Source organism: Leuresthes tenuis, unplaced genomic scaffold, assembly GCF_036924035.1.
Source record: "Leuresthes tenuis unplaced genomic scaffold, fLeuTen1.0.hap1 SCAF_10, whole genome shotgun sequence".
Taxonomy (NCBI): Eukaryota; Metazoa; Chordata; class Actinopteri; order Atheriniformes; family Atherinopsidae; genus Leuresthes; species Leuresthes tenuis.
In genome coordinates, this window is record NW_027325364.1 from 23,848,192 (window position 1) to 23,992,370 (window position 144,179).

General features: G+C 41.1%; 5 protein-coding genes across 6 annotated transcripts; 3 read left to right on the forward strand and 2 right to left on the reverse strand.

Moving 5' to 3' along the window:
- Positions 1-15,248: 15,248 nt before the first annotated feature.
- Positions 15,249-22,499, reverse strand: gdf6a (growth differentiation factor 6a). The gene is made up of 3 exons (XM_072393339.1): positions 22,409-22,499; positions 21,512-22,215; positions 15,249-17,604 (listed from the first exon to the last, which is right to left on the reverse strand). The coding sequence occupies exons 2-3, from the start codon at positions 21,870-21,872 to the stop codon at positions 16,640-16,642; spliced, it is 1,326 nt and encodes a 441-aa protein (XP_072249440.1). The 5' UTR covers positions 21,873-22,215; positions 22,409-22,499; the 3' UTR covers positions 15,249-16,639.
- Positions 22,500-27,867: 5,368 nt separating this feature from the next.
- On the forward strand, positions 27,868-39,785 carry sybu (syntabulin (syntaxin-interacting)). 2 transcript variants are annotated; one of them, XM_072394806.1, is made up of 8 exons: positions 27,868-28,032; positions 32,288-32,334; positions 32,469-32,655; positions 33,223-33,369; positions 35,199-35,298; positions 35,452-35,604; positions 36,807-36,962; positions 37,966-39,785. In XM_072394806.1, exons 2-8 carry the CDS (start codon positions 32,311-32,313, stop codon positions 39,143-39,145), a joined length of 1,947 nt encoding a protein of 648 aa, XP_072250907.1. In that variant the 5' UTR covers positions 27,868-28,032; positions 32,288-32,310; the 3' UTR covers positions 39,146-39,785. The 2 variants fall into 2 exon arrangements, with proteins under 2 accessions (XP_072250907.1, XP_072250906.1); XM_072394805.1 differs by having other exon boundaries at positions 27,869-28,032; positions 33,169-33,369.
- Positions 39,786-42,099: 2,314 nt separating this feature from the next.
- Positions 42,100-46,829, reverse strand: ebag9 (estrogen receptor binding site associated antigen 9). Its single transcript, XM_072394807.1, has 7 exons — positions 46,523-46,829; positions 46,056-46,150; positions 45,374-45,455; positions 45,052-45,216; positions 43,505-43,615; positions 43,212-43,303; positions 42,100-42,649 (listed from the first exon to the last, which is right to left on the reverse strand). Exons 2-7 carry the CDS (start codon positions 46,136-46,138, stop codon positions 42,532-42,534), a joined length of 651 nt encoding a protein of 216 aa, XP_072250908.1. The 5' UTR covers positions 46,139-46,150; positions 46,523-46,829; the 3' UTR covers positions 42,100-42,531.
- A 436-nt stretch (positions 46,830-47,265) lies between these two features.
- On the forward strand, positions 47,266-57,552 carry ttk (ttk protein kinase). The gene is made up of 25 exons (XM_072394808.1): positions 47,266-47,360; positions 47,940-48,027; positions 48,122-48,344; positions 48,459-48,565; positions 48,661-48,801; positions 48,941-49,055; positions 49,140-49,221; positions 49,322-49,437; positions 49,956-50,043; positions 50,156-50,264; positions 50,371-50,593; positions 51,521-51,627; positions 52,279-52,422; positions 52,520-52,680; positions 52,807-52,952; positions 54,476-54,602; positions 54,710-54,802; positions 54,928-55,085; positions 55,227-55,378; positions 55,470-55,594; positions 56,580-56,654; positions 56,766-56,942; positions 57,060-57,156; positions 57,269-57,354; positions 57,433-57,552. Exons 2-25 carry the CDS (start codon positions 47,940-47,942, stop codon positions 57,499-57,501), a joined length of 3,009 nt encoding a protein of 1,002 aa, XP_072250909.1. The 5' UTR covers positions 47,266-47,360; the 3' UTR covers positions 57,502-57,552.
- A 1,870-nt stretch (positions 57,553-59,422) lies between these two features.
- Positions 59,423-111,648, forward strand: bckdhb (branched chain keto acid dehydrogenase E1 subunit beta). Its single transcript, XM_072394809.1, has 11 exons — positions 59,423-59,653; positions 61,038-61,115; positions 64,409-64,477; positions 67,926-68,059; positions 70,517-70,672; positions 71,638-71,746; positions 76,632-76,729; positions 78,150-78,260; positions 97,379-97,465; positions 108,929-109,080; positions 111,174-111,648. Exons 1-10 carry the CDS (start codon positions 59,458-59,460, stop codon positions 109,067-109,069), a joined length of 1,179 nt encoding a protein of 392 aa, XP_072250910.1. The 5' UTR covers positions 59,423-59,457; the 3' UTR covers positions 109,070-109,080; positions 111,174-111,648.
- Positions 111,649-144,179: the final 32,531 nt, after the last annotated feature.

A 144,179-nucleotide genomic window follows, 5' to 3' on the forward strand; every position in this document is an offset into this window, starting at 1 on the left:
CAATAAGGTTTGTGAACAGTGTCAGAGTCATGATTTCTGAACAGAGATATTTCTTTAGTAGGGGAAATTAATTATTAACTAAAGAAAGGTGAATGTGAATATTATTTACATAGATAAAGATATATAGATATATATATATACATATAGCTATATGTATATGTATCCATCTTGTTATTGTTAAAATCTTTGAGCTTTTCTGTTAATCTTTTTTTTTCAGCTCTACTGATAGGCTAAAACGACGCAAATAGCACTTTTTGGCTGAATGGTTATAGCTAGTGACAAAAGACACTTTTGCTCCCATAAATCCTCAGTGTTGCCTCTAATTTCCGACCCTTTGCACTCTCACATAGAGAACCTCAGGGTAGATCTGCAGTTGCAGAGGAGGAAGAACCATCAGAGTGTGTAGCACAGTGTCAGGACAAGCTGTGTCTAAATGTCTTGATGTATGTTTACACAATCTAATGCACAAGTTCAAAGGTGAAGGGGAAAAGGGCTTTTAATGTTTCCGGGTTTATTTACTCAGCCTAGTGTCTGGCTAAGAACTAACCCCCACTCGCAATGCCCCCTCCCTCCCCTATAACCCACCCTCACTTCAGGCCCTGCTCCCAGGGCTCCCACCTCAGATGACATCAAGAGGCCTGTGATATGATTGGTGAAGAGCACAATGAAGTCTGTGTGGAAAAAAAGGAAGGAGCTGCAACTACTATCCACATGTTTTTTGAGGTAAGTTAAGTACACACAGTAGTACGTAAAGCTAATAAATCAGCAGACAGCGGTCCCACTCTCTTCAGAGGAGTGAGAGGAGGTGGCTGGTGGGGGGGTGGGTGTTAACTATTTTAAATAGCTCATGTAATTCTATTTACAAGAACAGATCATGAGGTTTAATGAGAACTTTGTTTCATTTTGAAAAAAAGAAATGAGATCTGAATTATGTGTAAAAACCTGTGTTTTTATTGCACATGTATAAAGGACTAAATATGTATGCTTTTATTCTGAGCAGATGTTCAAAACAGAATTAAATGCACACACAGACATACACATATATACACACGCACTATAAAAATTGCTTTAGGTAGGCAGACTCAGTATGCCAAACTTTAACTGCTGTTCATGTGAGCATAGTCAATCATAAACAGTCAAGCCATTTTATTTGGCCAACTTTGTGTTAGTGGATAGCGTTGGCACTCCAGCCAGAGGCTCATAAAATTGACATGTCTGTAAATTCATGCATTTATTGAAACAGATTAATAGATGCAATGTCTTTGTCTGCTATTTCATTCAGCTCTTTTTCTCTTCTACTTTCTCAACCAGCTGGACGTGTTTTTTTGGATTAGTTTTCCAGTCTAAAGGAAGTGCTTCTTCTTTGTTTTTTTCCTCCTCTTCTTTTTTTTTTATTTTTTTTTTTAGAAGAGGCATGTTTAAAAGATGCAAAGTAGAATGTTAAAGCCAGACTAAACACACAACAGAAAAGTTTACTGTGCACAGATGCACTCCAGTACAGTTGAGGCCAGGAACTGAAGCCAGAGCGTCATGGCTGACTGTACATTATGGCTATCAAGGGGGCTCTCCTTCGGACAAGGACAAACTGTTAGATTATGCAGCAGAGAGAATATCTTTAAGGGGACAGTTTAAAACTCAGTGTTGGTCTGTGTGGAGTCTGCATAAGTGCTTTTGTGTGGGTTTCCTGCAGGTGATCCATTTGCCTCACACAGTTTAAGGACATGCAGCTCAGGTGAACTAACAGCTGGTATTTCTCAGTAGCTGTGCAGCTGGTTTTCCAAACTTTGCACAGAGGTGGTGTGATTAGTAGTGCTACCGCACTACAAGAAGGTTCCTGGCTCAAATCTTGGCTGGGGTATTTCTGTGTGGCACGTGTGGCTTCTCTCCATGTACTCCGGCTTCCTCCCACTGAACAAAAACATGAATGTTAGTTAGGTTAATTGGTGATTCTAAACTGACCCTCTGAGTGAGTGTGCATGGATGTTTGTCTCATTTGTCTAAGTGATAGAGCTGCCCAGTGTACCCTGCCTCTTGCCTAAATATTGCTGGGAAGGGTCCAGCCCGCCTGCTATCCAGAATTTAATAGAGCAGGTATAGAAAATGGATGGATGGAATATCAAAATGATTTAAAATATTAAGGTATTTGGAGTAATAAGAAAGTTTAATGGCCATTTCTCCATTTTGTCATCTTCAATAAATGTAGCTGGCTAATTAGTTTACCACTTCAGTACTTTTCAACAGATACTTTTTTGGTGAGGTCAAAAGAAAAGATCACTATGACTATTCAAAATTACTATTCAAAAAGAAGTAAAGAAAACTCAAAAAATATAGGAGTCATTTTAGAACTAATGTTAAAATCTTGGTCTCTGCCTATCTGTTTGGTTTATTCAGATTTAAATAATTTCAGTAACTGGACAGACTTTGCTTTCTGATCCACGTGTGATCCCACCCAGTAACAGGAAGCACTGTACATTACGGGTTCAACCTTCCATAAATTACGGGCTGGTGTTTCACTACGAAAGAAATTCCTTTCATGTACCAAATTGCTGGGCAGTGAAAGACTGAGTGGCTCTGTCATGGTTTTAGTTGATGAGTTGCATGATGTTGGATGCACTGAAATGCTGCATTCATGCAACACATCCTACCCCCTCCAAAACCAATACAAATAAGCTGCAATCATGAGAACAAACTGTCTCAGCTTTCCCAGTCTCATTTTCTCAGTTTCAGCCCGGCTTGTCCCCTCCTACCCGCGTTAACAAGATGTGCCAGTCACAGGACACCCTGCAGGCTCCACAGAGCATTACCTCTGTGGGACAGATGAGGAGCAGGCTTTTGCCGATCAGCCTGACTGGAAATCAGGAATGCTCTCCTTCTCCACCTCCTCATCTTTTGCCACTACCTCCTCCTCCTTCCTTTTCTAATGGCTCATACCAAACTCACCAGGAGATCCGTGACCGCACCATCCTCAAACCATGAGAAGACTGCCACCTACTTCCTCAGAGGTTGAGGATTATGAGTTCAAACGCTTTGCATCTGTGCACTTTTAATTTGTGCATGCCAGTGTGCTATTTCTACCTGAGTTAGATGTAATGGGAGACTGTTTCATGTCCCCATGAGGTTTAAGTTTAATTTAAATAGCACAGATATTTTTACCTTCCACGCAGAAAAAAATTAATTTAATATATTATTTATATTTTCTGTCACCTCTGATTTATTTTATTCATGAACTACTAATCAGGCCTTAAAAGGAAGCAATTTACTTGTAAATGGCTCTCTGTCATGAAACTGAATCCATCAGTGCACATGCTTGTGAAGAGCTTTCATTTGGAAATGTTGAAAAGATGTTTCACTACTGTCCTTGGTCTCTTCTCTTTTCTTCCCCTTCTCTAGAGTTTAGCTGGGATTGCTCTGTTTTCTCCGCAAGAACTTTACGACTCTCTAACAGTGTTGAGACAAAAAACACTTAAGCAGCACTGGAAAAGACAGGAGTAAGGGACTGACAAAGAGTATCTCAAAGCTGTTGAAGAATAAAGAGGAGTGAGATAGGAACAGAAGAAAGTGTGTTTGGCTTCCGGAGAACCCATTGCGTTAAATGTACTTGCTCTGTCCAGTTCTGTTTCAACATGAAAGTGATGAACCAAGTGCCGCCTAAAAAACCCTGCAGCATCTGTTCAATATCTGTCAGTGAATATGATTTTTTAGGACCACAAGTGACAGAGTTGGACGGAACCGTTTTCCTCACATTGATCAGATTGTGTGCTATCCTAGAAGTCTAAGGAGAGAGCCCAGATTTTCATTCAGACGTTCATGTCGAACCCCTCTGAAGCAGACAAAGGAGTAATTTGCAAAAGCATCTGGATCCGGTGGCAAAGCAGGCCAAGCAGCAGAGTGCGTTCCCAGTCACAGGCCCCCTTCCCCCCTCCAACCACCACCCTCGTCTGTTTATCATAGGATCTCCAACACACAATCAAACATGAAAGGATGAGTGCTCGCAAGAGCCTTTCTAGATTTTGTGGAAATGTGACATCTCTGGAAACATTTAGCCTGTCATAGCTGCTGCTCTTCAAAGAGCGCCGAGAGGAACAGATTAATGTTGCTTCTGTGACAGACCTTCTTCCTGTCTGTTCTCCTTTCCTACTAAACAAGCTGGCTCCCTAAATCTAAAGTAACCATACACAGAGATTACTGACTGTATAATGATAACTTTGAAAATCATTTTAAGATGTCTATATTCGTATCAAGATTGGACTGGAATTAGAGGAGATTTCAACTGATCAGATGTTTGCTTTATTTTTTGCCACAAACTGGATGCTTCTGTATCCTGTTAAAGAGTTAAGATTTATACTAATTCATTTGTCTTTGAGTTGCGCCAACCACAAGGGCAATGATATGACCACATACAATACATTATGTAGTAATAATGAAAAATGAAGATGTGTAACATGTGCTGTACTGATTTATTTTTGCATCAGCGCGATATATTTCGTCTGTTAAGGTTTGTTCAAACTAAAGACTTGCCAGTCTCAGAGGTGGTTGCACACAAAGAAAGATGAAAGAAGTCAAAGAAATGCAGTGTATTCAAATTAATTCAAAGTATTGTGTACTGAACAAAATTTGCACCTGCAGGTTTTGTAATTTTGTCACATTTCTATTTAAGCATGGAGTTGAAATGAGGGGTAAAAAAAAGAGCTGTCAGCAGATGAACTCTCTTACATATACATCTGTGTTTCCATCATCTTAAAGGCCATTAATCGACCTTAACATGAACCTAAACTTGTCCTAAACCTTTCCTGACATTAAGTGTCCATAATAAAGATTTACAGGAGTGACATGGGTCCCAATAATCTGACTATGTGAACAGTTTTATGTCTCCACAAGTAGCTCAGTTTTAAGATGTGTGTGACATATGTTGGAGTTCACTGTGGAGGTAGGACCCTGAATCTCTGCTTAACCCCAGATTCCATGGTTTTTCTGACATTTACCTCTCTGTGAAGATGATTTGAATAAATATGGCTTAAGGTCTGACATTTTTTTGTATAATTATTCAAAGTACTTGTACTTGTTGCCAATATTCACTCAACATGTCTGGTGCATATTTCAGCTACTTTAAGGGGTCTTAGCAGTCCAAAAGTATGGGGCCCAGTCCAACATTCACCTGCTAAAAAGCCATCTGAACTCTATACACATTAATCAAGTTTAAAGAAAAAAAATCATGTAAAGAAGATCCAATTGCAGATCTGAATAGACCAACAGAAGATTGCAAGATAACAAACAGACACTAATACTGAACACTAACGCTGCTGGCAGGATGGTTCTTTAGTTAGCTTGAAAACTATGTTAAGAAAAGTACAAATAGCATTATTGGGCCTCATTCATCAACAGTTCTTAAGAACAAATTTGTTCTTAAGTCCTACTGGTGCACTTTTCAGGAAGATTGTGGTATTTACCTGTTTTCTCAGGAGTACTCTGATGCACATTTGAGAGCTGACATGTTTTAACAAAATAAGTGTTTGTGTTGTATTCTGTTGTGCAGTTTATCAAAATACTATAACAAAATTAAAGCAATAGTTTTGTTAGATTTTTTGAATAACTTTTTGTAATTTACAAAGTATTTTGTTATTTTAGAATGAATTATGTACACCAACATTTTAGTTAGGTTAGTTAGAAAGCGTGCCATCAATAAGTGATTCCAATTAGACTACCAAGAGCTGTTCTCATGGACCTTTGCAATCGTTTGGAGCCAGCACTGCAAAACCACACACAATGGTCCAACTCTGTTCCTCCACATCTCCAGGTTCTCTCAACCTTGGGCTTTTTGGCCACTGGAACATTTTAGCAGGAACTGAGAGACAGGATGGGTATATCACAGCCGTCCATCAGCCGCACTCCCCCCTAATTGTGGATGCAATAAATCAACTGGCTACACAATGCATAATGTTTCCATATACAGCTGATGAACAAGTCGCAGTCAAGGGGGGATATAATTCAATTGCTGGTCTTCCTAACACCATCAGTGCAATAGACTGCACACTCGTGCCTGTTAAAGCCCCTCGCCAGATTCAGTCCCATACATCAACCGCAATCAGTATCACTCCATAAATGTCCAACTCATTTGTGACTCCCAGAACCACCTACTGAATGTGGTCTCCTGCTTCCCATGAGGAGCACATGACTCATTCATCTAACAGAACAGCTCCATTGGCATGCGCCTCGAACAAGGAGCAGCTGATGATGCCTGGCACAGTGGTACATAAATTCTAATGATTAAAATGTATACAACACAGGTTTTCTTTGTTTTGTTTTTTTTTATTTATGTTTTATCAGGAGATCGAGGATATGTCCCGATCCCCTGGATATTAACCCCACTGACCAAATCTCAGACCCATCAGGTTTTATTTCATCAGATTCACACATACGATTGTTCCACAATCAAGTGCATTGTCGCCATCTTAAAATAATGCTGGATGTGTTTGCACAAGGCCCTTCAGTGTCATGCCCTTTTATGGGCAACTCCTAAAATATAATTCTCTTCAATTTCCTCATGGATGTCCACCACCGGTGTTGTTACCTACCAGAAGCTTAACATTATCCAACATGATCTGGCGACCAGCCAAATTTGTTCATGTTTGTTCCACATTTCTTTTTTGCAACTTTTCAAAAGATCAGCCTAATTTTTTTTAAGTATTCTGAGGACCACTCAGGTAAGAGATGCTGGTACATAGGCTCAAGAGAAATGGCAGTAAAACCAGACCCAGCATACTTCGATAGAACATATTTGTGTTCCATCATGTGTGGATCTGATCCTTTTACAGTGCGGATTCCTCCAAGATGAGTATTGGTATAAAATTGGTCTTTTGGTTGAATGAATGGCACTATTCTTTTGGGGGAAATTATACAGCTTGAGAATGTATCAGCACAGCTAAACGGCAGTTTCAAATTGCATCTCTTTCACATCTCTTACTATCATGCAAGCTTTCTCTGAATGGATCCAAATGGTAACCAGGGGAACCAATACCCAAAAAATTTACCCAGTAATGCTTCAGTGGCCCACAAACTGCATATCAAGCATATTATTTAATTTACTTTCCTTGGAAAGTTTGGTCTCTCTGTGAGTGGATAAGACATTCCTATAGAATACTTGAGCAATTCGAACCATCTCAAGTAGCAGAAATGAATCTCCTTGGCAAACCTACTTTTATGGGGTATGTTATGTGTGCAAGAGACAGACACAAATACAGAGAAAGAGAGGGTCAGACAGAGAGAAAGGAATGCTGTTTACTCATTGCACTCATCCATAAGAGGGCTCCCCTTCAACAGCCAATCAGCCGGACATTGCCTTGAGTTCAGCATCACATCCAGCCAACAACCACCTTCTCTTCCCCCAAAACCCCCCGACCCTAAACCACCACCACTTTACCAACACAAAAAGATGCAGCACGGCACTTTCCTTTTCACCCTAGCATGCAACTCCCCCTGCCACACCACCCAACACACACTCACACTCACTCGTGGCCTCCCCCTTTCCCACCTTTGTATCAGTTGAAAGGCATATGGTTACTGCCATCCGATTCCCCCCGGCTGAAAGTGCCTTTCACTTTACCGCAGTTCACAAAGAGGTCAGACTACGGCAAACAGAAATATTGTGTGAGAGCTCCCTTTTTTGTGCTTGAGCTCTGAGATGTGAGAGACACAAGAATAGCAGGGGGAGAGAGAGTCCCTGATAAAGTTACATCTGGTCAAACAAACCTCACTCCATTCCTCATGCCAGAGCGGCAGAATTTATGTTGTAGTGAATAACGAGCGGTTTTTCAGAGAATTGACAAAAACTAACCTTGGTCTTGGTCAGACATTTATCATTAGTTCAACCCCGCATTCATGGACCCAGTTTTCAAACCAGCTTGAATTTCCTGAAGTTGTTCAAACAGCTGCAGTTTGAAACTTGCTGTTTGGAACCAAAACAGGGATTTTCACGAAAGTCAAATGGTGATAAATCCAGGAATGAGGCAACGTGGTGTCATAATGAGGAAATCAGTCACCAGTGGGTAGGTAGGGTTGATAGGAGCAAGGTGTCAGAAATATGTGGACGGTGTGTATAACATGATGAGGCAGCGTCTCAGTCACAAACCCTTGGGTCCTGGGCTATCTAGTCTCTCCAGCTCTCTTTGTGCAACTCTGGTAAATGATTAATAATGAGTGTTCCTCTGCTGACCTTGTTTGTTAAAAGACTTGTACCTGACAACTTTCCACTCATTTTGCATGAAAAGAAAACTCTTTCTGACAGAGACAGGGAGCTACTCCTATTTCAGGATATCTCAATCATTAAATACGCAGAGCTCTTTTGAACCTGAATCCCTACCACCGCATCCCTATTGTTAAACCTAATAATTACAGCCATAAGTTGCGGGGTAAATTTTCAGTCCACAGTCCTGTAATTAGACAGCAGATTCAGGAACCAATTTATGACCAATATTTTTCTTAGCATAAAAGCTTCCAAGCTGAAGATTTGATTTCCAAAAGAAAACTCTGGGGAACCACACCAAAACAGCCTCTGGAAAGAAACCACGCAGCCAAAGAGTCTTCAACACTTCAAACACTTCACTGCAAGCTAAAAGAGATTAATTCTGAAAAGCTAACTGGTGTTTGCTTTGCCCTTTATGATGGTTTTCTTTTAGTAGGATAACATTTGGTGAGAAAGTGTCAGACTTGGTTTTAGTCAAGGCCTGCTGTTTCCCCACAGACCAGGGACTCTTCGAGGAGGTCTTCCCCCCATCCACCTCTGTCTCACCCCCCACACTTGTGGAACAGACTGATGAGTGGCCTGGAAGTGTGCCTTGTTCCACGAGGCCATCAAACATTTATTTGTCTCTTAAGCTCCTGCCAACAACTCAGGCACCACAGTACACAGGGTGAAGAGAGGGCACAGTTATGACAGTCATTTAATAGATAATGTGGTGAATGTACAGTATGTGCATGTCTGTTGCAGTGTGGGTTCAGGCTAGCCACCGCGCATGTGTGTGTGTTTGGAAATGCTGTGGAGAGGGGTTTTTACCCCTGAATGGAAGACTGTCTTGCCTCATAAATCTGTCCCTCATTGGGAAGACAAAATGAAAATGGCCCCATCATAAAACATCTGTAATGGCTCCATCCACCACCAACACATAATGGGACAATTACCAAGAAGGGGGCTGGGGCAGCATGAAGCCTTTAGCTCCCTTTGGTATACCACATAATGCTTTGGCGTTTGTGTCTCAGCTGCATATGTCTGTGTGAATACATAGGCTGAGGCTGAGACCACAGTGAAGAGCTTAAATCAAGCATGATGCAAAACTGAAAAAAAAATCCACTTTTACCTGTTCACTGACCCTGGGTATTCTTCCCCAAGAGGCTATTTGGTCTATTCTTCACAATGACAAATAGGCACATCTAATCTGAGATTGAATTATTGATGCCTGATCTTATGTGCGGCCCAGCTCAGGCCCTGCATCTTCCACACCTCGTAATCAAGCATAATTGAGGTTAACTGTACGGCACGACTGAAACGTTAGACAGGTAAGCCTCAGCCTCTCATGATTAATGTAGTGTGTTAGTGCTCTGGGCTCTGACCTTTTGAGATAGGCCAGGCACCATTTTTAAGTGAAAGCTCTGCCCCTGCCGAGTTGTAGAGTTGTCCATCAAGTCCTCCTGCACCTCGCAGCCCTCCTCCCTTCATCCCACCCAACTCCCTCCCAGAGTCGGATCCTTGCCTTGCTGCCCCTTTGCCCCTAGCCCATGTTTGTTTGCCTACAGGTCTCATTTTACAATATGGAACCAGAAGCTCAATTTTATACCACCCATGTCTCTTTTAAATGTCCCAAGTAAAGGAGTAAAAAAGTTCAGAACCGAAAGAATATTCTGCTTTTTTATTATTTTAAAGTCACATACATTGTTTTAACTCTTCTCATCTGACTTGACATTGCAGCTGATAGCACATATTTTCCTTCCGAAGTTCGGAGCATCTAGACAAGCTAATGCCATTGTCCAGCCTCCAACCGGTCAACGACCCTCCCTCTGCTCTCCACAAGCCCCTGCCGATGTAAATTGTCAGAGAGGTCATGTCCTTGCCTCGCTCCCAAACATAAGCATTGTCAGAGTTAACTGAGCAAATTTACTTTTGACTTGAGCTTATTCAAACCTTTGCACGAATGCGCATAGACACTCTCACAGCCTCACAAAAAAGGCAGACAAAAAGATGGACTACGAGCATACAGAAAAGGCAATCTCCCTTTATGTCCAGATTTTCTGGAGAATCTGAAGGTGTACTTGTTAATCAGGGATATTGACGACCCAGGTCACCATCTGTAACATAGACCAGGGGCAGTAAATGGATGAGGTGGGGTGAAAGGGCACCCTTAGACATTCCTTTAGAAAATAAACAGAACAAAAACTAGCTTCTCTGGACAGACGTAGATCTATCAATTTCAGCTGTTGCTGTTTTCTGAGTTTCTAAATACATTTACTGAGACATCAGTAGACTTTCCCACACATGAAAAACTTCTTTTCATACTTTTTTTGTGGCACAAAACATGGAGCAGTCAGTGTAGACTGGCTTCATCCTCTCATTCAAACACTTGGGAGTGAGTCGAATGCAATTAGCAGGTTATCTATGGTAAAGTGGAGCGCTCTTCCTGTTGCCGTTTGGCCTGACAGAAGGGAGGAATAGCATTCTGTTGCACCACAGAGGAAGATTCAGAAAAGAAGATGCCCTGACTGAGGAAAACCCTTGTTTATTGTTACACTAAAGCTCTAAAGCTGGGATTTATTACCCATCTCTGCTTTAACAGCATCTGCCAAGTGCGTCCAACTCTTTTTTTTTTTTGCCTCTTGTTTTGCAGGTGATTTTAGAGCTTATTTTCTACACAACCCATTTCTATATTTCCAAAATTACCTTAAGAAAAGAAAAAAATGTCGAAAATGTGACCTCAGGCAGTAAAGCACAAGCAAGTGTATTTAATGTTTGGGGCCAACTCTGCCTTTGTGTTGAAGCCAGTGGTTCAATGAAAGGCAGCGGTAGGGGTCACTTCAGGCATCTGCTACCCTGCTCCTGCAACACTCAAACGTCCATCTGTGTACGCTGCTGCCCTTCTGTCCACTCGCACACGCTCACAGACACACACATACATGAAGAGACACCCTCCTTGATAAATGCTGAATGCAAATGCCCACTCCAAGTAGACATGCAAGCATGCAGGAGTGTTTTTACTCTGCATCTATTTAAACCCAGAAAAGCTCCACCTTGCGCTGCCTTGGAAAGGTGTCAAGCTTTATTGTAAAGGAAACTACAGTGTCTGCAAACCATAACAGTGGGAAGTAGAAGAAACCAGAGAAGGAGGGAAAAAAGTAAATGAAAAGAGAAACATTTGGTGAAAATAATTAATGAAGTTCTTACTGGATTTTATCAGTAGCAGTTAGAATGTCATGCTTGTCAGCGTACAATTTTCCCTTTTCTACTCTCTCTTCCACATTTGAACCCTCACAATAAATTCTCTAAGTCTCCTAAATGCCCATTTAACACATTTCTGCTTTCATACAGGTCCTCACTGTCTGACAGCGTCGGCATGATTTATGTCTTTCCTGTTGCTGGTGAGGACATCACTGATAACAGAGCCGTTGAGGCGTTCTCTCAAATCTTGGAGACGCTTGCGGGTGTTTTCACTTGGTGCAACACCTAGTAGATCTTCACTAATGCAGCCTTACAGTTCTCTAAAAAAAGTGCCTCCGTGCACAGATGTGGGGTGTCAAGACTATTTGTGTTATACATTCTCCACATTTCTCCACATTTCTGATGAAAAGGACCCCTCTCTTTGCTAGCTTTGGTTCGCTTAGACTAATATATTAGAGCCAGGTTTCAAATAAACACAACGCTCTTTTTTGCTCTCTCTGCTCTAGTGTGGATGGAGGGACAATAAGGCAGTTGTGATGAAGAACTTTATAGGAACATTTAACTTAAGAGTGAGGGATTGAAGCTGGTAAACAAAGCATTCCTTTCCCTTTCATCACCATTTAACTGTTCCCTTAACATTCAGCCTCACCTCCAGGCCAGTGCCCAGCAGAGCGGGAAACTTGTCAAATAAAAATAAATAAAAAAGTACAGGTTTATTCCACAAGTTTAGCCGGTTGCTTAGAAATTTGCTTTCAGCAATGTTACTACATTTTTAATGATAAAGAATCAGCAGTAGAGCCTTCATATCTGATGCTGAAAAGAGCCTCACAGTGATGCACAGCCTCTCCCATGTTGCACTTGCAAACAGCAGGGATGGCGTGGCTCCTAGTAGCACCCTGGCTATGGTGTTCCAGACGTATAGCCCGGAGGGCCATTTGGTTATACTCAGGGGAATGGTTGTTGTGTCAGTCATTGGCAGCGGTCGCTAAAGAGTGCACTTAGCATCCTCCGTTTCCCCCTCTCAAACATGTGGGGAGTGACATGATACTGTACAAGAGCCTGGACAACATATAACATTTCAAAGCAATTTCCTAATTGTTTCCAGACCAAGGCCGCCATAGCTTATATGGAAGCAATCCCTTCTTCCAATTTTTTTTTGTTTTGTTTTCATCCACAGATTGGGAAACATTAAAGTGTTAAGTAAACTTGACCCAGGCAGGGCTAATTCATTGGGAAATAGCTGGGGTTTCATATATTTTGGTGCTGTATCAGTGACAGTCAGTCAGGTGATTGGCTTTTACTTGGATGGTCACCATATGTTGATGTGTTTTTTGTGGCACAACACTGAGCCATCCAGTCACTGAATAATTACATTTGTTGTCCATGAGGAGAATGTGTTTACAAAGGGTGACAATAGAATGAATTAGACCTGAGGGCAAAGGTGTATATGGTCCAGATGCACTGTAGTCATCTTACAAAAGAATCAAACTTTTAGCTAGCAGAGATTCTGTAACTAAAGTCACGTGAAGAACAAAGTGGACTCTCTTAAGTTCAAAGTTTTAAAGTATCAGGACAATAAAGAAAAAAATGTTTCTGATCTTGACCAGGTCTTAAAATTAGGTAAATATTACCTCAAAAGAACAATAATATATGACATGACTTTTCTTTTTTTTAATAACACTAAGTCAAAAAGCAGTGTATGAAAAGTCCACCCCATGATGCAGTAGCTTGTAGAACAATGTTTAGCAGCAACAATGTGAAGTAATTATTTTCTGTTTTGTGTTATCAGACACTCTCGCTATGATTTTGGAGAAATTTTGGCCTGCTCCTCTGTACAATGTAGCTTCAGCTCATTAAGGTTTGCAGGCATTCGCTTATGCACAGCTCTCTTAAAGTCCCACCACAGCATTTCAATCAGGTTGAGGTCTGGACTTTGACTGGACCATTTCATCACCTTGATTCTTTTCTTTTTCAGACATTCTGGCGTAGATTTGTTGATATTCTTGAGATCGTTGTCTTGTTGCATGATCCAGTTTCAGTCAACCTTTAGCTGTCGGACATGATGGTCTCAAATTTGACTCTAGAATTCTTCGCTATACAGAAATGTTCATAAAGTACCCAATGAGTGCAAAGTGCCCAAGTCCTGTGGCGGCAAAAACAAGCCCAAATCATCAGCCCTCCACCTCAATGCATTACAGCAGACAGTTGAAGGTGTTTGTGCTAATATGCTATGTGGTTTTCATAAAACATGGTGCTGTGCATTCTGGCCAACACAATCCTGTGACAGATTGTAAAGTATGCATGTTGGTCCATAGATGTGTAAATGTGTAACTATTTTGCAACAGCTACTTTTTCCTTCTTTAGTTCTCTACTGCAATACAGCCCTTGTCGTGCAACGGATGACGCTTCCACTCCTGTTGTGACAATACAACATTAACTCTTGCAATGTAATGATGTTGATGAAAGCCACTACTAACTCAGAGAAAATTGGTGGCTTAAAAAAATAGAATAATCTTTTTCAAAGTCCCTTCTCTACTTCTGAGATTGCAAACTAATCTACTTCACTCTCACCTGATAATGGTTACGGTTAGGAGTTTAAAGTACATGGTTAGGGTTAGATAACTAAACATTGCCACAGTCTACACAGCTACTCATTGGTCACAGCTCCCATCATGTGACATAGAGTGACTCAAAACAAAACAACTGCCTGCCAAAACATTGTCAACTAACCATTTTCAAGCCTGGGTTGTGAAATTATGACCGATTAGACGTGAGGACAGAAGTTTATATTTCAGCATTTCTGGTCAACCTGACCTGTTATAGTGAAATATCTCCACTTTGGTCTCATTTATCCAAAGGGAATTGTTGAGGTCTTGGGTTTTATTCAGATGCAGCTTTGCAAACCTAAGCCGTGCTGCTATGTTCTTTTTAAAGAAAAGAGGCTTTCTCCTTGCAATCATTTAAAATAATCCATACTTGTTCGGTCTATTTCTAATTGTATTGTCATAAACTTTAACATTTAACATGCTAACAGAGGCCTTTAGAGTATGAGATCTAAGTCTAATGCTCTGTGCAGCTTGTCTGAGTATTGCATAGTCTGACCTTGGGTTGAATCTGTTGAGACATCCAATCGTGGGAATATTGTCATCTGTTCTGAATGTTTTCCACTTGTGAATAATCTTCCTCAATGGAAAGACTGAGTGTATATTGTTTGAAAATGGTCCCATAATCCAGATTGATGAGCAGCAACAATTGTTTCTCTTAGATCACTGCTGATGTATTTCCTCCTTGTCATTGTGTTAGTATACAACTGAATGCTCCAGACCAGCAAAATGACAAAACTTCTGTTACATACAGATATTTTTATAGAGGTGCTCACACATGCTGATGACTAGTTAATGAAGTGCATTTGATTTGCAATACCTGCTAATCAATTGTCTTTTCAATTTCTATGAAAGCCGTGAGGTTGTGCTTAGTATTGTACACACTGCTTCTGCATTTTGGCTTAATTTCTATTAAATTAATAATAACAGGCTGTACCGTTGAATGTGTTGTTCATCTGAGGTTATATTTACTTCATTTAAGACCTGGAAAAGACCAGATTTTTCATTATGTTCTGACATAAAACTTTAGAATTGAAAGGCAACATACTTTTTTTTCCCATGACTGTACATCGTGGCAACACTATGTATTTTGATAGTATTTAAATTTTAGTATCTGGAATTATTGGTCCAGTATAATTTTTGGAATGCACTTAACCTTAATCAACACCCTGATAACAATACAACAGCTGTTGGATGAGGTCAAATCTTTTTTAAAAAAGCTTTAATGTATTAGGGGGGAAAAAAGAACGCACAATGAGTGGCATTAATCATCAGAAGTGCCAGGCTTTGTTTTGAATTTTATTTGTACAGTAATGGTGTGGAATATTATCAAGTAATATATGTATATAAATGATCTTAGATATCATTGTAAAAGCTCTTTCACTCTAACTGAATGCACCTCAAACTCAGATCTATATATGCAATTATGAGGTAGACATTAATAATGGAATTTTCCACCCTCTGCAAAATATTGAAGACACCTTAAATTACTCTCATCAATGTAAGAAATATATGATTATCATGGAACTCTGTACATCACAAATAATAAAATAATTATAGAATAGAAATTATACCGATTTGAGTGCATCTGTATATTTACAAAGAAATGCCTTTTGCTCATTTCTTCATTCGTTGCACTTTGTAAAGTTTTCCACTGTACAAATATTTACAGCTAAGAAAAAAATAATAATGAACACCAGTGCATTCAAAGCTAATGTGCATTTAAATATCGTCTCGTTTGCGAGTCTTTTGTTGTTTTTTTTTCAATATTTTCGTCATCAGAGAAGACAAACTCTCGCTGACCACCTGTCCGCGGCGCAGTCAGTTGTGGAAGTGCATTTCGTAAAGATGCAGACTTGAGAGCACCAAAAAGGGAAAGTTCGCCCATGTGTACTTTCTTTCTTATCCTTTATACAAGGTCCCACTTAGGCACAAGTCTGGTTTCGTGTCCTCTGTCAGCAGCGTCTCTCAGCTGGTCTCCAGTGAGGCAAAAAATGACAACAACAACAACAAAATCTCTTAAAGGCATTACCACCACAATCTTATCTCCTCTCCTCTGACCAGTCTGTGTTTGGTTGATAAGACATTCACCCCCTTTTCTATCCTAATTTATCTATTTTTTTTTTTTGGAAAGCAGACACTTGCTCGGGCCTGTAACGACTCCAGCTGGACAGCGGCCATTGCGGCCTGGATGCACATACCCAAAAGAGTTCGGCCCTGCTAGTAGGATCAGAAGGGGGTGCCGCAACAAAGCACTGCTGACAGGCAAAGTCCGCTGTCCTCTGGCCTCGGCACGAACAGGTGCGCGCTCGAACTCGTTGGGTTACCGTCTGGCCCGCAATCAGATCACACATCAGATTCTCGTTCTGTCTGATGAGTGGTAACTCGAGAATGAACGTGCCAAACACTTTAAGGCAGAGACTGTGAATGAACGTGACTGAATAAATAGAAGATGGTGCCTCTTGTGTGCATCCCTTTTGGAAAAAAAAGGCGCGTCGTGCGTAAAAGCACGCCAGACCCGTGAGGACTTTAATATCTTCAGCCTGGGAGCTAGCACGACGTAATTTTTAAAATGTCTGCCATTTAAAGTCTGTTTCTTTTAAAATAATAATGGCCGCTACCTGCACCCGCACTGCTCCACCACCATGTCCTCGTATTGTTTATACACCACGTTGTTGCCCGAGTCTATGTAGAGGATGCTGATGGGGCTAAGTTTGGTGGGGACGCAGCAGCTGGGCGGGGTGCTGTTTGGGTCCATGGAGTTCATGAGCGTCTGTATGATGGCGTGGTTGGTTGGCTCGAGGTGCGACCTCAGGGGGAAGTCGCACACCCCCTCGCAGTGGTACGCCTCGTAATCCAGGGGCGCGATGATCCAGTCGTCCCAGCCCAGCTTTTTGAAATTCACGTGCAGCGCCTTTTTGCTGCACCTGGACTTGGATTTCTTCCCGTGCCTTTTCCCGTGCCGATTGCTCAGCGCCGTCCTCCTCCGCCGCCGGGGCCCCTCTCCCTTGAACCCCCTCATAGGCGCGGACACCCCGTCCTCTGTCGCCTTCACCACTCCTACCTCTTTATCACTCCGCGACCTGATCTTCTCCTTCATCTCGTTGAACAGGTTCTCCCTCTTCTTGGAGCGGGTGTAGGCCACCAGGATGGCCTTCTCCTGCTGGCTCCGGACGCTTCTGTCCAGCCCCAGCTGCCTCAGGTCCACCTCGGTGTCTGACTTGCCGAGAGTGACCCTAAGCTGGAAGCAGAGCTGGTTGCTCTGCTGGTGGTGATGGTTCTGGTGTTGTGGCTGACGGTGGTGGTGCTGGTGCGCCTTGAAAATTTCCCACACGTCCAAAACCTCCCAGCCAGGTTTGGTGGAATCCAGCGGGTCCAAAGACCTGGAGTCCAGCAGCCTGTCGGAGCGGCAGGGGTAGAGCTGGATGTCGTAGAGGCCCGTCGTCTGCAGGGGAGTCTGCAAATCCCCCGGCCCTCTCCTAAATATTCTTAATTCCGCCCCGACTAGTTCCTCTTTCTCTGAAAGGGTTGACACATCAAACAGATACTTTTGTCGTCGCAGAGGAGAGTGCAAAAGATTGTCTGCAAGGATAAAAGAAGAAAATAATTGCAGTCAGATTCACTTAGGATGTACAGTGTTCAGACAAGGAGGGGGGGGGGGGGGGGTGACTCACATTCTCCCACAGAGGCCTTCTCTCTCTTTCTTGTTTTCCAAACGTCTACCCTGAACCTGCCTGAAACAAACTACAGCTGACAAGTGCTCCTTTTGGAGAAGAAGTGAAAAACTCACAGATGACCAAGACTACACCGCTTTCCATATATTCATTTAGAGCTCTGTTGAAGTCCTTGTATGATACTGACAATGAAACGAAGACTGAAGAGCCTGATTTAAGTTTTCCCAATATGACTCGGGCTGGTTCATTTCATTTACTGGTAAATTTGAAATGATATCGTGATGTGGGTTGTATGGATCTTGCTTGATGCACAAACTATATGTTCATTATGACTCGAAAACATTTTCTTTTTCACCAATAACTCTATTCGAGTTCAGTCTGGTGATATTTTAACTCCAGCGAGCACAGATTTGCTTTCATTTTACGCGCTAATTCAGTCAAGTTTTGAGTCAATTTTCCTTCTAAGCAGTTTTCATTAAAAAACAGAAAAAAACAGTAAATGCTAAACAGCGACCAGGACATGGAAATAATCGTTTTTTGAGAACGCTTGCAGAGCTGTAGAGCAAAAACAAAACAAAGGATGGAAAAAAAGGAAAGAATATTAATAATAAAGGGCCTATTGAAGTGAAGGGTCCTGGGTGCTGCCAGACACAACGAACCAAAGGCGACATACTGTACACTCAACTGAACAATACACAATTAATGCATTATTCCCTGATGGAGACCCACAGGAGGCCTGTGAACGTTTTATCAAGGCGAACGAGGCTGGAATCTACCATTGACAGACAGCCCGAAAAGGAGCTATATGCTTTGCGAAATATTAATTACGTCTGTTTTGACGAGTGCAGTTTGGATCAAATAAATAACTGCGTCGAGCCGAGGCGACAGTGAAAGGATGAATAAAGTAGTTTTCTGTTCGTGTTATTCGCATTTTACAACCTGCTTTTTAAAAAAAAATTGAGGAAGAAATGGACAAAAGTTTAGATAAGATTATGAAGGTTTTCACTGTTCTTACAAGTTTCTACCCGAAGTAGAAGTTTAGGTGGGAAATGCAGGACAAAATCATCGATAAAATAACTTATTCAAATATTTTTGTTTAAAAAAAAAGAGAAGAAGAAGTAGCATTTACATTGAGAGTCTGGGGTGGACTGTCACATTTTAAAATGTCAGATTTTCCCTCTTATATCAAAGGAAATTGTCGTTTGTTTGTTGTTTTTAAAGAAATCTGACTGATCGTGATTTGTGTTCCTTGTTTCCACTTAACAAGCAGCATCTTGTCTCTGCTCACGTTTGCGCCCCTGTTTTAAATAAAGTGACATTTCTCTACATGGAAACACCCCTGTGACATAATTTGTAAAAGTCGCTCTCGCTAGACGTTTTTTTGAAGTCTGGGCTGTCAGGTTGCCTCTGTGAACCCTGCCAAGACGAACAGTAAAAAGGAGATGGAAACCTCGTGCTCCTTTCAGCGACTTTGCGCGTCTGGTTCGCATTAGTTTTCTTTTATAAGCCCTCAAACAAATCGAATACAAGTTCGCCAAATAATTAACAGCTCTCAACTCCCATCCTCCTCATTAAAGCACTTCCCCTCTTAGATTTCATCTCATCCTGCCAACGACAACATTCCGCTTTAAACGAACGCGGCTGCGCGGACTGACTGACTAAGTTACTGAGTTATTTGTGTTGACAGTCTTCCTCTCTTTTTTCGTGCAAAGTTTTTCTCAATTTCGTTCATTATTTTTTTTTAAAAAAGCCATTTTTCCCGTTATGCTCAAGATGCCTAACGGTGGATAATTGGGGCATAATATGTTGGGCTTTATTGGTTAAAAGCGGCGTCCTGCGCCGATTTCTTTGACCTCGTTTGTTGCATTTAAAAAAAAAAACTCTAAATGTGTTTTTGTCATTTATGTTTAGCGAGAGGCGGAAGTTGCTCAAGTTTTCAGATTGGGCTTTTTTTTCTTTTCCGATCCTACCTCTTCTGACAGCTCCTGGTTTCGAAAGCGCGTTTCATTTACCCACAAATGTGTGAAAGTAAAAGTACCAGTGGGTTTGCAGTTTAAAAAAAGGAGCCGCATGTGGTGCGTAAGTAACGCGTAAAATACGCAAAAAGTCGTTACTTTGGGCGTCAAACTTCAACCCCTGCGTTTTAAATGAAGTCCCAGCTGAGGGTTTATCTGCAGGTTGTGATGCAACGCAACACTTTGCTGGAGGAGAACCAAAGTCAGTCAAGACAAAAGAGGACAAAAAATCATTTTCCGTAATTAAAGTGGCGCTCGCAAAGGGAGGTTCCGCAGATGAATAAAATAAATGAATAAACAGAAAATACAAACCACTTCACAAGTGCTCTTTCTTTCTTTCCTTTTTTCTTTTCTCTCCTTCGTCGTCTTGTTTTTTTGGTGATGTGCCCACCGTGGCCGAGCTGGGTCATTATGGGAGAATAGACAGTGTTTGATATGTTATGACATGAACACTCAATTAGATCACCGAGTTCAAATACTCCAGTCAGCCGTTCGATGCCAAGCAGCTCTCAGAAGGGTCCAGCTCGGGGTCAGAGCCAGTGACACATCACATCAAAATCACAGGAGAGAGGGAGGCGTTTTTTCCAATCAAACCGACTCACACTGCAAGAAATGACAACACGGACGAGACTTTTACGAACCTCATAAAAAACGTCGTTCTTGCTTCAACCGTGCGATTTTTTTCTTTTCCTTTCAGTCTCCTTTATTTCAAGAAAACAAATCTCGAAACTTTAAGGAAATCTGAAAATGTCCCATTTAATCAATGAGATTAGGTAAACGTTCCTTTTCACTTGTGCTCCCCGTGGTGTTGGACAGACGATGACAGCCTTTACGCAGCCGGCTCTGGACCGAAAAAAAACACCGAGCGGACATTTTTTGCAGCGCGCCATCTGAGTCCATGAGCAGAGGCTTGGAGTGTTTGAGACAGAAGGGAACGCAAACAAAGATTGCTTTTATTTCTCCCTCAAAGATTAACTCGGGCTGAAGCGTCCCCCTTGTGTGTGCTGGACGTGTTTGTGTTTATCAAACTGTGTTTGTTCTCGCAGTCCGGCCGAATCACTTGGTTACACATGTTAACTGACCCAAACACCTGCTTCTCACACCGGCCCGCTCTGCCCCCCCATCTCCCCAGTCTCCCTTTGTCAGCACAAGCTGGCCGAAGCGGTGCACCATCATGGCAACAGATTTAATGTTTTGATAAGTGGCAGATTTGCGGGGTTTGACTCTGTTTAGATTTGAAACTTTTATTTAGAGTTTCATAAATCTGGAGGTGCGTGGAAAAAAAACAAGAATCGGAAATGAAACAACCATCAAGCGCTTTCCCTGAGGAAAATAAAGTTTCCTCTGCATTCACGTGGGGGCTTGGGGCAGTGTAGTTTTTGCTGATGCCTGCACTGACAGTGATTTACTGCGTTCATTTAGAGAGCGCCTCAATTAGTGTTTTATTGTCGTGTTACCCTGAGGTTAATTTAAGTGTAATACTCGGAGAAAAGGTTCCGTCGTTTGGCGACAGTGCGGCAAATCGTATCAATTTAACCAGGATAAAGATATAAACCGGCGGTTTTCACATCTTTAGTCAATGCCTGTTATGATTTCTTGAGATTTTGAGCGCGTAAACGTGCGTATTCACGCTACCTTTGCTCCCTAATCGTGTGCGTAAAAATCGTGTCACTCAGTTGTTGTTTTTTTAATGTCTTGTAAGTTCTAAGAGGAGAATATCAGACCAGTCAAATGGAGAAAACTGTGCCAATGAATCATGAAAGGCTGCGCCAGTGGTGATGGCAGCAGACTGAAACCAACCTGTTCCTCTGTCCACAAAACTTGTTATGGTGTTGGCAGACTTAGAAGAGCGGAAAAAGCTGGCGTTTAGTCCGAGTTTCTCTGCAGCCGAGTATGTCCTGTATATGGAGAGCATGTATTCATGCGGAACAATAGCGTCCTTTGGGTCTTCTTTGTGATGTCCCACGACAGGACTAGAAGACGCCAAGATGTCTTTTAAGAATTTGGATGACCTTTGTCCGTCCTGATGAGAGATCCTGGCTTCCCTGTTCCTCCTCGGCGCAGAGGGAGAGATGAGTGCGGCAGACTGGAAACACGGTATATTCCCAAGGAAAACAAGGAGAAGGCATAGAGATATCGTAACGTCTCGAGATGCGTCCATGGCTGGAAGATGGTAAGAAGCTCTTGTGTTTTTTTTTCTTTCCCCCCAGCTCGGTTGAAGCTGTGTTCGCGGGACCGCCAGAGCCGGAGATGGTGAGCGCGTCAGGATCGGAGAGCAGCTACTTTTGCGCTCACAGGTCGCACCAGAAGAAGTGCGTTTTTCTCTCTGGACTCCACACAAGAGCGGAGACTGTTGGGCCGAGAGAAACACGCCCACATGGTGGCTCAGTGCAGGGCTTCCCAAACAATTTCATGTCACAGACTTCAGAGCAGACGCGCGCTGCAGCCCACGGGCTGTCACAGAAAGAAATGAGAGTGGCCAAGTTCGTGTTTAGCTCGTACATCTGTACACACACACACACACACACACACACAAACACGCAAAGAGACACATGTTTACTTTCTCTTGCATTACGAAATCTAAGTCATATCATTTTATGACTTCAACTAGAAATCAAACTTTTGCACATATTCTCTCCTCTTTGAATGTAGCCGGTTCAAACTCAAATAACACGTCATCAGTGAAGTGATGTTTACCGTGCTGCTGAAATTAGGCGCAAGTCCACGCAGGTTTCAGAACACTCAGTGATAGCTCGTCGTCCTTTATCACGAAGTTTCTGGCCGCCCGAAGAACCCAGGAACGATCAGATCAGATTAGATTTTACGCGCACATAAACTGAATAACGTCATCCTAGTGTTGTGCCACATTTAAAGAAATATCCCTACTGTTACATTATTATTATTATTTGCACACGCCAATCAAACGTGGTAACAATTCCATAAAACTAAAAAAAAAGAATTCAGAAATCAGAATAACAATGTGTGATAAAAAAAAAAAACATAACAACAAGACAGATTCAGCTCCTCAGCAGAAAAAAACGTCATTAGATAACCAGTGCACCGCTGGGTACAAAGGTAACTTTGAGGTGTGCAAGTACTGAACTCCAGTAAGTAAACTGGACCCGGAGTCATTTAAAAGCGTTAGTCGCGTCTTGAATGACTCTAAGGACCTCTAGTGACCGTTATCCTCTATTACAAGAGAAGACAAATATGTTCCCATAGTGTGTATTGAGCCGAGAAGTATTGGTGCGTTTAAGGCACCTGGGAGATACAAATACTTGTTGGCGACACAGTTTTTAAGCTCGCCAATGCAGAATGAGCCCTCAGTGTCTCAACTCAACTCAGCTTTATTTATATAATGCAATTCAAATCCAAGTGCAACTCAAAGTACTTTACTGACTAAAAGCAAAACTTGAAATGACACAAGTGAGGACATAAAACAAAACATACAAGATTGATAAAGTGTATAAAAGCAATCTGCAAATTACAGTAAAAATGCGAGTTAAAAATATCAACCAAAACAAAAAGGCTATGAACACAAAAGGGTTAAAAGTGTGCAAAATACAAACAAGTTCACGTTAAAACACGCAGCATGCAAAAAGATCTATTTGACAAATACAAACTCTGGGGTAAAATACATAATTAAGCCCAGGTATAAATCTTAGAGGATGTTGGCACCCCAGACCCATTATGGGACCTGCTTCCACAGGGGAGGGGACAGATATCTGAAGATTCTGTCTCCCATTCCAGTCCTACACATTCTCAGAACCACAAGCCTGCACTCAGAGACTTACTGAAGTAATAGGGAACAATGGGATTTTAAAGATTAGAAGGACTCTTGTGCATGATAAAATGGATTTGTATTCCATTCTAAATTTCACAAGAAGCCAATGTAGAGAGGTTAACAATGGGATCTTTTCCGTGGTATGAGTAAGTACTCTGGATGCAGTCTTTGGATACCCAGCAGAGATGACATTGCAACAGTTCATCTCAAATATGTGTAAAAATGCTTAGATCAGTTTTTCAGTGTCAGTTTGGAACAGAATTAATTTGATTATGTTAATATTGCGCACATGAGACCTGTTAACCCCATAAGACCCACAGTTGCAAATTTATAACAATCACTTTTAACAATTTAAAAAAAAAAAAAATTTCCTAACACCCCATTTACATAGTTAATGGGTCCTATTGTTTGTCCTCACAAAGCTATCGGATAGAAGAAGTGTTTATAAGTCCGGTCATCTGGCCTTGAACTCCCTCTACCTGCAAATTTCCTGTTGAGCTCATCTTCTTTTTTTGCATGGTTGGATTAGTGAGGATTGAAGTAAGTAAAATTCCTGAAATATTTTTTGTGTTTATTACAGTGTGTAGAACATGTACATATTTTACATACAATTATCTTGAAAAACATTAATCAAACTTGGTTTAGAGCTTGTTATGTCTATGTTGTAGTTATACAACATTGGGTCAGAGTCGTAGTCAAAATAGCCTCAGCTCCTTACACATTACATAGGAACACTGCGCTTCTCACATGATCACAAATTGAAAACAAAATGTAGTACAAGTTAAAGTGTTGGATGATTCATTGTAACTGAACACTATGTGCAGCTATCTGCTGTTTAATTTTTACTTAGTTTAGCTTAGACCATAATCAAATACATGAATAAATCGTATGGGAAACTCCAGCATCTATACTAGTATTTGAAACTCCCTGTATCTTTGTAGTTTTTTAACTTCTAAATGATCCTGAGCTATTTTTGACATGACATCCTGACATTTTGACATCCTGACATGTGCAAATGGTCTTGAATGTGAACCTCTCGGGGATGCATGTGTTCCTTTTAGTATTATAAACAACTTGACTGTGTCAGAGATGGAAAAGAAGGACAAACTCTGGAAACTCAGACCATGGCTGAATACATTCAGGAAGAAATGGCTGCTTCCACCTATGCCCAACATTGCAAATTTACAATATTTCCCCAAAAACTTACTAAAATGTAAAAAATCTGAAAACTCTTTCATTTCTACATCAGAATCCTCCTAAAGAAATATCTGAGAGGTCACAAAAATTGTGCTCATTTCTTTCTATATCTGGGTCTTACAGGGTTATGTGTGACTTAAAGGTTGTATCCATATAAAAGATTACTCTGAGATTCCCCACCATAGTGTTGGATGTAAAAGTAATGTCGTCCAGAATAACTACATGATTGGACAGGGAGTCTCTGAGATTTTTAGGACCAAAAACAATAACATCTGTTTTGTATTAATATATAAAGTAGAAAATTACAGGCCTTTATGTCTCCAGGAAAAGCCTGTAACTCTAGTAACGTATTAGTTTCCTCAGGCTACATTGGTAAATAGAGCCATCGCAGCCTCAGTTCAAAATGTGTAGTAGCGAAGTTGGCCCCAACTCAAAATGTTGCAGTTTCATATAAAGGCTCATAAGTTTTAAAAGTAATGAATTTTCTGGCTTTCACATTCAATGCATGCATACAGCTGCCTTTCTAAAACTGCAAAATGCCCGTGAAGCTGTGATTCATGATCCAAAATTGGAAAATTAAAACTACATTTTAAACACGGAAGTGTTTCACCCCTACATTTTTCTTTGTAAACATGCCTACATTTTGCTTTATGTCAAACTTCTGTAGAAGTAATATTACACAGCTAGGATATGCCCTAAAAACACTTGCAAAGAGGTTGAAGAGAATAGAAGTTGGTGCTGCATTGCACCAGGTGTAACGGGTGGTGTATGGACCCAATTGCAGTACAAAGGAGTCAGAAGACAGTGGTAAAAAGTTCAAGGCTTTACTGAGACTCTGGCAGACAGACAGACAAACGGTTTAGAAACCGGCAAACAGGAATCAGGAAAGGAGAGGCAAAGTTCTTGGTCAGAAGGCTGGGTCGAATTACCAGGAGGCAGACGAAGCAGGGAATCAGGGACAGGCGAAGTCGGTACCGGTAAAGCTGGCAGGAGAACGCTGGAAAGACATGCATGGCAAAGAACAATCTGGCAAAGGATAGAGTGTGGAGCTGGTGACTATATGCTAGGCTGATTGCATGTGATGAGAGGCAGCTGTGTGCACAGGTGAGTGGAGTGAACTGATGAGGAGTGTGTGGCTGACAGGCTGAGTGGGGCAGAAGCAGGATCAATGGAAAATTACTGATGGTAGGATGACTAAACTGTGACACCAGGACTGTCACACCAGGAAAAAAACTAACAAAAATAAAATACTTCAAACTCCATCTAAGCCAATAGCGTCAAAGCTCTTTTTATTCTGTTGTGTGGTTGGCGAGGGTTACGAATAAAGTTAGTTTTGGGGATTAAAGAAAATCTATGGTTGGGCTTAGAGTCTTAAATATTAATAAATATTTTATATCGGTTGTCATCAAATGTATCCATTACACTTTTCTTGTGAGACTGGGCTGTCTGCGTAACAATTGGTGGTAAATGTTAAATGTATGTAATGTTTCCTGAAGATTTTGCCCCAAAAGAAGCATGTATAGAGAGAACAGAATTGGTCCCAGCCCATGGCCCTGTGGAGCACCATAATTAACTCTGAGATGTGTAGGGTACACATTATTCTAATGTCCTTCCATCTTTCCATTTTCTATGTCCTCTAAATCCAATTCAGGGTTGTGGTGGGCGTCTATGTAAGGTGGGTCACCAGTCCACTGCAGGGCGAACACAGAGAATTGTTTTGATCTACCAACTTGAATGTACGAGATAAATATGACTTAAACCACTCCAAAGCTGTATCAGTGATCCTGATATGTTCAAACCAACCAAATTTATATTTTTGTTCTTTATTTCTGGCAAAACGTGAAGTAATGTGAGAAATTTCAAACAGAGAGGGTTTGATTCAACAACTTTTGTTCTAACACTTACTAGTAGGAAAATAAATAGAAAGAAAAAATATGCTGGGTTTTTGTACGATCTATGCATGTCAGAAACTGACGTGAAAATTATAGCTTTAGCCAATATCATTTAGCTAAGAATCAAAATGAGGTATAAATGGGAAATAAATACATATTTTTAAAGAACACATTCTAATATATGATGTAAAGAGTCTGTTAGTTTAAGGAAGTCAACACCACAGTAGTGTAGATACATACCTGTACTGATGAAATTCCAGTCATGTAATTTGTTGCTTATCTGTTGGACTTGTAACAATTTTTCTGCTTTTATTTTTCTAACTACATTTATGTTGTTCATTCCCGGTTCTTTTGGCACTCATTTTGTCTAATGCTCATTTTAAACGCACTGTGTAAAACACTTTTTTTAGGCTTTAACATGTACAATTTGCTTATTCCTCTTCAGCAGCGGCTTTCATGCTGTTCTGGTGATGGAGCAGCTGGTGGCGGTGACGGATCACAGGGGGCGGAGAGGGAGAGGAATACAAGCAAGCAATAACATTTGGTAAATAATGTAGATATTTTTTTTAAAAAAATGCTGTTTTTAGGTCACGCAGTTTAATTCTATTCAGTATTCAGAGTTTTTCCAGAATAATGCACATGCACATTATGAAAATATATGCTACTGAGGCAAAGCTAAGCAATCAGGTAGAAATGTGCTCAGTTTTTCTCCTTTAACTTATAGTCTGGTTTCAGTCGGTGGCAACACAGCAGACTGTGTTTTTCAGTGCTTTGAATAGAACCTGTAAATATTAAGGGGACGTATGGCGCTGAAAGCGCGCAAGCACCGAATTTAGATCCGCCCCGATTTCAGCACCATGGAGAGCCAACAGTCTACTCTGAGAGCAAATCAACAGACTGTGTTTGCCTTAATGTTTGTGTTGAACATGGCAGGTCTACATTCCTTTATGTGCATTTCAGTTGTCATTGTTGTCATGTGGTTTTATGTGGAAATATATGATTATAATGATTGCAATCATCCGTTCAAGGTGTGGTCATTTAAACCTCTGTATAAAATCATGTTAGGGTATTTTCACAGCTTCCTACAAGACAGGAATACATTTACGAGAATAAATCTATAGAAAACTGAAGGTTTTACGTGTAAAGAATTTCTCCAGGATACTTTCTAGTGGGCTACGCCTTTCTGTCGATCCATGTTTTGAATGTCCCCATATGGTTGAGGGGCTTCAGTGGTTAAGTAACGCCCCACGCGTTATGTAACACACTCGGCATGACGGGCACATCGTGCGCGTGGTGGTCTTGTTTCTCGCCCAGTGGTGTGTGTCGTCAGTCTGCACACAGCATATCCTCACAGCAGAGCGGAGGCTGGCACCACCAGCAGTGCAGCCAGCCTTTGTGCCTCAGCAGCTGACGCGCAGCCTTCAGAGACAGCGACATCAAACCTCCAGGTAGGTTCTCTTTTGATTATTGTCCTTTTATAAGAAGACCAAACTAGGGACAAAGACTAGTCCAGAAAAAAATGGATGAAACATTTCCGGGGATGGGAGCAGGTGGGGTGAAGATGAGCTGTTTTACAAGTTCAGAACGGGGTCTTCTTTTACTAATTATTTAGCCACGCGCGTAAATCGTACATGTTTTGGAAGCGCAGTCTAAGTTGGATGTTTACATCAACCAGGAGTCGACTTCGCACGTCTTTTTTTTTTGGGAGCATCTCCGCGCCCGAGGAAAACCTTCCCCTTTAACTGCTCGGGGCGCCACATGAAAAGATCAAACAAAATAAAATAGAATTGGACACAATATAACAAAATTCCATAATAAGCTGTCCGATGGTAATGGGAATGTTGTCGTTGTCAATAAATATTCTTTCTCAACCCTCCATAATGCTGAATAAAATGGCTGTGAGGTGAGATATAAACAAAGGGAGGCATGTAAACACACCAGAGGATATTTCCTGGGTTTCTTCACTGGGACTGATTCTGTGCCCTTATAAATATTATTTTTTTTCTTATTTGTTGGGATATTGTTGTGTTTACCACACAATCAATGAATAACTCTGTACTACTACTGTACAATGTGATCTGTTTTGTCGGGAAACTACCAATAATACACGCAGAATGCTTGCTCTTTCTGTTTAATGAAAGTTGGTTTCAGATTTATGCTGAAAGTGAAAGAGTGCTCAATAATGGCATCATGCATCATGCATGATGAAAATGACATGATACACAGAGGAGAATGACATGCTTCAGTTTTCTGAATAGGTCCACACACGGAATCTAGTACCTTTCCGAAATGTAATGTGATTAATAAACATCTGCCTTCACTGAAATGATGTCGCCTCTCATAAATAACCATGTTAATAGCACATGTGTATTGTAGGGTAAATATCAAAATGAAATAAACAGCTTCAAATAAGTCCATGTATGTCATCAACATTATAAAGCACACTCTCAGATGGATTAAGGGAATTATTATCAACGCCCACTCCATGCTGTTTTAAAAGTAGACCATCTGGATGAGAGGAAGAGCTCCAGTGAAGGCTTAGATGACTTGTTTACCAGAAGCTCTCTTACAGCTTTTATAGGACCTCCCCTTTCAGTGCATCTACTGTATAGGCTAGATCAGAGGCCTAACTGTAAGTTTGGTTGTTGGATGGCTAAGAGAACTGAAAATCTGGTGTTTGCAACTTAAACCATGCTTAGTCTTTAACTCAGCAGGTAGCCACTCAACTTTGTCTGGAGTTAAATAGAATCCCACCACACAGGCTCAAGAGCAAATCAGGTGCAAATAAAAACACATAAAAAGACAAGCAAGATTTGGTCCGGGTTAAAATGAATCAGTCAAAATCAGCTAAGAGTTGCAGAACGGATATAGGCAGGAATCTGTTCAAAAATCTCACAGGGTTTCAGATCACCACAGGAGGAACATCATTCCATCCAGACGTTAAAACAAATAATTAGGGAGGATTCCAAATGGCAGCTTGAGTGATGCCATACATTCAAGCTCTTATGTAACTCTTCTATTTATGCATGAATCTAGAACCGTATTGATGGTGCATGATAGGAGGGGTTAGAAAATTAGAAAACCTCATTGCCAGAGAGGCAGGTTGATACTATAACCTCCATCTTGCCCTCAAGCTAACAAAGCAAACTGCAACTAAATACTGAAAATTATGTCCTTTTAGCTTCATACAAAAAATTAACCCCACTCTCCTGCGAAACATTAAGATTGCCTCCTTCTTCCTCAACACAACCCTCTTTTTCTTTCTTCTTCCATTTCTGAATACATCACACTTTAGAAATTTTCCATTGTTTTTTTCCCCCACAAGAAAGGCATTACATCACAATAGTTTGATGTCAGCTGTCCTGAAGCAGCATTAATATGATGATGTGGGATTAAAAGCCTTGTGGTGATGTCAGCTACATCTTAGGGATCATTCTCTGGGGAGCATAAATGCCTCTGCCATGTGTCCCTCTCTTGTTTCTTCTTTCTGTTTTACTAAATAATCACACATCTCATTCTCTCAGTTCTTATTTCATATCATCCATATTTGTAATTACCTCAAAGTACTAGGTCATCTTCTTTGTTTTAAGTTTAAAATTACATGCTGCCCCCATTACTGACTACCATGATGATATGAAATAAGTCAACAGTACATGATTAAGTACATGCTGCTCCCTAGAAATACATTTGGTGGCTAAAGAACAAAATGTTCATTCACTTTAGGAAAAACACTGATCAGCTGAATGGTATCACCCCCACATCACCTCCACCACCACATTCAAGATATCTTCTTAGAAAAGGACAGCATCTTAGGATGAGCAACAGATGCTGCACTCTTTTTAGGTTTAGACATAATTGCTTCCATCTAGCTTGAGTCGTTCGTGCAGCTTTTTCCCTCGGTTGCTATGAGTGTTGCTAAGGGCACTGCCGTGGTTGCTCGGCTTTGGTGCATATAATCTGATTCACCCATGTCAGTGTGCCAGGCTGGTGTGCACTGCTGTAAAGTTATGGTGCTGAGGATGTCTGAAAACAAGAAGGAAACTGTGGGAAAGGTGGCGCAGGCCACCCAGGACGCTGATCTATTTTTGAAAATGAGGTGGAGTTTGATTCCCCTGACTTTTTTGGTCTATTTTTGCAATGCTCTTTGGGCCTTGGTGGTTTGAAAAATAGGATTTTGCACAGGTCTGGGTTACTCATAGAGGGATATCAGATTAAAATATTAGGACATTAGGTGGTTACATCATTCTGCTATCAGTGGAGGATTGGTCTGGGTCAGTCCTACTGAATGATCAAAGTAGGACTGATGTAAGTGAGGCCGAAATTTTAAATGAAAAGGTACCTTGCTTAATGTAGTGAGGGAAGACAGGTTGAGATTCAATGATACAACAGTAGCATGCAGGCCTCAGGGTCAGTGACATCATTACTAAAAGAAAAACATGTATGCGCTTATGCAACTGGCCCCCTTAGGCAATCAACAAGACAGGAAGTGAAGGGATTGTATTAAGTTCATCCAAGCATAAGAGAAGATCTGCATTATTTAGCTCTCAAGCATAAATAAAAAATGTTTGTCTCTTTTTTTAGATGTGCAAGTGTTGGGCAAGAGTTTCTTTCTGCTTCCAATTCTGCCTCAAACACCTCCTAAAAGACGATATAATGTCACTTCATCATCCTTTATCACTCACTGATTGAAGCACGTAGTAGCTTTTGGCAGGCAGCCCCACAGCTTTGGCACAAACGTCAGAGAGCTGGAGTTTGCATACTCTCACCAGCTGTTTTACTGAGCTTCACATTTGTTTGTGATGACATGGGTGTAAAAGCAAAACAAAGGAAAGAACATCACTCGTATTTTAAATCTACAGTATTTTTCAACCACACACATACACCGCACAGCAGTGATTTAATGAGTTTATTCATCTTTCACTTTTCCCTTCGTGGTGCCATCTAGTCAAAATTTCAAACTTCTGAGTTTCCTTTTTCATTTCATAAATATTCCAACAGATTTAGAATGTATTACCACGAATTTGAAGTGTTTTAGTTTTTTTTTTTTGGCAGTTTCAGAGCATTTTATGAATAATTTCTTCCCATGACTTTTCATCTCGAACCAAGTTAGAATTTATGGGTATATATGAGTTTACTTGCAACAATCACATTCCAGACAGTCTCAGCTGTACTTGTATGTATTGTTCATTGAAAAATATTAGCACACTAACAAGGTGAATAGATATTTAAAACATACAGTTGTTAACATAAGCATGCGAGAATGATCCAGCTGTGTATATAAGCATATTGACATCAACCTTTATCTTAACAGAAAATCTTTCACCTCCAACATGGCACACACTGTATGGAGAATTTGATGTAATTTCCCATCTTTAGAACTGTTTTTGCTCAGTGACTTTGACTCCACTTCATTGTTACGTACAAAGGCTGACATAAGGTTATGCTTTATTTTCAGCATCTTTATTTGTTTTGTACGGTCGTAAATTCAGTGTGTGTTGGTCATAGCTGACTTCAGGCTTGTGCCATCTGTGCCAGGCAGGTGTGTGTGTGTGTGTGTGTGTGTAGGGGGGATTTAGTGGTGTAACAGGGTTCAAACAGTGAGCCCTTCTCTGTTAAGGGTTTGATTACAAAGCCAAAATGCTGCCACATTCACAACCTGCCGTGAAATGACTGCTGATTTTTGTCGTCTTTTACATTTATCAGGGTAGAACGTTGTGTGAAGCAGAATGGGACCATTCCAAGAATATGAGGTGAGTACAACCATTGCTTCTCTTCACTGTGGACTGATTTCTAAATGCTAAATGCTCTGACAATAACTACATATTAGTGGCTTTTTTTCATGGCATTATGTAGCTGCCTCTTACTGTGGCAAATGTTTGAATAGGAAAAGAAATCCCCGGAGAAAGGAAGCCCCCGAAGCCGCATCCCACGTTTGGTCCTTCATCCTTTCCAACCAAAGGACAAAGGATCTCCTCTGTCTGATTCCCCCTTCTCAGAGGAGGAGGGTAAGGAGTGTGACATCAGCTCCGACCACTCCAAGAGGACCATCAGCACCAACAGTTTTTGCTCTGGTAAGAGGTTCAGCTCCTGTCCAAGAACAGCTGAGTTTATACATCTTTGTAATTCACACACTGTTTTTTAAGATCTTGATCGTACAATGTAAAGTTTCCTACATGAGTTGACGCTATTTAAACAAAACTTAACAGAGTGCTTAATGTGAACTTAAGATATATTGAATAACCAGCACCATTTGCAGGCTGTCAGGTGTCAGATCGTATTACAATGCTCTTGTTGGATGATTAAAATTTTAGCAAGGGTTATGCAAGCTCAAGCACATCTATGTATCTATTTATGTATTTTTTATGTGCACTCAAACTGGCTCCATTGAACAAATAGCTTAAACACAACACAACAAAAAGTGCCCATGTGTTAACAGAGATGATGAGCCATTGTGCAAGCTGTTGTGCTATCTGTCAGAAAACAACCAGGGCTGAACCTTGAGCTCTGATCGACTCCTTGTGTTCGCTGCCTGCCCTGCGCTGCTTGTTCTTGGCTATTACTTTCTATGTGCCTGTCTGCAATAGATGACACCGGCTGCCCCACTAGTCAGTCTGTGTCCCCCTCCAAAACCCCGTCAGGCTCAGAGCAGAGTGCCCAGGGATCGCCGATACTCCCAGAGCGCAAAACCAAAGTGAAGAGGGTGAGGGTGATGGCCGAGTGGAGCGGCGAACCGCGGAGCGCGCCGAGGCGCAAGAGGGAGCTGAGGTCGGCCATGAAAGCCAGAGGTAAAGAATAGTTGGATGTCAGACTTTTTGTTTACCTCAGAGAGTCATCAGGAACTTCTGTAGGAGCAATAATATTTGTAAAGGTTACAATTCACCTTTGACCTGCTGTATTACAGTCTGATACTGTATCTAGTTCTGTTTGTGTTGATTAAAAAACATTGCTTTTATACACAGATTTCTATGCTAGTCATTGCATAGATTCCCAGAAGTTCCCTGAAGACCAAAGTACAATCCCCCTGTATTTGTCACATGTGAGCAGCCAACAGGTTTCCAGTCATGAACAAGCACAGGCAGGGTCAAAGCTGCTTGGTAGAGAGGAGGCTAGAGTGAAATGTCATCTGTGCCAGTGCACTCTGTTAAGATTAAAACAGTAAAAAGTACACCCTTTTCACCTCTAAATTAAGTTTCCTCTCTTTTAATCAAGGGGAAGGGGGGAAAAAGTGTTTGATTATGACTTTGAAGTTAGGAGGAAAAGCTGATTGGTTGTGTGACAGGTTTGGCAGCTTAGCCAATTAGTCTGATTAGTAGGAGGTTACTACACTGAGCCTGAGTTGACGCACCAAGCGGTGGAGGATCAAGTTTTGAGCTGACTGTTTTGTTGGTCATAGTCATCACTGTGGTGTCATCACTATGGTGTTGTTTGATGGGAAAAGATGTTTCTCAGGTAAGACTTGAATTTTTGATCATTTCAGCTCAACATTTTAGTAATCAACTTTTCTCAGCTTTAACAGTTAAGCTGTTCTTCGGGTTGTTGCGCTGAGCATTTGTCTTCAACATTTTTTCAATGTTGTACTATGCAAAAGTGAACTCATCCTTTTGAACTTACTGTTGACTTTAGCATATATTTCCAAAACAGAAATGAGAACATATGTAAAGCCAAGTTCAGAATTGTTACTTTTTGTCTTAATAAATCATAAAGGCTTTTAGGATTACAAAGCTACTTGCTTAAATACCTGTTTTTTGGGGGAGGGGGTTAGAAATGTAATGCTATAGCTAATAAGGCTGTGAAAGAGGGATGAAAAACCCTTAAACTCATTTTGAGAAATCAGCCTTTTTTTCTTTTTTTTTTTTTATCTGAAAGTAAAATCATTGCTTATCATTCTTCCGTAACTCACCATCCAAGTCAACTATTTTGTGAAGGAAAAAAAAAAAGTTACATTTTAAATATGCAAACAGACTAAAAGTAGTGGAATTAAATCCCTAAATGTGTGTTATGAAACATTTAGCCTTCGTTATGGTGAAAAGGCATGTCTCCTCAGAGTCGAAGATAACTTTTTTTTTTCTTTTTTTAATTCTCAGTTTTAATGGAGCGTGTAATTCAGGTCCAATCATAAGATGGCAGCTACTAAATTTTCTTTTCAAATATCAAGAATCTGATTAGTCTTGTACTGAAAGGCAAACCTGAAATATCGGTGAAAAAAATTAACGACTCACACATTGGTGACTAAATGTATCTCTAATTTTAACTAAGGTTTGCTGAGGTTGTATTACAAGCTAGCTTACCTATGATGTAATATCTTCACAAAGTAAAATTGGTTAAGAGTAGTAAGGGGTATAACTACATTTTTGCCAAATCTGCAGCTCATTTTGCCTTTTTTGTGGGGTGACATGATTACCCTAATTGTTGGTTTTCTTCATGAAAAATGCATCAAGATAGCTTTAAGTCGTGAAATGGCCCCATAAAAGACCATTTATTTGCCACTTTATACTCCAGAGATGCTATAAGAGCTATTCATTCAAGGAACTTTGTGTGATGTCCCCATTCAAAGGATATATAGACCCTCTTTACATCTGCTGGCATGTTAACATATTGATGTCTCTCCCTGCAGGTAGTGAGGCAGACTTCAGCTCATCTAGTAGCACAGGCAGCCTGAAGACCAGGGAGAGCCTCACCTCCAGTTCAGTTGGGAGGAAAGCTCCTTCACGCAGGTATGTTAGTGAATCTGTTACTATTATTATGTTTTAATGGGTCACCAACCTACCACAAAGGCAATTCATTTTATTTTTTGGGGGGGATAAATTATTCTTTCCTTGTTTCTGTTTTTAATACATCTTTCCTCCCTTTTCCCAATTAATTTTAAGTCGTGGCACTCACATTCGCCCAGTCCCAGTGTTCAAACCAGCCGGGAGCCTAACAGCCAGTCGTGATGCAGAACTGTATGCGCCTTACAGGACTCCTTCCAGAGCTGCCTCTTCAACCAATAGCAGCAGCTGCAACTCCAGCCCCACCTCAAGGTACCAGTTACTAACTTCCTGTTATGCATCTTTTAAAATCTTTAAGAACAAGGATAACAAATGTAAAATAAAAACAATCTGAATAGACTCCGTCCTTTGACATTGTCCCACTTGGATTTATCCCAATTTTCACTATTTTGCACTATGGGTCAGACAGTAGGCAACTCTACCAAGCGAGTGGGTGGCTGGATTAAGCTCAGACTGTTATCATTTTTTCTCATGCAGCTGACTGGGATTATATCTGTTGTGATTTGGCTGTGGCAGGGATTACTGAGGATTTCATAGAGCAAATGTCGGAATATACTACCATGACAATCATCCCACTGACTGAAGCTGGTATAGAATTCAGTGAGTACATCTTGGTGCAAGAGACTGATATTTCAGAGCAGTGTAGTCTGAAATTGCAAAGTGTTTGGGGGCATTATGATTATGATAATTGGGCTTCAGTGTTCTTGAAAGGTTTGACCTAAAAATCCTCTCTCAGATGTTGGTCTTTTAAGTATTTGCACAGAATCACAATCTATCATGTTTGTTTCTTGTTCCCAGCTTCCATAAATGCAATTTAATCCTCTACTGCTGTCTCTTTAAGGCATCCCATTTGTCAGCTTTCTTCTGCCTGGATAAGTGTTATGTGACGTATTTTCCTCTCCTGGGCTGTTTCTATTTCTGGCAGGGATGCAGAGCGTTCGCCTCAAGTATCCCTGGTTGCTAGAATCATTGTGGAAGACTTGGGCTCACATGCTGTTTTGCATGCTGTCTAAATTCAACCACTCATCCTTACCGAAAAAAATCCTTTGATACTCTTTGAACATGATAAAACACTGATCACAGGGCATCCAGAGGACATTTGAATCTTGCTGCAGTTAGCTGTAGATTACTATTCATTCTAGTGAGGTGACGCCTTTCCTTGCCAACTCTGCTTCTATTCCAATAAAAACAGCATTTTCTGTTTTTAGCTACTATCATGAATGCCAGTAATCCTGTGTCAGACAGTAATTCCAGGCTTCAGGGAGCATCTGCCCTGATAGCATTCTCCCAGTCAGACTAATTACCTTCTGCACGGAGTCATTTAGCTTTTTAGGCTTCAAATTGGTTTGTTTTTCTGCTGTTGTTCTAAAATCTCTTGTTGAGTAATGGATAATCAGTAGAAGAAAGATAAACATTTTCTTTTGCTGCCATCACTGTCTCTGCATGCTCAACAGAAGAGTGAACTTGGGCCGCTACCACTGTTGCGGAGACAACCATGGCATCAGGCCCCCGAACCCCGAGCAGTACCTCACTCCGCTACAGCAGAAGGAAGTGGCCATCAGACACTTGAAGACCAAACTAATGGAGTCTGAAAACAAAGTTCGTGACAGGTTAGTCGCACAGTAGCACCTGTGATGGTATTGCCAGCTCTTTATGACAGGTGGATAATGGTTTTATTGGTGTTGGGTGGGGGTGATGCCATGGTGATGTAATGCCTAGAGGAGCTCTGCTCAAGTGTTAACATCTTGTAAGTGTAAGGCAATGGTGAAATGACAATTGCATAAGACTAAAACCCTAATACAGGGTATAAAATATTGAGACATTTTAAGCACATATAAGACATTTGACTTATTTGCCATTCACGTGATTAAAAGAGTAGGGCTACTCTTATCGACTATAAGGTTTTGACCAGCAGCCAATTGGCTTACTTTGGCATGAAAACCTATTTTAATGCATTTCAGTTTACTCTCATAAGAGCTAAACCAAATGTAGTCTGCAGGCTTGAAATTTCTTAAGGGAATTCCACAAGTTTTGTCAAACCTTGTGTGTAAAAAGTTCTAACAAACAGGGTCAGTTGGACTGAAAAAAATTCATCTTGGACACATAATTCATACAAAAGATGAAAATAAAATGATTCAAGTTGCAGTACCACTTACAGCCACAAATGTCTCTCTGCAAAACGTTACCCCTCCAATAGTTTCTCACAAAAAAAAACATTTGTTATGAAATATGAAGTCGGTAACCTTTATCCAAAAATCATAAGTGACTTTCACTCACTACTTTTGTTATGTTTGTAGTCCATCTTTAAGTAATTCCATATTAAGATGCAAGGCCTCAAGGAGATTTAAAGTGCCGGTACCGTTAAAAATGCCAAACTTCGGGTTTCTTTACTCTAGTTCAGAAACTAATAGATGATGGCACACTGTATATTACAAGTATAAATTAGATGTATTACACTATTGCTGAACAGAGCAAAGTCGGCAAAAGTTGGGCAAGGTTGTCCAATTAAGTACCAATTAATGTCTAATTTAGGAAAAAGTAGATTTTAAGTTTAAGTACATAAATGAACCATTCCTTTCAAGTAACTGGATATTTTCCCTCCTGATTTATTAGAGAGAATGAGGTCGAGGAGCTTAAGGCCCAGCTTGGCAGAATGAGGGAAGACTGGATTGAAGAGGAATGTCATAGAGTGGAGGCTCAGCTGTCCTTAAAAGAAGCCCGCAAAGAAATCAAACAGCTCCGTCAGGTGGTGGAAACCATGAAGAGCAGCCTGATGGAGAAGGATAAGGGTATACAGAAGTATTTCATTGACATCAACATCCAAAACAGAAAGTTAGAGTCCCTGCTGCAAAGCATGGAGCTTGCCCAAAGTGGCGCTAACCTCCATGACGAAAGCTCCTTGGACTTTATGTGTGACAGCCCTGATGGTGGTGGAAAGAAGATGGTGGTGGAGGGTGGGATGGAGCTGGGAGACCAAGGTGCAGAGGCAATGGCGGACAGCGGGCTGCTGATAAATGATGAGATGGCCAATAGAGAGGATATTTTTGAGCAAGTACTCATGTCCACCGCAATGGATTTCAGCCAGGACTCCAGTAGCAAGCCAGAGGCCGTAGAAGAGTCTGAGCCTGGGGTATCTGCTCTGTCAGAGGGACAGTTGGCCGATAAATCTACTACAAACCCACCATCTCTGCCAAATGCACTTTCAACCACGGATACCATCTCCTCAAGCACTACTTCTCAGCAGAACACAGAAGATAAAGGAATCCAGACTGAGTCAGTTCCCATGTCTCCAGACCTGCAGGCACTGCTTCTTCAGATGCTCAAGTTCCATGGCGCTTCATTGGAGGATGCAGCTTTCGCATCCCCCAGCAGTCTCCTGGGATTTCCAAACCTACCCTCCATCACTTCTGCTACTGCCGTTCAGCCTGACCCAACACCTTCCCGACCCAACATGCCTCCAGGGAGCCCCGACAGCTCAATCGATTCTGGCACATGTTGCTTGGAGCCTGCAGCGAGTCGCCGGTTTATGGAGGAGCTGGACTTTGGCGTCCATGAGGGGGAAAACTATCTGTCTCCAGGACTGGATGTGGTTGGCAAGCGTTACTGGAGCAACAGCTTCCTGGTTGATCTGGTCGCAGTAGCAGCCCCAGTGTTGCCAACGGTGGCCTGGCTGTACTCTCGGCACGGTGTGGATGGGAGCGCTCCAGTGTACAACATTGCCGCTCTGATCAGGGGCTGTTGCATCATGGGATTGCATTCCCTTCGCCATGTTGCCGACAGTCCGGATGCGTAGTGGCAACCAACCTGCATGCGTACCCCTAACTTTGAACTAAAAGCACTTAAGCATCTTAAGAGTATTTGACATATTTTTTGTTCAACACTTGGTGAGATCAATGCAGTTATTTTTGTTCAAGCACTGTTATTTTGCACTGTATGGTTACCATGATTTGAAGGTGAGTGGTGACATGAAAGGGATTATTTATAACAGGGTTTATTCATGTATTTGTAATTTACATTTATAAGCGGATCATCTGGGTAGATGGTTGTGTTGTCATTGTCCTATGGTGTCCCTAGTTTTTGTTGTTCTGTTGTTTTTTTTCTGTTTTTAAAGAAAAGCTCTTTGTTTTTTTTTTTTGGTTTTTTTCTCCAGGAGATAAAAGACTGAATGCTACTTTCTGTTTCATGGGTTCTGAAATCTTTGTTTCTGCTCAAAAAGAAACCTTCAGCCAAAGCTTTAATGTGAGTTCACTGTTTTGTGAATCCTTTCCCTCGTACCCTGGGAGTAGAGCTTTACTCTGTACCGCCCATGTATTGTTCATAGATATTAAGTTGACGCTTCAAAGCAACTGACACTTGTTACGTGCCTGAGAAATGTGCAATACTGGTGGTTTACATCAAATGTCCTTGTATCTTTATTAATAAAGCATGACAATACTGGGCATGTTTGAAAGCTTTGTTTTAATCATGATCTAGGCAGAATCCCTGCAAAGGAAGCTGAACCCTTAAAGCTGCATTTGTGTACGGGCTTGTTCTAAATGCTGGCAAAGGCTGAGTTTTTCTACATGATCTACACATAAATAGCTAAAATGGTTAGTTTGAACCAAAGTGCAACTGCATTTTTCTTGCGTAAAAGCCTTCTTAGCCTGTGTTATCAAACATCCCTTGTGCCATGGAGCTGACTATGTAGAGTGCATTAGAGCCACTATACTGGAATCTCTTAGAGGCTATAAAGAGGCTGTCCATACCCTTACGCCAACAAAATTGGGTCGACGCAAGCACAGCTGAAAGTCAATCCCCATAAACTACCAATGCCTCCTATCGTAACATCTATCCATATTCGGTCTTTGTCAGATAAGTTAACCATTTGCCTGTCTAGAACTTAATTTCCATTTTGCCATGTAGTGATCTAGTTGTATAACCATGACCTCTCAGCTTAAAAGGCAGCAAAGAAATGAGTCATCAAATACTGTAATCCCCATGAACAGTCTCTGGAAGCCAGATTAAATGAGTGGGCGGCAGTGGTGGGGAGACTAACACATCAGTTCTGTTACATCCGTTGATGCGAGTCTGAATTATTCTCTCTCCAAAGACTGAGAATTTTCCCTTTTTGAAAATAGGTTAGTCTCAGAGGTTTTAACAAGCAGACAGCGTCCCCAGGCAAATGGGAATGACATCATTATGACAGGGATCAAATGAATGCTGTAAGCTATCTGTCAACACAGGTAACAGGCGAGCCTGGTGTGAAGCCTGAGTGTGTTCTTGTTAGTCTTTAAGGGTTTGGGAAGCTGATTTCAGGCGCAGTGGTGCTTTCAGGTAATTCTAGCGTAAAGATGGCGATTAGAAAGAATATCTACCACGTTCAACCGTTGAGCATGCACGTATGCTAATGTTTTCTTGTGGTATAACCAATACGGATGCACAACTTTGCTTTAGCTGATGACCGTGTCTAATGTCTCAGTTCTCATGGCTAATAAAAAGCCCGAACCTTCATATTGAACCCATAAAAAGGTCTAATATGCAACAATTTTATGTGATGTCACCTTTATCACAACAGTGAATGCTTCAATGTTATTCAGTTTTAAAGGTCTGAATCCATTATTTTATTAAAAACTTTTTCAGGACTAATACAGCAGATATACAGTCTGTCAAATCTGAACTCACTCTCCATTTAAGTCCTTTCTTATGCTCAAACACTAGCATTTAGAACATATCAAACAGATAATGCATGAGAAACAAAGTAGCAGTGATTCTTTTGAGTTAAAAAGAAAAAAAAATCAAATGTGCAAAATGAAAAAAACCAACATGCTTTTTATTTTAATTTTTAATGGATCACACGGGGAAAAAAATCCATTTTACTGAATTCCCTCAAACATTTGCTCCTCAGGTTAAAACTGGCCATGCACCAATCATCATTTCATCCTTAGTTTGAACCAAATCAGAACGTAAGCCAGAGAAATCACTGAGAATTAAAATCCCCTCCTTTTATCTCACTTCCAACCATTTGTTACCAAGCATGAACCAGAAGAATACTGTATCATGTCTGCTTTTCTCACCCCAGCAATGTTTCCATGACACTGGCACTGTGAGTAAGTTTTCGTACATGATTATGAATTTCATCACAGCGGCGCATAACGAGCCGAGACAAAACCGTTAACTTCAACTGTAATCCTTACATTTCAGGAAGTATACATTTGTTTTTTTTCTTGGTGAATAAAATAATTGGCCTGAGATTCTGCTGCATTGAGGATTCATGATTTGTAGAATTCTGCAAACGTTGTAGATCAATCATTTACCAACACAGAGTGGGAACACCTCCCACCAGCAGACAACAAATGAACCAATCACTCAATTATTTCCTTCAATATCAAAAGATGACGAAAACTGATAATGAACGATAGACCAGTTGCCAAGAGGTTACCATAGGAACCCATGACTATCACCCATAGTTGGGCTGGACTCCAGTCTGATTATCAACCATACCAAGTTTGAAAATCTCCAGTCTTCTATTAATGCAAATTTCAGTGTAGTGAGGGCTATATAACACAGGGAGACAGTGTGAAATATGAAGGAAAAATTATTAGAAAGAAAAAAGGAAGAATTGGTTTTCAGACAAAGACAAATATAAAAACACCAAAAATCTGCAAACCAAAGGAGGTCACTGGTGTGCAGTGATGCATAAAAATAAATTACACTTCTTTGCCATTTGAGGCCATTAAAAGACAAAGAAAAAGCAATTGTACCCATTACTTGTTTTAAAAAGGTAGCACAGGTACCCCTTTATTTACAAATGTTCCTGGGGAAAGAAAAGGAATACGTTCTAACATCACCTGTCAGATTCAATCAGAATCTAAATGAGGCCTTCAAACGATGTGTTGAACCGTAACTCTTAGATGATTTTAACAACTCTCCCTTGAGGAACCTTGCCATATGAACAGTGAGGACACCGTGGGTATTATCTGCTCTCTAAACTGATGCATTTTACAGTAATGCAGCTGGAAAACGGAGCAAAATGGCTGCTGGTGGAAACAGGAGGAGGAAGAGGACAGTTTGCAAACAGATAAATAGTGTACGATGACAATCCTGGTTGGTTTGATGACTTTAAAGACAGATTAACGATAAATCAAGTGTCTTTGCCCCCGCCCCAATCAATCTGGCTCAGAGCTGAGCATTTCTAAAATGTTATGAGAGCTTGACAGCAATCTTCTGGTCCTTCTTCAGCATTCGCTGAGCATCTTTCTCCATCTTTTTCCTCTGCTGCTCCATGAACCGCTTCTCTCTCTCAGCCATCTTCTGTTGCCTTTTAAAAACAAAAGGAAGAAGACAAACATGATCGTGACCAGCGTTGTTACAGAGGGTTTCAGTGGAAGCCAGATCAGCTGGTGCTCGGTTAAAACAGAATCCTGTTCTTTGTACCATCCAGGTTGTAATAAATGGTGCACACTGCCACCTACTGGACATAATTGTTCATGACTCTTTATAATATGTACACAGCTACATGGTATGAAAATGCAAGGAAAACAGTTTTTAAAATAGCACATCGACATCCGTGGGAATATGGAACATTGAATAACTCAATTCTGAAAGCAATCTCACAGCAGGGGAAGATCCCCACAGCACTTTGAAAATTCCATCATCTTCAGTAGTGAATATTTCAAAAGGTGAGAACAAGAGTTGAACTGGAAACCTTACTGTGAGAAAGACCCAACCACCACACGGCCCTATTTCAAATTATGTCCTATACAGGCAGGCTTATGTGAGGGTAATATTGATCAGTTTTTATCTAAAGTATGGAACTCTTGCAGTTTTTGTATTAACTAGTTTGTTCAGATGATAATCTGAATACATGAATGAATGATTACCTTAGCACCTCCTCTGCCTCCCAGGCAGCATCAGACTCGTCCTCCCAGGCGTTTGTGTCCTCCTGCCAGGTTTCCATTTCTCCCAGTTCAGCCTGTGCAAATGGGTGGTTTGAAATCATACCAGTTAGGATGCTGCATTTAACGTGATGTAGTGACTTGACTAATCATTTGGGATGCCTGCTTTAGCTTTATCAGACATGGAGAACTCTATTTGGTTCTAGTTTTTTTACAAAAAAAATAAAATAAATAAATAAACTCCCAGTTAAGTGAAAAGGAGAAAACCCGGAACTCACTGAAGGTGGACTGAAGGTCATCATATCCTGAGAGGCGGCCAGCCTGCTGGAGAATCCGGCTGAGCCATCAGGCACCAAATAGTTCAAGGGCTCCCTCTTCTTCAGCACGATCTTCAGAGCAAAAACCAGAGAAAAAGGAGAGGAGCTCAGACCTAAACTGACACTGTTCTTGATATATTCCTCCTCAACTATTACAAGGAGAGACAGGCAAAAAAACAAAGAGGAAAGGCGCCGTATAAAGCAGTCAGAGGGTCTGTGGCTATCATGAAATTATAGTTGACAGTTGAATGTCACACACATAACTGACATTTAAGACATTTTCATGGCGGTATTATTTTTCACATTATTGTCATTCTTAATCACCAACTTTTTGTTGGAAATATGAAAAACTCAAAGCTAAGACTTCTCCTTTGGCTTTGCCACAAAATCCATGATGTCAGCACTTGCTCAAATAAAGGACCCAGTTGAATGTTAGGAGAAAGTCATCTCCAGACAGACAGCTGGCATTATTAAATCACAGCAGAAGAAGAAGAAGGTGCAAAAAGCGTCATGGAAAAGCGATTGTCTAAACAGTGAAATAAAACTATGTGGTCCAGCTGTTTTTAATGGAGCTGGATGGATATGATTCGGACAGTTATCCAACTCAATTGCAATCAGCTCAAACGATTGGCATAAGGAAACGATGAGACTACTGTGCCACGCCCTGCAGTCAGCTGATGCTACTGTTGAAGAGCAGGTCAAGCTGACAAACTATTCATTTACAGGTACTGCCTGATGTTTCCATCCAGGTTTGATGAACAGGAAATGCAACATACTTGCATGAAGCCTACTGTATTCTTAAATAACCCAGCCTAACGAAGAGTTTCAGTTTGATTGAACAGTACTACATCTACGCATGTTGAATGCAACTTTACTATGCATCACATTAGCTATGTGACCATACAATTATCAACTGACAATGTTTCCATTACTTTTTTTGGGGCAAACAAACCATAAGAATTTGTTAAGCAGGAACAACACCTAGAGGGAGAAAACTAACTGAGGAGAAAAAACAAACAAGCAATGAGTATGTGTTGCACTGAATGAGTTTGGGGCAGGATATCAGTTCAGAAGGGTTTGTATAGCTGCTGGGATTGATCATAATGACAGTGTTATGTAGCTCTGCTCCGGTCAACAGAGAAAACAAATCTGTAAATTCATACTCACAGTTATCAAACATGCTCATGTATCAGATAGTCATGTACACAATGTGATCCATGCATACAACTGAGATATCCGGGATTAATGTTGTACATTTTTTGCTGGACCGCCAAACTACTCCAGGGAACAGGAAGTATGTCGTGTACACTGCTGAAGAGACACTGATTAACGCAGATAATTCTTTCTAACTAATCAGTGCTCTGCAGTGTTTCCACATTCCAAAGTTTAACTGTCAGACAGACATGTCTCCATCGTTTAAAAGATGTATTCAGAGCTTTGAGTTCATCTTCAATTCAGCATCTGCTTTAATAATCGCTGACCACTAACTGCGCTGTCATTGGACATACCTTCTGTGTTTTCCTGATGGTGGGAGTCATGTCTTTGAAGTAGTCGGGCTCTTCTTCCACATCGTCAGGTGGAGGAGAAACGTTTCCATTGCCACCTTCAATTTTAATACTTGTAGGAGCCTCTTCATCCCATGAACTCCATTCTTCAATCTCTGGCTGTGCAGACTACAAAATGATACTTTGTTTTTGATTTGTTGTGAAAAAAAAAAAAAAACTGCAAAATTTCATCCCCTGGTTATATCTGCAGTTTGCCTCCACTAACACTGAACCCCAGCCCCTGATCTTTTCAAAGCAGGTTCAGATAACTGGTGCAGGTACTGACCTGTTTCGGTAAAGATGAGGAAAAATCCACTGTTGTCGGGAGAGTGATTTGGTCGCCACTGAGCTTGCGGCCCCTTCCGCTCCTGTTGAAAATATCCAAATTGCTCAATAAATGCTAATGAAAGCTGCAAACAGCTGTTACCAAACACTAATTGTCTTCAATGCAGAGATGGTTCCACCAACCAGAGCTCTGCCAATTACATCTACTTGAAGCACTGTCAAATGCCCACACATTAGAAGTAGAGATAAACTTAAAGTGAGTTTGATTCCACTTTTATTTCAGCATAGTGTAAAGTTGTATCCAGCTGTGGAATACATGAAAAAGACATATCTTTGTATAATAATAGTGAGAAAACATGGTTCCTCGCTAAGATGTCTTATGTGTAGAGACAAAAGGGGTTCATCCCTTAAGTGTGGTGCCTTTTTTATGCTCGAATGATTCATAAGTCAGTGTTAAGGACTGAAAAATGAGTTAAAAAGCAGCCAATGTCGAATGAAAACATTCGAGACCTTGAGAAAGCCAGAAAAACTGCTGCTCAAAGCCACTTTTAAAAAGATAGAAAGAAAGAAAGTCCGACTCCCTAGAAAAGAAATATGAGGAAATAAGGAGTGACCCGAGAATCTTGTACAGTACAGTACAGTACACGACGCATCACGCCATGCGTTTGTTTATTTGTGCTCACCTGCATATCAGCCTTTTAAAGAAAGAAAGTAAGCTGGCTAAGCACGTGCAGATCTTAAACAGACGGAACTGAGTGATGGCCATGATGAAACTAGGCTGTTGGGAGAAGAAGCAAAACATTAAACATTTGAATTTACAATTTTCATATTTTGCTTTGCTCAGACCATAAGCTGCAGCACGCGTGTGTGCAAGCGCATCGATATATATGCAGGTTAGCAAAAACGTTGACAAGATGACCAAAAGTTCATGTTAACTATTAAATAAGCTAGCACACATAAACACACTGCACCAACAACTGCTCAAATTTGGAGCACCGTGACTCTAGCATGTAAAATACTATCACTGCGGATATGTCATTCATCTGATAACAACGAGATAGAACCTACATTTGATTGTTGCTAGAACCTTTCAGCATAGTGAACGTACCTAAGTTTTTACGTTAGTTTTTTTTTTTTTAAACATCCTCACCTAGAAAGCTATGAGCAGAGCAAACTGTTTCTTCTTGCGAGTCAGAAGAGACAAGAACATTTATTTGCTAACCGTTGGTTGCTAGCTTAGCCCACTGGAAAACATGACATTTCTGAACCCTTTAGAATTCTTACTCAGTCGACACATTAGCACCGACGAAAAATATCGTTGCCGCGACAAAACCATGCATGACACAGCTTCCCACACCAATGTCGTATCATTAAAACCACTAAATGTGTATCGTCGCTCGTTTCTGTCCCATGGCTGCCATATTTGAACTGGGAGGAGCAGGAACCGAGAAGTACCAACGTGACCATGCTGCATTCAGGTGTTGTCGGAAAATGAACTAGTACCTCAAAAACGTTTGAACATATCTTAACAGGCTGCATATTAACACAATTTACATACTTACGTTTGCGAACATACGGCTTGTGTAAGGTTATCCATCAAATTAACCATTCAGTAAGTTCTGCTATGCTACAATGGTATTTTACACGTTTTACGCATTCAAGAAATATACTGCAACTCACTTAAAACATTATTTAAAAAATGCAAACAGTGAGTTTATAATTGATCATAAAAATTGCGTGTGTTACAAAACACTAAAAACATTCTTTAAAAAAAGCTTTCATTCTTTGCATTGGGGTTTGCAAAGAAAATCCCGTGCTCGAGGCACGTTACGTCATCTAAACTACCCAATCAATACACGACTTGAACGGAAGTGGCATATTTGAAAACTGGCAGTTAAAGTCGAGCCCTTTCTGTTTGGTTGTATTGCAAATCCTATGAGAGGAAGAGCTTTTTTCGTGAATACGGTGTTAATGACAGCGTGAAAACGGTGAGATTACTTCGAATAACCTCATGTCTTCTTTATGCGCCTTTAACGTGAGTTCTCATTGTACATAATGACTTTCTGTGCTAAGCTATTTATCGTTAATAACATTCCTACGTGTTAGCTAGTTAAGCTAGCTTTGATTGTAAACACAAAGATAAATCTTTTTTTTTTTTTTAAAGGATGATGTGTATCCTTTCCTTAAACATGTTATGAAGGTTTTATCTTGTGTCTCAGCATATCTGTTATGCATAGGAAAGTTGTTTCATCAAACAGTACAGCATTGTGCATTCCTAACGTTACTATTGCGCCTTTAGCGTTGTCTCAACGCTGGTTACTGTGTTCTCACAGCTTCGCTTTTATTTCTAAATGTTACTTATTTTAACGTCTGCCATTTAGGAAGGTGTACATGTAAAACATTTAAACATGTCTATTGAGGCGTGTCCGTGCCCGCTAACAGGGTTGTCATCACGAAATTTCTCATTCCTCTGAACTGGATTTGGTGCCTATGTGCTACAAACGTCATGATTATAAGCTAGCACGCATGTTCTTGTTTGGAATAATGTGTTTGTCTAATCACTTCAGATGGAGGAAGAAGAACATACAGACAGAAAACAGCAACTTGCCATGCTTTATCAAAAGCTTAACAAAATTAAAAAGTATCTCAACGAAGGTAAACAAAGATGGACTGTTACTGTCAGATTGATTTATCGTTGCCCATGTGTTCTCTTACTGTGTGCAGTCACAACACTTGTCACTTGTTTCAGATGACACTGACAACATCAACCAGGTCATCGGCTCAAACTCCCCTGAATCCTGCTTCTCGTATTTGATGGACCTGGAGAAGAAAGGGGACCCTCACTTGGATAATAAACATCTCACCAGGCTTGTAGACTTTTACACAAGAGTGTTCTCCAATATGCCGCTGGGGAAACACAGCCAGAATGAGAGCTATGCCAGGATGTTGGTCAGATTTGCAGAGCTGAAAGCGTGAGCAGAAATTCTAAAGCCTATAACAATGGATGAACTCGCATTTGTGTGCTTTTAAAAAAGAAAACCTACACAACGCATGTTTTTTCTTTTTATTCTGTTTTTGTCTGTTAGGATTCAAGATGTCAATGAGGCGGAGGCCAACTTCAATGTGGCAAGATCTCACAGCCAGAAGTTTGCATTTGTCCACATTGCACATGCACAATTTGAGCATTTGCAAGGTAGAGAGATGTGATTATTTTTTTTTGCTATTGTTCTTCTTGTGAGTGTGTCAGAATTCTCATGACGTGCATCATATGTCATACCGTGTTGTCAGGCAACACAAAGAGAGGCATTCACATATTGCAGAATGCTCTTGAAGTGGGGGCCAAACCAAAGGAGTTGTTGGAGGCTGCTTTGAAGAGCATGCATGCAGGGAAAACCCTTTTCTGCCCAGAGGATAAGGAGAACGTATCATGTGAGTATTCACACATTGTTTGGCCATTTCTTTTCAATGTCCATGCAGAGACCCAAATTTAATGTTTATAAGCGTATAATTACTGTATTATCTTTAAGCCAGTCGTGCTTTTCTTGTCTACGTGATTTTCTGTTTCCAGTACTGCCAAACAACAGTGTGCAGAATTCTGTCAAAAAAGGCTCAGATTTCCAGAAAGTCAGCAGAATATCAGATGGGACGGGCGACTTGCAGCTGTCCAGTATTTTCAGTTCAGTGTAAGAATAAAGCAGCCTTTTGAAAATCAAGAAGGCTTCTTCTGACTAAGGATATCTGACATTTTCTTGTTCTCTGGCCCTCAGGATTGAGCCTCTCTGTGGATCCTCAGATGAACAACTACCCGGCTGGAGATCAGGTTCTCATTGCAAGAGAGCAGTCGGCTTGGTACGTTTTCAACCTGCCCCCCCCCCCCACCCCCCCACCCCACTCTAATGACACTGTATGTTGAAGTTTCAAAGCTGCAGTCTCACGTTTTGCTTTACAGCCGGGGAGAGTACCTGTACTGCCTTTCTCCATCCCAGAAAAGGATGATGACGATGAGAACATCAACGGGAAGCTCTCGAAACGAAGCGACACATCCATCCCCGCCAGTTTCTCCAGGTACTCCGTTTTGGTAACATAAATCTACAGTTGTGTCGAGTTTGATTTACGCCTTGAAAGATTCAGCTTGAGAACGGTTTAACTGTTGATATAGTCAGTTCACACTGTATTTCATACTGCAAATTGTGTATAAGTGCCTCATCTACTGGCTTTAAATTTCTCATTGTTATGTGTATCCTCAGCAAGGGTTTGCTTCACACTGTTTTTAGAAAACTTTAATGGAGAACCCAGAAAAGCTCTGCTATAGTTTGAGCTGCATTACCTCTCTGGCATCTCAGCCACTGTTTGACTGATATGTTTGGTTCAGTGTGTCGGGTAAACCTCATGTCGGGGGACAGCGTGGTCTTATTGACTGAGACAGTTGTGCCTTTCCTTTATAGTTGCTGTGCACAAAGCAAAAGTTGTTCTGAACTGTGACACCACCACGGTTTTATAGAGTGATTCTTCCACTCTACTTTGAAATGAGCTCTGTTATGAATTGGTGCTACACAGCTATGACTGAACTGAATTTCTCTTAGGCAAACATCCGGTTCAAATGTGAAATCGGTATTTGGGTTGCCTTCCTCAAAGAAGAATTCCAAAGAGGAGGATTTAGTCCATTTTCAAGTGAGTATGAAGGCTTTGGGGTTTTTCTTTTCTGTGCTCTGCTCTGCACAGATGTTAAATTGAAGCGAAGGGGAGACTCCTTGTGTGACTCTTTGACTCGCTGTGTTCTCAGCCACCAGCTCTTAGTCCAGAGCAAAGCCAGTGGGATGAACAGACATCTATTGACTCAACCACTACACTCCTTCAAACACGCGCCCCAAAAGACTCCTTGGTCATGGAAGGTAATATATGATCTGCTCCCAGCTGAGCAGCCTGCATTGTGATGAAGTTTAAACGGATTTATCAGTAGATAATTAATCCTGCTTCCCACAATGTTTTTCCTTGCAGACGTAACTTTCAGTTTCGATCAGATCGTTAACTCCAGTTCTCCTGAATCGTGTTGGACGTACCTGATGAATCTGGAGAAAAGAGGCAACCCTCACACAGACATCAGCCTCCTCAATAAGCTCAAGGACTGTTATTCAAAAGTCTTCGCCAGGCTGCCGATCAGGAAATACAGTAAAAACGCCAGCTACGCCAGAATACTGGTCAGATATGCAGAGCTGAAGGGGTGAGTCTGGTCAAAACTTTTTAGTTTCAGGAGTGTGATTTGGGTTCTATAAGAATAATTTGTCTGCCTAAAGAAACTAATAAAACTAATTTTAGTCCACTACAAATGATAACATTGTTGTAGCAGTTTCTAGTGCTCTGGTGTTGTGATAATAGACTATAATAATTGTGTTGCCTTGTCATGGGTGTGGTCTTAGAATTTTTTTTGTTCCATCACCAGAAGGAACCTCATCTCAGCGTGTGATCTAAATGTTCTTTTGTGTGCTTCGTTTGTATCAACAGCAATAACCGAAATGTCACATTTGGGGGACCACACTGGTGATTAGATCGGGACACATGAATAATTCTGAAATGGAAGCTTTCACAGCACATGTGTGGGTGACATTTAGCCCGAGAGGATGGCAAACATTTATCTAGCTGCAGAGGCAAAGTTTGAGAAGGACGAGAGGACAGGCGGCGCCTGCACATAAGCAAACGGATGCGTGGAATTAGATATGAGCATCCTCACTCATGTTGCATACCCATGTATCGTATACACGGTAGATCCAAAAAAGGACCGCATGCTGAAATGACACAAACTGGATTTGAAAAAAGGCATTGAAACAGTCAGATTTCTGTGTCCTGAAGTCAGCGGAAGGAATCAAACATTAGTTTGTCCTGGTAATGCGAACACAGTCTTTCATGAACAGCTCTGCGTTTTCTACCTGCTGCACAGATTTGAATTTTCCCACGTAGTTGCTTTTTTTTTTTTCTTCTTCTTCTATGTAACGGCTTCTTTAGCCCGGGCTGGCTCAGTGAGGCCTGCACATAGTGCCTGGACCAGCTGCTGACGAATCAGATCTAGTATTTTTTTATTGTTTTAAAATGTAAATGTTCTCGCCGTCACATTTCGCGATTAAGTGCATCGTCATTGCTTTTCTTTCTGCAGGATTGAAGATCCAGATGAAGCACAGGACCACTTCATAGTTGCGAGATCCAACTGCAAAGGTTTTGCCTTTGTCCACGTTGCGCACGCCCAGTTTGAGGTGTCTCAAGGTGCGTCTTGTTCTTGTTCTTGTTCTTGTTCTTGTTCGTAGTCACACGCTGCATAGCTGCAGTAATGAGAAATATCCTATTGATCAAATTCACGGTAAATATCTAGAATGTAAAAGCGGATTTTTGACATGTTCAATTTCACTTCAAAGGCTTTGATAGCAGATATCTGCAATCCAGCTATTAATGGAAAAGCCAACCCAGCCTCTTTATCGGGGCCGAGGAGCTCTTTGATCCTTACTAAATGCTGCTTTCAGTGGCTTTGTGAATCTTTTCTACAAACAAACTCAAAGATGGAAGATTCAGTGCAAGTGTTTAATAGAATGCATGCAGATTTCTATTTTTAACATTGAGTTGTTGAATACTTGGAAGTGCAAATCAAAGTTGCAGGACTGCACACAGTTTTGTATCATGAACTACTTCCTAATTCAGGCAGCATGGAGCTGAGCTCAACTCAAACCCAGCATTTCAAACTGGAGCAGTAGTTGGAAAAGTGCATTAGTTAAATTTTTAAACACCAACAAGGCATCCTATTGGACAGTCGCATCACAGGTCCACAGCATTGATGCCGGTCTTTGCGCAACACACAATTTTTACACAATCTTGTGGTCATTTAGCACGTCTGTAAAACATAGTTTGTGTCCCTTCTTTTAGGTAATTTGATCAAAGCAACTTCGATTTTGCACAAAGCGCAGGCACTGAACTCCAAACCAGCTGAGCTCCTGGAAACGGCCATGTGTAACCTTAAAGCTGGTGAGAAACAGCTGGTGCCCTCCATGGAGGAGGAACCTCCCACAGGTACAGATGCATTGAAGGCTGACTCATCATACAGTCCAGTTAAAAGCTGGATGTGGTTTCTAAGTATTGTAAAAATTGTTTCTACCTTTGCAAACAGGTATTGCAGGTAGTGTGCCGACTTGTGGGGGAAACCAGGAGGTGCCGCTTCCTGTTTGTGTCCCTGTGACCCGCTCAGTGGAACAGCCTAAACCTGCCAGCAAGGAGCCCTTATCAGAGTGGAGGATCCCAACTCTGGTCAACCGCCATGTTTCCCCAGAGGTCTGATGATTTTTTTGTTACTTTTTTTCTTCTTTTTTTTTTTGTCAGTTATACTCATTTGACCCTTATACAACCTCGTTTCACTTTACCCTGAAGTTTTTTTTTGTTTTGTTTTTTCCCTTTAAGGACAAACGGACAACACCTCCTGATCCCAGACCCGTTTCCCGTCACATGGAGGCTTTTCCTACTCCGTCCATCCACCTTCCGTCCAGACTGAACCCACAAATGGTCTGCCAGACTCCTAACAGCTACAGGAACCCGGGTGCAAACAGGTAACGTCATGGCTTCCTTATTTTCAGGTCTACGATTTTATTCGATTAACACAGTCATTGGCTTTATACATGTGATTTTATAACGTCAGAGAGACTTCATACACTCGTGGGCCGCTGTTGTTGCTGACATCACAATACAGTATGGGTAGTTGTGACCCCAATGTGAGATAGATATGGCTTCTTTTGGCTCTCAGTTTGAGACTTTGCCTGAGTACAATTTCATGCTTGTCAGTGCATGGAGTCGCTATTATAGAGGACAGAAATCCTCATTTTAAAGTTACTGCTGACTCAAAGACTCTTGGTCACGCCATGCTGTGACTCTTTAAGGTCACCTATGTGTGAAAATATGTCATCCAGATATGCAGGGAGAAATGTACATCACAGCGGACTCACTGGAGAGATGAGATCTGAACACCTCAGAAACGATGGAGGCGGCTGCTTTGCTTTGAAGAATAAAGTGGTGATTCTCTGGGTAAATGGTTTACCCCACAGCAAACAATCGAAGCAGAAAACAGATGAATGGATGGAGTTGTAATTTCTCTGTGTGTTGACAGAAGCGTGTCGCAGACATTTCATCAAGACCTCAGAAAGGTCTGGCAGCTTCTGAAAAAAGGACGTACTTCGTGGCCTTTAAATTGGTTTTCGGTTCAGTTGTGTTTGAGCCGAAAGCAGATATGTTTAGGTTCGGCCGGTAAAAGTTGTAATGTTACTGAAACTGGACGTTTTTACTCATCGACCATAAAAAGGTGTAACGGTGACACCATATCTCAAAATATATGATAAGCATGAAGCTTTTTGAAATGGCTGAAATATTTATCTTGTTTTTAACAATGCAGATGTAAGTAGAACGTACTCATAACCGGGGGCTCACACCAAAAGCAGCGTGAGCGGCCAGCTGCCATTCATTTTCAATGTAAGCTGGCATCGATGAGCTGCCGGCGTTGTGAGCTTCAAGAGTTGAGAAAGGCTCAACTTTATGCAAATGAGCAGTGACGCGACGATAGCCAATTAGGGCCGATCTGGATTCTAAAGGTGGAAAAAAAGTGGAAAACGGCAGAGCGCAAACACAAAGAAACACAAAGAAGGCTGCCCAGAGTACGGTCCATGGTGAAAGAGGGAACCGATGTATGGATGGATTATTATATATATCTGCTAGTTGCTATACATATAAGCCCCGCCCCTTTGGCTGCTTCCGGCTTCTCTGGCCGCAGAAGAAGTAGAAGCGGCGGGTTGTGAGCGTCGTGAGTGACCACAGCCGCTTAAGATGCTTTTGGTGTGAGTCCCCGGTAAGTCCTATTAGACAGGGTTTCTTTAGATGACTCAGATTACTTCATTTGGAATAATAATGTGGAATCTTTCATAAACCATTTTGTAAACCTTTTAGGTTGGCTGTAGAAAATCTACTGCGATCATACACTTTATTGGAAGTCTCTTAAGAGATTTTATTCCTAACAAATCTTCCTGGCTCAAACGCAGTAAGACTAAGGATAAATCCATTTTTAACCCCAGTTTCTTTCTCTCAGCTTTTTCACTCCTGTTGTAAGGCGAGGCCCTGAAATGCCGTCCTCCACTGTCGCGGCACACAGAACTGGACCTGTTCAGCAGACATGCACACCTCTAAACCAGTCGGCCTGTTTCAACACCCCACAGGTACGGCAGGCTCATTCCTTGCCTATATTGTTCAAGGACGTGACTTCTGATCAGTTTGAGTTTGAGTAACATGTGTTTCTTGGCCTGAACATTCATTCTCATTTTAGGCCTCCCTCAGTACTTTGTCAAATGAGTCCATCACTATTAAGGGGAAGCAGTTCTTCATCCTCAAGATGATTGGACGTGGTGGATCAAGCAAGGTGAAGAAAGCGAGAAAAAAGTGTTGATGGGCTCCAGCAATGTCAAAAACATTTAGTTACCCCAGTTTGCCTTTGATGTTCCATTTGTTAGCTCTCACAGTATGACTCTTCTCTGTTGTTTCCAGGTCTACCAGGTGCTTGACCACAAAAAGCAGCTATTTGCTGTGAAATACGTCAACCTCGAGGAGGCTGACGCTCAGACAGTAGAAAGTTACAAAAATGAAATTGAACATTTGAACCACTTACAGCAGTACAGCGATCAGATAATAAAACTATATGATTAGTAAGTACATGGCTCATCTAAAAATTTTATTGTCATTTCTTTTTTTCTGCTTTTTTCACACTGATGGTGTTTAACGTGTCAGCTTTACTCGTAACTTGGATCTCTGCACCAGTGTCCTGATGGTTTCGTGTGCATTTGCAGTGAAATAACCAACAGCTACATCTACATGTTGATGGAGTGCGGAAACTTGGATCTGAACACTTGGTTGCGAAACCGCAAAGCCGTGAACCCACTCGAGAGGAAATTCTATTGGAAGAACATGCTGGAGGCCGTCCATACCATCCATAAGCACGGTTCTCTCTCTTTCTGACTCCCACTGTTGTTCCCGTATTCTCAGTGTTCACTAAGTGAAAGAGTAAATGATTTGTTTCGGTATGTGTGCAGGTATTGTCCACAGTGATTTGAAGCCAGCAAACTTTGTCATAGTGAACGCTACGCTGAAGTTGATAGACTTTGGCATCGCAAACAGAATCCAACCTGATGTGACGAGCATTATGAAGGATTCCCAGGTGCGTCGTACATCACGAATACGTTAAACCTCTTGTGTTTGGTTTAGAAGTCTGGTCTGAGTAACGAAATTGTATTTGGAATGCACAGTGTCAGTTTAAAGCTGCTTTTGCCCATAGAACTGCTGGAATTCTTTGTCCTGGACGCAATCTTCAGAGATATTTGTCCATATTGACAGTATAGCGTGGCATAATTGCTACAGATTTGTGAGTAGCAAGTCTCCCTTCTCATCCTCCAACCAGCTGTTTAAAGCTGCTTTCACTGACTGGTTCTGGCGGAGGTTTCTGCTTTCAAAAGAGACCACCACCACCACCACCTGCTGCCAAGTACTTGCTCAGAAGGAATTGTTGAGCTTCTCGGAGATCTTGAACTTCCATTCTGAGTAAACAGAAGTTGATGTACTGTTTAAGAAAACAATTTCCAGACTTGATCTGAGCTGTGTGTGTTTTTGTGGTGAAAGTAGCCTTTAAAGAATGGGTACGTTGTCATAAAAAGTGCTGGACATGCTCCGTAACAAACTGTGTGGCATTTAAATGATGCTTGGTTGGTGCTAACGGGCTCGATAGGAGCTTTTGAATCGTGGAAACCTTTCCATAAACGTACAAGATTCACCATCGTTTTTACAGCAGATGTGGCCGATCATATTTTATAAAACTGCTTTTATAAGATCTTTTTGAGCTCCTCAGAGTCAGAGCTTTCCCAGCATGATCGAAAGCAGACCCGTAAGTGTAGACATTAGACCTGTAAACTGACAGGAGGCGCAGTGACTGCTGAGGTCTTCGTCACTTGTCTGATACTTTGGCTACAAAACCAAAATGATTAAGCTGAAATTAAATGAAGCATGTCAGAGAATTGGCTTACTGGAAATTCTACCAAGATGTAATCATCTAGTACAAAGCTGCATCAGGTCTTAACTCCGATAAAGAATGTGAATTCATTGAGAAAGAATGTTCAGTGTCTTAACACTTAATGGTTTCTCAAATACAGGTTGGAACTCTTAACTATATGCCCCCAGAAGCCATCAAAGATACTTCATCTCTGCCGGGAAAAGCAAGCTCAAAGGTACACGTCCTTATTGTGGGTGATCTAACCACGAGTGCAATAAACTGTGAATCCTGTAGAATGTAAAGAAGAATAAATATTAATGATAATGACTAACATTTTGTTGGACAGATCAGCCCCAAAGGCGACGTGTGGTCACTTGGATGCATCCTGTACTGTATGACTTATGGGAAGACTCCATTCCAGAGCATCACAAATCAGATAGCCAAGCTGCACGCCATCATTGATCCCTCTCATAAGATCGACTTTCCTGACATGTCGGAGAAGGATTTGCTGGATGTGCTGAAGGTGAGATACCACGACTAGACTTTGATAAGGTGCAAAAGCAGCCACAACTTAAATGGTCCGAGGCTGTTTTCAAGGGCCTAAAAGACTATATCTTACTCTGTTGTCTACTTTCACCAGAGGTGCTTGGTACGAAACCCCAGAGAGAGAATATCTATTGCAGAACTGCTGGAACATCCGTACCTCCAGCTGAAGCAACAAGCATCACCTGAGCCAGGTACACATGCAAAACAAACAAAAAGAAGGTGTGTGTGTGTGTGTGTGTGTGTGTGTGTGTGAGGAAGCTGTGGTTTTTGCTCACCTTTGGCCTGTTTTTCACTGACTTTTAGAACCTCCTTCTAACAGCGATCTCAAGAGAATCCTAACCGACCTCGCCGCCCTGCAGTCTCCAAACAGCATCATCCGAGCCGCTAACGTGAGATTGATTTGGAAGACTGTCGTCTCGAATGTTGATTTGCCTGAAATGCTGACTGTTGATTTCTGCTTCTTACAGAATTTGGCAAAAATGTGCAGCAGCGGCAGGAAGCTGGATGTCGCAGAGTGTGCCAAGTCATCCTCTTAACCATCCTGGAAAATGTGATGTGGATATTTCTTCTTCTCCTTTATCCTTCCTCGTAACCACTGTCAGATGTCAAAACGACCAAACTGCGTTTTAGTTTATATAAAACAAAACATTTTTATGTACATTCACATTTCTGTTCTCTTCTTGTTTCCCTTTTTACTTTTTTTTTCCCTTTTTTTTTTTTTTTTGTTTGTTTTTAAATCTATTCTCGTGAAAATACCTGTAAGCATATACAGCATAGCGTAGTGAAATAAATATTCTGTATCCTTAAGAGTGGTTTATCTGTCCCGTGTATAAAGGAGAGCTACCTCACAACGTGCACCATTTTTATGTATTATTCCAGAAAGGAGACAAACTGCATCATTGTAGCTTTCTGTTGTACAAATAAGAGCTTATACAAATATTATTAGAATAATAAGATATTACTTTATCCATGTTTATCCACACAGTTGGAACGGCTGAATGAAAATAATCGAACATTGCTTTGAACATTAAGACTGCAAAAAATTGTGGGATGGAATGATCTCTTTTCTTTTATAAAGGATGTCCCACTGTTTCCTTTGTTGAATGAGATGAGACAGGAAACACTAAAGCTCAAACGGCTCTTATCGTGGCTGCCGCAAAGACACTTCTGGGTCATTTCACTCAGTTCAGAACCTTCCTCGTTTAAAAGGATTAAGAGGAATCTGTTTTTCAGAAATGAACTTTTACGACCTTATTTGTGTGTTCAGTGCAAGTTCAGTAGGGTGTTGACTTTGAGAAATTGCAAACTTGCAGACAAAAATGGTGCAATTTTTTTTCTGGATAATGCCTTAGAAATGTTGCATCTCTTTCCTCTCGTGGTGTTTGATCCTGGGGGGTGGGAAGGAAATATGAAAGTGTCCTTATTAATCAAGTAGCTTCAGTGCCTAGAATACCTGCTTTAGCTACAAGACACGCTTGACCATCTTGTATGAGAGGAGATGGCAGTCCACAATTGCATGAACCTTAAGCATTTTAAGTGACACTTTTTTTAAAAAGAAAAATGTGTGGGTTAAGTGAAAAATAACTGTTTGGTTGACTAATAAAATGTTTCAAAGTTAGTGTACCAATGTGTTATTCACGTGATAAATAAGAGGGTTTTAATTATTACTATTTCTTTAATTGCTCAGGACTCCATAAACTGATATCTTTCTGCTATTGTGTGATGCATTTTAACTTGACAGGTTACACCAGTTTGACATCTTACTCATAGGGTGCAAATCTGTCGATTTGCAATACGAAAATGTGGTTCAGAAACTCCCAACTGTCCTCATCACACTCTAGAAACCTCCAGATCAGATCAAACCTCCAGGTCAAAGAAAGACCTACAGAGGCATCTGCCATGCCTCCCAGAATAAGCACGCATTTCTTAATCTTAGCACCCACTGAGTATAATCTTTATTGTCACTGTTTGTTTGTTTATTTAAATAAAGTGCAGTCTATAGACGGATTGAACACGAAGAAAATTTGGGTGAATGTGGGAACCTATATGAATTTGCTCTATGGTGGCATCTTAAATTCACACCGCGCACACCGCCCTCTTTTCTGACCAATCGCAACTGCTGATCCGACGATCGAGGAAGACTAAAGACGTCTCACTCTGTCACTATTCCCGATACCACATTGGAAACGTTTCTGCCCCAGGTTAAAATAGCGGTGTTTTCCCATCTCCCCCTTTTCCTCTTTGTGAAATAAAAAAAAAAGAACAGTTAGATTGCTTTACCCAATGTTTCCCCCCCGTATTTATTAAACTGTTTGAAACAAAACAATGATGAGTTAAACTTAGTAAAACAAAAGAAGCTCCCTGCACGGAGTTGGGTCAGGAGTTCATAATGTATTCCAGTTTTTCTCTACTGGAGTGATAGTCTTCCTACGAATAGAAAATCTTTGCAGTTTCATTCCTCTTGCCCTTCCTGTTCAGTCATAACAACAGTGATGGCGGCGACTGCACGGTTCTTCATCCGAGGTGCAAACTCAAAACTTTCCATCTCCAGTGTTGGCACTGGGGCTCAGAGTTCTCTCGGGGCCGTTTTTCTAAAACTGTCTCCGAACTGCAACGCCCGTTCAAAAATACAACGAAGACATGCAGCCCACTTTACCTACCAGCCTGACCCCGTCCCGACACAATATGGTGAGTGTCTGGCTAACTTGCTAGCGTTTGCTAAGTTTAGTTATATTTATAGGATAGAATAATGTAAGTCAGCGCAGGTATTTTTTATTGTATTTAACCTTTGAACCAGACACTTATGAAGACTGTGTAAACTATTAAAAATGTTGTGTGCGTTGGTCCAAACTTTAGATATTTCCACGGAATTTGAAAAGCCACCTCTATCATTATTCCTGAAACACAAGGTTAAAGTATTGATTGTCCAGTTATCCTTATCATAGCTGCATATCACGCTGTCAGTTTAAATTCAAATGAATGTTTTTTTATATATATATTTATAAGTTAAATGAAAAGAAAGTCAATTTGAGTAACATTGTAAAAGGGAAAATCGCCAAACGGTTGCAAGATAATAAGCCGAACTACTACATAATGGATTCATGTCTTCATTCATATTTCCAGACTAATCATCTCCTCTGGTGGCACTAATGCTACCTATTGAGATTTTTGGGGACAGTACTTAAATGAAATGTTCATTTGACGTACAACTCCAACAACCTCGGAAGCCAAACCCTGTTATTTCCCAACATTCTGCATTTCCAGTTATGTTTTCACTTTTCAGTATTCTGCTGTTAATATCATCTGTTTCCCTGACAACAAAGCAATGTGGGGTGGCTGTGACTTTTGATTAGCAATGTATGTATTTTTTCCTTTTTCATAGTTTCAGTTTTATAAGATCAAGCCGGTGAATTTGTGTTTCTGAAGAGGGGGCACAAAAAAAGACGATAGTGTTACAAGAAGGTCAGGATGATCTCTTCTTTTGAAGAAAGAAAGGGCCAATCAGAGGGGAGAGTAGGCTTTTTACTGACCGACCTGTGACAGACGGCCTGTGTCGAATGACTCCGCCCTGTGTGACACCAGCCTTGGGTTGGCTCTCAGCTCGCTGTCATACACACTCTCTTTCACTCTTTCACACAGGCACTTCAACACCAGCTCTGGCTCCTTTCTGATGTTTATCATATCATTTAAGATGGTTCACACACAACCGAATGACGTGCGTTTGATGCCTCTCAGTGTGAGACGGTCCCAAACAGGCTACGACCTCACGGAGTGTGCCACGGTGCATTTGACCACCATGTTGACCATCATAACTATTCAGCATAGAATTGTTTGTTCCTTTTCTTTAGTAAATTAATCATCTATTTTTTTTTTCTTTTATATTTTTCCTGCCTCAAAAACTGTTGAGTGGACTGTTGATGGATTAATTCTAATGCAGCGACTGCCGACTTTTAATTTTTGTGTGATGTTCCTTTAAGAATATATATTTTATATTTTCTCTTATATATTTATATGTTCTCTTTTCTATATAATTCTAATATATATAGAATTGATATTTTCCTTTCATCTTTAGGTTCCACCCAGAAGATGAACCTGTTCCAGTCAGTTACGAGTGCCTTGGACAACACCCTCGCCAGTGATCCCACAGCAGGTAGGACACTGAAACAGGAAATGGAATTTGTATGGTTTGTAAAAGGTTTTGAACGTCTGAACTTAGGTCGTCCAAGATCTTGTGCCATTATTTATCTATTTTTTTTTAATTTTTTCCTCATTACTGTGCTTCTACACTTTTTGGACCTCATACAGTGAAAGTGTGTGAATTTTAATCGGTGTGTTTACATCAGCGTCTTTTTTGGTCCTATCTTTTTTGGGATAGGATTTATTTTTTCATTGAACGTCTAAATCCTCACCATCTCTGAACATGTGTGGCCTAACAAGCAGATAATGTTCAGAAACCCCGCCTGAGGTGTTTACGTTCCACAGAGTCCAGGTATCCAGAGGAGTGTGTCCTACAAACCGAGTCACCAAAGCAGCTTTTATAACTCCCGCTGGAGCAGTTTGTCTTCCAAGTTTCTGATGAAATCTTCTGCAGCGTACAGCTTTCAGATGTTAATCAAAGTTGTCATTTTAGTCGCAGTACAATATTCATTTAATGACATCTTTTTAGGATTTAGTCATGAAATAGTTTGTACATCAGGAGTTTTAACCCCCAGCAGAAATCAGCCCTTTTGACCAGGGCTCTGCGTCCAGTTAACTCAACGTGTAGAAGGTCGGTCGAGGGGACATGATGTGTATTCAAAGAAGCATTTTTTTTTTTTTTTTTAATGGTAAGAGAAAAAAAGTATGTTCTGTGCCACGTTACCGTGGGAACCATGCGTTCAGTTGGTGACGCAAAATATGACTGGCTTGGTTCCAATGTCCTTGCCGCTCTCTGCGAAGGGGACTGCACCAGGTGTTGGGTTACGTTAGATTCCAGCCACAAGGAGCAGAAATAATGAGGTCAACACGAGCTGTGCAGTGATCAGCTGGACAACGGTTCATTACCTCACATTAAGTCAAACGGAAAGATTACCCATCAGCCACTGCAACTCATTTGAGTTCCAAACTAAAAAGAAATCGAGAGCTTGCGAACAGTTCACGTGTTTTGTCATAATAGTAATGCTCTCAGCATTGATGTGATTTAAAGGGGAACTCCGGTATTTTTAAACCTAGACCTTATTTCTGGCATGAAATACGTTCATCTACTCACAGAGAGCAGTTTGGTGAAAGTCGGCGTCCTTCGGAAGATATTTAGATTCCTCGAGATCCATATAACGGAGTGAACGGGGCTTAGACGATGCAGCCTCTAAATAAGGCATTATCTGTCTTTATTTCACCAATACTTTAAGACGAATGAATGAATGAATGAACGCATACTATTGCACTGTTAGTTCATAGCTGCAATGTTGTTGTTATTGGCGGCTATCGGGGGGGTTATAGAGGGCTTTCTACACACTCCTCTACTGGAATGACGTCATCAACGCACGCTGCTGCAGCACAGCTCATTCACTCTGGTAAGGATGTCCATCGTACTCAAAGTTGTCGTTAAAATCTGATAAATATCCTGCCATGTGTCACAAAACTATCAGTAGCAAACTACATGTGAAGTTAGCCGACTGTCACAGAGCAAGGAGTAAATAAACTGTGCTGCAGCAGCGCACGTCGATGACGTCGTCCCAGTACAAGAGTGTGTAGAAAGCCCTCTATAAGTATTGTCTCTGCCCCGGTCTCTCCCGTTATATGGATGTACGCGGCTCTCGAGTAATCTAAATATCTTCCGAAGGACGCCGACTTTCACCAAACTGTTCTCGGTGAGAAATGTATTTCATGCCAGAAATAAGGTCGAGGTTTAAAAATACCGGAGTTCCCCTTTAAGAGGAGACGATAAAGCTGACCTGTTAGCAAGCTAAACCAACACTGTTGTAATTAGCTTCGCGGTAGAACTGTTAGCATTCGGTGCTAAACTTGGAGCAGCAGCAGTAGAAGTTATCTCAGGTGATGCATGGACAGAGTGCTGTCTGCATCTGTGAAGGCGCAGGGTGTTTGGAAGAGAGGGATTTTTTCAAGGGACCTTCCTTTAGCTTGCATTCCCAAAGGTTCCAGAGGTTCTGTTTATGTTTGCTGAAATGGAACACAGCTGTTGTATTAGAAATTATTTTACTTTTTGTCCTGATTTACTGACAAGTATGTTCTATGATACTGATAAGATGTCTGATTTGGGGCATATGAGAAAATGAACGATTGTGACCATTACAGAATATTTCCTAAATTAAAGTTATTTCACTTAGACTTTTGAGTATCAAATGAAAGATTTAAGAGCTTTCAGTGCAGCTTTCTGTTGCATAGACATCCGGCATGTCTGGATGAACTTGCAGTAGGACTGTAAGGACTCACAAATAACAACTTTCCGTCAGCAGTCCCATGTTGTTATGATTGCAGCAACATTCTTCCTTTTTGCCATAATTATTTTTACATTCTTCTCACCATTCATCTCTCTCTCTCTCTCTCTCTCTCTCTCTCTCTCTCTCTCTCTCTGTGTGTGTATATATATATATCTATATATATAGAGGGAGAGAGATAGAGAGGGATGTATGTGTATATATAGATCTAGATAAAGCCTGGCCGTGCTGAGCTTGCTTCATAGTAAATCCTTCAGGTCTCTCAAAGTTATTGCAGCACCTTATCCAGGTTTACGTAAGCTGAATGAATGTGTCCAACTCACAACCAGGACGCTCCAGAAGTGCAGTCACAACCAGAATACCGGTGCACAAAGCCCAATAAAGCCTAGTGACCTGTCCAGGGTGTGTACCCTGTCTCTCGCCCAATGACAGCTGGGATAGACTCCAGTACTCCAGTGTGATCATTCATTCTTTATGTAATGGTAATCTACTTTTGGATTTATTCATTTCTTGGTCAACTATAGGAGATTTCAGCGACTGAAGCATCGCCTTTCTTTGACAAACGCTACAGTGAAACATTTGAAATGAACCCTCACTCTTATTTGACGTTCTTGCCGACTTCTTCTTCTCCATGGCAACAGCAGCGAACTCATTGTTTCAGTTCACAACCCGACGAAGGGTTTTTGAAAGGATAATCTACAATATTTTAGGACGACAGTTGAAATATTTAGACTCGTCTCCACAGCACAAATATCTGGGATTGTATGTCTTCCAGGATAGTTTTTAGGTACTGTTTAAAAAAGAATGGAAATGGGAAAAACAGGCTCAACATGTGGAAAGATGCTTTAAACTAACCAGAGAGCTGTGAGCAGCTTGTTGGCTGTGATTTTTCAGGAAGGATATTTTTGCTGTTTGTATTTACACTTTTTTTGTGTGTGTGTGCTCAGAAACGTGCACATTTGGCACGTAAAGCCCTGACTGACTGTCTTCTCTTGTTTATCTCCAGTCATCTTTGGGGAAGACGTTGCCTTCGGTGGAGTATTCCGCTGCACAGTTGGTCTGAGAGACAAATATGGTAAGATGCTCTTCTCCTTTTCAAACCGATTTGGGTCCATCGTTTGTGCCGAACGGTTTCGCCACTAGATGGCAGCAGAACGTTATAAAGAGCCTAAACACCCACCGCTCATGTGGAGTCGGGTTACCTCTCACTGTTCCCCCAGAGGACCAGAAGGATCCATTTGCACGTTGAGCATGTGCAGCAGGTCTGTATTACGGACTCATTGTTTTTCCCAGCAGCTCTCAAATGTTGCTTAGATTTGATCTAGACATTCAGAATAATAAAAGTTAATGAAATTGAATAGGATTTAGGTGTCATTGTCACAGTTAGACCACAAAGACAGATGGACGGCAGCAGAAGCAACGGTTTGTGGAGGCTGTATCTGCTGTAACTCTTGTGAAGACACACTGTGCGACGGGGATCCAGTGAACTTGGCCATAACATGGTCGATGTGTACAGGCTGTGCGATGACATTGAATCGCATTTGGCCGTGACTGCAAAAAGCCGCAGAGTTTACAAACTTCACATTAATTTAAAGGGGGTTTTATGAGCTGACCGAGGAAAAAATAACTATGATTTTTACAGTGGTGAGTTTATATTCGCTGGTTTTCTACTCAAGTGAGAGCTGCAGTTTTTCTGTTTCTTTCTATGCTGTGTTGTACATACAGACAAAGCCACCAGATTCGCTTTATTTTAATTCCGCAAGTTCCATTCAGCTCATTTGGTTTCTGTTTACACTCTTCGGGTTTGTTTTGGTCCTTCCGCTTACGGCACCGGCATCACGTGGATCTGCTCATCGCTCTTTGCTGCGCTCCTGTTGGATGTTTTTGCAGATATAGGTCGTAAGAGCAGCATCTATAACAGGTCATCTTTCATCTGTGATAGCTGAAAATCGCAGCACTCGCTGGAGCATCTAAATATAAGGAACCATTATGCCTTGTACATACCAGCAGCAAAGTAGCCAGAGCAGATGCTGCTCCTCTGCTGTCTGTCGTTAAGCCTCTCTAATGGTTTTTATTGTGAGCTGTCATAATAGAGGAATCACAGGTGTTACTTCTTCTAATTAGCTGTTAGTAAACCATGACAGATTTCAACTGGCACATAACGGAGACCTTTATGACTGGTAAACACCGTGAGTGATTTCTTAATTTTGTACATGGTGTCATCCGACCCTGCGTGCTTTAATTAACCATCAAACTACAGCCTTTCTGTCCCCGCTGCACTTGGACTAAATGTTTTCTCCGCTAACAAGGACATGATTGTTCATACTAAACAGGATCAGTTCTGCTTCGTATGTGTTTCCTGCAGATTAGATGCTCTGCTGTTGCCTCTCACTGTTGCGTGTCATACGCAGGCCGATTGCAGGTCTGCCACATCTTTGACAATAAGAACAGCAGCTCTGCAGGCATGTCTTATTTCCAGAGCTTGATGAACCCAGACTCCACTTGGCCGTCCACTCTACTACGCACTCATTGTTCTGCACCGTATTTGTTTCATTTTGCTTCAGTGGTTACCTCGTGATGAATTGTGGGAAATGGGGCTGCAAAGCCTCTCTTTATAACAGGATGAGAAGACAGTTTTGATGAGAGATAAGCCAGATTTAAAAAATCTTTATTATTGATCATTAAGATAAACAGTCTGCTGCTGCTGTTGTTTAATTTATTTAAGGAAAGTCAGAATCTTCTTCCAGGTCCACTCAGACTTGATGGTTTTTCTAGCTGTCAAGAGTTTCAGTGGACATTTAACTCACAAGCTTCATATTTATCAGGAGTTAGTCCACATACACTGTGTTCTGCTTTTCTGACAGCACAGCCTTTCTGCCTCTGCCAGGCAGTTGGATGGGAGGACGCTGTTGCCCAAATGTCTGCATTCTGAACCTAAAAACATGCACATGCGTCCCTTTTGTAAAGTAATGGATCATCAGCTCTATGTTAAGTGATTAACTGATATTTTTAACAGATCTTTAACAGAGTTTCAAGTAAATCTGTTTGATTAAAGAAAGGACGTGGTCCAGGTGGCGTTAAACAGCTCACCAGGTTTCAGCTAAATTCAGGTCTTTTAAAACCACAACGAATGAATGTTTTCCTTGTTTATCGTCGAAAAAAAAATGCTATAAGACTGGCTACCTTGTTTTGAGTTCATTTTCAGTTATTTTATAAGCTGTTTTCATAACGAGAAGTCTCAAATCCATCCTACAGTAGCTGGCTTTTCCTTTTGTTTTCATTGACGTCAGAAGAGCTGACCTTTTGGAGAGGGATCATTATTTTCCATCTCATCCTTGTGTACAGTGACGAGCGCAAAGCTGTTTTTATCCCTCTCACAACAGAAAGGGGTGATGCACACCTCTGCCACCCGCAGCCATTACACAGAACAGAGGTTAATGCAGGGCGGACACCGTATGAATGGCTTTTACGAGACTGATGCGTTCACCTCTGTGATCTCTCTCGCTCTCCAGCCGCTGGCTGCTTGCTGCCGGCCACCTCTGAGTGTTTAGCCTTTTCCCTGAAGGCAGCGTTGTTGTCAGACAGCTGGCCATAAAAGTTACACCGCATCCATTTGAAATAGCTCTCTAGAATATTGAAAAACTGAAGCACAAATGTCGCTTGCTTTTAACTACACTTATTAGCTGTTGCTTTTGCTTTTGCGTGAAGCGGCGCGTTTGGGTTTGTTTCAGGCACATTGCACTTTGTGAGCACTGAGGTCACATAAGGGCAGAATTTCACTGCTCGAAAGCTCACTTCCCAGCAGAAAGACAGAAAATGACCGTATTGGCAAATACACAAAGATGAGAGCAAAAATAACATTCGCAACCCAAATTTAGAGTCCCACTCTTGTGGTTCTTCTCCAGATTATAGGGTGGAGGATGGAAAATAGTTTGTTTCTTCAGTTTTTACTCCATGGGGGTTGTGTGTGCGCGTGTGTGTGTGAATCACTGGATTGGTTGTCTGCAGTTGAGAAGAAGCTTGTCACTTCATTTATTTAAGAACCACAGGGCATTGCGGTAGAGGTTATTGAAGGCTTCCAGCGTCGGTGTGAGCAGGAACGCAGTAGCTCCGTACGTGTAGAGTGTTTACTTCCTAGTTTTTTAATAGTTTTTGTGTCGACCCTGATGTATGTTGAATGTTACTTTTTGCTACTGGATGCTTGAATTTCCTTCGGGATCAATAAAGTATCTATCTATCTAAGTTATACTTTGGAGGCTCATCAGTCTAATGCGAGACGTGTCTGCGAAGCACTGCGGTTTCATTCAGTTGTGATCAATCATCCCGAGTGAATGTTTGAATTTTCTTGGCCATTCATCAGTACCAGCTGAAGTTAGGATCATCACACCTTCAGCTATAGTTTATAGTTCAGCTACATTTTTCCTCCTTCTCACTCAATACCTCCTGGTTTCCCTTATGAAGGACAATATATTGTTATATTGTTTTTCCCCTGGTTTTTCCTCTCTGCTGAACTTCCTTTCCAGGTAAGGACCGAGTCTTCAACACTCCTCTCTGTGAGCAGGGGATTGTGGGATTTGGCATCGGTGCAGCTGTTGCTGGTGCTACAGCCATTGCTGAGATCCAGTTTGCTGACTACATTTATCCAGCATTTGACCAGGTAATTTACGGGTTCAGAGGGAAGCAGTGGATGATATTTACAGGTACTTTTGAGGTTTTTGTTTAAGGAGAAAGGGTCTCCTGCAGGCTTTTGCTTTGAAAATCCTCCATCTGTAACATTACTTGAATTGATAAAAGTTGCTGCTTATTTCCTTCCGTACAAAAAAAAAAAAAAGCTTGCGGCAAATTTCCTGACTTAGTATTCCTGTTTACATCACACAACGCAAGATCAGCACTGTGCATCCAACAGAATTAAGGCCCATCAGTAAAAATAGAAGGATATAGTGAAAAAACACCACAGGCGTCAAACAAATATTTCATTTTGCACTGTTAATAGATTAATAGATAATAGGGTGACCTAATTATCTTTACATTTTCACATCTGACTTACCTTCTTTAGGAGGAAGATTCCTTCATAATTGATGCCACCTAATGCAGGTGTCTACGTTCACACTGCAGGTCTTAATGCACAATTCCGATTTACTGCTCAAATCCCATTTTTTTTGTTTGGCTGTTCACATTACCTCTTTAAATGTGGCCTGTCTACGGATTGCTGTTTGAACAGCTCACGTTCCTGAAGTGACCCACATGCGCAGTTGATCATTGATGACATCACGCCCATAGACCATGCCACAATGGTGCCAAGTGACCATGGCAACGGCAACCGGTACCGCAGGACTTTATGGCTTAATTCTAAAAATCAGGGCTCTCAAGTCTCATGAGACATTTCAACATCCGCACAGAGAAGTATTTGGATGCGGCGTCGGAGCCAGGAGTGGTGGGATCAGGTTGTGGCTGATTACACGGAGCAGGAATTCTTCCAGAACTTTAGAATGTCGAGGAGATCCATCGACTTGAGAAAGCGAGTGGGAGTGGGGCTATATTGGGTAGCAACGGGAGCGGGTTACCGCACCTCGGCCAACCTGTTTGACATCACAAAGTCCTCCATTTGCGCTGTTGTGCATGACTTCTGCGAAGCTGTGCACCAGGTCCTCATGCCTGACTATATTAAACTACCCCAGGGAGACGATCTCCAGGGGGTGCTGCGAGGCTTCAGGCAGAGGTGGGGTTTCCCCCAGTGTGCTGGGGCGATCGACGGGAGCAGTGCAGCGCGGGTCAGAAGGACGTCAAAGGTGCATTAAATGCAACCTGGCTGTTCAGATTGCAGTCGCATTAAAAAAAAATCAGATACGTATCCGATTCAGTACCACATTTAAAAGTGGCCTCATTCTGATTAAAAAATGTCAGATTCAATGCGACTTGTGCTGTTCACACTGTCAAAAGCAAATCGGACATGAGTCACATATGAGCGAAAAAATCGGATTCAGGTCACTTGCAACTGCAGTGTGACCGTAGCCTTAGTGTTCTTGAGTACCTAAGTGTCTTCAGAGGATGTGGATGTCTTGTTTGAAATGTAAAACTGCCGAATTACATGAGTAGTTACGAATATTTAAAAAAAAAAAAAAAAAAAAGTACTCTAATGCCTTACAAAGTCACTAGTTACCCCCATCACTTCCTGGCAGACAGCTTTGAGCAGGGACTGCTTTCCTCTGAGCAGGGACTGCAATAAAAGCCTCTGCCTGTCCGCGTTGTCGGGAGTTTTTCATGTGCCATCACAAAGTTAAGTTAATTTGGCTTCTAAATGAACATCTGTTGAGCATGACTTGTGAAAGTCACTACATAGCATAAGAAAATTGGTAGAAGAACTTTCTTCTGATGAAGATTAATGTGACTTTGATGGGTGGTGCAGTGCTGCCGTTCTGTCATGCTAACATGGTGACACTTCTGTCGGTCTGGGAACTCTCAATGCTTTGTCAACGCAGCATAAAATGGTTAACGTGTCTATGGAGCCTGTTTGTAAGAGTCCTGTTTCGTGTGGAGAGACAGTAGATTAAATCTGGTGTCAGGCCTTGAGTGGGCTTCCTCTCTCCGTCTGTGCTCTCACTTAAGATGATGCACTCCAAACTGACCTCAGAGAGACATAAAACCCAGAATTAATAGTCCAACTAAGTAGGAAAAATTTGGACAACTTCTTGGATGAAGCCCAATTTCAGAAACTGTAGATGGAAGTACAAGACACCTGAGGTCAAAGTGCTTGTAAAAAGAAAGTAGCTTTGAGGGGAATAGCAAAGAGAATAGCTTTGCTTGGGGAACTGGGTCCACTTTCCACTGGTGTGGTCTTGATTTATGAAAACTTTCTTTGACCTTAACACATACTAAAACTTTGAGTATCTGCTGCTGGAACACCACAGCAAGAACACCTCTGGTATTCTCTCCAGTCATGCACAGATCTTGCATTTGTGGTTGGTCGGAGCTTTGTGGAACCTTAATGTAAATGTGACCCACGTCTGAATGAGGTCACTTTGACTGACCTGCTGAGTCAGCAGTATTACACATCGCTTCTGAAAGTGGCTTTTGTGTAATGCGTTAACCTGAATCTTCTTTGGTCTCTTCTCAGATAGTGAATGAAGCAGCCAAGTACCGCTACCGTTCTGGCAACCTGTTCGACTGTGGGAACCTCACCATTCGAGCTCCGTGGGGTTGTGTCGGCCACGGATCCCTTTACCACTCTCAGAGCCCCGAAGCCTTCTTTGCCCACTGCCCTGGCATCAAGGTCAGTTACGCCAAGAAGACAAGACAACATCTAAACATGAGGACAGTCTCATATGTTACATAGTGTCTGTGATGATCATCAGAGGGTTAAGGTAGAGAGGAGTGGGGGGGTTAAACTATCATTTTGCCACACTTCAGTTGAGGAGTTTCCCATGATTGGTGCTCTTGGAAGAAAAAAAGTCCCTTTTGACTTTTCTTCCTCTGAAATATAACTTCAATGAACTGATGACTCTGTGTGTACTGAATATGGAGAACGTTAGCAAAATGATGACATAAGCTAGTCCAATGAGAGCCGTAAAGTCTGGCCCCCGCTCACTTTGTCAGTGATCACTCATTTTAAATGTCATCAGAGCTCAGTACACAGTGTTTTCACGTACTCTCAAGATCCTAGAGGGGCGAAGGGTGGCCATTTATTGCAAGTGTACTACTTAAAGGGTTCAACTTTCTGTGCTCGAACCAGAAAGAGATCACACTTTTCCAAACTAGCTATGACTCAAAGAACTCAAACAAAGTGGAGGGACGGCTGATGACTGAGGTCAGAGACACAACCGTTTAGTCTGACAAGACTAAGAGCAGGAAGTACTTGGAAAAAGAGAAGTGACTGTACAATTTGACACTGGCGGAGAGCAACAAACACGCTGTCTCTCTACAAAGGTCAGACTGATAAATGCTAATATTTGTACAAATTATCAACACTGGTCATTCTATCTGAGGCTCAGTCCCGATTCACGGCCTTACAGCCCTGACTCAGTTCTGGCCAGTTTTCTGTCAAAAAAAATCTAATCTGCCCAGTTGGACCAAAGAGGAGAAGGAGAATTTCAGGAGAATTGGAGAGCTGTTTTGCTGTTACTTCAGCTCCTGTGTCAGTCAGATTAAGAGTTGAGGAGTTCCAGTCAACACAGCATCAACACAGCAGCTTTGAGTATTAAACCTGTAACATTATTAAGTGTGTGATGTGCTCCTCAGATTGTAATACCTCGTGGACCGGTGCAGGCCAAAGGGCTGCTTCTCTCCTGCATTGCTGACCAGAACCCGTGCATTTTCTTTGAGCCCAAGATTCTTTACAGAGCAGCAGGTAAGCCCGTTTGTACATAAATCTGATGCCAAACGTATTTTATTTGTGGGTCTCTGGGATTTTATAGCTCCATTTGTACCTTTATCCATTCGCCTGGATTCTTTACGGAAAGCAAATACTCTGCCTTGTAGATCTGCACTTGTAAGGCTCCTTGTAAGATAGGTCGCAATCATGAAAGAGTGGATGTTGTCGTGCTCCGTTGTATTAAGTTCACCAGCTTACTCTGTTCGCTGTAGGCTGTGATAGATGCATGGTTCACCCAGTCACCTTCGCTTAACCAGGCGCCTGATGGTTCTGTGTAGCGATGAGATCAGCAGGACCACAACTGTGAAGCAGACCGTCGAAATGGGCTGGGAGGTGTTTACAGTACTCAGCTCAAACCCGCTCTCCTTGTGAGCAGTGAGCATCAGTAACTTTGGACCTTCAGAAAGGTTTCCCACAATATCATAATAAACTCTTAACAGTTGTTGGCAACTGTTTCAAAACAAGGCCGCCTAACTAATGAGTTGATATCCAGGATTTAAGTCGGCGACGAAAACTTGATTATAGGAATGAAAGAGTCTCTTTGATAAGCTGAGAGCATGCTAACCACACCTCTGTCACATGCTCTGACAGAAGGGCTCAGTTAAAACCGTAACAATAACACAGACATTTTAAACATGAGGCACGTGTTCCAGGACGGGCACAGAAGACGTGTAGGGTGAACATAAAGAGAAAACTCTCAGGCGTGAGCCACAGTGACAGAAACATGCTTTCACTGTATCATGACAACTTGCGTTAATTAATAAATTAATCTTTTTGGCACTTTTTAGTCTCTTGTTGAGATTGAAAAGACAGACAACATACTGCAGGTCCCCTGCGGTTGTGGGGGACATGCAGCAACCATCTTACCACGAAAGCCCCTTTAACACTGGATAAAACACACAATGACATCCGCTCAAATCTGGAAAAATGTACAGTTTGTCCCGCTGAATCAAGGCGAATGTCTGCAGCATTCACTCAGGAGTTTTTGTGCAGATTTTCCAGTAAAGCCTCTGGAAGGTGAGTGAGATCGCGTGTAGCAGCTCATTTTCCACAGCATTTACTGCCAGTGTGCGAACAGGGATGTGGTTTGAGTTGCTGCTTCATCCTCTTTTCTGCTGACCCGTAATGTTGCATTCCGATCACTCTTGGCTATTGTGGGTATGTTCAAATACACGTGGTGTTGGTGTAGCACTTTGAATTGAATGGTTTTGTACATGAAATGTGCTATGCAAATTAATTTAACTTGACTTAACTATAAACACAGACACGGTCATCAACAAACTTGATCCGCCATTTTTGTCATGGTGTCAAGAAAAATAACTGCAGTGTTCATTTAACTTGATGTCTTGCCAACTACGCACTCGACGCAGGCGTTAACCTGCTCCCCTTTCCTCACATCTTCAGAACAGAGACTTTAGAAAAAGTCCCGACCAAATTTTCGGCATTTTTTTTCCTTAAAAATCTCTGGTGGTCACGAGTGAAAACACCGGATTCGTCTTTTTTTTCTATTAGCAGCACACATCTGTATCCCCTGAAAGGAAACGATATCAAGTGGCTACAACTCAGGTTCAAGGTTGAAAACAAGAATTGTAAACTTTTTATGGTCTTATTGGCTACTGTTCAAAATTTCAACAAACATGGAAAGAAAATGGGATTTAAGTCCGTATCCATCAGCTAACTCCATCAGCTTTGACATCAGTCAAATGAATCAGTCTGGATTCCCACGCCTCAGGAGTGACTGTGTCCTGACTAGAAGTGAGACAGTTATTATTTGTAGAGAGTTGGAACCTCTCAGATTCACCTGAGTGGGCGCCACAGTGTCACACTAACAACCTCTGTCTTAATAAGCTTCCTACCAGCACATCAACAGTGTAAAACACACAGTTCAGTTACAAAATATGGATCAAAGCAAAAGCCGATACTCGTTTTAAGCTCATTTTGTCACTATTGATGTCTTCAATATGGCGCAGCTGTGCCTTCATCATCTAACAGTCAAAGCTGTGTGGGATTTAGTGGCAATTAAAGAACTGACGAGGGATACCAGGATCTAATATAAGAATCATCTTACAGATTGATGTGGTTCAACGGTGTTTTTTTTTTAATTTTCATATTGTTTCTCATTTAGGTTTGTTATCCCCTTGAGGAGTTATGTGACGGTACTTAAGTAATGTAGTTCATGAATGTAGGAGAGCTATTTCCTGCTAGAATAATGCCAAATGCTGTATAATGCAGCCAAGTGAAAAACAGAGCAACCCTATTTCTCTTCTAATGCTTTACTTTCTAGACATAAGAAAAAAAAAAGATGTGGTCCTTGCCAAGTAAAATTATTAGAAAAATCTATCCTGAGATGAATAACAACACATGACGTATTACAGGAAGCCGAAAAGCCAAAGTAGTTAGTAGAAAAACAACAGACACCCCATGTTTGAAAAGCTTGTTGAATTCACACGATTGAATGATGTTATCAGTAAGCACGTTTACATGAAGCTAGAAAGAAAACAGACTTTTAAAATGTTTGTGGATATGTTAGTCCCCCTTAAGTCGAGTCACTTGAAATCGGGCTAACGCACCCAGATAATGCAGCAGTGGTTTAATTTAGCCCTGCCTGTATATGCTCAGCTAAGCTAGTAAGTGCATATGAATACAGCTGAACTCCCAATAAAGCTGCTCTCATTCACATATTTCTCTGTTTCTCTTATCAGACAGAAAATGCCTCAAAAATTATCAATAAAAATCCGTCCGTTAGGACTATGTTCCAACTCACAGTTGCGTAAAGCATTTCCTGGCTGTAGCTCTGCTCTAATAAAATCCCAATTTTCTAACTGCTTTGTCATCTGACAAAATCACCCTCCAAGTAGCTTAGAGACAACCTATGTCCCGTGTATCCAGCTATACTTACAGGTGAAAACTGCTAAAACATGTGCTTTTATAGAGACGCTCACATTTTCTGAGGATTAATCCATCAACTGCATTTGATTAGCAGCACCTGGCTTTAAATGATCCTGCTAATATGTATGGAAACAAGTAAGAGTGTGCTAACTTTTTCATACACTACCTCTGCATTTTGGCTTTTCTTTTTTTAATTAAATAAATTATAACCCATTGGAATATGCCACAGGTTGTTCAGCCGAGGTTGTAGTTATCTAATCATAAGATCTAAGGAATGAAATGTATCTTCCACAGCAGGTTAGCAATTGAAAATTGAAAGGGTAAGGAGCCGTACTTTCTTTTTCAGCCAACACTGAAGTGCTAAAAGCTGTGGTCCCTTTAAGGCTGGCTCCAATAAAGTAAATCCCCGTAGACCTTAAAATAAATTGGATTTGGTGGTATCAGTGGCCTCACTGTAATCATCAGCTGGTCTTATGAAGCAGAAGTGAATGTATCACTTGATAATTCCATCCTCAGTCATAAACGTGTCTTTGTTTCTACTCGCTGTCACACACTTATCAAACTGCTTTGAGATGGATGGTTGAATTATACATTCTTATTCCTAGGGCTATGTGCAGACATGTTACATGAGTGTATCAAAGCGTGTGATATCTGGCATCTAACATGCACACGTTCTCACAGGCATAAAAAGTGACGTTCTGCATAGCGTTAGAAACCCCTGGTGCTCCTGTATGTCGTTTAGTCCTGCGGGGAGCGCCTCTATCATTTGTCATTTTTGCTAAATACTATCTCTCATCTGCTTCTCAGTGAGCGTTCGTGGATTGTCTGAAGGGGTAAAGCTAAGTGCCATATGCCTGAAGTCATGTTCAGATTGTTGCAGCATGTCCCTTCTTGTGCACCGGAGGATGAAAACCACACGTTTGGCCCATTCAATATTTTGTGAGACCAGAAATTGTGCTAATTATGCCGTAATCTAGTTGTCATAATTGAATTTAAGAATTCTGAAAAATGCCATTATTTCCCTCAATTTTCTCGCATCTGGAAGACTAAAGCAGGACTTGCGTATGATTCACCAGAACCCTTGTTGTTTTAACACGGTGAGTCAGAATATGATTTCCCTTTTTTCCGTACAGCTTTGCAATAATGGAAGTCATACAAGTTTTTAAGAAAGGTCTCAAACCCAGTATAATTACTACTGCTCATTGTACTTTTTGACTTCTTGCGCTGCCCTTTGGGAATGCTTTTAGGAGTTCAGTTCATGCAAAATCCACTCATACTTTTAGATCCCAAAGCCACAATGCAGAACGGGACTCAAAAAAGGGTCCAATTTGACATTTTCAGATTAACTGTGCAGTATAAATATTGGTAACCAGCTTTGTGTGTAAAACTATTGGCAATTTAATAAGTTTTTACATTGCAAAAAAATCCATGACTCAAGTTTTTCCAAAACATTAATAGCTGTTATTCAAACCATACACATAACATCTGCTTTGTGTTGGACTTTAGTTCAAAGAGTGCCTGGCTCTGAGGCTCTCCTTTTTGGACTGATGTCCCATTTATGTAGCCCTGTTCTGATCACTACCCTGTCCCACCGATGTTTTGTGGTTCTGGCTTATAGCTGGTAAAATGTCTCATTAGATCATGCATCTGATTGCTCTGATAAAAGCACCCTGCCTCTTACAAGAGATGTGATGGTGAAAAAGTATAGGGGCCCTGGGAATGGACCTGATAAAATGTTCTAGAGGAGAGGAATATGTGTTTTTTTGCGGTCCATCATTTCACCAATTTATCATCTGGTCTGTTATTTCGAGATACAGCCAGTTTGGGATCCAAGTATGTTCCATAGAAACCACAGAGGACTTTGTGAAATGATGAGTGAATGTGTTCGGCGCAGAGCTCCATTAATTCTGCACGTGAGCTTGTATAGAATGCATTTAAACGTGTGTGTGTGTGTGTGTGTGCTTTTCCTCAGTGGAGCAGGTTCCGGTGGAGTCCTTCACCATCCCTCTCTCGCAGGCTGAGATCTTACAGGAAGGAAGTGATGTCACTCTGGTTGCCTGGGGGACCCAGGTAGGCGATTCACTCTTCATTGAATGACTCTGAGTGTGTCACATGAGTGATTTAAAGTTAGCAATCTTTGGCTTATTTTCCATGACCACAGGAAGAAAGGAACCGTGGCTCATCTTCATTAAATGGTGTTTAATGCCACTGAGGCGAGCAGTGGATTAATTTTAAGTCCTTCTCAAGCCCCCATGTGTCTCAGCGAGGTCTCTCAGCTGGCAGCATGAGGCTGTATCTGCCTGGACATCTCCACAACACTAATGCTTTTCCTGTCTCTTGTTGTGTTGACTCCACATGTCCGCTGCACACTCTCCATTGTCACCTTCCTTTTCACCAGAGAGATTTTATTTTCTACAACTTGGTATAAAAGAGCCTCTAACCCTCTTGGAATCATCCCTGACTTCTATTATTCCCAGCCTCCTTGTAAGGCTTATCCAGGGGTGTAATGCACCCACAGGTTGGCAGGGGGTCTGAGGGAAAACGTCTCCTTCAAAGCCTTTATCGGTGTTGAAGGGTGGATAGAGAAAAATGAAGATCAGGCAGAGTAGTGGAAAGGATGGTGCTCCTTTCTGATGTTTCACAAACATCACCCCTCGTCACTGTCAGACTATGGGCAGATAAGGGAAAAGAAAACGATTTGAACAGAACGGCGTAAAATGGCCACGGCTCAGTCTCGCCTGAAAGCACCCACACAGAAGAAGTGTCACCCAAACTCACTTTTGGGAATTATTGTACTTATTTTAAATGCTGAGACTGGTCTCACTTGGACACTGCAGCAAAAAGTACAACAAAAGATTAACTGTTTTAATTGTTGCTTAATAATCTCTCCTTTATTTGTTACACAGAATTAGACATAATCTCCATTAAACAGAGCAGACGATGTATTCTGAACAGATCCAACTAGAGAAGTCAGTAAATATAATGCTTTCCAGCAGAGCTAATTAAACAACATGCAATTAAAATAAAATATACTAGAAACAGCAGAATAATAAAGTTTTAGGCTTTCCCTACACAGTTAAGTCAGTTCATAGTAATATTAGTCTGTCCGAACTCTTAAAAATGTTCCACAAAGTCTAAAGTCTGACCTTCTTATAAGAAGCACTGCGGTGACTGCGAAAAACTCCCTGATGACTAGCTAATGGTTGCAAAATGCAAATAACTGGTCACAATCTGGAGTCATGCAGTGAAAATTAATGTTATACCTGTGGATTATCTGACTTGGACTGTAAATGGAGAAGGACACAACGCCATGAACTGATTCTGGGGAACACCACAAGAGATGGTGACTGTAGATGATTAGAGTTCTCCCATCATGACACAGAAAGATGTTTACCAGTCACCTTGAACTTTGAGCTTAAATGTGAAGCAGATATGTTGATGAGTTCAGTTTTATATGAAAGCTTTCTCCCCTCCGACTGCCATTTTTCAGATCCACGTGTTGAGAGAGGTGGCCAACATGGCTCAGGAGAAACTGGGAGTCTCCTGCGAGGTCATCGATCTTAGGACCATCCTGCCCTGGGATACTGAAACTGTTTGCAAGGTACCGGTGACACGCACACATGTCGTCATAAGCCAAGCAGCTTGAGTAAAATGTGCACCTAGAACAGAAACCAATGACTCTTTAGGCCTTGTTCTCACATATACTTTTATTTTTGAGGCATTTGTTTCTTACGAAGGAAGAAAGCTAATCCTTTTGTTTTTTTCTCACAAGAGAAGCAGTGTCCACATTCTGAATTCCTGAGCATTACTTTGACACGTCTTCAGATTATTTATTATTTTGTGCTTCAAAAACAGGATTCCTTCCACTATTGGTAAGAGTCCATTCCTAGTTTATGTCGTGTCAGCCTTTTGCATAAACCAAAATGAAATCATTATTCTGGGAGACCTCTGAGAAAGCAGCTTGCTTTTCAGTGGGTCTTCCATCTTTATGTGCTTTGAAAGGAAGAATGAAGCTTGTCACGAGACAGTCGAGTTGTTTTTGCTGCGCACCATAGGTGTGAGTCTGCAGACTAAACCTCTGGGAGACCAACTGGAGGATGTGATGTCTTGAAGAGCTCTTTTGAAATAAAAAAACAAAGGTGTGTGATAAGGCAGACCTCAGTGAGCTTTGCAAAGATTTTGAGTCCTTTCCACACTGGAGCTGCTGCCTTTAAATGGCCCTTGATGATTTTGCTTTTGTGCACCTGAATAGCCAGATATGGTTGAATGAATCTGTTTATCATTCATTATTTAAGGCTCATGCTTCTTCAGTGACACATAGGACTTTGTTGCTGCCAAACAAATCTTATAACCATCAGTTAAAGCACAGGATGGAACAGTGGTAAGAGGGGTAGTAATTTAATTGCCAGTGTATTGGAACTCATGGCAAAGCGCAGTATTGTGCAGACTAACCAGCAGTCAGTTACAGATTGTTTGCTAAAGGGGAGCTTCTCAAGAGAATGTGGTCTTTTTGTAAAGTAATGCCCCATTAAAACAGCATTAAATGAAATGGTGTGTTTACGTGTTGCTCTGTAGGCCTGATGCCAGTCCTGCCCGTTCAAGCATGTCAACACCTTTCTTCGTCATTTCCTCCAATCAGATTTTCCTTAAACATCTGTCAAACTCATAACATCCAACAACAAACAGTCTGTCTTTCATAAAGTCAGTAAAGTCACTGTTGTATTACACTGATGAGCTGGTATGCTTAGTGTGTGTGTGTGTGTGGGTGTGAGTGAGTGAAACAGCCTCACAGTGAATCAAGCCATATTCATTCCTGTCCAAATCGTGATTACAATCACCCAGACGGATGCTTTAGGAGTATACATTCAAGGTTTTTTTAATTTGATCTTCCAATTAATCTTAAGTTCACGGGCAAATATGGAAATCTGCACGATTCAGGGTGAAAACAATCGCGAGTAGCTCATGTCAGACTTGTCATCATAAATTAACGGTAGTGGATTCAACACTTGTAAGATTCACAAATGCGGTATCTTGTTCCTTTGATGCATAATAGGAGCTGAAAGGATAACGCTGAGGCGACCTTTGGTTATCCAAAGGTGGACGTGTCTCCTGTTGTTTATTGTAATGTTCAGCATGAGCTTCGGCTGCGTTGCTGCTCCCTCCGTGCAGTCCATCTGCACAGGGAGACATTTTATCATTCAAAAGGAAGGTCTGTCAGTGGGCTTTTTGTGATGCCACTTGTCCCTGTTTTGCTTATAATGTATTGTTGAAGAGCTGAAACAGCTGATTGATTCATTGAGCCAACAGAATAGTATATTTTGATCTGTTAGATATGAGGATCTTCCATATTTCCAAATGTGAGAGTTTTTTCTTCCTCTCGATCGCAGTCATGATAAGATTAATAGATCTCCCTTTTGGAGTTCTGGTTGGATTAAACAAAAACATTTAACATGTGAATTTAAGTTCAGGGGAAATGTGATGTAGGGCAAATGATTGATAGAATATATTAGAAAATATTTTATTGTATTTAGGGGAGCCACAGCAGCATATTTGGTTCTGGTTGGTCAAACATAACAGTTAAATCTCCCAGAAATTGAAAACCCCATGTATAACCCACAGGAGAACCCAAAAACAACTCCAAAGCTTAATGTCCAGTTTTCAGTAGGAATGAGAGCTGATGCAAATGCATGAAATAAGAAACAGGGCCCTGTATGTCCTCAGTGACCCTGTACAGTAGGGCTCTAACTACTGGGTGCTCTGGGCTGGCGTGACTTTAAACGTCTGAGAACCAGCAGAGCTGCAGCCACAGAACCGTCTACAAGTTTTCTCACGCTGCATCCCACCAATTCAGAAACCAGTTTAAGTGGAAAACCTACATACAGAACCATCGTTGCAATGAAGTTGGTGTTTATTTACAGAACCGGTTTATCTGTCACTAACTTTTATGATGAGTAACAGTCGAGTAACAGTTTGGCAGTAACTTGAAGATATCTAGAAATAGTGAGACAAAAATGTCTCACTATTATAAAACTGTTTGTTTTTTCTGTCGGGTGCTGGTTCATAGCCCAGAGCCCTAAGTCAGACCCAATTTTTTTTGTTTTGACTGCCAACGCAAACTGGTGCTACAATAGCACCAACTGTGTGCTGGGCCAGAGCAAAGAAGCGCTCACGTCAGGGTCAGGGGGAACTAAACCGCGCAGCTGCTTTGCGGCTAAATTTTTAAACCCTTGTCGGAAGATTTGATATCACCTGCCGGCGTTTATACATCCCACTTGAAATGGTGTATAAACCCTGTTTGCAGCGCGGTAGACAGGCAGTAGGAAAACTAGACGAACACTGTTATCTCTGAAGTTAAACTGTCTTCCTGCACTGTAGCCCTCAAGTATTGGATCAGGGTCCCAATTAAGTAGTTTATTTGACTGATCAAAATTTACTTGATTTCTGATGAAGTCTCGTTTTACGCCAGCCGTAACACTATCGTGCAGTGTGAGGTTAGCACGTGGCTAATTAACATATCAGTACAGAGGTGCATAACCAACACATTTCCTGCATCAGGGGAAATTCACATATTACAGTGGAATCGGTTCACTTCAGAACACCCAGGAAATATAAAAGCTATATGCAAAAAATACCTCTTTACGAAGAAGTTCTGCTTTCATTTTTAAAAATGTGTATACAGCGGTAGAATGCCGAAAGTGATGGATGGCGTTCCCATTGTTATGAAATCATATTCTAAGTATCACCTTCTCTGGCTGCCACTTTTCTTGAGCTAGCTTTGATGTTTTGAACAGTTTTGAAACAGCCGCCTTAGTCTTTTTTCAGCTGCGGGGGGAACATTTGCAATGTCACACTACACTGCACACACCCTGAGGGCTTCTTACACTTTTCATATTTGCCTTTAGACAAGGTCAAAATAATATATTTTCTTTGGTTATTTGCATTCCAGTCTGTGCGAGCTCCTCTGTGTCTCCAGCTCTTAAAGAAACACCGGAAGACTTTTCTCTTAACTCCCCTGACCAGACTGTAATAATGAACCAGTGGCAGGGTCACAGTGTTAAAACCTCAGAATAGTCGACAGCGCACCTGTTATTTGCTCTGTGAATAAACGACGGAACTATTGAAACCTTTTGAGAAAGTATTCTCTTGATTTCTGAGCCTGATGCTATTTTTAGCTTTAGAGCTGAACTAGTCAAGACACATTGTGTCAACTTCTTAGTTCTAAAGATGGCACGCCTGATGTTGGGCTTCTCCGGCATACACACACCTCTTTTCAGCTGCTTATTAACTGGCCGTCACATTCAGAGTGTGTGCAGATGGCGAGATAGTCTACAGACACACATCCCGATTCTGGAAGCCAATTAAAATCTTTCATGTCCAGTGAGTCACACTTACCTTGCGTATTTTTCAGTATGCATGTGTCTGTGTTCTGTGGTGAGCTGATTTATCCATGGCCCGTATGCTGTTCTGGGTGTATGAAATGAATAAAGAATGAAGTGTGTTTCACATTGATCATTAAGGCAGCACTTTCCTTTCCCTGGGGACTCATTCTGGCAGCCACCAGATATACTCAAGTCTAAATATAATCAGCCCTCTTGTTGACAAAAGGGCAAAGTTGGCAGACATTGCTGTAGAACTATAGAAAAATTTGTTTTTTGAATTTTGTCCCACTGTCTAATGTGGTCAAGTAAATGTAACAGTTGTTCCTAAGGGGCTAAACAAAATGGCTGGTTTACCTCTGCCAGTCGCATGCTCAGATGACATGCTGTGAAAACGGTTTCTGTCGTGTTTGGCCAGACTGAAGATTCCCATCAAATGTCTGACTGATCAGTCCAGCTGCATGCACATTTGCCCCCAAAAAAGACCCAACGACAACAAAAACCCGCTGCTATCAATTAGCTGATGTGGCCAAAATGGAGCGTTGCTTTATAAGGGAATGCCCCAAAAAGGAGTTCCAGACTCCTTGTCTGCTTGAGATCAAGAAAAGAGAAAAAAAAAAAAAAAAGTAAAATAAAAGTACCCCTTTTGATATCTCCAGATAGCAAAGTAAACATGTTGCAGAAAAAACGATGGTCAGTGCTGGTGTGTAACATCCTCCGTGAGGAAAAGGGGTTGTGTCTGTGCGTCTGAGATTCTCACTGAGCCTGAACTCCAGTCCTGCATTTCTCCGTCTCCTTTCATCTTCTTTACCTCTCTCAGTATTATTGGACTCATCCAACTGTGTGATTTATTTTCTCAAGCACTGACAACCTGTAACTCAGGACACATCCTGTTGACGGGTCCGTGCTTGTCCACGACTTTGCAAGCCCCATCTCCTCCTATAAAACGCCTAAAGTGATACTCCGACCAAAAAAAAAATCGCTCTCTTCACTGTCAAACCCTTCGCGCCCTTCATGAACAGCGGATATTTTCAGCTTGAATTAATTTCTGTTGCAACATATTCCAATAAAAATCTTTTGGTAGCCTGTTTGTGAAGTATGTTAAAAGACTCTTCAAATCACATGGGCTCCTTTGTATCACATGTAGTTTATTTACTATTCTCTGCTAGAGGCAACAAAAGAGCAACAAAAGAGCAAGTGTTTTTTAAGTCGGCTGAAGCCACAGGCTGGTTTTGTGTTAAGAATACAGAGGCTACGTGACTTCCTTGCACCGCAGTGTGGCTTTGAACACATGGGCTGCAAACACCAGGCCAACGCAGGTTTGTATGAAGACATTGACTTCTCAGGAGAGGAGGGCCTCGGTGTCGCTAAATTCATTTGGCCTGCAGGTCTCTGATGTGGCTGGTGACAGTTTTCTCCAGCTCATTGTCTTCCCTTAAAGACTTGTAAACTTTCTCCCTCAGATGTATCTTGGCTTGCGGCTCAGCTGAAGTCTCTGTGACAGCAGCTCTGCCTGGATCTCAGCCCTCGTTGTGATGCAACCAGTTTGGCTGAACCCGTTCAACCCTAGACAACACACGCATGAGGAGTTAGCTGAGGACACTACACGGGTGCATCACTGTCCTCAGACTTAGAGAAAACATTCGTTATATCGGCCCGAACAAAGGCAGAATTTACTGGATGGTCAATAAATGGAGGGGGGGGGGATTTGCACCAACAATTGTTTTGATTCTTGGAAGTAATGCGTATTATGTGTGCTCTTGACCCTGTACTGATAAGAGCGTCTTATCAAGGCTCCACTCGCCCATGACTCTCTCTTAATGGCTTCAAGCTGTAATGTGTGTCCCGAGTCAGACAGCAGGTAAACACAGAGCATGAAAGCAGCCGGGAGCCAGGCAGGACACGTACACTCAGCAGTGTTTGTCATTCGCTCAGGTAGAAAGGAAACGCTCAGGTAGAACGTAAATGGAGTCAGTGTTTTCATTTCGGTATCACCCTCTTGTCAGCTAGACAAGCCGTCAGCTGTGGTTGATGTGGTCCTTAATTCCACCCACCGTTATTATGTGTCGTGCAATCTGTCAGTTGAAATTACCTTAAAAAGACATTGCATGTTTGAGCTGCTATTAAGTCATGTTAAATCAAGGGGTGTTACTTTGAGAATGTTTTAATATCTGCACCTAATCTAATCCGATCCCAGCTCCTTCAGATTTCACCAAGAGAAACTCTGAGCCCTAATTTAGATATAGCTAAAGGGGGCTTGCATGTTTTCCATGTTTCCCTGCTCCAACACACCTGATTAAAACTAATGGGTCATCCTCAGCCTTCTGCAGTGCTTAAAGACCTGACACATTCATTTGAATCAGGTGTGCTGGAGCAGGGAAATATGGAAAACATGCAGAGCAGGGTGCCTTGAGGACCAGGATTGAGAAACACTGCTCTAATTTCAGCCATGTCTAAATGCCTCATCTAAGGGCTACAATTGGTTGTTAGACTTTCTTATCATGTTTCTTGATGGTCCAGTTTAGCCACATCTGGCAGCAGCATTTTCTTTTAACTCTAGGATAAACGATAAGAATCTTGCTTCTTTCTCGAGAGAACTTGGTTAAGCTCAGGTTAAAACGCAAAGAATTGTCCAGTTGAGAAATTCAGCCTGATTTATAAAGAATGTTGTTGTTGATAATACAGAAAAAAGTGATCAGTGGATCATATTATACAAGAAGGGGACACTTCTAAGTGGTAGGAAGTTTGCTAAAATAACACTCAGCAGCCTCCTTGTTCTTGTATTGTAACTGAACTTGTGTTGATTTATAAGATTGTGTAGAGTCTGTCCAACGAAGCCAGCTTCTGAACAATAACATGAACATTTGTTGAAGCAAGTCTGCTGGCAAGAGCTGGTTCTCCTAATCTGGCCGGTGCTTACGTCCTATTAAGTTGTCAGTACAATGACGCTAAAACGCAGCATTTAAACGTGTTCATTGTTGTTTTAAAGCGTCAGATGCGTCTCCACTCTTTTAGTGAAGATTATGGAAACTGCTCACTTCTAACAAAGTAAAAAAATAAATAAAAAATCATAAAGAAGTCATAATTGGAACATCGCTTTCATTTTAAGTAATTTGACATGACCTTGTGGCAGCAGCGCCCGCCGCCTCCTACGCACTTTGCATTTTCATGAAACTTCCAGCAGAAATTATGATCTATCCTTTTTGCTTGATTTCCCTTTTTGAAATATGAACCATGAGTTCATTATTTCAATCATGTTGAGCAGCCCGTCATGGCTACCAAAAGGTGGGCTCCAGATGGTGAGCCAGACCCAGACTGTTTCTGTTGTTTTGAGGGTCTGAACTTCCTCTGAATTTTAGACTTGTGTTGTTTTGAGCAAGCAGCAAGATTACAAGTCTGACACAAATTCTATGCCAGTAGGTGGTAAATGGCACATGATCAGCTCAACAAGTTTTACTGATCCCTCTTTGAATTTGATTCTGACTTGATGTTTTCCTTCTGTTTAAATAATTGATGAAACAATAGGCAGCTTGCACCAAAACTAACAAAACTGAGATGTGAAAGCAGTTAAAAGCAGACGAAAACGGAGTAAATCTTCACTTTCCCACAATAAAATGGGTTTTTCGTGCTGGCCCAGGGACATAATTCCATAGACCCCCCCATCTCCCCCCCCCCCCCCCCCCCCCCCCCAGAACTTTCTTGTGGAGCACTGCATTATTTTTCACTGGCAAATCATCGTCAAGGGACAAACACATGTCTGAACGAGACAGAATTAGGAGTTGACTTTATAACTGTTTATATATATATATATTATTATTGATTATATATTAATGTATTTATTGTTAATGCTATGAAATATCATTAAATGTGTAAAATAGCTCTGTGTAATTCAACCGAGCTGGATGATTCAGCAGTTCTACGGGGTTTCTGTAGATGTTTTCTACTCTTTATTTGGACATTGGCTGGTTTTTCACTGATTTTCTGTACTTGATTGATTAATTTATTTTTCCTTACACGCTATCATCAGTTGCTATGCGCCAGGCTTATCGTCAGCAGTCTGTGTAGCTCTCAATTTTGTTCGTCGTTTATATGATTATATGTAATTTTTAGTTTTTATCTAATCTGCTTTTTATTTTATTTACATTTCGTTTTATTTTTTATTTTTTTGACAATGTGCAGTGCTACCAGTACTAGAGTAGTGTACACAAGAGAAGAACTGTTGGCACTGTCAAGGATTAGACGCGGAATTAAACATCCAATTCCGACCGAGCTAAAAAAGCTGTACCGTGGATGCAAAGCTGGAGCAAAACGAAAGGCAAAGAGGGACAACAGGAGGTGGAGGTACAAGCCTCTTCTGCCCTTGGTGATTATGGGAAACGCTACTCGCTACCAAACAAGTGTGATGAGCAAGAGGTGCTTGTGGGGAACCAACGGCTGTATAAGGAGAGCAGTTTGATCTGTCTGTCTGGTGCCCAAATTAGGGCAACTGGTGGCTTTGACATCTCATATCATGAAGACCTTGGAGAGAATCCTTGTTCACCGCATGAGATTGCAGGTTGCAGAGGACCCCTCCAGTTTGCCTACCAGAAACACATAGGAGTAGAAGACGTGATTCTGTACGTGCTGCATTGGGCATATGCTTATCTGGATGTGCCTGGTTCATGTGATCATCATGTTCTTTGACTTCTCCAGTGCCTTCAACACCATACGACCTCCCATACTGAAAGATAAGCTTCTAGGTATATGTGTGGCCCCCTCCATGACATCGTGGATTATAGACTATCTGACTGCCAGACCACAGTATGTCAGGATGGGGAGATGTGTTTCTGGAACACTGGAATGCAGTATTGGGGCTCCGCAGGGTACTGTTTTGGCTCCTTTTCTTTTCACCCTGTACACAACAGACTTCAGGTACAACTCAGAGTCCTGCCACATACAGAAGTATTCTGATGATACAGCTGTTGTGGCATGTGTGTGCGGTGGACAGGAGAAGGAGTACAGGGACCTTGTGGGGATGAATAAAGTATTTTTATATTCTATTTCTATTCATCCAAGGTTGGAACCTGGTGCTGGGTACCATTGGTAGCGTCTGTTGAGCAAGAGGCAGGGTGCACCCTGGATAGGATGCCAGTCCAACAATACAGAGATAAATTTGATAAACAACCAAGCACGCTCACACTCACTCCCAAGAACAATGTAGTTTCACCAATTAACCTTACATGCGTGTCTTCTGACAGTGCGAGGAAGCCAGACTACACACACATTCACAGGAAGAATGTGTAAACAACAAGATTCAAACTTGGAAATCTTTTGCTGTGAAGCAAAGTCATTAACCACCACACTGCTGTGCACTCATTTTCTTTTTCCAACCATTTCTGAAGGTGACAATGACTTCATCGTTTAAGCATAAAATAGCACCTAAATCCACTGATGAACGAGTTTATTTAGACAACTTTTCAGAGAACTATTTTTGAATTTTTAACTGTTGCTAGCAGCCTGTCTCAAAGACACAGTTTGTTCCCTTTTCTTTAACTGCAGCAACAAACAATGCCAAATACAGTTTGAAAGACATAAAACAGTATTTTGGACAAACCACAAACAAAGTGATTCACACAGAGCTTTTAGCTGAAAACTCGACTCCTTGGCCTGGAGACGAGCCAGAGATGGGGCAGGCAGCCTGCTGCCGATTTGCACACAGACAGACTGGACTTATGGCTCTGCTTCCCTTCAGCTGAGGGGCCTCAGCCAATATCTGCTCCCTGGCCCATCACGACACTATTAATGTCTTTGGCTCGCTGTCACACTCACACTGGAAACAATCAAAGTAGAAGATGATGACAGGCAGAGTGGCCAAAGGTTTGGGCCCCATATTCTTATTATTGCAGCTCAAGTCTGCAATTACAATGTTAACACAGCTCTGTGGACCCAACAAGCAGGACTTAGTAGAGTTGGGGTAGTGGGGGGGTCATACGTTCTTTTTTGGCCGCGTGTGTCATTACAGTGTCATGTGCCGTGCTGCACAAGGGTTTCAGCAGTTAGATCAGTGGAAAATTACTCATGCTAGTGTTTTTAGAGATGGATCCAGCTTCTCTTTCTGAAAGTGGGCTAAAACGCAACACAACAGAAGAAACCCTCAACCGACCCTTCAGCTCACAGCATTTGGGTAATTTATCTAAATTAGATGTCTACATCAGAAATGTTGGGTAAATGAAGAGCTTGTGGTTTATCAGATATTTTGTAAGTATAGTAATCGCTCCCACTTGTCCTATCCAGTCCCCCCACGTGTGTCTGTTACTGACCGCTTTTCCATTCTTCTCTCTGGCAGTAGCCAGTGCTCACATTCCACAGCTAGGCACTGGAGATTTCTCAAATTCCTCAGTTTCACTCATCGAAGGAATGTGGCTTTTAAATCAGGCAACTTCACCTGTAGGAGCATCGAAAAAGCATGTATATTCAAAGTTTTTAAGACCAATTTTGAATGTAAGCCATGGTTGTTCCTCAGCCAGTGATTACCACAGTACATCTGACTGCATCACTCTACCCATGCTGCCTCATATACAAAATAGTCTCACAAACATGGAATTAACTGCCACTCTTGTGTTGAAAGTCCCAACTGAGGAAGCGAAATAGCACATTTTCTGTTTTGGTTTTCCTGGGCACTTATAATTGGCTAAATTTGACATTTGGTACCAGATAATAATAGCAACAATTCTAAAGGCAGCGACAATTTAGTCGTGAAACAACCCCCTATAAACAAACTTAAAGCTTGCTGTAAAAGAAAACGGCACTTTGAATTGGAAGCGCTTTTGCTACTTTGGGCCAGGTCATCGATTTTTCCACTTGAGAAAACAGTTTAGTTAAGGAACCTTGGCCTGCGGTGTGGGCAGATTGAGATCATTGAGGTCAGCCTGTTGGCCGATAACGGGACCAAACGGAAAACGCAGAGGGTCTAAAGTCACATGAACAGACATCCATCCAAGTTATAAGTTAGTTATATAAGCAGACACCAAAGCAAAAACAATCTATGTTTCTTATGTTTTCTTTTGTTTTGTTTTCTTTTATTTCACAACATCTCTGTGGAAAAATATAATTTATTTTGTCTTAATATTTCAAACACATGTGGAAAGTGGGACCCATCCATCAATTCTCTGGATCCCTGCTTTATGCTGATTTTGGGTGGGGGGCTGCAGCCTGTTTCTGCTGACATTTGACAAGATTTGGCAGGATATACCCTGTACAGCATTAATTATTCAAACTGTTTCACATTTGGTGAAAATCACCATCTGGTGTATTTTCTTTCATGTGTTGTAAGACATCTGAGTGAAAGGTTTCCACTGTGGAAGCTTCAGCATCCCAAAATCTGCAGCTTAAACTTCATTGTTGTTATGTAAGAAACCTAAGGATCTAGTTCTGTCACAATGTGAGGTGGAACTAACTCTTCAGGGCTGGTAATCTGTAAAAAATTGTAGCTGAAATCATCAGCAACTTATTTATCAGCTGTGTGCTAACAGTCAAAACAAATGGTTCATATTCCCAGTATGGAGTTGCTTCATTTCAGCTCAATGCAAGAGGCTCTGCTGTTGTTGTGCTGCTCTCTTCCTTCTCTCTGGCAATTCCCTTGTCGTGAAAACATTATTTACTCTCCTGCCACCACAGCCTGGTGCTAGTAAAGCTTGAATTGTGTTTGCTGTTGATTATCATGATTTTATTTATAGATTTTAAATCCATGAAACATGAACATAATTGGATTGAAGTACTTATTTTTGTTATTTGCATTGTGAACACATGGACAGAGGTTATTTATTTCCCAATGTTGATAGGTATAACTGTGGAAAATGATTTCCAATCATGGGTGAACTAAAGAAAATGGACGAGTGAAGGTTGTGAAAGAGAAACAAAAAGCCTGGGTTAAGAGAATATTTGGGAAATAATCAGAAAGTGATACATTTTGTGAGGAGTCAAATAACCCGTTAATTAACCAGCTGTTTCCTATTTTATAGAAGAAAAATGGCAAGACTGTTGACCTGACATTATGAGTTATGCAACAGTCGTTTCCATTCTGAGACTATGGCATTGAAATGCACCGTACAGTATGTTCTTGTCATTCCATTCACTGCTTGAAATATCATAATGATAAGTTGGTTGCATGGCCTCACCAGTAAGTTCACTGTAGACTAGTGTTCTCCTCACAGTGCCTGACTTTTTGCATTTAACATGGTTTCCATCCTAAGTCATATATTCCAGTCGATTTGCTTCAAATGCCATATAATTAAATTTTATGCAGGTTATCCTGCTGCGAAAAAACCCCTTCTTACAACACGTAGTCAGGTTATTACATCCGCAGAAACCACCTCTGTCTTATGTTATACGTGACTTTATAGAGGCTTTAAAGATTGTTTATTGATTTTTACTGCCTTTCTGTCTGCTTCTACTGTTGTCGAGTTGGACGTACACTGTCATGTGCATGTGAGCACACTGATGCTCAGTCAGAAGTAAGGCTGTGTTTGTGTGTGTGTGTGTGTGTGTGTGTGCGTGCGTGCGTGTGTGTGTGTGCGTGTGCGTGCTTCAGGGAGTAATTGAGTTGAATTGGCTTTAATGGGTCTTCATGGGTAGTTTGGAATTATTTCCGTCTGAGGTCTCCTGGCATTATGGCTCTGCTGGAGGATTGCTTGGCCTTCTGCCCAGTGCCAGAGGTGTTTTACACTTTCTCCTGTGCTCTCACCACCCTCCCCCTTTTTTCTGGTTCTCACTCTCCCTCTTTCTGTCGTGACAGAATGCAAGTGTGGTTTTTTTATGGCAGCGAAAAGGGTGAGCAAGTGTTTGTTCCCCCCTGCTGCCCTCCTAGCTCCGTTTGCCAAGAAGTCACCCCTCTACGCTACTCGCAGAGTGCCACTTTAAAGGCCCCAGTGAGTAGTTCAGCCTCGTCCCGACTCTCATTTGTCACGGAGAACACATGGCGGCTCATGAGTTAGGACCCTGCGGTAGCTACGCAATTACAGGGTCTACGGAAGGCAGCAAAGCCAAGTGGATTCAGCGGCAAGGATGACTCCTCGGTGGCGGCACTGAACTAAACATTCTTAAACTGTCATGTTTTGACGGACGGCCTGAGGGAAGAGCAGGCACATTATATGGGAAGACGTTTGTGTGGAGGCGTACAGTACAAGCGCAGCAGAATTTGTTTTTGTCATCTGCGCTATTTTTAAATAGTTCTCAACCAATTCAGCGTTGTAAAAACACAGACCCAACAAATACGTTTTGGCAATTTCCTCTGGAAAGAGTCTTACATATATTTTAAGAGCACATTATGTGATGCTGCACCAGTCAAACGGCACCCCAGTTCATCTTCAACTATGGACTGTTTTTATTCATATCATAACATACTTTATGAAACATGTTAGTGCCTTATTTTTTTCTTTATTCATGTCTCTTCTATTCACATGCACATGTGGCTGGGTGATGTGTGTGTGTTCCGATGCCTCGGTCTTAGCCTCTGAGGTCATGCCAGGTCATTGCACGCCAGCCTCCCAAGTAGTGAGGCCACACAATGGGGTGGAGCGTCATGGCTGAGAAAACGGGCTTTGTCGAAAAGAAATTGGGACTAACGGATCTACCGAGGGATGTATTGGGGTACCACAAGAAAAAGTGGGTGTGGAAGATGAGACGAGCCACGGTAGGACGGAGTATGATGGAGGAAGAGACGAATCCAAGGAGTCGAAGCAGAGGACGAGCTCCACGCTGCTCATTAGGTTTGGGTGTGTATGGGAACGGCAGTAAACATGACATTTCAGCTGCAGCCAGTGGAACGACTCCGGCATCAAATAACAGCCCTGCACTACAATGAGTAGTAAAGCTGTAGCCACCAGAGTTGTCGCCCAGCCCAACTACCATCAGCCGCCACCAACCAGGAGCCCTCAATCTGACTCGGAGCCAGGGACAGGCCATGGAGCAGGATGTCTCAAACTAGGATAAACTACATAAGATGGAGTCTCACTGATAAATAATTCTGATAGTTCCCTGCTAGAAAAAAAGTTCCTCAAGCACTTTACTGTGTTACTAAATAGAACGTACACTGAGGTAATTTTATCTACCCATTGGCAAGCGCCCACCCTCCACTGAAATTAAATGTGTCACTGAGTTGATGCCACAGTTTCCTAGCTGGCACTTAAATCAGGCAAGGCTCCGGGTGTGTATATCTTTATTTTGTCATGTAATTATTGTCTGGGAAAACTCTTGTAGTAAATGATAAGTCTACTCATTTATAGCCTGCCTTTCTTGGGGATTGTTGGTTTTTCTCAGATGTGAGGCGACGTTTGGAAAGATTTAGAACTGCTTTTACACTGCTTAAATATATCGTGTACTATAGCACAGCAGAATGTGGAAAAGCTGATAAAAGATTTTTTTTAAAAAGTTGGGTTTGGACAAAACTATTTCTAATTGGTTGTCTTTTTCCATCTTTCATTTTCTGTCATTCTCATTCATTTCAGTTTGGTATCACTTAACATAAACTTGTTGTTTTACACTTGAGGTTCCTTTTCCTCTCAGGGTTTTAAAGCGCGGTGTCCCTTTGTAGGTTGCTAACATTTTCCATTACCAGTGTCTACATTTACATCGGAGCTGTATACTCTTTCACTGCTCTTATTTTGGTAAGAAAGTGCTCTGTGATTGGCTGCACATGAGCCACTCAATAATAAACTCATCAGGCACATGTCCACGATGTAACCATAACACAAAGATCCCCCTGCCAGCATTTATTCCTGAGGTTATATCGAAAGATTTATGACATGCTGAAGCGCCGTTCCCTCACTGACTGCATATAATTTCCCTCCTTGGATGCGTCTAACTGATCATCTTCTTACACGGTCCGGTGTACTTCCTCTGACACCACAGCTGTCTTAAAAGCAGCGGCTTTGCCCCTGGTTTGAGTTCCAGTTTTGTCGACATGAAAGGTGGCTGTCATGGGCAAATAAGAGGACTGGATGACTTTAGAAAGTAGGGTGAAACCGCATGATGAGAGTGGATGGCTCTGTCTCTTGGAAGCCTGTCCAGCGACCGGAAGCAACTGAGTTAAAGGCTGCAGCCACAATTACTGTGTTGGAGCTGGAGTGTTGTTGCAGTCTCCTGTCAGATGTAAAAACAGCCGAACCTACGTGTGTTCCTTGTTGATGTGTGTTGATATTAACCTTGGGCAGTAAGGTGAGTTCAGTCAGATGGACAACTGAAGTTCCAGCAAATTCAACTAAGGGTTAGTATGCACAAAAAACAGTGAAAGAGCCAAGAGCTCCATGTCAGACTCAACAGGCCTCAGTTAGCATGTTAAATGTTAAAGTTCATGACAGTACAATTAGAAAAAGACTGACTAAGTGTGGCGTGATTGGAAGTGATGCCAGTGGAAAGCCTCTTCTCTCTAAAAAGAACATGGCAGCACAGCTTCGCTGAGTTGCAGCTGAACAAACCACAAGACTTCTGAAAACAGTGTTCTTTGGACAGATGAGAACAAAGTGGAGATGGTTGGTCATAATGCACAGCAGCACGTTTGACAAAAACCCAGCACAGCATATAAAAAAAAAAAAAAAAAAAACTCATACCAACTGTCGAGCACGGTGGTGGAGGGCTGACGATTTGGGGTTGTTTAGCAGCTACGGGACCAAATCTTAACAACAGAATGACTGAAAAAGAAAAGAATCGAGGTGTTGCAAACAGTCAGAAGTCCATCCATCCATCCATTTTCTATACCCACTTAATCCGTCGGTGGGGTCGCAGGGGGGGCTGGAGCTTGTCCCAGCGGTCATCGGGCGAGAGGCGGGGTTACACCCCTGACAGGTCGCCAGTCAGTCAGAAGTCCAGAACTAAAATGAAATTGAATTGCTGTGTTGGGAAGTTTGGAGAGATGTGCTCTAAACCTCACATCATGAAGTAGAGTAAAATTCTATCATACAGAAAATCATTACTTCAGGTTATTTCTGCTAAAGGTGGCGCTGCCAACTATTGTGTCATGATGTGTACTTAGTTTTTCATACGCTGGATCTGCATGTTGGCTTGGTTTATATCATATGAATAGTACGAGTAAGAGTAGTATGTGTTGCTCTTCATCCATCCATCTGTTTTCTATACTGGTTTTCTTATTATTAATCTGAATGACAGTGTCATTCTTTTTTATTTTCCTCAAAGAAATTAGAATCTGGTTCAATAAAGGCAGCGATGGCTGGGGTTTCTAATGCCAGCTGTGACTGTTGATTCTGGACAACAGGAGGCCTTTCTCTGCAACCGCACTCGGTGTCACAGCGAATGAACTTAAAACACAGCAACTCCCCTGCAAATATCCTGTCTTTTGAATGAGCCAAGGCGGTACTTTGATTTAACCCATTCAGACATGATGCAGCATCTGCATCCTTTTACTTTTTATATTCATTTATATCAGAGGAAGGTCGATAACTAAGAACAAGAGCTGAAGGTTTCACCTCTGAAATGACTTTTCTTTTATGTTCCTTGTTTCTTCGACGGCTGACTCGTGAAGGGTTTTTAGCAGAGAGTTTTTCCAGAAAACACACGGGTTTTAAAAGTTTTTTTTTTTTTTTTTTTAAAAACCCTTTGATCTGAATGGGTTAAGCAGAACTTGGCCTGATCACGTCCACCGGGAAGAATCTGAACCAAAAATAATAAATCAGAACTTGCAAGTCAAGCTTAGACAGTAACAATAAAATATGCAGGATTTTTTATTTGTCTTGTAAGCCGAAGTGTGGCAGATCATTCACAAGGCAGTATATAATGTGATCTGCACAACCACAGAGAGAAGATGTCAGAATTTTTCTTTTTTGCAAATTTGAACCTCTGCACCCACTGTACCAGTGCACCCGCTGCCTCCCTGCTTTTACCAGACATTACCACATTTTGCCATTTTTCTAACATAATGTCATTTCATGCACTGGCATGCAGCTACTTCTAGGATGCCCTGAATAAAGTAAGCTTGCTCCAGATTGCGGCCACTTTGTGTGTAACCATCGCTTGTTTTGAGGATGTGTGGCAAGTACAAGTTTATTAAATAGCTTGCTGGTTTCCCCCAGCCCATGGAGTCTGAAATTCTATGCCGTGATATTGTAAAAACAATGGCAGGCTCCTTTTGTGCCCAAAGCATGTGAAGAATGCACTCCTGATGCAGCAGTGACGGGTGTCCCCTCAGGGAGAGAACAGATCTGGGCAATGCTATAGCCTCTGTGTAAATTGGATGTTAACAGTCTTTGTGTACATGTTTGTATAAGATGAGGAATGGGTTCAGCATCGGGATGGGGTAGAAGATTGGGCGGCAGCACTGTTTATTCACCAGACCTGCATGAGTCATCGCACTGAGGCAAACCTAACAGCAACATGTCACATCAAGACATCGCCCAACTCGCAGCTCACCGCTTGATTCCTCCTCACGGTGCAGATTGCCAGCTGTTGTTATTAACTTCCACATTCCCGAAGATGGTGTCATATAATCAGTAAAAATTGACTGACCTCATTCAACTGTGGTGGATTTAGATTTACTGATCCAATGTTACTTTTAGGAATGTTTGCATTTTTCCAAAAGGCTAACTCTACTGTAAAGTGTTTACAGTGCGCTCTGAGGCATGTTAGCCTTACTGACACAGTGCTGACTCATTTAGCCTCTGCTGCTAGTACCGGTAAGTGATAGTGGCACAGTTAGCCACAGTTATTTAGTGCTTCACAGCCAAACCTGTGACCTCAGCACTTTAAACATTTGTCTGTTTAGCATCAGGATGAGGTCCGAGAATGTATATCTATGTGTGTTATTTAGTTGGTCTGGTGGTTTGGTTTGTGGCTTTGAGGGATGGAGGTATGTGATGCTCACCCAGCTGTGCTGAAACGAAGTCTATATTGTGTAATGCTGTCATTTCAGTGGAACATGGAGCTCCCACAACTGCTATTACTGCCTATACTTTTGTTTTAAAGCCAGCTGAACCTGTGAATCTCACAAAAACACTATCATTGTTGCCACGGGCACCATATGCAGAGTATCAAGAGGTTTCTTTCTTAGGGTGTCAAGTGAATTTGATTGCATTTTAATCACAAGTTTATTTTATTTTGTAATCTTTGGAGATTTTTTTATTTAAACGAGGCTAGTTTAACAGAAAACCTGCAGAGGGGCATGTTAGCTGTTTGCTTACAGAACAGAGGCTGTTAAATTGCAAATTAGTTGGTTTCAGGTTTCAGAATAATTGTGAACTAAAAGTACATCCCGGCCACAAGCACCTAGAACTCAAACAGCTCACAGATTTTTTTCAAGGACCTAAAAGATATTACTGCAGGTCTTTTGCTTTTCCACTGAGGTCTGATATAAACGAGGGAAAGTAGGACCATTGGAGTTCAAATTGTGAGTGTAATAGGTGAGTGGCGCAAAGACTGTGTGTTGGGTAAGTGTGTACTGCAATGTTCATCCAGGAGATGATCCATCTAACAAAGTATAAAGTAAATAATCATAATAATATTAGTGCTCAGTATAATTACAATATAGCCCAAAAAGCATAGAGCCTGTTTATAATGCACTATAATTGGAGTCAGAAGCTGCAGCATGGAGTACTCCATCTTTAAAATCCCAATCTCCGCACTCATAGCAATTGTTGCTACGACAACTGGATAGAGGGAGGAAAAGGTTTGCTGAAGTTGCAGAGAACAGACATAGCTTTGGTCTGGACTGGTGGCCAGTGGATAAGATTATAGTTTAGTATTGGTTTTATGCTGTGGTAGATAACGGGTGGGGCGGAGGCATCTTTCTGCTGTAATGTCAGGTTACAGAAAACCCAGATACAAATGCCTGGGAGGCGGAGACCTCTAATGCCCATGATTGTCCAGTTGGCCCTTTGTACCAGCCTAAATCAGCCCTTCAGCTCGTAGTTTTGTGTCATATTCATTTTATGCGAACAGTCACACACACACACACACACACACACACGGCACAGCCAGACACAAATGCACCCTGAGGGAAGTCAGCAGATATAGCACACCGCAGAGGGCAGCATGTGAACCACTCTGACTTGGTAACACCCATCTCCAGGCCCACATACTGGCTCGAGTGGCACCTCCAGTAGTTAAGTTCTCACCTCAGCAGGGTATCTCATAGAGCCATAACTCACAATGACCTTTTATGAGCACGTGCACACATATGTTGGTACAATCGTCGTCGTCGTCGCCCCCCCCCCCCCCCCCCCCCTTTACCACTTAGCCCGATCACTTGGGATAAAATAGGATGGTTGAATGTTAAACATTTTAGATAAAGTGTTCTCAGTTGAAATTCCAATTATCTGAGTGTGTTATTGCTTATATTTTCTGTTTCTTTGTTTTTCAGTCGGTGGTGAAAACTGGACGTTTGCTCGTCAGTCATGAAGCACCAGTAACAGGAGGCTTTGCTGCTGAGATCAGCTCCACAGTACAGGTGAGTGTATGCCTTCACTCTGCACTTAGTGGACAGCGTGAGTATATATGTGTCTGTGTTTAGAACATGCAGTTTTTGATTGGATTTTATTGGCATCTTCAGCTCCCAGGGGGTAGGATGTGTCCATCAAAGATTCTGGTTGCATTAAATGGTAAACGGACTGTGTTTTTTTCCTCTCTCTCACACATTCACACACCAATAGACGCATTGGAGGCAACATGGGGTTCGGCTTGTTGTCCAAGGACACTTCTCCATGTGGTCCAGGAATCAAACTGCTGACGTCCTTCCTGAGTTGCAACCATGTTAGTTGGCTATGGTTTTGTCTATAGAAGTTGTACTTTGTAATAAAACTCAATTAGGCTCTCACTGAATGCCCCAGAGCAATGGTTTCAGACTGTGAGAAGTCAGACTTAAGGCAGAGATAATCCTTAAAGTGAAATGGAAGATGCATGCCAGATGATTTTCATCCCTGCCTCTTCAACGGCTATGATTTTAGTCCCAGAAGAAATCATCAGTTTCTTTTTTTTTTATATACGTTTTTCTTGGGAATATCGTTGTTTCCAATTCTCATTGTGAACCAAATATTTACCCAGTAAGCTTAGGTTTGTATATCTTTTGGAATACATTTATTTTCCAAAAATGTTCCGTTGTTTTTGTCTTTGAATTCTGATCATCAGCCCTAAAAGGCTTACCAGATATTACTTTTGTCTGGACACCGTAGCTGAGACAAGCCACTGATGACAAATTCTGAGCTAAATGTGATTCATGACCGGATGAAAAGTCCTCCCTTTTCTATCCTAATTGCATCAACTTTTGCGTGGTGAGTGGATTATCTTTAGTATGAGGAACTTTCTTACTGTAGTAGTGAGAACCACTCTACCCTCAATGAGCAATTTGCCTCTCAACACTGACAACTCCCCCCTTTATGTTTGCTGATTGTGTGTGAAACACTGTTTGTTATCTCTAATAGTTCCCTTGTTAATGCGCATGAGTTGTCAAATCAATGAATCGATCCGCTCCTCATTTACTGTCAGTTAAATGTTGCTTTCTCCCCATTTCTGAAGGCTTTTAATGGCCCATGAGTCATCCTTCTCATTTCCATGTTTTATACATTTTGCACGGGTAATGTAGGCTGTTGGTGTTTTCACTGACTACGCTGGCCGAAGTAATGTGCAGTTACCAAATGATTTCAGTCGGTTTGGGTGCTTTTGCTGATAAGTAAATCTGTAGAATTACTGAGTCGTGCTTTAACAGGTTGCAGGTTGACCTCCAGCCCTCAGTGACATTGTTAAACCCTGCCTACCAAAGGGAATGTGATATGCTTGTATAAGGCACACAAAGAGGCTTTCTCACAAATAAAAGGTATGATTGCCCACAGTGGTGTCTGATATTCGATAGTAGATTCCAGCCGACATTAAACTTCTCAGAATACAAGCATATGGCATGACAGCAATGAAAAGGCATCTGCTTATCTGCATATCGGGCATTGGGTCAGTAAAGACTAGATAAATCCTCATGTCATGTCAAAGTGCATTCCCCAGTTCAACTTAACAGTTTGACCCGAAACCTGCTTCAGTCTTGCCTGAGTAAGATGCCTTCATAGTTTCACTCTTTTTCACCAAAGATCTTTAGATCTTTTTTTTTTTCCTAACTTGGGTACACTTACTGAAACAAGCCATTTAAAGCCTTTCCAATTGTGTGTAGTAGTTGGTTTACCATTAGCGCTTTGGGGTTTAGAACTTTCCAGTCCAGTAAAGCTTTATCTTAGAGACTTAGACTCAACTTTATTTATCCCTTGGGATGACTCCTTCAGGGAAATTCAAGTCTCCAGCAGCTTATATAAAAAATATAAAGGATCAGCCCAAAATATACTATATAAAGTATGCAAGATACAGAAAATAGCTAAATATAAACTCTGAACTAAATATAGATTAAATTAAATTAGGTTATTGCACTGCAGTTGCCATGAATGAAATGAGTTATTGCACATTGGCTGACCATTTTGATAAATAGATGTGTTGCACAGGAAATCATACAGGAATTGTAGTGTGTATTGTGCAATTGAATATTCCTCTTCCTCTGTCCCTGTTACCTCCTTCCCCCAAGTGAGGAGTTATGTAGTCTGATGGCCCGAGGGACAAAGGAGTTCTTAAGTCTGTTGGTCCTGCACTTTGGAAGGAGCAGTCTCCCACTGAACAGGCTCCTCTGGTTGTTGATGACGGTGTGCAGAGGGTGGCTGGCATTGTCCATAATGTCCAACAGTTTGTTTAGAGTCCTTGTCTCTGCCACCGTCACCAGAGGGTCCAGCTTCAAGCCGATCACGCCTGATCAGTTTATCCAGTCTGGATGTGTCCTTCTTTGATGTGCTGCCTCCTCAGCACACCACAGTGTAGAAGAGGACACTGGCAACCACAGACTGGTAAAACATCCACAGCAGTTTGCTGCAGTTGTTGAAAGACTGCAGTTTCTTTAGGAAGTACATCCTGCCCTGTGTCTTCCCATACAGGTGGCTGGTGTGTGTTGACCAGTCCACTTTATTGTCCACCCACTACCCAAGGTATTTGTAGGAGTCCACACTCTCCACCTCAGCTCCCTCTAGTAGGACTGGTCTCGGCTTCGGTCTGGTCCTCCCAAAGTCTATGACCAGCTACTTTGTTTTAGAGGTGTTGAGCTCTAGGTGGTTTGTGCGGCACAAAACAGCAAAGACCCCCACCAGACGCCGATAGTCCTCCTCTCTGCCGTCCCTGATGCCTCCAACGATGGCTGTGTCATTAGCGTACTTCTGTATGTTACACAGCTCTGAGTTGTAGCAGAAGTCTGAGGTGTACAGGGTGAAGAGAAGAGGATCCAGCACTGTGCCCTGGGGAGCTCCAGTGCTGCTGACCACAGTGTCAGACGTGGTGTCCTTCAGTCTAATGTACGGTGAGGTAGCTGGAGATCCAGGCCACTGGGTGGGGGTCCACTCCCACCCTGTTCAATTTATCTTGAATCATAGGGGGCTAAATGGTACTAAAGGCACTGGAGAAGTCCAAGAAGAGAAGAGGACAAGCATATCACTACAACAACATTAGTGAATGGCATTACCCTGCGTACTACAGGCTGCCTTTGATTATCAGAACTTCAGGCTAGTTTAGAATTTTTGACTGGATCGCACAAGTCGGGTCGAAAATAATCTTCCAGGTGTCTTAAGAAGTAATTATATTATATATATTATAATATATAAGATCAACTTGTGCTCCCAAGAAAGTTTTTATTGGACTTGAAATAAAATGGAAAAGTTGACATCAACTCTTGAACTGTAACCGTATCGTCTCTTCACCTGTTTGCCCTTTGCTGTACTTTTGGTGTATGAGAAGGGACATGGGGTAAAACAGTGGGGGATGGGTGGAATTCAAAGGAGGCAGAACATGATGCACAAAGTCTACTGTGGATTTTAATGTTATGCTTACAGCACACCAGAGACAGTTTGCATTACTGTCAATCTGTACTATATTTGTTCATATCAATGATATCAGCACACAAGTGGAAAGCAACAGAAGCAGGCAGAGAGGGATATGAAGCAGCAGCCACTGCACCCTCTCGACCTGAAGAACATCCTGCTGCAGTCACACGTGGCTCATTTTGAGATTTTTCCAGATTTACTGCTTTAGAGTTGAAAATATTTCGAATCATGTCCGACAGGAAATCACACCAATTTGTAGTGGAGACCCTTACACTGATCTGAAATTAAACTGGAACAGATGAATTGGGTCTTTTGTATAGATGAAACATTTTTTACATCGGTAGAAAAAAACAGTTAATGACAAGGGCAGGAAGGCCGGAATGAAAAGGTAAGCTGGTTGTGAAGTTAGTATAGTCAGACCTGTTCTCTGGGTGCACTGTGCAAACCTCTGTGTGTTGTTTCTGGAGACTGTTAAACTATTACTTATCTAACTCAGGCCAAGACACTCACAGAAAGATATCTTGATTGATTTGAATATATCTTTTGTATGAAGAACAGAAGAGGGTTTGGTAGGCCTGGGCAGGTTTCCCATATCAGGCTTTGACTGCAGCTGTCAAGCTTTAATAATGTGTCATTGACTCATCCTTTCTTCTGTGTTTGAAGGATAACTGGTTAGGAAAGAGAAGGGCGTAAGGAGATGTGGCTTAAAACAATGCTGTAGTGGGCCTCAGGGATGCACGGAGAGAAACGGAGTATAACCTTGTTTGTTTTACCTTCCCAAACCACTTCAGACACGACCAAAGGATATTCAGATTTGAAAAACTTTACTTCTTTGACTTAACATTAAGTTTTTTGGGAAGTTGAAGATGTTTTTCCTTTGAGTTTTGGAAAGCTAGTATATTGCTTAATAATTGTGACCAACTTCTTATGCAACAATTCTTGGTTTCTTCAAGTGATTGGAAAAAATTAACAATGCATGTCCAACATACAATGATCAATCTGGTTCTTTGGTTGCTTAGTATTTTTATAAAAAAAAATTTAAAAACTGCACCGAGTTGTTGAGTTACTTGATGGGTTTTCTTTTCAGATCATGCTGTGATTATGAAATCAGGATTTTATTAGAGCAGAGCGATCATCTGGAAATTATGAGTTGACACAAAGTCTAATAGGCGGACTTTCAATCGCAATTTCTGACACATTCAGCTGTCTGACAAAAGTAACAGAAATACATTATATTGCCAAAAGTATTCTCTCATCTGCCTTTACACGCATATGAACTTTAGTGACATCCCAATCTTAATCCATAGGGTTTAGCATGACGTCGGCCCACGCTTTGCAGCTATAACAGCTTCCAGAAGCACATTTGTCAGACGCTGATGTTGGATGAGAAGGCCTGGCTCGCAGTCTCCGCTCTAATTCATCCCAAAGGTCTTCTAACGGGTTGAGGCCAGGACTCTGTGCAGGCCAGTCAAGTTCTTCCACAACAAACTCGCTCATCCATGTCTTTATGGACCCTGCTTTGTGCACTGGTGTGCAGTCATGTTGGAACAGGAAGGGGCCATCCCCAAACTGTTACCACAAAGTTGGGAGCATGAAATTGTCCAAAATCTCTTGGTATGCTGAAGCATTCAGAGTTCCTTTCACTGGAACTAAGGAGCCAAGCTCAGCTCCTGAAAAACAACCCCACACCATAATCCCCCTCCACCAAACTTTACAGTGAACGTATCTCCACTGCTCTAGAGTCCAGTGATGGCATGCTTTAGACCACTGCAGTCAACGCTTTGCATTGCACTTGGTGATGTATGGCTCGGCTGCAGCTGCTCGGCCATGGAAACCCATTCAATGAAGCTCTCTACGCCTTGTTCTTGAGCTAATGTGAAGGCCACATGAAGGTTGGAGGTCTCTAGCGATTGACTCTGCAGAAAGTTGGCGACCTCTGAGCACTATGCACCTCAGCATCCACTGACCCCTCTCTGATATTTTACGTGGCCTACGACTTCGTGGTTGAGTTGCTGTCGTTCCCAATCGCTTCCGCTTTGTTAGAATACCACTGCCAATTGACTGTGGAATATTTAGTAGCGAGGAAATTATCATGACTGCACTTGTTGTAAAGTGGCATCCTATCACGGTACCACGCTGGAAACGGAGCTCCTGAGAGCGACCCATTCTTTCACAGATGTTTGTAGAAGCAGTCTGCATGCACAGGTGCTTGAATTTATACACCTGTGGCCATGGAAGTGATTGGAACACCTTAATTTAATTATTTGGATGGGTGAGTAAATACTTTTGGCAATATAGTCTGTAAAGAAGAGCAGCTTTGTTGGGACTATGATTTTATTAATATACACTCACTCTTTACTGCTCTTATAAAAATTTTTTAAAAAACATGAAGCGGTAAATCAAGGTAAAACCATATTATCTACCTGTGTTCGCCTTGTTTTGAGAAGCTTAATTTCATACGATTTCAACCAGACTAACATGTTTACATGCATTAAAAGGCAGATTTTGGTCAAACGAACACATTGATTGAATTTCATCCCATTGTAATGTAAATGTGTTCATGGTAATTAAGTTCTATCGGCACATTGTCCCAGACAGAGAGGATTTTATTTCACCTGATGTAAATGAAAGAAAAAAAGTCACGTGGCAACTCTGCTTGTTGGAAAGCAAGTTGGTAAAACATATATTTAAGACTGCAGTCATGCTGCATACGTTGAACTATTAAGGCAAAACTAGAGAAGTTTGTGAACCTCACAACTACACGCTTCTGACTCGTTTTGAGGTACACAGATCTTTGTTGTGCACATTCCCAGGCCTGAAACTGCCCCAGAGCTCTCAACATACCTTTCAACATGGCTTATCATCAGAGGATGCACTTGATCCCCTTCACAGGCCAATGTTTATACAAGGAGGCTTCTTTAAAGAACTTGAAAATTGGATATAAGTGTGACTGCACTGGGTTAGGGTTAGAGGACTTCTCTCCGATCAATACCCTAAAGCCTGAACCCAGAATGGCTAACAATTAAATGCCAAAGATCAAAATCAGATTTCACGCATTCCAAGTGGTTTGACATACTAACATAGTTCTGCAGAAAAAGCCTTGAGGTAGGGATGGGTGATATGGCAAAAATATCATATCCCGATTTTTAAAAATAAAATCACGATTTTGATTTTATCACAATCTTAAATTGAAAAATGAAAAACAGACAGTGTTGCAGAAGTATTTTCGGCTGGGCAGCTCGTACCGCAGGTCAACTACTTGAAGCAGGCATTCGAACCCCTCCTTTTCTACCGTCTTGAACGGTACCATATCTTTTGCAAGATAAAAGGTAACTGCTTCTGTTAACTCTTTATATCGCTTGCTTGACTTGTCATACAAAGAGCCTTTCTCAAATGCCTGTGTTAAAGTTGTCTGTTTTGGTCTTACGCTAGCTGCTGCCTCCGCCTGCGGTGCTGGTTGCCGCCGGGCCCCTCACTGTTTGGCTCTCAGCATACCATTTGGGACTGTTTGCTTCCTCTTCAAGTGATTGAACAGGTTCGTCATGTTGCTACCCGACGTGCGAACCGTTTCTGTGTAAACTTTGCAAATTACATTTGTTTGCACTTGATCAGTTGCGGAAAATCCAAACCAATTCCATATAATGGAGGTGGAATTTTTTTTAGCGACCAACTCCTCTGTTTGGCTTTCAGCCATAGCTCTCCATGCGGCTACTGCTACACACACAAACAAGGAGGCGGTTAAGAAAGCGCATCACTGCCTGTAATTCGCTGTGATTGGTCGGTCAGGTTGACGATGTAATACATCTGGTGCGTCGGTGCATCAGCATAGAACTGCAATTTATAGAATGTGCCCTAGACGAGATCGTTACGGGTCGTCTTCACGTTGCAATCCTTCACGATTTAATATCGTCATATCGCCCACCCGTACCTTGAGGTTCATCTGAATTTGAAAGATGACCCCAACCCGATTTCAGTTCAACACACAGAAAAAAACATCCTGAATATCATGAAAAACATTCCACTCCTGGTGGGTTTGATCCATTTTCAGTCCAAAGTGTTTGTTTCTGAGGTCTCTTTATGGTACTGTAGTTCTCATTGTTGGGCAGAGTTTGCCTTTCCTGCTGTTCAAATCATCCTCAAATGCATTTTTGTTCAAAATTGAAGCAGTTGCCAGTATGGACAAATAGGACACAGTTGCTGTTGGCTGGTAAAGAGAAACCTTCAGTCTAAAATTCATCATAATCTCCAGTTACTGTCAAGCCCCTCCATTTTTTAGGGATGTTTTCAGAATCTGATTTATTCCAGTTTACTCAGTGCTAAATTGACCGTCACCAAAACTCAATGCTTGTATCTGAAGTAGCGTTAGCATCTGTGAAATGAACTGCTGGGTGGCTTCAATTTGGCTCGACTGAATTTCACATCCAGCATTTACATTAATGAATTTGAAATCAGATGTAGGACGGTGAGCGGGGTTACAAGAGTTGTTTTAATGTGAGATACGTGGTGTATCAACAGTTAGGAGCTTCAGCTGAAAGTAAATTGTGTTCAGATGTATGCTGTATGCTTTATAAATCCTTGTCTGTAACTTAACGGGTAATCTGATTGGATTGGCAGGCACACACCTAAGTACACACTCCACTCCACTCCACGTCAGAAAGAGAAATCATTTCCCTTATATTCCAGATTGTTCGAAGGCAGTGGTCAGGGCCTTGGTGTCGGCTATTAAAGGATGCATCTCCCCAGAGGAGAACGGGTAAAAGGCCCAGCAGTGGCAGCTCTAAAGTCGACCTTATGATCAAAAACCCAGAGCTTTAATTGCTGAGACATTCCAAAACATTTCATCTGAAATATTAACCGACCACCTCACCACACTTTACAACGCTTGCTGTAAGCGATGAAAAGTCGTTAAAGCTGAACATAATTCAGTGATCTTTGCAAAACTTGTAGTGAGCTTAAAACCGGTTTCAGCCTGTTTGTCAGCTGAAAGCGAGCTGGTTTGGCTTGAACTGATATAGAATGTGATACTGGCACTTCCTCCCTCCTGTCTGACTGCAACCCCCAATCTGCGGGAGTCTGTCAATCTCTGATTTTTTTGTTCTTGACTGCAGACACAATATGATCACTGTTATTTCAAGCCCCCGCTTAGAAGTATTTTTAAACCCTGCGCCACTGCAGGACACAAACTTTTTTTTCTTCCATGTTAACATATTTTTATTCTAACATTTAACTATATTACATATAATGATGCACTACTAAAAAGCTAAACAGCGATTTGAATGAAATCTGAGTTGTGTGGCCTTCCTTCATCCAATTGCGGTGACAGGCAGTCAGACTACTGTACTTTCCTCCCACTTCCAGTAAATTTATTTAGAGGAGATTACAGATCTGATCCAGACTAAAGGGCAAACTCCATGGTACTGTCTGACATATTGTCTGCTGTCGGAGGATAGATGTTGAGGTTGTGATCTTTATAGACGTTATATATTACAGTGTCATGTCGTCTGATACACTGAGATGAGATTTATATATATATACAGTATATATATATTTACTGAACATCATGGTGATACAGAAAATGTTTTCAGGTAATATAAAAAAGCAGAGCGTTTCAGTCAAGCTCGCAAGGCAACTGATTTATTGATTGTGTTCCTCTCGACCCAACATGAGTGTCAGAGCTCTGCTTCGGGATAAATCCAGTCCACTTTTTTTTTCTTTTCAACACAAAATGAGGCTGAGCATTGCCCAAAAGAAAAGAAAAAAACCACCAGCTTTTATTGTGTTAACTGCCAGCTATTGTGTGCATTAGTGACGTTTAAACAATCTTCAAATTGGGACTGACAAATCCGTCTCTGGATAAGTACGACTTCTATTATAGCTTTAGGCTAAAGAAACCTGTCACATCGTGTTGACATCTGAAAACCGAGTGAGCACAAACAGAACATCACTTTATTCTGCTACAAATTAAGCAAAACTGTTCAGTGAAAGCCTCAGTTTCAAAAGAATCCTCTATTCACAACTCATAAGTCTTGCCTCGTTTCCCCCTCTCCAGTCACATTCAATTATCAAAATCACTTATCAAAAACTCAGTTTGAATAGTGTTCATTGTCCTGAAGGCTGTGGACATTTGTCAGCACATGATAGTAATGTGCACACAGTGGAGGGGAAGGAAAAGGAAAATGCCAAGATGATCCTTTCATATCACCACCGTACTGTGGCTGTAGGCAGGATCTATCACAGCCTGTTTAAAAGAATCTGTCTGAAGTTACTCACCAGTCCGGAAAATAAAGGAGGAAACGGAGCAGCGAAGAGGAGAGGAGGGTTTGATGAAGAAAGCTAATCAGAGTTAATTAACTGGGTGGAGTAGGCTGCCAGTTGTAAGGCGCTGACTTCAGCAACCAGTCAGAGTAAAGACCAGCATAGCAAATCAAGTGGGCTCCACTCAAATTTTGGATTTTTATTCTCACAAGCACCAATTTTATTCACAAATGTTAAAGGGAAAAAATGGGGGGGGGGGGGGGGGGGGGGGGGGGGCTTTTTTTTTTCTCGTCTGTCTCTCTTGTAGTTTCGTATTTTCACAAGCTGTGAAAGCAACGAAGCACAAAAGGCCTCCTTATCAAGACTGACATTAACGGGTTTATTTTATTGTTTGAGGTGCTCGAAGGTCGCTTCAATTTTGAAAGAGGTTTCTTCAGTGTCCGAGTGTGTTAGACTCATCAGGGGGTTTGTCCCATTTAGAGTGTTTTGACCAATTTCATTCTGCTTCGTCTCCGTGGGAAGAGGTCAGAAGTTAATACAGAGACACGAGTCGCGGCTTGTTTTGCATCTCAGCCAAATTGCCCGAGTACTGGCCCACTTCAAAGAGTCCGAGTGAGTTTTTTTGCCTCATATTATACAAGTAATGGATAAAGTTTAGAAAGCATTAAAATAAGCATTTAACACAAGATTTACGAAGTCATACACACCATCTTAACAGTGTGGAGGAGCACGACCAGGTGTCTGCAGCTGTGTGAATCAGAGGTTGGAGACGTCAAATCACAGACCAACTGTGATTTGGGGAAACCCCCCACCCCCAACTAAACTCTTTGTGAGACAGAGGGTTTAATGAATGACACCCCCGTTAACAGCTATCCAAACGCCCTGTCCCTGTTACTTATTTACTTTGTTACTTTGTGATTAATGTCGAATCAAGCATCTTTCATTAATTCAAACATCTTCTGGGTCCACTAAAAAACTGATTCATTTAGCAGTTATTGTGATACAGTTCACACATTCAGTGCTTACACAATACAGTAAATGTCAACCAATGTTTTTTACAGAAATGATTACCAAGCAGATGGTAAATGGACTTGTTCTTGTATAGCTCTTTTCTAGTCTAACTGACCACTCAAAGCGCTTCACTACATGCCGCATTCACCCCACTCACACACATTCATACAGCACGTCTTAAGATACTTAACTACGTGCTTTTTCTAATCATTCATACACACATTTCGACATGTAGCCCGGGGAAGCCAGAGTCGAACCACCGACCTTCCGATTGGTGGGCGACTGCTCTTCCTCCTGAGCTGAGAGTCTGTTTTTCCCTGCGTTGCTACAGGACAAAGCCCGTTTTTTAGACGGAATTACAGACCAAACGCGCACGTGTGTTGAAAAGAGACTAAAGGTACATTTGCCGCTTCGTCCACCTCATCTGTTACAGACGACTGGATTATTACTTCTCATATACAGGCTCCACTCAGAATACTGGGGTTTAGTCTGCAAACGTGTACCTGCATTTAGATAATGAAAAACATGGTTAAAGCCATTTCAACATGGTTTATGTAAACAAAACATTAATGGACTTGTCTATTAGGAAATTGTGGTAAATGAACGGTAATGTTGCAACTGAAAGCTGAGGGATCAGAGCAGTTTCAGTGTGAGCACGTGCGCTTTGGAGTCTGAGTGAATTATGCTTGAGCATTGACAGCTTGATACCAATAATGACAGTTTCTTTTTATCTTGCTTTTTCTTTTTCCTTGCAGGAGGAATGCTTCCTGAACCTGGAGGCTCCCATCAGTAGGGTCTGTGGTTACGACACCCCCTTCCCTCACATCTTTGAGCCCTTCTACATCCCAGACAAGTGGAAGTGCTTTGAAGCAATCAAGAAGATGATCAACTACTGAGCCCCTGTCAGGTAGAAAAGATCTTATGGCTTCTTTTTTAAGCAAAGTGTAGGATTTAGCATCATATCATTGTCATTCATTTAGTGATAATGAAAAGCCTGACAACAGCAACCTATGATCTGTGTTATTTATTTTGATAATGTAGTCATGACAACATGAAAACATGACTTGACCAGGAGCTGATTTTGAAGATTTTGTTCCATTTTCTCCTTCAAATCAGGAAAAAAGTCCTGCCCTGTAACAGGGTGACTCTTACAGTTTATATAATAATTAATGAAACATATAATTGATTCTTACCCACCCGTTTTGTTACTACATCCCTCATTAACTCAGACGGACCTCAGCAGCAAATCGACCCCAGCCCCTATTAAAAGGCAACAAAGGGAAGTAACACTGGTCTTCACAGCTTTAGGAAGAAAGGCCACATCCTAAACCTGCAGCTGTGTTCTTGACTCGTTGAGTGCCACGGGGGGACTATTACTAACATTGTGAAATTATTCCCCACTTGGTTGCTGTGTACTGTTTGATAGACGAGTGAGCTCGGCTTGCACTTAAGGTTAGCTTATAGAGCAGCTCTTAGACATGTATCGCAGCGATATTACTACTGATCTCACTCCTTGCAGTAAGCCTGAAATATCCAAACTCTGACTGAATCTTAATCTTTTCCAGTTGCAGTCACCCATTGTTTGTTCAACCTAATGCTGTTCTCAGTCTTCCTAACTTTCAAAGTTAAAACCGAACCACTGCTCCATGACAAATTAACAATTTGAACTAGAATTTAACAGTCCCTCGAGTCTTTGCACTTAATAGCGTGGAACTGCCGAGGTCACCACTTTCTTGGCTCACGACAGTGTGTTTCCTTTGAACAGCTGATCACAGATGTTGAAGCGCCTTCATTAGCATTGGCAGGAAACTTCCATAGATTTTGTCCCCATCTCACCTTTCTATCTCTCTAAGCCTTATCTTGGTTCACATTTTATAAGTAGTTTAAATAAGTAATTTTCCCATTTGGGATAAATAAGGTATATTTGTCTTTTGATTTAATTTTCAGTCATTTCTTAAGAGTTCATTTAAGCACTTCCATTCAAATTAAAAAGGCTGGACAGAAGCCATATTTATCCCACAGCAGCATGGCCATTCTGGCTTCCTGACATTTTACATCCCCACTACCCATAATGCATTGTGACATAAACAACAATAGCAGACAAGTGAATGAGTTTTCTCTAATACTAAAAAGATAAGCATATATTGAACCTTTCAAACATCACATAGATGTAGCCAAATCCAGTTTAGCCAGCCTTACAGGTCCCTCTTATAACAATTCCCATATTTACATAGTTGGTCCAGTTTAAGTGAACAGATCCCCTCAGTCAGTGATTCTACTTTGGGAGGAAATACAGGACTGCACCGATGAACAGATTTTTCTGTAATCTATTGGGAAATCCTGCACATTCCTCTTAAGCTTGATAAACTGCCTAAAAATGAAATGATCTATCTCGTTATTTCCAGCACATGAGTGCCATGAAAAGTTTGAAACAAAATTTTTACATATGCTGTTCATTACTGCAGTTCCTTCAGTGCAGTCAAGAATGTGTTTGTAAGTACTCTGCATATGGTATGTGGCCTCCCTGATGGGAGACCTGGAGAGATTTGAGGATTTTGCAGCATCTGTTTTGGGTGCACTCACACCTGCATTTAGACCTGCCGACTTGTAATCAGACCACCCAGCACTGATTTTAGTGGGAAGTGCTAACAGGGCATGCATGTCATGGATATGCCCGTGGAGTTCCATAAACTCATACTGTGTATATAATACTGCGGGCCAGGCTAGTCTTTTATTGTTTGCAGAAATAACGTTAAACCCTTTGACATGGGACAGTCAATGGGCCAGATTTTTATTTTTTTAAACAATTCCTTTTTAATTGTCACTGTCATCTTGAGTTATGGCGATTCAAAAGTTGGCTCCTAGGAAATAATGATGCATTTATTACGAACATAATTGAAACCAATATATGTCACCCCTCATCACTGTTCACTTTTCCTCATCTGCCATCCACTGTGGATCACCAATTTGTTCACATATTGAATCATCTCTCCTTCACAGGGCCAACTTCTGGTAGCCCCGAATTCCACACTCTCCCCCTTTTCCTCTTCATTCATCCAGCCAGGAAAAGACACTTTGTTCACCATCCAATCAACTAGCGGTATCCAGATGGCCTCCATGTCCTTCTGCATCCTCAAACTGAAAGACTGTTACCATATCCCTGGATTAGAGAGCCTTGTTTTTTTACAAGGGAGAAGTAACTTGATCGACTATAGATGGTGAAACACTGATTTGGCTTCAGCTGTTCACATAATTCACTAAATAAAATGTTTTCCTCATAAAAGTTTGATCTCCTGGGAAAAATGGTATTTGTTTGAATTTGTGACTGTATGCCCTTCTCTCCTGTTCCTTTTGATTGAATGCTTCCAACCCTGCTCAGATCTTTATTTAGTTTGACTTTAACTGAAGTGTGTTGTACTAATAATAAAGAAACTGTGGTTTTTCAGGAAAATAAAACAATCAGAGTTGTCGAAAAAATTTGGTTTGGCAATTTGAATTTGTCTGGATTTTTCTGGGGTTATTTTGGGGTAAAAGTTCACTCTAGCTTTTGGATCACAAAAGGAACAATACTTGCATGTATATATTTGATCAGAAAAAGAAGAAATAGGAAAAGATCCAGCAAGGACCTGACACAGAACCTGAGAGATGCATTCTGTTTGCCAAAGCCTCATCAGAAATGGTCTCCGTGGAAGGGTGGCTGTCAAGAAGCCATTCTTGAGGAAGGAAATGGAGAGAAAAGGCCAAAGTATGCCAAATGACAAAAGAACTGGACAGAAAATGAACAGTTCTCAGATGGTAATGAATCCTCCTCAGCATTACAAATAGATAGATAGATAGATACTTTCCCAAAGGAAACTGTGGACAAAAGACAGTCGATCACAGTCCTACACATTGTCCATAGCACTATCTGTAGTGCCGTAGTTCCCCCCTTCCTCCACCTCTCGCCAAGGTGCTGTTATACAGTCTAATGGCCCTGGATAGGAAGGATTTTCTGAGTCTGTCTATAGAGCAGCTCAGTGACAGCAGCCTGCTGCTAAACGAGCTCTACTGTGCTGTGATGGGGGCATGCAGAGGGTGGCTGACCTCATTAATGATGGCCAGCAGCTTGTCCAGTGTCCTTGACTCCAGCTCCATCCCAACCACAGAGCCAGCACGTCTGAACAGTCTGTCCAGTTTATTTGTGTCCCTCTTTCTGATGCTACTTCCCCAGCACACCACACCAAAGAAGAGAGCACTGGTAAAAAAAAATCTGCAGCAGTTTTCTGCAGGGATAAGAAGCTGCCAGCCTCCTCAGGAAATGCATCCTGGTCTGCCCCTTCCTGTAGAGATGATCAGAGTTCACTGACCAGGCCAGTTTGTTGTCCAGCTGCAGACTGAGGTACTTGTAGAACGTCGGCAGCTTCACCCCCACTCCCCCTACGAGTGCAGGCTGTGTTGGGGGGTTTGGTCCTACGGAAGTCCGGTACCATTTCCTTGGTCTTTGATGTGTTTAACTGAAGCTGGTTCTGGTGACCCTATTGAAGCAGTGTGGGATCATCTTGACAGAGAATGGCGCAAAAGGCAGCCAACATTTCAAAGATCCTTAGAATGTCCTTTAAGAAACCTAAAGTCTGCAGAAAGAAATTAAAAGAACGATTGTCTAAGAGGGTTCAGACTGCATTGAAGAATAAAGGTGCTCATAACAAATATGGACTTTAAAACTTCTTAGAATTGTTCTGTTTTTGTCTTACATACTGTATTCACATTAAAATATGCATGTCATAATAATTCCCTGCACCTATCTCCCATTTTCCTGGCAATATGTATGAAAAATAAGGGGTGGCTCAAGACTTCAATTCAATATGTTTGCTTCATAGTTGATACAAGAATATCAACAGATGTAGCTTTAACATAAGTTTAAGCAGAATTTACATCAAATGTATGAAAAGAGCTCTTTTCTTTTCTTAAAAGCAATTAATAAAGAACCACTCTTAATACTTATTACTTTTGCACCTCTAGCCGGCCTTCTACCTGTCACCTAATTAATTTCCAACGTGAGCCTGTTCCATAATTCATGTCTGCTGCATATTAAAGAACAGGACCTTGACCCAGACAACCGAGCTGCCTTACCGTTCCACAGGGGTCCTCTAAGACTGCATACAAGTAATCAGAAACATGTGGAAACTGCTGTTTAGTGATATGATGAAAATACTTCTTAAATAAGAAACTGAGTGCGGTATGTTCATGATGTACAATTTTTTTCTCCTCTGTGTCCACAACGCTCACTGAGCACAGTATCGGTCCTGTTTACTCATTTACGCCTCGTGTTCTGGTGAGGGAACAATCAGCCCACTAATGAAACATGTACAGTGGAGGCACACCACAAACCAGATGGCCCCATGCCTTCAGGTCTTTGCTTTTAATTTGCAGCCTAAATGCTGAATCAGTGGTGTTAAGGTGAAAGGTGAGACCTACTTCAAAGTGGGACTAAAAATTTTAAAGAGTGATGTATTTCTAACAGGAATGACTGGGATTTTTAAAGTTAGAGGAGTTAGGCCCAAACGCCCCAACAGGATGGTTTAAACACAAATATGCACACCAGAAAGTTTTGTGGATTTAATGTACAACAACAGCCATGTGGAAAATCTTACGAAAATGCCTCAACATGCAGGTTATTGAAGTGAAGAGATCAAGATGTGTGCTGCAGTGGTCTTGTTCCTTTTTTTTTTTTTTTTCGGGGGGGTGGGTGGACTGCTTGTAGTATGTCACTTTGAATGTCTTTGAAAGAAATACACTGCTCAATAAAACCAGTTGGCTGCCTGTATTTCAGATTGTGGCCTGTAAAAATAAATACATTTGGAACGGTTGTTGTAGAACTGGACGGATGCATTTAAGGGAAAAATTATCCAGATTCTATCTGAAGTCTTTAAGGATTGTCTCAAAGCTGGATAACTCTTTCTCTTAAAGAAATGCTGGAGTCTCTCCTACCACGCCAGTTTGACTCCTTTCATAGGATTATGGCACTTGCATCAGTCAATCACTCAAACAACTCCACTAATCAGTGACTATCTCAAGAATCCTTATAAAGATTCAGATGGCATTCTGAACACTCTTTACCACAAACCCTGGTCAAAATGTAAAGATAAAATCATGTATATCATTTTGGTCTTGGTGAAAACAGGGCCTTTAACCATGGTGGTGTGGCAGCCCCTCCTTTGGGTGGGGTGGCAGAGATGACCTCTCCTTGGTAGGAAGGCCATAATAGCATCTATGCTCTGACAGTGTGTCATTACACACTATATTTACATGAAACGCAAAAGCCAGGGGTGGTAGGTCAGGATATGAAGCTACAGGGGTGAAGATGCTGTGGTGCATGTCAAGTCATACAACCAGACATTACTGGAGGTTATGGAACCACTCAGCCTGTAATGTGGCCTGTTGTGCATTTTAATGGTCGCAGAAGCATGTTTTAAATGTTTATGTATTTAGCAGTCGCTCTTATCGAAAGAGACTTACAGATAGGCAGATAGGGCAAGGGGGTCGTGCCTAAGGACCCCTACTGGAGATTGTACCTTTCATGCAGGGGATTTGAACCCAGATCTCCCACATGAAAGGTGGCAATCATACCACTACACTATTGTGTTTATCCAATATCCATAGGTTGTTTTATCTTTATAGTTAATCGTAAAAGGCCCAGCATGTCTTCTGGTTAAAGGCCAGAATGACAAACATGGCAGGTGGGAAAACTGCTCGATCGGTTTATTTCAATTCAGCATCACTCTTTTTTTTTTTACATTGTTGGCTTGTTTGAATCAGAAATTGATTCCTTAGAAACCTCTTTATTTCTACTAATAAGAAAAATGCCGCTGCTGATTGATAAGAACAGGATGCGCCATACGAGACAGGTCGTCATGGCTGTTCAAATCTACGCAATCAAACTTGCGCTGAACATAATGACTGCTGCCTTTGTTAGTCACATCAATTGAGTCTCCCATTGTTCGTCTGGTATTGAACAACTTCCAAGGTTATATCCTCTTCAAAGTTCATAGATTAACATTATCACATAAACTAGTTGAACATTTACACAAAAACAACTGACAAACTTCTATAAGCTTGCTAACATACCCTCATTAGCATAAAGAGAGAATGACAAAGTATTGTACCTGACAGCCCCTGTTGTGAATATAAACTAGAAAACTGGGTAGTGTAAGTGTAGACTGCATTTCACCAATATAAAACACTTTTTTTGAATGACAATTTGCTTAATGCTAGCTATGTTAGCATAAATAATGCTAGCTAGGTTAGCATAAATAATCAGAGTCACTTTATAAACTGTCAATAGGACTTTGAACACAAATTGTTTTGTCATTTATACCTCTGAGTTAAAAAGAAACAATGTCACATTTAGATTAGCAGGCTAGTAGCATTCAACTGGCTATATCTGCTTGGAAATTTGGAATTTATATTACAGTTTATGATGCTACATATCCAGCTGATTGCTTCTAACTGGACAGCCCTTATAGCATTTATTCCTTCAAATTATTTTAAGGTTTTAGGGATTGTCTTAAATAACATGATTTCGCGAGTAACAAGTCTAAAACTAAAAATTCTGACCAGTGAGCTAAGCTAGCAAATACACAAAATGGGACCAGATAATAGTTTTTTAGGGGGCTTTTGGGGCCATGTGAAAAGGACTCAGGCCTCAAAGATGTGATTGCTGGTCAAGTGAAAGCTTTATATAGGGATTTTTACACCGTGTCACTTTTGCATCAGAGAGTAAATTGACTCTGCTGTCTGCTGAGTCAGTAAGGAGTTGTGTCACACTAGATAACTTCCTACTGGGAATTTCATAATGATTGTAAAGAGTAAAAAGTGTTTTTACTTTTTCAGGATATTGACTGATTTTTACTCTCTTGTATAAGTGGTTGGTATTGTGGGACAGGAGGGCTTTTGAATCTCAGCAGATACTTTAGCAGGATATGTTGTGACTGTCCATGCAGTAACTTATAGACTATTCTTATATTTGGACACTAGTGACAAAGTACACAACTTTGTAATGCAAAAGGGACACAGGACAAAAGACAGATAGAAAAGACAGACATTTTCAAGGTTTGTTGCTTTAAGATGTTGATAAATATATCATTTTAAATACCATTTCTTTGTTTTCAAGCTAAAAATGAATTTCTGTCCGCCCAAAGAGACATATCTATTTATGGATTAGTATAATTTCTTTTGCGGTTTTGGTCAGAACAAATCACTACGTTTAGTTTTATTCTGTAGATCAGAGTTAGGGCATTTTATGACTTCCTTGTAATGGGGAGATAGGCTGTTTGGACTTTAATACAGATCCATTTTGAGTTATTTTTTCTCTTATTCTACCTATTGTGTTTTATAAAGGGAATTGTTCTGAGTGGAAATTCTGTATTTAAGTGTAGAGTCGATACATCTCTGAACTGCCAAGCATTATCCCACATTGAATTATCTGTCATATCTAAAATGTACATCATATCAATTACTGCTCTTATATGACATTTCTATATGGCTTTTTAACAACACTGACTCCAGTGTTTGCCTGCTTGAATCACAAGGGAGTGATGGAGAACACCAGCTGTTTTTGTTCCATTTATCCAGAGCTCCATCATCCCATCAAACATTTACCTGTGAGCAATGTGCTTCCACGAGTTGATACACACATAGAGCATGCATTGTACATTAGTTCACTGATGCCGTACGACTTAGACAGTTGACTGTACATATTATACTGTTTGTGTTTCCAAGCTGTGGTCTACTGCCTCTTAAAAAGCCAGCAGAGCACTAAGAGCAGCACTAAAACACAAAACACATGTACATCTGTCTCTCTGATGATCAGACCTTCCCCTCTTCCTCCAATGGGCAGGATACTGAGTTCTCTTCCCTCATCATCAGCCCCTCTTTTCTCTTTTTAAGTCAAGTGAGGGCTTTAATTCAGGCCGTTGGGTCTGACTAATGGTTGCTATGACACGAAGGTGGAGTGAAGCACAACCCACTCTTGGTTCAACAGAGGTAATTTTGACTGACTGTCTGCTTGACTGGATGTTCTATGTACCAACCACGTCCTTTACAACACAAAGGCTTGTTCAATCACATCTGATGCAAGTGATGCTAATTTGAAATAATTTCCTGCCCTATTGGAGCGAGGGTCGCATGTCACATCATGGCTAAAAGTGATTCTGTTTCTAAGTTGCTCCCCATTCACCAAGGGCAGCATTTCTGCTCTTCAGTTTGATCGGAACTCCTTATTGTATATGTAACAAGATCCGGCACAAATGCATACCATCTGCCCATGACTGTGACGGGAGCACTTCATTAGTAATGCCCCAGGTTGGAATTGGCACTTCAAAGGATTTTGGTGAAGGAATCAGAGTAAGTTGTGTTTACATCCCGATGTTATTTTTGCACACTTTTTAATTGGTACAAAAAATCCACTGGATGGCAACATAGGCAGAAAGAAATTAAGTTAAAAATTAGAAGAAACATTATACTTTGAATACTTAATTTATCTGTAAAAGCTAAATGCAGGGTATGTGGTGCAATGGATACATTTTCAGCTGTTATGATTGTGCACCAACCAGAACTCTTCAGGAGCAATTAACTGTAATTAACTGGTCAAAAGTCTCAGTTTTCATGCTCCGCTGTCCACTGAACATTTAATCATCATTCAAGGCTTGAGAATCAAAGCCATCTACCACTTATCGTGACAAAACCAGCCATTATTAAAAACCAACCACCAATCAGCATAAGACTGGAACACATGGCAGGTTTTATGAAAATTCAAAAATCATAGTTATTGATCAGATTGTTTCAGCTTTGGTGACAGAGAAAGAAGGCCTTTATATGGACTCCTAAAGACTCTTAAAGGCTCTTAAAGAACAGTTGATGAAAATTCCAAAATTGATGGCAAGAAAAAAGCGCATCCTGCATCTGTCTTGCACCCTGTTCTTTCTTTTCACTGAGCTACATAATTTTACCTCTCTTTTCTCACTTCATCTAATAACATTGCACAACAATATTTCTAATGGTCAAAGTTTCTTTCTTTTAAAAACCTTTTTAAACTAAAGTTTTTTTCAGTTGTTGCTATGTGTGTCATGGTAGCAAAGAGGCTTGGTGCTAGGCTGGAAATCGAACTTATGAACTGTGGTATTGGAGCTCCCAGGTGCTCGAGGGCAGTTTCAGACCTGATTATGTACATAATGAATGTGAACTCATTTAAAAAAGATTTAGAAGCACATAGTATTGGGTTCACAACTTACCATTGCTATAATTAGCATTTTTCTTTCACTCTCTGGTCAGGTGAATTTAAACCACCTGATTAAGTTTTTATAATAAGAATGTCTTTGTTATTGCTAAGAAAGCATATTTAGCCTTACAGCAGATCCTTGTACAACATCCATTGCATTTGACATATCTTCTCTCTTAAGCCCATGAGGCGATATTATCTGTAAAAGCCACAAACATGGTGTAGTCATGAAAGAAACCTCCCAACTATTTAAAGAAATTACATTAAGTTGTCAACAGTCATTACAAGAACATTTTAAACAACATTCTGCCTGTCAGTGCTCATATTGACTAGCAGATGACTAATCAGGTCACTGCACTTCAGGCTAAGTGCTTGTTTGCATATTAAAAATGACCAGAAATTATTATATAATTTTCTATATCCACTTCATCCTGTGTTAGGGCCACAGAGGCGGAGGGACCTTGCAAAGTAGAATCAACCATACATGAATGTTTTTGAACTGTGAGAGGAAGAAAACCAACAAAGACTCGGTGACATGTTACAAAGAAAATCTTGAGCCGAGATTTGAACCAGGGATTCAGATGAAAAGTCTGTTTTTGCTCAGGAAGGTTCCTAACTAAATCAATGACCCATAAGTATCTCAGCAGCAGCCATGATAAGAGCTGTTCGAATTCCTTCCCTTTTTATGTGGTTAAGCATAGGAAACTCTGGCTCATCCTTCAAGAAAGTAAAATAAGGGAGAAATCTTTGCGGCTACAACTTTCACAACTTTGCTTGATTGTTTTCATCCAGTTGTCTTATCTGTGATTTATGTGGATAAATACTGAATGAGAACAGGAGCCTGACGGCGAGCAACCTGTCACAACAGTATTTCACCCATGATTAGTTACTGTACCATAAATATATTACTTCCAAGATTGTCCACCCGACAAGGTTGCATACGTAATGCAAGGTTAGCACAGTTTAAACTTCTGTTTAAGTTTTATTCGTTATTATTGCATGATTATTCTTACTCCATTTACACAGAAAAACTTACTTACATGAGCACTATATTTTGAGCTGAAGCTGCAGCATTTAGTACTCCAGAGTGTCTCCAAGGATGCACCTTTATCCTTAACAGTTATCGTATCTAATCCCTCTCTATGGCGATCAGCTTTTTTCCTGCATATTTGTTTATGCTTTAAGTATTCAAAGCATACCCTGACCTTAACTCTGGAAAAGAGGCTCGGTGTAAGTCCAGTAACTTGTTCACACAGGAGACAGTATGTCACATTTTCCTCTCTGTAAAGTATTGCTCAGTGCAAGTCCAAAGTATCTGTGAAACAACATCTTGAAATGTTACATGACAAAGCTACATAATCTTCCTTTTTAGGTCTAATGGAGCTGCCATGGCATATTACTTTAAAAAAGTACAATTACACTGATTTGCTTAACTGCAGATCTCTTATTAAACCCTTTTTTTTAGAAAAGAGCAATGTGCAGAAAATTATATTAATGTTAATGGATAAGGAAAAACTTAATTTAAGATTTAAGAAGTTCTATGTGCAAATCATCATTATTTTCACTAAAACATGCACTATATTGCCAAAAGTATTCACTCGCCCATCCAAATAATCAAATTCAGGTGTTCGAGTCACTTCCATGGCCACAGGTGTATAAATTCAAGCACCGATGCATGCAGACTGCTATGAAAGAATGGGTCGCTCTCAGGAGCTCAGTGAATTCCAGCGTGGCACCGTGATAATTTCCTCGCTACTAAATATTCCACAGTCAACTGTCAGTGGTATTATAACAAAGTGGGAAGCGATTGGGAATGACAGCAACTCAACCACGAAGTGGTAGGCCACGTATAATGACAGAGAGGAGTTAGTGGATGCTGAGGCGCATGGTGCACAGAGGTCGCTAACTTTCTGAGTCATTCGCTAGAGACCTCCAACCTTCATGTGGCCTTCACATTAGCTCAAGAACAATGCATAGAGAGCTTCATGGAATGGGTTTCCATGGCCGAGCAGCTGCATCCAAGCCATACATCACAAGTGCAATGTAAAGCGTCAGATGCAGTAGTGTAAAGCATGCCATCACTGGACTCTCGAGCAGTGGAGATACGTTCTCTGGAGTGACGAATCACGCTTCTCCTTCTGGCCATCTGATGGACGAGTCTGGGTCTGATCGCATTGTGTCATGTGTAAAGTTTGGTGGAGGGGGAATTATGGTGTGGGGTTGTTTTTCAGGAGCTGAGATTGGCCCCTTAGTTCCAGTAAAAGGAACTCTGAATGCTTCAGCATGCCAAGAGATTTTGGACAATTTCATGCTCCCAACTTTGGGGTAACAGTTTGGGGATGGCCCCTTCCTGTTCCAACATGACTGCGCACCAGTGCACAAAGCAAGGTCCATAAAGACATGGATGAGCAAGTTTGGTGTGGAAGAACTTGACTGCACAGAGTCCTGACCTCAACCCGATAGAACACTTTTGGGATGAATTAGAGCGGAGACTGCGAGCCAGGCCTTCTCATCCAACATCACCGTCAGACCTCACAAATGGGCTTCTGGAAGAATGGTCAAAAATTCCTGTAAACACACTCCTAAACCTTGTGGAAAGCTTGTCTAGAAGAGTTGAAGCTGTTATAGCTGCAAAGAGTGGACTGACGCCCTATTAAACCCTATGGATTAAGAATTGGATGTCCCTTAAGTTCATATGCGTGTCAAGGCAGATGAGCGAATACGTTTGGCAATATAGTGTATTTTTGCTTGATCCAAAAGGTCTAAGAAGCTAAATCATTATTGTACCTCACTTTGATTTTGGTATTATGTCGTGTTTTGTTTTTTTAACAGTTTGTTCTATGTTGCTGTTTGTAGCTTTCTGTGTTGTGTTAGGTAAAACCACATGGTTGAAGTTAGGAAAATATCCTGTTTGGTTTGGGCAGGCTGACGTTACCTGGAAAATCAACACAGAATTGAATTTTGATTCTGTGGATACAGTTCTGTTTAGTATTATGCTGTGTATGGTCAGCTCATGCTGACTCTGCTCAGCAGGTGATCATAGGTAAGTTCGGCATAAGTAAAGGACAACTGTATTTACTCTACCTCATATCCATCCAACACTTTGTCGTCCATCTGTACTTTAGCTCCGACTGTGAAGAATACAAGTAAAACACTTTTTCTCATCACAAGAAGATATATAGCTTCCTCATGTTGTTGTGAGTGTGTAGTAAATCAATTCAGACATTATCTACAAAAGGGGAAATACATTTCAGTTTACATGAACATTTAAGCCATCAGTCTTATTTTATTTCATCTTCTGGAATGGATGTTCAGCGGTAGGAGCTCCAAACATCAATGTTTTCTTTTCTTTCTTTCTTTTTTTTCCACTATAGACAGAATTACTATAATAACAGCATGCTGTAATATCACCCTGTCGATAGCTTGCAGTGGCAGTTTTACCAAAACCATTAAACCAGCTTGATATTGATACTACTCTATTTTTGCCTATGCACTGAGCTCGTAAATATGCCGTAAAATTTCTGTTGGTCACATATTTCCATAGACTGTACATGCCAGCCAGGGACTGTGGCATAATTTCCCCTATCCCTTGATGCAGTAAAAATGCACTGGGCTCTTCATCCATAGTCAGTCCCCAGATGTGTCAGATGTGCCGTTGATCAGTGCCACTGACAGATCTGGAGGGAATGCTTATTTTGCAGGGAGGGAAGAGTGGAGTCATTAGAGGTCATTGTAGAGGAAATATGTTAGCACTAAAATATTTCACGTTCCTGAAGGCTGATTCAGAGCATGTGCATCTGAGATATAAGCACGGCAGGAGTGAAGGGACTGGTAAAATAATGACTTCAGTGATTGCAATCAAATAACCCTCCAACACAGCTGAGATCACACTGGAGCAATATATTAGTTTATGGTCCCCTAGATAAGACTCTGATGCAAACACAAAGAGGATTTTCTTACTTTACGCTGAGACACTGTGGGCCAACTTACGGACTTCCTGCCCAAAATATCTGAGATGCTGTTTCAATAGGAAGAAATCCTGCAACATGTGACAGAAATCTAAAGTATGCCTTGGGTTTCGAATTTCACTGTCTGACTGACTTTGGAATGCTCCAGTTAAGAATGTTTTTATCATGCAGAGCCAGCTCTTCCTCTGTCTTGAGAATTTGAATCGGGCGCTGAATTACAAGGACGCATCCAGAATGGAAGGGTTTCAGATAATGTATTTTTGTAATGCGTACATGAAACGGAAGTATCATAATTCAACAAAACACATTAGAAACTTGCCAACCTGTTTTGGATTAAAGGTGTGTTAATCGTTTCTTGCCTATGTTCCCATTGGATCACATACTTTAATGTCTGCAGGGTTTTTAGTGTCTGTTTTAACTCTAAAAATGTGACATTTTGCCAAATAACATGTAAAAGATTATGTCTTAGTCTAAGCATTACTTTTTCCAAACCCTATACAAGCAGTGCCTACACGCAACCAAAACAATGGCGTCAATTAGAATCCATAAAGAACAGAAGTTGTGATGATCAAAGCAAAAACTTAAGGGAAAAGAAGCAATGAAAGTAGAATAAAGGAATTCTCCAAAAACAAAACCCATGCAATTTATTCCACTGCCACCCCTCCTACTTCTTAAAGCGTAGTTTCACTTGATTTTAATAAAGTAACATTTGTTATTGTACTTATCCAGTCTCCCAGTAAATCGGGAAATATTCATGAAAACTTTTTTTGGTTAAAACTATTTAGTGCTGCTGCACTAAATAACTCCGTAGAAGAATGCAGTGTCAACGCAGTAAAGCAAATATTCCAGAATCGGCATGTTTAACTGGTGAAAAAGGACACAACTGTCATGTTGAAGAGCCAAGATCAGTTTTCGTCCTGACCCATTAGGGTTTTTAAGTAACTTCCCTAAATGTCATCTTTGCATTCACTCACTGCTTTCTTGCACTTTCACTCACTGGTTTAAGCATTACAAACTGCATGGTTAAGGTACGGTATTAAAAATTAAGGCACATAGGGTACATTTTTAAAAAGAGGTGGTTTGCCTCAAAAGAGACACTGTTACAACCTCAAAATGATATTCTTTGTCTGGATAACTGGTTGCCAGGTTGTTCAGCACGTTGATTTCATGTTCATCAGGTTTTCATTCAAAGTTTTTTATTAAGTTACTATTTCACATTTTAATGTCACACAGGTATGGTCTTGGTTCAGACTAAAACTGAATTGAGAGAAGTTGGACTTCATCAGGTAACCAGAAACAGGACTAAACGAATGCCGGTGTTGCTCAACGTGTAAATACGCTACCGTTGGATTTTTTGTTTTCAACAGCAAACGTGATGACATGTTAACAGCTTGCAGCTACTCCAGAGTACCAAAAGCATGCAAACAAAGAAAATAAGACAAGGTTGAACGTTTTCCCTTGTTTACACTGGAAATGCACAGTTGCCTTTTAATCAAGAGAAACGAAAAGCTAAAATGTGACATGGATTGAGATCACGTTTGATTTTCAGCTAAAATCTAAAACTGGGCTTCTAAATCGAGCCTCTGTAAAAAAAGAAAAAAAAAAGAAAAGAGAGAATGACTGTTTCTTGTGTGTTGTTTGTGTCTCAGTGACAGAGTGACCTTTCCTACCTTTTAAAATCACTGACAGCTTTTGCTGCACAGTCACATTCTCAAAGCTTGGAACCAAACCACAGACTCCTATCACTGCTGTGTTTCTTCTTTGGTAAAACAAACACACAAAAAGTCACCTTACCAGTTGTATTTTAAATTTTGTCCATGACTCTCTAAATGTTTATAATTTTCCATTTGGAAGCTTTGTTTTTGTTTTGGTATATTTAGCCGTCCCTCATCCTGGGCTCGGTGCCCGCTTGAGAGACAGTCTCTAATTAGCACAGCAGAAATACATATTTAGAGCTGTGTGGCTTTGGAGACTCTCTTTATTTAAATCACCAGGGAGAACAATGGAGGAAACAATGGCTGCACGCTGCAGGCAATGGCTTCACAGTACCGACACAGGGTAGAGCTTGTCAAACTGTAATGCAATCCACTTTGCAGAGGCTTAAGGATACATTTTTCTCCAGCAACATGGACTTAATTGTTGTACAGCAGGTTTTTGCAAACAACATGAATAGCTTTTGTGCCAAGTCTGGTGAGGATTTAGTTTAAGCAAACGTTTTTGACACATCTGTTGCATGAATAGTAATGAATCATAGCTTCAGTGATGAATATTGTGGCTGCTCGTCATTAAGATAAGCATTTGTTACCGCTAATCATTGGTGACAAGGATAATTTAAGACAAAATAACAGACATTTTGGGAACAAACTGTTTAAATCTCCTCGTGGCAGTTTTGATAGGAGGAAGCTATGTCTTCATACCGATAGCTGTTATGGGTTTGTGTCCTCCACGGGGGCAGGATTGAACAGGAAGTGTGGGCGAAGCCGACAGACATTTCCCTAAACTCCCTTGCTGAGACTCTTTTTAAGATTAAACTTGAAACCCAAGTCCCGAGACACTGAGTTGTCTGCGGCTCACAAATGAACTGTAATTTAGAGAATTAATCTACATCATTTTACTCTCTCTGAAAACTGTTAGGCAGTTGCGCAGTAAATGATACCCCATATGACGGCTGAGATTTCATCACGAAATAAATTATTGTCAGAAAAATGTGGGGGGTAGCATGACAACAAAGATCCGCATCGAGTAAAAGTTTTTACACTTAATACTCCAATTGAAAATGTTTTAAAATGATCCTGTAACAATGAAAATGGGAATAAGGCACTGCTGTCCAGATCTGGAACCCATTTTGTTCGTAGCTGGTAGCATTACAGTACCGTTGTAGTTGGTGCATCTGTAAGTGCACATCTCTCAGATGGGGCTCACGTGAAATCAGAGGATGTTGACTGATTTGATATGTTGTGTTCATCTGCCGCTTACCTCTTTCTGTAGATGCAGAATTACTGGAACACAGTCCTCCATCCAAACCCTTGAATAGGAACATGAACGTTTCCATGTGAGGGACCAAAGTTGTCCCTGCGCACATGCACCATCAACTATATTATGCTAACACTTGCTTTTCAGAGGTATTGTCAGTATTCCAAAAAGTTGCTGCCAGAATAGCAACAGGGGACCCAAACTCAAAACAAACTAAATTCAGTTAGATGTGAACCATAGTGCTGTCAGCTCTAACAGATGCATAAGACTTCATTTTCCAGCAGAGAAAGGCAGTACAAAGGCATTTGCACGGTCCAATAGCATCATAAGAACAGCATGTTGTTGCAGGCATCCATAATAGCTGTTCATGAAAAAAATATTCATAATAGGCCTGATAGAACTAAATACATCCTCATTGAGTTTCAGTGCAGTTAGTGGGTGGTAAATTGGATATTAACACAGGTTAATATTGCTGCTTGCTGTTTGGTGAGGTGTTTCGAGGGAAGTTTTTTCTGGTTTAACTGGTATTGAGTCCTGTTCTCTCTTCAAAAGGTGGCACATACACAACACAAATAGATGTCTTTAAACAACCGTGTCAGGTAGCACAATAAAAGTGCTGCATCCAGGATCATCAGAATCTATACAATGAATTTTGCTTCATGGCCATTTCACATTTTGAGACCACTTTACAAAATGACAGTGATGAAGGGGAATGGAGATTCATTTTTCATATTTTATCTTACTTTTTTTTTTATTTCCACTTTACCATACAGGGCTTGATTTGCTCTAATAAACACGCACAACTATGGTCTGAAGTATGTGTGAGAAATGCAGATTTTCACAGCACATCCTGTGTACATTTCTCGAGACATTTACTCCAACTAAAACAAAATATTTTTTGTTTACAAATATCTTTATCCCCGAGACACTCAGCATTGGACATGTGTCCCAGATGTGCTGGAGTAAACATACTGGTAATGTATGTACAAACCTCATTTTGATCTCCTTTCAGAGGTGGTATAGACACACCCTCTTTCTAAACATGAGCCTGGCCACTGACCGTTACTGCACCCAACGCTAATACCTGGGGAAAAAGCAGCAAACCCTGTTTTACAAACGCAAAGAGAAAAAACATGCAATCCATGAAATTTTGCACAACTTTGTTTGTCCCCTGGCTTTAAACAGATGCTGTATGTTTGCAATGAGAGAAATGCACACAGACTAAATTTTCCCAGATGTGTGTGTGTTTGATTTATTTATGTTTTTTTCCTTTTTGTGTGCCACCAGCAATAACATGGGCCGGGATGCATGACAGTGTGTAGTTTCATGACTAAAACTGTGTGTAAGCACAAAGACTGAACTGTGCATACACAATGTTTTGGACAAATTTATGAAGCTTGTCGTACGTATGTAATTATCTTTTACAAATCTGGTAAATTGTGAAACTATACGCTCGTACGCCAACACTATTTCCACTTCAATGTTTAGCCATGACTGCGAACGGGTGGTTCAGGCATCTAATTAGGAAGCCTCTTGGTCACCTTTTTCTGATTTGTCCAACTGGGAGGAGATCCTGGGGCAGACCCAGAACACGCTGGAGGGATTACATATCTTGTCTGAACCAGGAACCCCTCGACATCCTTGCAGAAGGAATTGGAGAATGTCACTGAGGAGAGTTATGTTGGGATTTCCCACCTGGACCTGTTATCTTTCTGACCCAGCCTTTGTACCAGTAGTGTAAATCTTTAACCTAACATTGAAGCAATTCCATAAATCCAATCGCCAATGCTACTCACTCAAACTGGACACTTCTGCTGTGTAAATGAAATGGAATAATAAAGTAATAAAGGGTAAGATTCCCATAATCAGTGCTCACGTCATTCAATAACTCCGGTGCCGGGCTATATGCGCTGTTGATATTCACTTGTAACTGCTGATTTTGCCTGTCCTCATCAATAACTCTAATGAAATGAAACTTTACATTTATTTTAGGAAACTAGATGTTTGCTAAAGTTACCAATAATAGCTTCTACAAATAAGTGTTACTTGAACAAAGGGTTTAATAAAGATGAGTGAGAGCTGTTCTGTTTCGTAAAGTTTAACATTAAGTTGTTTTCTAAGAGGCTTCAGTTTAACTTTTCCTGCAACATACTTTGTAGCACTGAGTGGATCACTTTTTAGTCAGCTCATATATAACATGAGCACAGCATAAGCTTTATGTTAATTTAAGTTACCATACCGTTTTTCTGTCCATGTTAGTCATATTCTAAATGTGTGTAAATGAAGCTCATTGAGAACAGCTAACAGTCTTCTGCTTGCTCTAAGAAAAATAGCTTACACAAAGCGCTTTACAGTAAATAAAAAACGTGCGCTGCTGCAGCACAGCTTATTTACTCCGTGTTCTGTGACAGTCGGCTAACTTCATATGTAGTTTGCTACTGATAGTTTTGTGCAACATGGCAGGATATTTATCAGATTCTGATGACGTGGACGACAACTTTGAGTACGATGGACGTCCTTACCGGAGTGAATGAGCTGTGTTGCAGCAGCGTGCGTCGATAACGTCATTCCAGTAGACGAGTGTGTAGAAAGCCCTCTATAAGCCCCCCGATAGCCGCCAATAACAACAACATTGCAGCTATGAACTAACAGTGCAATAGTATGCGTTCATTCATTCATTCTTCTTAAAGTATTGGTGAAATAAAGACAGATAATGTCTTATTTAGAGGCTGCATCTTCTAAGCCCCGTTCACTCCGTTATATGGATCTCGAGGAATCTAAATATCTTCCGAAGGACACCGACTTTCACCAAACTGCTCTCGGTGAGTGAATAAACATATTTCATGCCAGAAATAAGGTCTAGGTTTAAAAATACTGGAGTTCCCCTTTAAGGCCAGAAGTGACAGGCCTAAAAAAGTTTTGGAAAGGCAAAGTCAAAAGATGGTCAAAAACAACCCACAGACCACGTCCAAAGATCTACAAGATCATCTTACAGCAGATGGTGTCACTGTGCATCCTTCAACAATCAAGCTTACTTTGCACAAGGAAAAGCTGTACAGGAGAGTTATGCGCCACACGCCACAAACAGAGGTTGAGGTGTGCAAAAGCACATTTGGACAAGCCAGCTTCAGGAATAAGGTGATGTGGACTGATGAAATAAAGATTGAGTTATTTGGGTATAACCAGCGCCATTATGGGTGGCAGCAAAAGAACACAGCATGACATTAAAAAATACTTACTGCCCACAGTAAAATTTGGTGGAGGTTCCATCATCGTGAGGCTGTTTGGCTGGTGCTGGTACTGGGAATCTTGTTAAAGTTGAGGGTCGCATTGATTCTACTCACTATCAGCAAATTCTTGAGAATAATGTTGAAGAATCTGTCACAAAGTTGAAGTTATGCCGGGGCTATCAGGTACCTGTTCCCAGTAGTGAATGTTGGATAACATTACAACAGATGACAACCCTGTACTGTTGCAAACGGTAAATCATATTTGCAGGAAGAATGGGACACAATAACAACTAAAATGCTTTATCTTATATAAATTATATTTATAAAAAGGGATGTATGGTGTACAAGGAAATTAAAAGAAGCTGATGAGAAAAAAATCTTGAATTACAAATGTCTATAAAAATTGTTTCATTGTAAAACTTTCTTTAAAAAAAACTAAATATCCACGAGCAACAAAGTGCATTGTTTTTGAAGCAGTCTGGATGTAGATTTTTTTACATAAAATCTTGCTATTGTGTTTGCTCACTATAATTGTGGTTTCTTCTAGCACAGTAATCCTACCAGTCCTTTCTTTCCTTAGATTTATTCTAGTTTGCCTTTGTATTCACGTGTTTATCCCCTCCCTCATACCATGCTTACTCACACCATGGGCAGTTTCTCATCTCCACATTCCCTGTTTGACACTTAGCTAAATACAGCTGAACAACTCTGCATTTTGAGTACAGATATTTGTTTTCCTCGACTGTCCTCCCCTTTTCTTAAAGCTTTCTTTAAGGGTCTTTGTTATCTTTGTGATCAAAGAAATTCGAATCCTTTTTAGTTGAAAGCAGGGACCACACACATACTGAAAATTAAAATGTTTATCAAATATGATTAAGAGATGTTAGAGGGGACTTCAGCTAAAATATGCCGAATCTTACACATCCAGCTTTTTTAATGTCTTGCTTTGGTCCTTTTTTTATTTGTAAAATGTTCACATCCATATTTACCAGTTGTCATTGCCTCATACATCAGATCTCTCTGTGTTACCATGTTTCTAAAATTGCACCGTTTTTCAATCCTTGATTGCATGTTTGAGATTTATCACAGAATAACAGGAGGTAAATAGAATTATATTAGGTATATTACTCACCAGATGGCCCACGAGATGCAGCATCACTTTCTACTTTTGTGCCCCACAAGAGGCGTTCTGCTCTTTGATCAATTGAAGTAAGATATTAGAACGTTATTTCATTTTGCTGTGATTTTCCTGGATGCTGCTGTGTTGCCCCTGGTTTTAAATTCACAGATACACCGAGATGAACACCAGCTATTACCAGCAAACTGTTTTTTCCCTTTGACTCACCCCTGTTAAATTTATGTATGATTCCTGTTATGATTCTCGTTAACCCTGTCCAGGACTATACGTGTCCTTTTGTGACCTTAGCATTACAGGACAATATGGCTTCAAGAGCCATGGCACTCGTGTAATTATACATCTGTTTGTTCATATTTTTTTCTCCTTTTTTTTTTAATCCCTAATTTCCATTTTTGCCTTGTAAAATATTTACTCAGGTCAGTCTGACTGACCCACACACATCCTGCCACGCCCACAAGCTCTACCATTCTGTATTTACCTCTGCAGGAGGAGTAAAGATACATTTGATTGTAATCTTTGGTTTACCAGTTTTTGAGATGGTTGGGTAAGTAGAAACATCAAGCATTATATTGTGAGAGGTTTTAGTATCATCTTGCCTCCTCTGTATAGATGTACACCCTATCATTTATTCACATTCTTAAGATCCCCAAGATTATATCATATGATGCCATCTATAGCTAGCTATAGCTATAACAACTATGTCCTACAGATTCTGTATATTATACTTGTGATGCGAAGCATAAATGACCAACAAGTGTAGGTCCCTTGTTTAATGCAACGACTTGCCCTATATTGACTTGAACTGTACCTACAGGACAGTGGCTTTTCCCACACCCGGAGTTCAAAGTAGACATCAAACTGTGCAGGCCTCTGAGTATGCTTAAAAGTACTGACAGCAGCCCAACTCAAAGTTTTAACGAAACCTCAAGTGTCTTACCGCTCTGTGTGATCATCGTTCCATTCATGTCTTCCCATCTAACCCAGCACGGCAGCTGCGTTGTAACTGTCAATGTGATTTCAGCCCCAGAATTTAACCATAAATTTAGTTCCCATGTGAGGAAGAAAACAGTCATCCCATGCTGATGTAACCCCTCATTACATCTGACGTTTCTCCATGGATTCTGACCAAGATGCTGCATTGCTGACTTTACAGATGGACAGTATATGGAGGGTAATGGCAAGTTTCACCACCATGAAAGGATTCCAATTGTCTGATGGGATTGTCATGACAAATACAGTCCAAGCAAACGATAGGATCCTGATTACTTATAAAACATTGATTTTGATGAATAAAAAAACTCTGAATTGAAACACTGAATTAAAAAAAGTAATACAGACAGCGTGTTAAATCCTGAAAAAGATGAGCTCATTTTGAATTTAATGCAAGCAACTAATTTCAGAAAAAAAGGGCAGGAAAATACTGGAAAAGTTGAGTAATGCATAAAAGAAGCACCATATGAAGGACACAGTTAGCTCAAACTAAAAGAAAGGATATTAAATTTTATTTCATCAATAGATTGAACGCTTCAGTAAGCACTCATTTTGATCTGTGGACATTTGTTTGCTGAATGATTTGTTCTCTACACATTGCTAGTTGAGGGGGATTTCAGACTCTACAGTGAGCAGATTTTCTGACCTATGATATGCCACTGTGCTGTGATTCATGCACGTAAACAGACGTCATAGGAGAAGATCTTCGGCTGTCAGTGATGACTGCTTGTGTCTGATGGAGGCCAGAACTTCCTAATCCCAGTGCCTTGACCCCAAGTCCCCAAGTGACGTGCTGTGTCTCTAGGAGTGCTCAGGTCTTCACTGATGTTATCGGTGCTTGGGACATGCCAAGAAAATTCTGCTCAATTGAAAGTTAACCAGATGATGTTGTGTTGAAAATAAAATGGTAAGTCATTGTTTATTTAATTATAAAGGTTGCACGCTATATGAGACAATCCTTTTATCTATTAATATCTCCAGTTCCGTAAACACTTCACAGTGTTCCTCAGCAAAAAACAAGTTGTCCCGATGCAACCAATGTTCATTCATACCTTCAGGGTAAAGAGTGTATACTTGCCTTTACTTCAATGAAGATATTGCAATTTAAATAAATGCTCCAAGACTGTAATTATATCAAATTATGTCTACTCGAACCCTGAAGATTAATGTCACGTGACAAACGTTTTTTAGATCTACTATATGAGTCACCTTGACACCTGGTTGATGCGTGCAGGATAAGAAATAAATACGAGTCTCTTTCAGTTCATGTTAACCACTTACAGTGAGGTTTTAGTTGTAAAAATAAAAATCACATTTAATGCAAGCAGTTATAGAAAAGTGCATGCAATATTTTATTATTCATTCACCTTATGACCCTCTTCCATTTAACAGGAATACTTTTTGATAAATAGCTAACTTTCCCTCTATAGTGAAAAAAGCGCAACCACAGCAGACATGAAACATCCAGTCAGAGACTGTGACACACATGATGGGGCTTGCATCCAAACAAAATAATTATGTGCTGGCCTGTGCAGGGGCGATGGAAAACAGCTTGTTCTCGTTAGATGCTGACCGATGTGTGTCCCTCATTGAAGCTAGAGCTGTGAGGAGTCCATAGCAGTTGAAACGTTGGTAATACAAGAACAAAACTGCTCACCTAGTCACTCTGTTCCTAGTCCCAAAAGAGATAATCAAGTTTACAGCAGCAACAATAAAAGCAGCAGCAGTTGGACAGTTTACAAAGTGCTGAATGTCAAAGTAGATGACAAGACAGTGAAAAAGAGACAACAGGTTTATTTTTTCATCTGAATAGCTTAGAGTTGGCACAACTCACCAAAAACTCATTAACAGCAACTTAGACAAGAAAAAGGGAAGCACCACAGGCTTTTGTCTGCATTTTGAATGTTTCACATATGATTTAAATAAAAGCAGACCAAACTTCGCACCATGTGGGCCACATAGAGTTTGGCTAAAAATGTAAAACTATAGTCAAATCCAGGATGAAGATTGAAAATGCTCACACTTACAATGGAATCTGAGATTCATTGTGTTATGTTTTTACAAAAAAAAAACTATGACCTCATATAGTCTGCCTATTTGTCATAACTGTCAAACTTTGAATCATCCAAAGACTTTTCAATGCAACAGGGAATTTGTATCACTTATTGCCATGTTGCTAGAAAAAAAATTGAACTGGGTGAAGACAGTTTCCCGGTGTGACATGTAGCTCAACTGGTTGTGTTGGAGGCTGAAGGTCAGTGTTGCACTCACTCTTGAGATCAATTTACAATCACCAGTTAACTTAACACACAGATAACTCACGCATACATGGGGAGAACATCCACACCAAAAGTCCTAACTGGGCTTTGAACCAGGAACCCTTCTGCTGTGAGGCAACAGTGATGACCATCACACTACCACATAGCTGTGCTTTAGCCATTTCTTTACATAAAGAACATTCAAGAATCTTTCTATTTCTTCTATTACATGGTGACACGACCTAAAAATTTCAAGACTGCTATTCAGCTCTGATATAATACAAATATTACAACTGCTGCATCATCTGAAAAATAGGCCATCCACACAACTTAAAGACAAAGTCTGCTCAGGGATTTTGGCAGTATTTACATCTACGATGATTTGCCAAATAGTGGAGCGGCTAAGAGTTGATTTTAGACAGAATTGTGCATTTGGTGATACAAGCATGAAAATTAGCATGAGCAGTCGCTATGGGTCACTTGACAAGAAAATTGTGCCAGCCACTTGGAATTTCAAGTTGGCGGCCATTTTTCAAGATGGCTGCCACCTTATTGCAGCATTTAACCTAATACAAGCATGGAAACTGGCGTGAGCTGCCAAATGGATCTTCAAAAGGTCCATTTTCTCATATAACTATTGTTTTTTTTCAGTAAAGAGGATTGGATGATGCCAAAACAATGTCATGCTATGAAAAAGACCTCTAACACTGAGGCATAAAAACACACTTGTGTTGATTTGGTGATTACAGGAAATTTAGACGAGAGTGAATATCTGCACTACAAGGGCACACTGGTTATATATCACTGCTGTTAAACTCAGAGTGGGGTTCAATGTCAGCTAATTGAGTGTGCCTTGCAAAGCGCACTATCATCTCGATCCACATCGCCACAGCAGTGTGTCCTCAGTTCTAACAGTGATTCGCATTTTTAGTTTAATTCTTTAGTATTGTTTTCCACTGGTTAAGTACCAGTGAGAGATATTTTAGTTGAGGAGTTACTTTGTATGTCAGCACATCTACCTTTTATTTGTGAGAGATATATTCAGTTTGTCATGGTTCCACAGCTGTGTCAGTCAGTGCTGCTGTTGCCTCTGGATCTGCCTATATTACCGTTCAGCACTAATTGCTCAATTCTTTTTTGGAGCGCTGTCCATTCAGCAACACAGCTGTGCTATTTTACTAATCTTCCTTTTTTCCCCCCATCCCTTAGTATTCATTTGACAGCGTCACTGTCTTGTTTGTTTAGGTCTTTAAAAAAAAAACTCCCTTGTGACTGTTACCTTGCCGTGGTAAGGAGCTGGTGTACTTCACTGAGCTGAGAGCTATACCATTAGGAGGCAACTCCTGGCAGGTTTTCACAACATCACCAAGGGTGAGGAGTTTGACAAAACACAGTCAAAAAACACTCTTGGCCTTTTTAGGAACTCAAATTAACATGAGAAAATATATTCTTTAAAGATCCAGTTGGCAATCTCAAAGAATAACTGCCATCTTGAAATTTCAAGTGGCTGGGAGCATTTTCTTGTTAAGTGACTCATGGAGACTGCCCATGTCAATTTTCATACCTACCGGTATATCACCAACCAAACAATAACATCACTTAATTGTTCGACCAAGGTGGCGAAAGTTAAAAAAGAGAAAGTTAGAAGTGACAGAATGTCTCCAACAGACCTCAGTCTCTCACATGCACAGTAATGTCTCAGTGTTCAACAGGATTGTGAACACATCTGTGGATGTATGAATCACCTTGTTGTGGCAAGGCTGGCAATGTTTGATACCACAAGATGTTTTACTTCAGGAGCATTCCATCAACTGAAACACAAATAAACTGTGTGAACTCTCCATGAACCCCAGGCTTCTGGAACTGGAAGTGGGCTAGCTTTGATGAATACACCAAACCCCATTTACAATTTTTAATATCTTAAACGTTTCCTCCCTAAGTACTGCAAGTTAATGCAGGTCTTTAATAACATTCCAGTCTTTGTTAATAGATCTTACTTTCCAAATTACTCTTAATTTTGCTTGATCTTGCCAGGATCTGTGAGTTGAGTGTCAGCTAGTGTTATTGCAGTTAACCTTTTGAGAAGTTTCCCTTGCGCTAGGCTTAATTTGTGCAGTAAACTCAAAGGGCCACATTTAGTTTGTTGCACTATGAGAGAAGTTGACCAAAGTTAATTTCACTCTATACTAGCTCATTCAAACTTCTATCTGTTTTGTCTCTTGTCACCACAAGCAAATATATTTCAGGAAACTATGCAAGTAGATCAATTAATCCTGAAATAGTGTAAAGCTTCAGTGAATAAAAAGAAAGAAAAGAAAAAAAAAGACTATGCTCGTTTCAGATTTCACAATAAAAGTAGTGGGCTGACACTTCCTGATAGGTTTAACTGCTCCGTGTTCTTATCAGGTTTTATTACTAAATGAGCAATATCATGTTTGAATGTAAAATCTTTAACTGCAGAGTTCGGCGCAACTTTAACACATCAAATACATACTGAAGATTAAAACAAAAAGATACAGTGAAGATGTTTTAGATTATTTCATTCTGACGTTATTTTCAAATAATAAATAAGTTTCACTATACTATTAAAATTATATCCGCTTCAGTAGAGATAAATATAGGAATAAAGTCAGCTGGATCACTATCTCAACTTTGTTCAAGTCTTGCTCCTCTTCCAGTTTTATTATATCCTTAGCTTGAATACAGTGCTGTGGCAGATGTGCCTGTCTGTAAAATCTCCACGGGAGCAAAATTCAGGATGCCTGGCTGGCAGAGTAATTGGACAGTAAAGTTGTCCTCCCCCTCCTCTTTCTTTTCCCTCCAGGCAATATTGTGTACTTAGCAGTATGATCTGCTATAGAAGTGCAACAAACTCCAAAAAAAGACACAAATTCGCAAATTAGTCAGTGCTGGCAACTTCAGTGAAACCTTCCTTGGCAGCTATCAATCACGAAGTTGGTGTTCATGGTTGATTGCCAGTCTTCTTTGCAACAGCCGATACAGTAGAGAGTTTTAAGATGGAAATATCCCCTGTGATGGTGGAGACCTACATGATAGTGGAGAGAATAATTCTGGGAATTGAGTTGTGCACACAAGTAAGCATAAGTTAGCATAATAAAAAGCTCCCTATCTGCTCCATATGTTCTGTGGCTTGGCTCAGTTAGCCAGCATTCATAATACTGGGATCCTGTAACTGGAGGAGCAAATGTGTCATAATTGATTTTTATTATTGACATCTGGGCTTTTACCGTAATGACATGTCAAAATGTCTTCTGCGAAAAAGCCTATGGGAAGCTCTGAGAAGCGCCTATGCCTTGCTATTTTTTCTGGAAATCCTTTTTCTTGTATGACTTATTTATGTCAGGGAGAGGAAGACTAACTGTTACAATAATTTCGTATAAGTAATGTAGTTAACACACTCCCCAACCAGCCTCCAAAATAACTTAAGTCAGTGTCATAATAATACTGCAACTCGTGAAGGAAAGATTTATTGCATAGTTGTTGTAGTTGACATATGTACTGTGGAAAGTAGATGCATAAACAATCTGTCTGTCCATTTTCTATAACCACTTAATCCAATTCAGGGAACCTGCAAACGCAACACAGAGAAGCCCCAGCTGGGACTCAAACTAGGAAACTTCTTCCATGAGGTGACATAGCTAGCTAACCATCACACCACAGTGCATGAATCAATTGGATACAAGAACATTTATTCTTTGTCAATTCAATAACTTTTTTAAATTTCCCCACCTCAATCTTTTATTGTTTTTATTGAAACAAAGAATTGAAGTGACAGAGAAATCTCAAATGTTTTAGCTTAGAAACTGTTTGAAAAAATAATAAGAGATGTATATCTGTCATTTTTTCTTTTGTTCTTTTGGACACATATAATTGGTCAACATGAGCAATCCATTTTCTCTGGATTCGTTAGATGCTGGCACCCTGCTGCTCAGAAAAGTGTAAGAACAGTTGTTCTAAACCAGGAGTAATTTTTGTTAACTTTCAAAAAGTAATTGCCCTAAAATCATACATCTGATTTAACAATGTAACATTTGTGATTCTTAAACTCCATTCATCCAACCATCATCTGCGACTTCTCCGGGGATCGGGTCGATCGATGACCGAGCTTCTCATCCTATCTCCAAGAGAGAGCCCAGACACCCTGCAGAGGAAGCCCATTTTGGCCGCTTGTATCCGCAATCTCTTTCTTTCGGTCACTACCCACAGCTTGTGACCATAGGTGAGGGTAGGAATGTAGATTGACCAGTAAATAAAGAACTTCGCCTTCTGGCTCAGCTCCTTCTTCACCACGGCCGATGCAGAGCCCGCATTACTGCTGATTCGTCCCTCACTCGTGAACAAGACCCCGACTTACTTGAACTCCTCCAATTGGGGGAAGGATCTCAGTCCCAACCCGGAGAGGGCAATCCACCCTTTTCCAGCTGAGGACCATGGTCTCGGATTTGGAGGTGCTGATTCTCATCCCAGGCACTTCACACTTGACTGCGAACTGCTCCAGTGAGAGTTGAAGATAACGGACCAACGACACTAACAGAACCATATCATCCACAAAAAGCAGAGACCCGATTCTGAGGTCGCCAAACCGGACCCCCTCAACGCCCTGGCTGCACCTAGAAATACTGTCCATAAAAATTATGAACAGGTGACAAAGGGCAGCCCTGAAGGAGTCCAACCCTCACTGGAATCAAATCCAACTTACTGCCGGCAATGCAGACCAGACTCTGACACTGGTCATACAGAGACCGAACAGCCCCTATCAAGGGGTCCGGCACTCCATACTCCTGGAGCACCCCCTACAGGACTCTCCATGTCCACAAAACACATGTAGACTGGTTGGGCGAACTCCCATGCACCGTCTAGGACCCTACTGAGTGTGTAGAGCTGGTCCACTGCTCCACGGTCAAGACGAAAACCACACTGCTCCTCCTGAATCTGAGATTCGCCTATCCGACAGATCCTCCTCTCCAGTACACCCGAATAGACCTTACCAGGGAGGCTGAGGAGTGTGATCCCCCTGTAGATGGAACACACACCCTCCCTGTCTCCCTCTTTAAAGAGGGAGACCACCACCCCGATTTGCCATTCCAGAGGCACTGACCCTGATGTCTATGCGATGTTGCAGATGCATGTCAACCAAGACAGCCCTACAAAGCCCAGAGCCTTGATAAACTCAGGACGGACCTCATCCACCCCCGGGACCTTGCCACCAAGGAGCTTTTTGATCACCTCGGCAACCTCAGCCCCAGAAATTGGAGGTCCCACATCCGGGCTCATCGACTCTGCTTACTCATTGGAAGGCGTCTAGAGACCTCACAACGTCTCTAGTTGAGGTCAGCAGAGCCCCATCCCCACCATACATGGTGTTGACAGTGCACCGCTTCCACCCACCCCTTTTGGAGGTGGGAGTTAAAGCTCCTTCTGATAGGGGATTCTGCCAGACGTTCCCAGCAGACCCTCACAATACATTTGGGCCTGCCAGGTCTGATCAGCATCCTCCCACCAGCAGAGTCAACTCACCATCAGATGGTAATCAGTTGACAGCTCCGCCCCTCCCTTCTCCCTACTGTCCAGGACATAAGCCGTAAGTCTGACGATACAAACACAAAGTCTATCATCAAACTGCAGCCCAGGGTGTCCTGGTGCCAAGTGTACATGTGAACACCCTTATGCCTGAACATAGTGTTCGTTATGGACAGTCCATGATGAACACAGAAGTCCAACAACAGAATACCACTCTGATTCAGATCAGGGTGGCCGTTCCTCACAATCACGCCCTTCCAGATCTCACTGTCATTGCCCACGTAAGCATTGACAGCAGAATGAGTATTTGATAAAATATTGAAATGAGAAAGATGAAATGTTTCTTAGTCACCAGAGGCTTGGAGACAAATGACTTAAGGAGTATTCAGCATTGTCAAATGGCTTTTTTGAACCACTAAACTGACTTTATAACCCTTTCATACATGTCTATAGTATCTGGTTTACCACCATCTCCTGCTTTGGCACTTTGGCATGTAAACTGTCAAACATGTAAATATATCATTAACCATATCATCTAGCTAAATTCTATTCAAGGCTCTGAACATATTATACACTATGGTTAGCTATGGTTTCTTTTCAGTGTGTGTGGGTGTGTGTGTGTATGTGTTAGAGACAAACACAAAGAGACGTGTCGTGCCAGTGAGAGTCAGCTAGTTACTAGATAATTACTATCTTCTCTCCTCTGGGTACTCATAACAAGCATTCTTCCGTTGATGACTGTGTCCTCCTTTCACCTGATTCAAAAGACTTCAACACCTACTCTCCTATTGACCATCCATGGAAATAAGAGATTATGTTTATATGTATATGTTTATTATATACAAAACTGAGTGATGCTCAGGTATACCACTGCAAATCAACTACTGTTGCTCTGGCTCATTGCAGTGAGACCGGTTGAGGTTTTTTTTGTTGTTCTTCTTTTTCATTTTACTTTCATCCCAAACCCTCTAATTTGAATAAATATGTTTTTTAACAGTTTATGTTTTGGGACTAATGTTATTGAGCTGCATAAAATCATCCAAATTGAGTAAGTGATATTAAATGGGAAAATAAACTTTAAAAATGTAAAAAGAACAACCATTAAATAGTGCATACACATATGTATGCCTGTGTTCAGTGTGACTGTCACATGATCTCAGTGAATGAAGGCTCATGAGTCTACAATATCACTAAGCAAGGGGAACCGCTGGGAAGAATTAAGACCAACGAGATCTCCACACTGGTAGTATAGATTAGAGCTGGTTTGTAAAAATGTAACTGCCAATATCTGTCAGAGAAACATTAAATCCATTATTAGAGAATGGAATCACTTTGGCACCACAACAAATCTGCCAAGAATGGGCAGACCACTCAAAATCATGGATGAATAAAGAAGCACAATGATCAGGGAGCAAAGAAATTAAATTCAACATATACTGCTGCGATATAAGACATTGTTATAGATATGCTATTGGATAACAAAATACATTTGAATACATTTATTTGAAAATAATCACTTGATAAACTTATGGAAAGTTGTGGTATGTCAGAGAGATAGAGACGTGGTTTAAATTTTCAGAGATTGTCACAAATGGATTGAGGTGTTGTTAATGAAGCTTGGCAACAACTGAGTTGATTATGTCCACACAGTGTCAGCAGAAAACACAGCTGAACTCATGGACCAAAACCCACAGCCAACAGTTCAACATCTGGTTTGCAAAGACACTCTTTTTCAGTGACAGATGCAGGAGTACATAATTTGTTATCAACAAGCACTGTAATCACTCCTTTATTGTTACTTCACTGTCTGTATTCTTTGTCCATACAGTTTGAAAGCTGGGTAGAGAGGATTTAGAGATATTCCTGCAGCCATTTCTTTGTGAAACAAATAACATTTCTATCGAGATATTCCTGCTGCATCCTAGACAGCGCTCCAAGATTGCCCATTTGACTGCCAGTAATCTCACACCTGTTGCAACAATCAAGGGAAAAAATGGTTTAAACTTCCTTCTTGAAAAACTAAATCAAAGCTAAATCAGCTGCTCCCACATGCAAATTTCCAGTACCATGGTTAGACATCATAACAGATACAAAAAATATGCCAAAAGTACCAGCAGAAATCATTCCAGCAACACAATATCAAAACCAGAATTGAGAAATTTTATGATTTAAAATCTGTATTGTCACAGAAAAAAAGCCTTGAAAGAAAATCTGAAGAGGACACAAAACACATAAAATGTCCAGAGTTACTAGCAGACAGCCATAAGTGTGGCATCATTCTAAAAACAAGGAGGTCAAAGACTGCAGCAATACAACCAATTGACCTACAACGAAGCAAACTAATGGGCATGTAAAACTAACTGGTGTCACATACTTACAAACAAAGAGTCACTGTCAGTGCTGCGGTTTAAGGGATTTGGCTATGTCCTCTTTGGCTTGTAACACCATCATCATAAAAGCAAACCGCCATTTGAGCCCTGCTCCCGCATAGCTATGCATATGAATTTGTTGACATCTAAAGGCTGACTAAAAAAGCCACAAAAAATGTTAAGGGACAACGTAGAGTAACAGGACCATAAGCATATTCTTATATACTATGATATGTGTGCTGAACAAACATGCTGTCAAAAAGATTAGTTTATCTGAAATACAGTTTGCCTTCTAATTTACATTTTTGAAGGATCTGGATGTGGCATATACACAAAATCAATATACTTGCAATGTAATGTGCACTGTATATATTATCGTGCCATGTATTGCAAGTTAGTAGAGAACCCTTTAAAAAGCTTCAGACTTGCTAGATTTGTCATCAAACTTGCAAAAACCAACCAAATTTATTTCAAAGTTACTCTGAAAGGGAAATGAGTGGCTAACTGAGGATGCATTTGTGAGACGGGGATGATAAAGATGAAGTTGCAACTTACATTTTAATCTCTGACAAATAACATAAATGGCCATTGTAATGTATATTTTCTTTTAGTCATAATATAGTACTAAAGTGAATGTCTGGAGTGTAGGTATATGTTTTTTTTGTTTTATCATAGGAATATACCACTGCTTTAATCTCGTCAAATTTGCAGCCTACATAGCTGTGAGAGAAATTATCAGGATCGTATTGTTTTCATGAATTTGAACCTGCACGTCTGCAACTTCATTAACATAGGTAAGCAAAGTGAATATAATTATATTATATATATAATATAACTACATACTATTATATATAAAATCAGTTATCCATGATCTATAGCAACAACAAAGCAAACTCTGCATCTGTCTGTCGTGCTATTTCCTGATGTTTAGTTTGCTTTACCTCTTTTAGTGTTTTCCTGGGTCTCCCTGCTGTGTCAATGGATTTATTTACTTTTTTTTTTACCTTAATTGTTATAACAACAGTATCTGTACCCCACTGAATTATAGTATTTTCCTTCTTTTTTTTTTTTACTTTATCTATTATGGTGAAAGTGTTTTGTTGTCTAATTGCTGGTGTGTTACATAAAACCATGAAGTAAAACAGTGTACTACCAGGCAGAAAACCAGAGTAATGTGGTATCTCAGTCTCTGAGTTCAGGGGCAGTTTTAGGCCCAGAAATGTGCATAACAAAGACCATGAAGCTCAAATTAAAAAATGCAAACCATCAAGCTGTGAGGCACATAAGTTTGGAGTAGGATGAAGTAATATTAATGACATCAAGACTCCCAGGGCACTTGGCCAGGGGCGCTGGGGCAGGCGCTGACCCACTGTGTGGCTGTCTGGGGCGCTTGGCCCTCCCGGGTATTGGGTGGGGCCTCTGCCGGGGGGTTTGGGGGCGCTCGGGCTCCTGGGGCCCGGGTCCAGTGCACTGCCCGTGTCTGGGCGGCTGGGGCCTGGCGGGGTCGGTGGGCTGTTGCCCCTGGCTCCCAGAGGGCCTCTGCCCTATGCTTATGGGGGCTCTGTCCGGGGGCTTCCTCTGCAGTCTTCTGGGTGGATGCGTGGTTGCCCCTGCGGTGGGCTTCCTGGGTTCTGTGCTCTGTGGGGGCTGCTGGTGGCCTGGGTCTTGTGGCCCTCTCTGCCTGCTTCTGATTGCTTGGGGGGGCTGTGGATTGTGGCCGTGTACGCTTATACACTCATAACTAAGCACGGTTATCATGTAGGTCCTGTGCCATGGGTGTTGCATGTTCTCACACACACACACATTCATTAGTCCAGTAGCATGGTCGCTAAGCAGTTGATGTATTATCATGTCGTCTCAGGTCATCTATATCCACAGCTGTGTTGTATGCGATTGCTGCTTCTTGTGCTTGTTTTTGTTTGTTTTTTCTCTGCTTGTCTGCTTTCAGGTGCTCCTGGTGGCGCTAAGGCTGGATTCCCCTCAGAGGCCATGGATTGTTGTCTGTTTTGTTTTTTACAGGTGTAGCAGCTGGTTGTCTGGTTTTTGTTTCTATTTTTGTTCTGTTTCCTCTTTCCTCTTCTTTCCTTGTCCCCCGGTCCGGTTCAGTTCTATTACATGTCATATATTGTAAACAGAAATAAATAAATGGGCATCAAGGGGAGCTTTACATTTATAAAACTTCCCTTGGCAAAGCAAATCTGTTTGGCATCAAAGGTATTCAGACTACAATTCTGCTGCCATAATGCTGAACAGGACAAGGGGGGAAAAAAATAAAAATATATATATATATATATTAATGACATAGTAAAGCGGCATAGCATCAGAACACAACTAACTTTGAAGCTGTTTTGACATGATGTTCAAACAGGTCATGACTCCTTCAGACAACATGTTAAGTCAGGTCTTTGAGAACAGTCAACTTTATATGTTTCACGTGATGGATATAGTTTCCCCATTTCATCTTAAACTTTCCAACTCTGATAGTTCTAGAGCCCAGATATGCCTAAACAATCTTCTCTCAACAGACGTTTCATCAAATATTGCCTCAAGGCAAAAACTCATGGACTGTTGCCGAAGCTCACAGAGTAGCATGTGGAACTAAAATTGATTTGTTGATCTGTCTCCACGGGCAGCTCAAGTGCAGGTGTGTAGTGAGCTGACACTTGAGTTTTCATAAGTGCCATGACGTATATAAAATATATAGCCCAAAGTGACACAATTAGCTATTATTATATATGCAACTCTGAATTAGAAAAAATTCCAATTAAAAGAAAAATGGCATGATTTATGTGGTTGGCTTTAATTTCATTGAAGAAAGTATTGACCTAAAATATGTTCTGCTTTGTTTCATCAACTGAATTTGATTTGTTTGGGTTTTTTTGCATTTCAGGCCTGCACACACACACACACAAAAAGTTGGGATGGCAAAGTTTTTACCTTCCATAACACTCAAACATATCATTGAGGAGACCAAGTAACGAAGTGCTTCAATGGTGTTACTTTGTCCCATTCTTAAGGTGTACAACAGTAAAGGGTTGTCCAATGGGGGTGAAACCTAACTCGGAAAATACCTCCTATATATTCTTGGTGAAAATGTTCTACATTAACTGAAATCTAGTGAGTCTTTGCACTTGATGTATCCAATGATTTTCCTCACAGAACCATCTGGGAAGTTATCTATAGAAACTGGATAAGAGAAAGCACTTCAAAAATACATAGCATGTGACTATATGAAGCATCCATGTGTCAAAGTCACACGTGAATTTCAACCATTAATGAACCAA

Coding starts and splice junctions, on each gene's coding strand:
- gdf6a (XM_072393339.1), bottom strand. CDS start 21,872: ATGGACGCATCTCGAGACGTTACGATATCTCTATGCCTTCTCCTTGTT. Junction 17,605..21,511: donor TTTTGTGGACAGAGGAACAG/GTTGGTTTCAGT, acceptor TTATCCTTGCAG/ACAATCTTTTGCACTCTCCT.
- sybu (XM_072394805.1), top strand. CDS start 32,311: ATGGGACCATTCCAAGAATATGAG. Junction 32,335..32,468: donor GACCATTCCAAGAATATGAG/GTGAGTACAACC, acceptor ATGTTTGAATAG/GAAAAGAAATCCCCGGAGAA. Junction 35,605..36,806: donor AACTCCAGCCCCACCTCAAG/GTACCAGTTACT, acceptor CATGCTCAACAG/AAGAGTGAACTTGGGCCGCT.
- ebag9 (XM_072394807.1), bottom strand. CDS start 46,138: ATGGCCATCACTCAGTTCCGTCTGTTTAAGATCTGCACGTGCTTAGCC. Junction 45,456..46,055: donor TTTAAAAGGCTGATATGCAG/GTGAGCACAAAT, acceptor TATTTTCAACAG/GAGCGGAAGGGGCCGCAAGC. Junction 43,616..45,051: donor CCATCAGGAAAACACAGAAG/GTATGTCCAATG, acceptor TTTGCTCTGAAG/ATCGTGCTGAAGAAGAGGGA.
- ttk (XM_072394808.1), top strand. CDS start 47,940: ATGGAGGAAGAAGAACATACAGACAGAAAACAGCAACTTGCCATGCTT. Junction 49,222..49,321: donor GCAAGAGAGCAGTCGGCTTG/GTACGTTTTCAA, acceptor TTTGCTTTACAG/CCGGGGAGAGTACCTGTACT. Junction 57,355..57,432: donor GCATCATCCGAGCCGCTAAC/GTGAGATTGATT, acceptor TGCTTCTTACAG/AATTTGGCAAAAATGTGCAG.
- bckdhb (XM_072394809.1), top strand. CDS start 59,458: ATGGCGGCGACTGCACGGTTCTTCATCCGAGGTGCAAACTCAAAACTT. Junction 61,116..64,408: donor CGCCAGTGATCCCACAGCAG/GTAGGACACTGA, acceptor GTTTATCTCCAG/TCATCTTTGGGGAAGACGTT. Junction 76,730..78,149: donor TGGTTGCCTGGGGGACCCAG/GTAGGCGATTCA, acceptor GCCATTTTTCAG/ATCCACGTGTTGAGAGAGGT.